The sequence below is a fragment of the Oncorhynchus mykiss genome, chromosome 9 (assembly GCF_013265735.2).
Source record: "Oncorhynchus mykiss isolate Arlee chromosome 9, USDA_OmykA_1.1, whole genome shotgun sequence".
Classification (NCBI taxonomy): domain Eukaryota; kingdom Metazoa; phylum Chordata; class Actinopteri; order Salmoniformes; family Salmonidae; genus Oncorhynchus; species Oncorhynchus mykiss.
Genome location: NC_048573.1, coordinates 74,556,448 through 74,700,626, shown reverse-complemented (window position 1 = coordinate 74,700,626; position 144,179 = coordinate 74,556,448). Strand labels below are relative to the sequence as shown.

The window sequence follows — 144,179 nt, the reverse complement described above, 5'->3', positions numbered from 1 at the left end:
TAAAGGATTTTTTTATTAATATATCTTTCCCGATTTTTTCAGCAGGTGCTACAGTACCCTCTGCACCCCTACTTCCCGCACCTATGGGTTCATTGTTTAGTGAAGGATTTGTCCCAAATAAAATGGATTTAGTTATTTTTTTATATTTAGGACAAACTTATGTCTTGCCACCCATTCTGAAACTGATTGCAGCTCTATGTTAAGTGTCGCAGTGATTTCAGTTGCTGTAGTAGCTGACTTGTATAGTGTTGAGTCATCAGGATAAAATATACACTGCCTTTACTGCCTTTACTCAGAGCCAGTGGCAGGAAATTTGAAGATTTAAAAAAGTAAGGGGCCTAGACAGCTGCCCTGTGGAATGCCTGACTCTACCAGGATTATGTTTGAGAAGCTTCCATTAACCTATAAGCTTCTAAGCCCTGTCTAATGAAAGGAAAGGGAAGGGGGTTCTACTAAGCTAAATATCATTTTTCTAAGGTCACAGCATTGCTATTTGATTTAGAATTTTAAGACCCTTTAATTAAAGTATACTTTTTTAAATGAAAATGAGTATTTGGCCTTACTGCTATTAGCCCATACAAACACATTGAATAACATATTCACTACATGGAACAACAGAAAACAACAAAAAAATTAACTGTTTCTTCATTAGATAGTACTCGCAAAACACCAGTCTCAACGTCAATATTGAAGACGCGACTCCGGGATGCTGGCCTTCTAGGCAGATTTGCAAAGAGAAAGCCATATCTCAGACATGCCAATAAAAATAAAATATTAAAATGGGCAAAATAACACAGACACTGGACAGAGGAACTCTGACTAGAAGGCCAGCATCACGGAGTCGCCTCTTCACTGTTGATGTTGAGACTGGTGTTCTGCGGGTACTAATTAATAAAGCTGCCAGTTGAGGACTTGTGAGGAGGCTTCTCAAACTAGACACTCTAATATACTTGTGTGCACCTGGGCCTCCCTCTCCTCTTTCTATTCTGGTTAGAGCCAGTTTGCGCTGTTCTGTGAAGTGAGTAGTACACAGCGTTGTACCAGATCTTCAGTTTCTTGTCAATTTCCCGCATGGAATAGCTTTAATTTCTTTGAACAAGAATAGACTGACGAGTTCCAGAAGAAAGTACTTTGTTTCTGGCCATTTTGAGACTGTAATCGAACCCACAAATGCTGATGTTCCAGATACTCAGATACTAAAGAAGGCCAACATAATTTTGAAACGGTTTTCTAATGATCAATTAGCCTTTTAAAATTATGCACTTGGAATAGCTAACACAACATGCCATTGGAACACAGGAGTGACGGTTGCTTTAATGGGCCTCTGTACGCCTATGTAGATATTCCATTAAAATAATCTGCCGTTTTCTGCTACAATAGTAATTTACAACATTAACAATGTCTACACTGTATTTCTGATCAATTTGATGTTATTTTAATGGACAAAAAATATGCTTTTCTTTAAATAAACAAAGTGATCCCAAACTTTTGAAAGGTCGTGTACATTTGCTGCAGCATTACAACAACTCAGATACACCACGGTAGGTCTGAGCTGGGCTTGGGTCATTGATAGGTCGTTGTCTCAATGCAGAGTCCAGGAGCCAAGATGATTTGGATGGAATCTATCATTCCTGTAGAGCTTCTGTTTCCAGAAAGCTGTCAAAGTTATCTATGAAATATATTATAACAATAATCCATAATGTTATAATATAATTATAATAATAAGCCAATCATCTTTTTGCCATGTAATGCCATTAGCCTGCTGAATCTCTCACACCCATGGCTCAACAAAATAATTGGCCTCTTTTTGGAATCAGTTCTTTAAAATCCATGTTCATCAGTTCCAAGCCCTCCTGATGTCGTTTGACTCCACATTGACTATGACAGCGTCAGCTCCCGGCAGCTGTAGTAGAACGGCCGGAAGCATACTTTTAATGTCCTGTGCTTGTGCTCCAGGATAGCACAGGGTTTTGTCCCAGGAAACAAAATGTGCCTTGCCATAGAGCTGCCGATGACGACAGCAGGTGCAATGGCTGAGGAGGTTAAGACATTTTTTCAGCCTAGAGTGGTTTTCGCCCGATAGACCCCAGCCAGCAGTACTATCCATCGTGGATGATGAATGGGCCAGAGTCTCAGACAGACTCACTGTCCGATGAGAGGGAGCTCTAAGGATCTGAACCTGAGGTAGAAGCCACCGGAGAGGGAGACAGAACAGAGGACGAAGGCGCTGGTACCTCCAGATCCAAACTCGAATCCATGATCTCCCTCCTGATATAGACTGATTAAGCGAACAGCTACTCTTTTGGAGGAAAGTTGTACTTCCTGTGATATGTGCTTGTCTTTCCAGCTTAGTACAATGCACTGACTGTAGGTTTTTCTACATGAGAACATGTGGTTAAAATATTAAAAATGTATACATGCAAGACTGTAAGTGACTTTGAATGAAAGCGTCTCCTAATTGGCATATATTATTAATATAATAATTATTATTATAAAAATGTAAAAAAAATGGGTGAGAAATTATGTCCTCAGCATTGCGCAACCACTCAAATCATTTCCATAGAAAACCATTTAAATGACTCATAGAATGAATAGCAATTACTCTAGCAAACATTGCTCATCAGACTAATAGATTCAGTGCCAAATTGGAGTTACATTGCAAAAGGTCAGACAGTGGTATTATAGTGAGAAGTTAGATAACAGTTTGGATAAAAGTTTTTGTGTAGATAAATGGCACTATTACTTTATCCTCCTGCATGTTGAGTGTTCTGAGTATTCTGAGTGTTCTGAGTGTTCTGAGTGTTCTGAGTGTTCTGAAATGTAACTCTGTGAATCTATTAATTATTCAATCAAATCAAATCAAATTTTATTTGTCACATACACATGGTTAGCAGATGTTAATGCGAGTGTAGCGAAATGCTTGTGCTTCTAGTTCCGACAATGCAGTAATAACCAACAAGTAATCTAACTAACAATTCCAAAACTACTGTCTTATACACAGTGTAAGGGGATAAAGAATATGTACATAAGGATATATGAATGAGTTATGGTACAGAGCAGCATAGGCAAGATACAGTAGATGATATCGAGTACAGTATATACATATGAGATGAGTATGTAAACAAAGTGGCATAGTTAAAGTGGCTAGTGATACATGTATTACATAAGGATGCAGTCGATGATATAGAGTACAGTATATACGTATGCATACGTATGCATATGAGATGAATAATGTAGGGTAAGTAACATTATATAAGGTAGCGTTGTTTAAGGTGGCTAGTGATATATTGGGGGGGGGGGGGGGGGGGGGGTGATAGCATTGGTTGAAGCTCAATGTTACCTACCATCATATCTAAGACAATATATATAGATATGACACCAATGTGGATGCAAATTCGCAAATCAACTTGGAGGTACACAACACACTCCTCGTCTCTCGTCAGTATCCGTCCAGCCGTTACCGATTATCACTATACCGGATTTTCAGCAAGGTCATTAGCATTAGGGTGGTTTGACAACCTATCTCAAATTAAAATGAGGCTACAGCGTCCATAAAGTGAGCATTATACTTGCCACTTTTGGGCTGAAAAGCTAGCACCCAGTGTCCTTTGCTCCCGAACAGCTGCCTTCACCATCATCAATAAACGTGTGGGAAAGCAGTGTTTGACAGGCTGGGTTGAAGGAAACTGTCTACCGGTGTGCTAACTATTGTTATCAAGAGAGCTACTATTCCACCTGCTGTATACTGGAGTCCTAGTTAGCTAACAAGATAGCTAGCTCCGAGTGTCCTTCAGTAATGCCTGCCTAACACCTGTCCTCGACGTTGTTAACAGAACTGGGAGAAAACAGTGCCCAACAGAAGGGGTCTCTCCAGAGATGTTAGATCGGATTCAAGTCCGGAATCTGGCTGGGCCACTCAAGGACATTCAGAGTCTTGTTCCGAAGCCACTCTTGCCTTGTCTTGGCTGTGTGCTTAGGGTTGTTGTCCTGTTGGAAGGTGAACCTTTGACCCAGTCTGAGGTCCTGAGCGCTCTGGAGCAAGGATCTCTCTGTACTTTGCTCCGTTCATCTTTCCCTCGATCCTGACTAGGCCACCAGTCCCTGCCGCTGAAAAACATCCCCACAACATGATGCTGACACCACCATTCTTCAACGTAGGGATGGTATTGACCAGATGATGAGCGGTAACTGGTTTTCGCTCGACGTGACACTTGGCATTCAGTTCAAATAGTTAAATCTGGGTTTCATCAGACCAGAGAATCTTGTTTCTCATGGTCTGGGAGTCCTTTAGGTGCCTTTGGCAAGCTCCAAGCTGGCTGTCATGTGCCTTTAACCGAGGAGTGGCTTCCGTCTAGCAACTCTATCATAAAGACCTGATTGGTGGAGTGCTGCAGAGATGGTTGTGCTTCTGGATAGGTTATCCCATCTCCACAGAGGAACTCTGGAGCTCTGTCAGAGTGACCATCAGGTTCTTGATCACCTCCCTGACCAAGGCCCTTCTCCCCCGGAGGTGCAGTTTGGCTGGGCGTCCAGCTCTAGTTAGAGTCTTGGTGGTTCGAAACTTCTTCCACTTAAGAATGATGAAGGCCACTGTGTTCTTGGGGACCTTCAATGCTTTTGGTACCCTTCCCCAGATCTGTGCCTTGACACGATCCTGTCTCGGAGCTCTACGGACAATTCCTTCGACCTCATGGCTTGGTTTTTGCTCTGACATGTACTGTCAAATGTGGGACCTTATATAGACAGGTGTGTGCCTTTCCAAATCATGTCCAATCAATTAAATCAATTAAATGTACCACAGGTGGACTCCAATGAAGTTGTAGAAACATCTCAAGGATGACAAATGGAAACAGGATTCACCTGAGCTCAATTTCGAGTCTCACAGCAAAGGCTCTGAATACTTTTTAAAATAATATATTTTTGTTTTACATTTTTTAAATTAGCAAAAAATTCTAAAATACAGTTTTTTTCTTAGTAATTGTGGGTTATTGTCTGTGGAATGTTGATGATTTTAATCCGTTTTAGAATAAGGCTGTAACGTAACAAATGTGGAAAAGTGAAGGGGTCTGAATACTTTCAGAATGCTCTGTATGTGGATATTACTCTTGTTGGGGAATAATCTGAATTAGTTGGTAACATAGGTAAGATGTTTTATATTCATCATATGTTTGTAAGTTACTTCTCATCAGAATGTGTTTGTATAATACTGTGGCGGGGTTGCAGCATCTGTTCTCTGTCAAGACTAAGTTATTTGGGCCGGAGACAGGGGAGAGGTCAAGCGTGGATCTCTTCGCTCCACAATGTCTGTGTGCCAGTCAATGTGTCTCTGGGATCTTGTCAAGATAGGATGGAGTTGATATATGCCTGTTAATATAAGGATTTGTTTATGGTTCTGAGTTTGAGAAAATAACATAGTTTAGGAGACAAAGCTGTATGATAAATTATGCCAATGCTGGCTATGTGTGTCTTTCCTATAAAGGATCTCAGTTGCAATGTGTAAGGAACTCTCAGAGAATTCATGTATAGACACTGAATTGATCTGAGAGTCACAGGGTTGTGATGGAGCTCATATAATTAAAGATGGACTTTGTGATAACTAACTCTGACTTGTGTGTGGTTTGCTCTCATAATTTGGTAAATACAGGAAATTTCCACGACACTCTACATACACAATAAAAAAATGTAATTGAAAATACAAGTGTAATTCATGGCAATATGTACATTTAATGAACTCAAAGAATGTGAGTGTGTGCGTGTGGTGTTTGTGTGAGTGTGTGTCCTTGACCTTCATGTCTCTCCGTCAAGCTCAGACTGTCACTAATCAAAATGAATCTCTTGCTCTCGATCAGTCACACACACACACACACACACACACACACATTCTCCCAGTGTTGTTTCTCAATATGCATTCTACCTCATTCTTCTCCAATGGTCCGCACTCCCTACCCCGAGAATATCTTCGAGGATATTCTGTTGACTATGTTCTCATTATTATTTTAAGAGATGACTTGTGTGTACATTGGCTAGCTAGGCTATCACTGTTCATGATTTTTTTTTGCAAGAGTCCCAAGTTATCTGGCTAGCTAGGCTATCGCTCGGAATGATTCATGGCTACGTGGACTACTACAGAGACTGCAAGTACGCTGAAAACGCTGGGAAAACCTGGTAACTGCTACTATTGAAATAAACGTCCAACAACATATTTTGTGCCTGATCCATTCCTGCTATTCGGGCTACAGTCACCTTAGCACAACTATGCCCTGTAACTTTATCATACCACCCCTTCACTCAATCTGCTGCCAGACAGCCAGCCAGGCTAATGCTAATACAACTACAACAAACGTTTAACTTTAGAATTATCAGCTAGCGATGAGTGAATCATAATGTTCAGAAACAACATACAACTTTATGTTATTCAAGGTATATGACTATAGGTAAATTATTTGTGGCTAGTTACCAATTCTTCACAGCCCTATTAACTTACTGTTTTGGTTTTGATCTAAACAGGTAAACATGTCAAAACTAACACAAAGTATTTATTGACGCATCAAGATTAAAATATTGTAGTAGGAAACATATGAATGTTTTCTCTCGCTTCAGGGTCGCGTTAAATTTCTGTGCATACTTTCCATTGAAGCTTTCATCGATGAATACTTCGACATGTGTACAAGTGGAGTACATATCCTGAAAACTGCCCTCACCCAGACACATGAAAGTCGTCTTTCTGAACTGAGGAGGACTTTGATGTGCCCGGGTGGTTTAATATAACATCCACGTCATATTCCACAGCGTCATTATTAACTTCACCATGCTTAAAGAGATACTCTATGTCTGATTTGTTATTGTTACCCATCTTTATCTTTTATTTTATTTAACTAGGCAAGTCAGTTAAGAACAAATTCTTATTTTCAATGACGGCCTAGGAACAGTGGGGTTAATTAACTGCCTGTTCAGGGGCAGAACGACAGATTTTGTACCTTGTCAGCTCGGGGATTTGAACGTGCAACCTTGCGGTTACTAGTCCAAAGCTCTAACCACTAGGCTACCCTGCCGCCTCTACACTCTAACCACTAGGCTACCCTGCCGCCTCTACACTCTAACCACTAGGCTACCCTGCCGCCTCTACACTCTAACCACTAGGCTACCCTGCCGCCTCAACACTCTAACCACTAGGCTACCCTGCCGCCTCAACACTCTAACCACTAGGCTACCCTGCCGCCTCTACACTCTAACCACTAGGCTACCCTGCCGCCTCTACACTCTAACCACTAGGCTACCCTGCCGCCTCTACACTCTAACCACTAGGCTACCCTGCCGCCTCTACACTCTAACCACTAGGCTACCCTGCCGCCTCTACACTCTAACCACTAGGCTACACTGCCCCCTCTACACTCTAACCACTAGGCTACCCTGCTGCCCCTACACTCTAACCACTAGGCTACGCTGCCGCCTCTACACTCTAACCAATAGGCTACCCTGCCGCCTCTACACTCTAACCACTAGGCTACCCTGCCGCCCATCTCCCAGTGGTATAAAGTAAAAATACTCTCAAGTACATCTTAATTTGTTTTTGGGTAGGTATCTGTACTTTACTTTACAATTTATATTCATGACAACTTTTTACTTCATTTACATTCCCCTCCACCCTAAAATACTTTTTACATTTCGTCTGACACCCAAAAGTACTCGTTACATTTCAAACGCTCAGGCTGGAAAAGGGTCCAATTCATGCAGTTATCAAGATCAACATCCACAGAAACATGGCTCTCTTGGGATATGCTGTCGGAGTCAGTACAACCAAAGGGTTTTTCTGTGCATCGCGCTGACAGAAATAAACAGGGAAGAAGAAGGGCGGGGGTATATGTTTCATTATTAACGACTCATGGTGTAATTGTAACAACATACAGGAACTCAAGTCCTTTTTTTTCACCTGACCTAGAATTCCTCACAACCAAATACCGATCGTATTATCTCCCAAGAGAACTCTCTTTGGTTATTGTCACAGCTGTGTATATCCCCCCCCTCTGTGTATATCCCCCCCCTCAAGCCGATACCAAACTTTTACAGATACATGTGATTCGGCACCGCCCTCAACCGCAGGGCTCTCCAGACGATAGTGAGGTCTAAACAAAGCATCACTGGGAGTAAACTACCTGCCCTCCAGGACACCTACACCACCCGATGTCACAGGAAGGCCAAAAAGATCATCAAGGACAACAACCACCCGAGCCACTGCCTGTGTTCACCCCGCTACCATCCAGAAGGCGAGGTCAGTACAGGTGCATCAAAGCTGGGACCGAAAGACTGGAAAACAGCTTCTATCTCAAGAACATCAGACTGTTAAACAGCCAGAGAGGCTGCTGCCTATATACACAGACCTGAAATCATTGACCACTAATAAATGGAACACTAGTCACTTTAATAATGACACTTTAATAATGTTCACGCATCTCGTATTTATCATCTCGTACTGTACGTTTTTACTGTGTTATTTATTACTATTGCCTAAGCCACTCTAACAGTGCTCATTCATATATTTATATATTCTTATTTCATTCCTTTACTTAGATTTGTGTGTATTAGGTAGTTGTTGTGGAATTGTTAGATTACCTAGATTACTAAAGAAACAGGTGCAACTAATAAGACTAAACCAACAGACAAGGGAAAAGGGATTGGTGGCGGCTAGTAGGCCGGTAACGACGATCGCCGAGCACCGCCCATAAGTAGATATAAAACCAAGTACTTTTAGACTTTTACTTGGTGACTTTCACTTTCACTTGAGTCATTTTCTATTGAGATATCTTAACTTTTTTAAATTTTACTTTTAGTATGACAATTGGGTACTTTTTCCACCAATCACTGCCATTCTGTATGAGGCTTCGGACAAGCTCACTGGTCTTTGCAGTTGAATCTGTGTTTGACATTCCCTACTTGATTGAGGGACCTTACAGATGTTGTATGTATGGGGGACAGAGGAAGGGTCAGTCATTCAAAAATCATGTCAGCCCCTATTATGTCACACAGAGTGAGTCCATGTGATTTGTTTAGCCAAATGTTACTCCTGAACTAATTTAGGCCTAAACACATACTTACACACACACACACACACACACACACACACACACACACACACACACAATCACAGACTCAGAGTCCAAACAGACCGGGCTTAATTAGAGACAAAACGACCCCAGCAGCAGCTCACCTCTCAACACCTCTGAAGTAAACAAGACATGACACACACTCTAACAAGACACCACAGTGTGTGTGTATCTAACAAGTTTCAGCAACCCCTGGGAGACTGAATTACTCTGTGTGAACTTAATTTACCCCGAGCCCTGAGGAGGAGCAGGATCCTCTAAGTCCACACACACACACACACACACACACACACACACACACACACAAACACACACACACACACACACAAACACACACACACACGAACACACACACACACACACACACACACACACACAAACACACAAACACACACACACACACATATACACACACAAACACACACTAGTTATGTTCTTCTATCCTTGTGGAGACCATAACTTACATGTAAAATATTTTTTCCCTAACCCTAACCATAAACCCCTATCTCTCTAACCTCTAACCCTAAACCCTTAACCCCTAACCCTAACCATAAACCCCTATCTCTCTAACTTCTAACCCTAAACCCTTAACCCCTAACCATAACCCTAAACCCCTAACTCTCTAACCTCTAACCCTAAACCCTTAACCCCTAACCCTAACCATAAACCCCTATCTCTCTAACCTCTAAACCTAAACCCTTAACCTTAACCCTACACCCTAATCCCTAAACCCTTAACCCCTAACCTTAACCCTAAACCCCTAACTCTCTAACCCCTAACCCTAACCCGAAACCCCTAACTCTCTAACCTCTAACCCTAAACCCCGAACTCTCTAACCTCTAACCCTAAACCCTTAACCCCTAACCCTAACCCTAACCCTAACCATAAACCCCGAACTCTCTAACCTCTAACCCTAAACCCTTAACCCCTAACCCTAACCCTAACCCTAACCCTAACCCTAAACCCCTAACTTTCTAACCTCTAACCCTAAACCCTTAACCTTAACCCTACACCCTAACCCTAACCCTAACCCCTAACTCTCTAACCTCTAACCCTAAACCCTTAACACCTAACCCTAACCCTAACCCTAACCATAAACCCCTAACTCTCTAACCTCTAACCCTTAACCCCTAACCCTAACCCTAACCCTAACCCTAAGCATAAACCCCTAACTCTCTAACCTCTAACCCTAAACCCTTAACCCCTAACCCTAACCATAAACCCCTAACTCTCTAACCTCTAACCCTAAACCCTTAACCCCTAACCCTAACCCTAACCCTAACCCTAACCCTAACCATAAACCCCTAACTCTCTAACCTTTAACCCTAAACCCTTAACCCCTAACCCTAACCATAAACCCCTATCTCTCTAACCTCTAACCCTAAACCCTTAACCCTACACCCTAACCCTAACCCTAACCCCTAACTCTCTAACCTCTAACCCTAAACCCTTAACCCCTAACCCTAACCATAAACCCCTATCTCTCTAACCTCTAACCCTAAACCCTTAACCTTAACCCTACACCCTAACCCCTAAACCCTTAACCCCTAACCCTAACCCTAAACCCCTAACTCTCTAACCTCTAAACCCTTAACCCCTAACCTTAACCCTAAACCCCTAACTCTCTAACCTCTAACCCTAAACCCTTAACCCCTAACCCTAACCCTAAACCCTTAACCCCTAACCCTAACCCGAAACCCCTAACTCTCTAACCTCTAACCCTAAACCCCGAACTCTCTAACCTCTAACCCTAAACCCTTAACCCCTAACCCGAACCCTAACCCTAAACCCCTAACTCTCTAACATCTAACCCTAAACCCTTAACCCCTAACCCCAACCCTAGCCCTAAACCCCTAACTCTCTAATCTCTAACCCTAAACCCTTAACCCCTGACCCTAACCCTAAACCCCTAACTCTCTAACCCTAAACCCTTAACCCTTAACCCCTAACCCTAACCCTAACCCCTAACTCTCTAACCTCTAACCCTAAACCCTTAACCTTAACCCTACACCCTAACCCTAACCCTAACCCCTAACTCTCTAACCTCTAACCCTAAATCCTTAACCCATAACCCTAACCCTAAACCCTTAACCCCTAACCCTGAACCCTAACCCCTAACTTTCTAACCTCTAACCCTACACCCTAACCCCTAACTCTCTAACCTCTAACCCTAAACCCTTAACCTTAACCCTACACCCTTAACCTTAACCCTACACCCTAACCCTAACCCTAACCCCTAACTCTCTAACCTCTAACCCTAAACCCTTAACCCCTAACCCTAACCCTAAACCCCTAACTCTCTAACCTCTAACCCTAAACCCTTAACCCCTAACCCTAACCATAAACCCCTATCTCTCTAACCTCTAAACCTAAACCCTTAACCTTAACCCTACACCCTAATCCCTAAACCCTTAACCCCTAACCTTAACCCTAAACCCCTAACTCTCTAACCCCTAACCCTAACCCGAAACCCCTAACTCTCTAACCTCTAACCCTAAACCCCGAACTCTCTAACCTCTAACCCTAAACCCTTAACCCCTAACCCTAACCCTAACCCTAACCATAAACCCCGAACTCTCTAACCTCTAACCCTAAACCCTTAACCCCTAACCCTAACCCTAACCCTAACCCTAACCCTAAACCCCTAACTTTCTAACCTCTAACCCTAAACCCTTAACCTTAACCCTACACCCTAACCCTAACCCTAACCCTAACCCCTAACTCTCTAACCTCTAACCCTAAACCCTTAACACCTAACCCTAACCCTAACCCTAACCATAAACCCCTAACTCTCTAACCTCTAACCCTTAACCCCTAACCCTAACCCTAACCCTAACCCTAAGCATAAACCCCTAACTCTCTAACCTCTAACCCTAAACCCTTAACCCCTAACCCTAACCATAAACCCCTAACTCTCTAACCTCTAACCCTAAACCCTTAACCCCTAACCCTAACCCTAACCCTAACCCTAACCATAAACCCCTAACTCTCTAACCTTTAACCCTAAACCCTTAACCCCTAACCCTAACCATAAACCCCTATCTCTCTAACCTCTAACCCTAAACCCTTAACCCTACACCCTAACCCTAACCCTAACCCCTAACTCTCTAACCTCTAACCCTAAACCCTTAACCCCTAACCCTAACCATAAACCCCTATCTCTCTAACCTCTAACCCTAAACCCTTAACCTTAACCCTACACCCTAACCCCTAAACCCTTAACCCCTAACCCTAACCCTAAACCCCTAACTCTCTAACCTCTAAACCCTTAACCCCTAACCTTAACCCTAAACCCCTAACTCTCTAACCTCTAACCCTAAACCCTTAACCCCTAACCCTAACCCTAAACCCTTAACCCCTAACCCTAACCCGAAACCCCTAACTCTCTAACCTCTAACCCTAAACCCCGAACTCTCTAACCTCTAACCCTAAACCCTTAACCCCTAACCCGAACCCTAACCCTAAACCCCTAACTCTCTAACATCTAACCCTAAACCCTTAACCCCTAACCCCAACCCTAGCCCTAAACCCCTAACTCTCTAATCTCTAACCCTAAACCCTTAACCCCTGACCCTAACCCTAAACCCCTAACTCTCTAACCCTAAACCCTTAACCCTTAACCCCTAACCCTAACCCTAACCCCTAACTCTCTAACCTCTAACCCTAAACCCTTAACCTTAACCCTACACCCTAACCCTAACCCTAACCCCTAACTCTCTAACCTCTAACCCTAAATCCTTAACCCATAACCCTAACCCTAAACCCTTAACCCCTAACCCTGAACCCTAACCCCTAACTTTCTAACCTCTAACCCTACACCCTAACCCCTAACTCTCTAACCTCTAACCCTAAACCCTTAACCTTAACCCTACACCCTTAACCTTAACCCTACACCCTAACCCTAACCCTAACCCCTAACTCTCTAACCTCTAACCCTAAACCCTTAACCCCTAACCCTAACCCTAAACCCCTAACTCTCTAACCTCTAACCCTAAATCCTTAACCCATAACCCTAACCCTAAACCCTTAACCCCTAACTCTCTATCCCAAAACCCTTAACCCCTAACTCTCTAACCCAAAACCCTTAACCCCTAACCCTACACCCTACACCCTAACCCTCTAACCACTAAACCTCTAACCCCTAAACCTAAACCTTACCATAACCCTAACCCCTAACCCCTAAACCTAAACCTTACCATAACCCTAGCCCTAAGCCCTTACCTTTACCTTTACCCTTACCAAAACCCTAACTCCTTACCCTTACTCTAATTGTAACCCTAACCCTAACCCTAAACCTAACCCACTCAAATAGCCTTTGTCCTCATGGGGACATGTTGAAATTACCCCACGAGGGAGAATTGTCCTTGTTTTACTATGCTCATTATTAACACACCAGATTTGGTGTGGGCTTTACTTTAAAATGTTGATCCACCAAAGGAACCAGTGGTGTGTTGTGGTAGATAGATAGGTTATTACTTTAATGTGTTGATCCAACATATATATATATATATAGCCAAGAATGAAGCTGTCATACTCAGTCTACACCATTCGTTTTCCATATTTCTCAGTAGGAAGGATGTGTTACACAGCAACCTGACGGGACCGACCGGGGAGGCACAGCTTGACAGGGACTAGTTATGATATATACATTGTCTTCAAATTCTTCCCAGCCTTCAGTTGGCTCGATGGAATATCAGTCTATTTCCAGTTGGCTCGATGGAAGTTCTGTCAACTTCTAGTGAGTATTTTTTTCATTTCAACAACTTTCTACTTGTGATGTGCTAGACACCTTGCCCGACTTGATTGATCCTTTCTTGCTACAGCTGTCTGCTCTTCTGATTGTGGAGTCATTGACATATAGTTGGTGGTAAAGGGTATGAATAGGAGGAAGCGCTGTGCTGCAATCTTTATTGATTTAAAGATTGTCTGTATTTGGTATGCATCCAGTGTAATGTCATTGGTTAAAATACATATTTTGGATAGACAGGTGTTGAGTCAAGTTTCCCTAATGTTATCAAAGGTGTCCAGTAGAATTGATTTTAGGTCATGTACAGTACTTTTCACTGTCTACATGAACAATGTTCGTCTATTTGCATAAAATGTGTCACATACGGTGCCTTTGCAAAAGCATTCAGACCCCTTGCATTTCTTCAAATTGTGTTGTGTTACAAAGTGGGATTAAAGTTGATCTGCTCAATAATCATCAAAAAAAGATTAATAGAAATGAAATAACTAAAATATTATCACGTTTCAGGAGAAGACCCAGATGCAAGTAATACAGGTGTATTGCTAAAAACAGTGGGCAGGGAAAATGACAGGTCAAATACAGGCAGAGGTCAGTAATCCAGATCAGAGTCCATAAGGTACAGAACGGCAGGCAGTCTCGGGGTCAAAGCAGGCAGAGGTCAGTAATCCAGATCAGAGTCCATAAGGTACAGACCGGCAGGCAGGCTCAGGGTCAAGGCAGGCAGGCAGAGGTCAGTAATCCAGATCAGAGTCCAAAAGGTACAGAACGGCAGGCTCAGGGTCAAGGCAGAAATGGTCAAAAATAGTGAAAACTAGAAAAAGACAGGTGCTATAAGGGCACAAGGCGAGACAGGAGGCAGATGGTTGAGCTCCGATATTTATTATACCAAAAGGGGTAGGCTAAAGGCAGGTCGGGGACAGGCGAGAGTTCATAAACCAGGTCAGTGTCCAAACAGTACCAGGCGATAGGCACGCTCGTGGTCAGGACAGGCAGGGGATCAGTGAACAGGCCCGAGTAGTCCAAACAGTACCAGGCGATAGGCAGGCTCGTGGTCAGGACAGGCAGGAGTTCAGTGAACAGGCCCGAGTCCAAACAGTACAAGGGGATAGGCAGGCTCGTGGTCAGAACAGGCAGAGTGGTCAGGCAGGCGGAAACGGCGTCAGGACAGGCAAGGGTCAAACCCAGGAGGACTAGCAGAAAACAAAGACTAGGATCTAGGAGAAACGCTGGATGAGAAACAGGAGACAGGAAACACAGAGATAAATACACAGGGGACTAATGGGGAAAACAGGAGACACCTGGAGGCGGGTGGAGACAATCACCAAGACAGGTGATACAAATCAAGGTGTGACAGGTGCAAGGGGAAAACCGCTGGTAGGCTTGACAAACAAAACGAACTGGCAACAGACAAACAGAGAACACAGGTATAAATACACTGGGGATAATGGGGAAGATGGCTGACAGGAGAGGGTGGAGGAGGGGAGTGGAGACAATCACAAAAGACAGGTGAAAAAGATCAAGGTGTGACAAATATAGTAATATAGTTGAGTAAGTATTCAGCTCCCTGACTCAACAGAAACATCTTTGACATTGATGACAGCTGTGAGTTTTATTTGGGAAATCTATAAGAGCTCTGCACACCTGGATTGTGCAATATTTGCCCATTATTCTTTTCCAAAATCTTCAAGTTCTGTTAAGATGTTGGGGTCATGGCTAGACAGTAATTTGCGAGTCTTGCCGTAGATTTCAAACATATTCAAGTCTAAACTGTAATTTAGCCACTCCAGAACATTCACTGTCTTATTGTCCTGCTGAAACACATCTATTGGTCTCGGGGTGTTGGAAGTCGGCCATAATAACGGCCATCTTTAAATCGTCTGACCCTGCTGACGTGAGTAACTACAGGCCCATTAGTATACTACCTGTGGTTTCAAAGGTTGTTGAAAAGTGTGTAGATTGCTCACTTGAACAACAGGCTGATTGCTCACCTCAACAACAGCCCCTTCACATTAAACTCCATGCAGTTTGGCTTCAGAGCGAAACACTCCACAGAAATGGCCAACTGCTTTCTTCTGAAATGAGAAGTCCAAGATGGACAAAGGGGGCATTGTTGGGGCTGTGTTTCTGGACCTAAGGAAGGCTTTTGATACTGTTAACCATGAGATTCTCATCACAAAATTGTCCAAGTTCAACTTTTCCCCCCGATGCCTTGAGATGGATGAAATCATACCTTGAAGGCAGAACTCAGTGTGTCAGAGTGAGCAATGAGCTGTCGCCCACTCTTAGCTATGATGTGGGCATGCCCCAAGGGTCAATACTGAGGCCCCTCCTGTTCAGCCTGTACATTAATGATCTGCCTTCTGTCTGTACTGGGTCTGAAGTTGAAATGTATGCAGATGATACAGTGATATATGTGCATGCAAAGAGCAAACAACAAGCTGCACAAGAACTCACTACTGTAATGGTCCAGGTTACAAAGTGGCTCAGTGACTCATGTTTGCATCTCAATGTGAAAAAGACTGTTTGCATGTTCTTCACAAAGAGGGCAACAGATGCTACTGAGCCAGATGTCTATGTGTCAGGGGAGAAGCTCCAGGTGGTATCTGATTTTAAGTACCTTGGCATCATACTTGATTCCAACCTATCTTTTAAAAAGCATGTGAAAAAGGTCATTCAGATAACCAATTTCAACCTAGCTAATGTCCGATTTATACGAAATTGTTTGACAACAGAGGTAGCAAAACTGTATTTCAAATCTATGATACTCCCCCACTTAACATACTGCTTGACTAGTTGGGCCCAAGCTTGCTGTACAACATTAAATCCTATTCAGTCTGTCTACAAACAGGCTCTCAATGTAACGGTTTTCTTCGTGAGAAGGAGAGTCGGACCAAAATGCAGCGTGTGGTTTACGATCCATGTTTTAATGAACAAACGTAAAACACGAATCAATGCAAACACTACAAAAATAAAGAACGTGATGAACGTAACGAAAACCTAAAACAGCCTATCTGGTGAAAAACACATAGACAGGAACAATCACCCACAAACACACAGTGAACCCCAGGCTACCTAAATATGGTTCCCAATCAGAGACAATGACGAACACCTGCCTCTGACTGAGAACCATATCAGGCTGAACATAGAAATAGACAAACAAGACATGAAACATAGAATGCCCACTCAGATCACACCCTGACCAATCAAAACATAGAAAATACAAAGTAAACTATGGTCAGGGCGTGACAGTACCCCCCGCCCAAGGTGCGGACTCCGGCCGCAAAACCTGAACCTATAGGGGAGGGTCTGGGTGGGCATCTGTCCGCGGTGGCGGCTCTGGCGCTGGACGTGGACCCCACTCCATGACAGTTTTAATCCCCCTCCTAAACGTCCCTAAATAGGTTACCCACCACAATGATAACATGGGACAGAGGGACAGCTCGGGACAGAGGTAACTCGGGACAGATGGGTAGCTCAGCCCTGAGAGGAAGCTCAGCACTGAGAAGAAGCTCAGCACTGAGAAGAAGCTCAGGCAGGTGGTTAGATCCGGCAGATCCTGGCTGGCTGGCGGTTCTGGAAGATCCTGGCTGACTGGCGGATCCGGAAGATCCTGGCTGACTGGCGGATCCGGAAGATCCTGGCTGACTGGCGGATCTGGGAGAATCTGGACGACTGGCAGATCTGGGAGAATCTGGCCGACTGGCAGATCTGGGAGAATCTGGCCGACTGGCAGATCTGGGAGAATCTGGCCGACTGGCAGATCTGGGAGAATCTGGCCGACTGGCAGATCTGGAAGAGTCTGGTCGACTGGCAGATCTGGAAGAGTCTGGTCGACTGGCAGATCTGGAAGAGTCTGGTCGACTGGCAGATCTGGAAGAGTCTGGACGACTGGCAGATCTGGAAGAGTCTGGACGACTGGCAGATCTGGAAGAGTCTGGACGACTGGCAGATCTGGAAGAGTCTGGACGACTGGCAGATCTGGAAGAGTCTGGACGACTGGCAGATCTGGAAGAGTCTGGACGACGGGCAGATCTGGAAGAGTCTGGACGACGGGCAGATCTGGAAGAGTCTGGTCGACTGGCAGATCTGGAAGAGTCTGGACGACTGGCAGATCTGGAAGAGTCTGGACGACTGGCAGATCTGGAAGAGTCTGGACGACTGGCAGATCTGGAAGAGACTGGTCGACACAGACTGGCTGCTCTGGCTGCTCCATGCTGACTGACAGCTCTGGCTGCTCCATGCTGGCAGACTGCTCTGGCTGCTCCATGATGACTGGTAGCTCTGGCTGCTCCATGCTGACTGGCTGCTCCATGCTGACTGGCAGCTCTGGCTGCTCCATGCTGACTGGCTGCTCCATGCTGACTGGCAGCTCTGGCTGCTCCATGCTGACTGGCTGCTCTGGCTGCTCCATGCTGACTGGCTGCTCCATGCTGACTGGCTGCTCCATGCTGACTGGCGGCCCTGGCTGCTCCATGCTGACTGGCGGCCCTGGCTGCTCCATGCTGACTGGCGGCCCTGGCTGCTCCATGCTGACTGGCGGCCCTGGCTGCTCCATGCTAACTGGCAGCTCTGGCGGCTCCTTGCAGACTGGCAGCTCTGGCGGCTCCTTGCAGACTGGCAGCTTTGGCGGCATCCTGCAGACTGGCAGCTCTGGCGGCTCCTTGCAGACTGGCAGCTCCATGCAGACTGGCAGCTCTATGCAGACTGGCAGCTCCTTGCAGACTGGCAGCTCCTTGCAGACTGGCAGCTCCTTGCTAACTGGCAGCTCTAAGCTAACTGGCAGCTCTATGCTAACTGGCAGCTCTATGCTAACTGGCAGCTCTATGCTAACTGGCAGCTCTATGCTAACTGGCAGCTCTATGCTAACTGGCAGTTCTGAACAGGCGGGAGACTCCGGCAGCGCTGTAGAGAAGGCAGGCTCTAACAGCGCTAAACAGGCGGGAGACTCCGACAGCGCTGAAGAGAAGGGAGGCTCTGGCAGCGCTGGACAGGCGAGGCGCACTGTAGGCCTGATGCGTGGTGCTGGCACTGGTGGTACTGGGCCGAGGACACGCACAGGAAGCCTGGTGCGGGGAGCTGCTACCGGAGGGCTGGGGTGTGGAGGTGGTACTGGAAAAACCGGACCGTGCAGGCGCACTGGAGCTCTTGAGCACCGAGCCTGCCCAACCTTACCTGGTTGAATGCTCACGGTCGCCCTGCCAGTGCGGCGAGGTGGAATAGCCCGCACTGGACTATGCAGGCGAACCGGAGAAACCGAGCGCAAGGCTGGTGCCATGTAAACCGGCCCAAGGAGACGCACTGGGGACCAGCTGCGTAGAGCCGGCTTCATGGCATTAGGCTCGACGCTCAATCTAGCCCGGCAGACACGCAGAGCTGGAATATACCGCACCGGGCTATGCACCCGCACTGGAGACACCGTGCGCACCACTGCATAACACGGTGCCTGTCCGGTCTCTCTAGCCCCCCGGTAAGCACAGGGAGTCTGCCCAGGTCTCCTACCTGGCGTAGCCATACTCCCTGTTAGCCCCCCCCCAAGAAATTTTTGGGGCTGCCTCTCAGGCTTCCATCCGCTACGTCGTGCTGCCTCCTCATATCTGCGCCTCTCAGCTTTCGCCGCCTCCAGTTCCTCCTTGGGGCGGCGATATTCTCCAGGCTGAGCCCAGGGTCCTTTACCGTCCAGTTCTTCCTCCCATGTCCATTTCTCCAGGTGGTGCAGCCTCTCCCACTGCAGCTGCTCCTGCTGCTTCTTCTCCTGCTGCACCTTTGGGCGGCTACACTCCCCTGGTTTAGCCCAGGGTCCTCTCCCGTCGAGGATTTCCTCCCATGTCCAGAAGTCCTTATTGCGCGTCTCCTCGCGCTGCTCCTGCCTGTTGACACGCTGCTTGGTCCGTTGGTGGTGGGTGATTCTGTAACGGTTTTCTTCGTGAGAAGGAGAGTCGGACCAAAATGCAGCGTGTGGTTTACGATCCATGTTTTAATGAACAAACGTAAAACACGAATCAATGCAAACACTACAAAAATAAAGAACGTGATGAACGTAACGAAAACCTAAAACAGCCTATCTGGTGAAAAACACATAGACAGGAACAATCACCCACAAACACACAGTGAACCCCAGGCTACCTAAATATGGTTCCCAATCAGAGACAATGACGAACACCTGCCTCTGACTGAGAACCATATCAGGCTGAACATAGAAATAGACAAACAAGACATGAAACATAGAATGCCCACTCAGATCACACCCTGACCAATCAAAACATAGAAAATACAAAGTAAACTATGGTCAGGGCGTGACACTCAAAGTGCTTGATAGGAAGCCCAATAGCCATCATCACTGTTACATCCTCAGAAAGCATGAGCTTCTGAGTTGGGAAAATCTTGTGCAATACACCGACGCATGTCTTGTATTCAAGATCCTAAATGGCCTGGCTCCCCCTCCACTCAGTATTTTTGTATAACAGAAAACACAAACATATGGCAGCAGATCCACAAGGTCTGCCATGAGAGATCCATGTTGTCTGTAGCTTGTGAGGTGTGGAAACACTTTGTTGCTTTTATGAATTATGTCTTGCTGCTTTTTGTCCTATGTTGCTCTGTCTGTATGCTACGTCTTGCTTGTCCTATGTTGCTCTGTCTGTATGCTACGTCTTGCCTGTCCTATGTTGCTCTGTCTGTATGCTACGTCTTGCATGACCTATGTTGCTCTACATGTGCTCACTGCTCACTGATTGTCTATATTGTAATTGTTTTTAATAACCTGCCCAGGGACTGCGGTTGAAAATTAGCCGTCTGGCTAAAATCGCCACTTTTACTGAAACGTTGATTAATGTCCCTGTAAAAATAAACTCAAACTCAAAGGTGAATTCCTCTTCCTGTGTCTGTTGGAAAGCAGACTGAACCACTTTTTCCCTCTAGGATTTGGCCTGTGCTTAGCTCCATTCTGTTTCTTCTTATCCTGAAAAACTCCCCCAGTATTTTCCGTCACCACCATGCTTGAAGAAGAGGAGGCAGTTACTCAGTGATGTTTTGTGTTGGATTTGCCCCCCCCAAACATAAGGCTTTGCATTTATGCCAAAAAGTGTATTCCTTTTTTTTAACAGTATAACTTTAGCGGCTGATTCAAATTTCGGAATTGACGCCTTTCTTACGTACTTTTCAGTATTTGGTGTTCAGACTTACATTACTCAGTTACGTAACGCGCTCTGCGGGTGTGGCTACCTTGCGTGATCTGAATAAATGTAACTCAACCGCTGCTGAAAACCCTCCCACTTGCTGGCCAAAATATTCTCTCATGGAGTTTTCATTTCATATGGTTTTCTCCATCAGGTTTTCTTCCAGAATGGTCCTGTATTTGGCTCCATCCATCTTCCCATCAATTTTAACCATCTTCCCTGTCCCTGCTGAAGAAAAGCAGACCCAAACCATGATGCTGCCACCACCATGTTTGACAGTGGGGATGATGTGTTCAGCTGTGTTGCTTTTACGCCAAACATAACGTTTTGCATTGTTGCCAAAAAGTTAAATTTTGGTTTCATCTGACCAGAGCACCTTCTTCCACATGTTTGGTGTGTCTCCCAGGTGGCTTGTGGCAAACTTTAAACGACACTTTTTATGGATATCTTTAAGAAATGGCTTTCTTCTTGCCACTCTTCCATAAAGGTCAGATTTGTGCAATATACGACTGATTGTTGTCCTATGGACAGAGTCTCCCACCTCAGCTGTAGATCTCTGCAGTTCATCCAGAGTGATCATGGGCCTCTTGGCTGCATCTCTGATCAGTCTTCTCCTTGTATGAGCTGAAAGTTTAGAGGGACGGCCAGGTCTTGGTAGATTTGCAGTGGTCTGATACTCCTTCCATTTCAATATTATCGCTTGCACAGTGCTCCTTGGGATGTTTAAAGCTTGGGAAATCTTTTTGTATCCAAATCCGGCTTTAAACTTCTTCACAACAGTATCTCGGACCTGCCTGGTGTGGTCCTTGTTCTTCATGATGCTCTCTGCGCTTTTAACGGACCTCTGAGACTATCACAGTGCAGGTGCATTTATATGGAGACTTGATTACACACAGGTGGATTGTATTTATCATCATTAGTCATTTAGGTCAACATTGGATCATTCAGAGATCCTCACTGAACTTCTGGAGAGAATTTGCTGCACTGAAAGTAAAGGGGCTGAATACTTTTGTACGCCCAATTTTTCAGTTTTTTATTTGTTAAAAAAGTTTGAAATATCCAATAAATGTCGTTCCACTTCATGATTGTGTCCCACTTGTTGTTGATTCTTCTCAAAAAAAGACAGTTTTATATATTTATGTTTGAAGCCTGAAATGTGGCAAAAGGTCGCAAAGTTCAAGGGGGCCGAATACTTTCGCAAGGCACTGTAATAAGGATCAGGACACATTTGATTTTTTACATGTGTTTAATCCCAGATTTCTCGCACTAAATAGTCTCCATATATACTTCCTTTCATCTTTTCAACGGGTACCGGGTGACCTTCAGACGAGTCAACTGGTACCGGGTGACCTTCAGACGAGTCAACTGGTACCGGGGTAACTTCAGACGAGTCAACTGGTACCGGGTGACCTTCAGACGAGTCAACTGGTACCGGGTGACCTTCAGACGAGTCTTCTGAGGCCTGTGGGCGTCCTTGCCCAAAACATTTACTTGTTTGTGAGAGTCTCACCTCTCACATATTGATGAGTATTGTGTATATTGATGAGTATAGTGTATATTGATGTATATTGATGTGTTTAGTGTAAATTGATGTGTATAGTATAGTTTGATGTGTATAGTGTATATTGATGAGTATAGTGTATATTGATGTATATTGATGTGTTTAGTGTATATTGATGTGTATAGTGTATATTGATGTGTAGCTGCTGGGATGGTGTAAATATAATTAGGCTGCATTACACACCGCAATGGATATTCCAACCCTGAGCCCTTGCCTCTCTCTCGCTCTCTCTCTCTCTCAGCTCAGTTCATCTCTCCATGTCTGCCTCTAGTGCTGACACAGCCCCACCCCCTCTCAGAGAGAGAGAGAGAGAGAGAGAGAGAGAGAGAGAGAGAGAGAGAGAGGGAGAGAGAGAGAGAGAGAGAGAGAGAGAGAGAGAGAGAGAGAGAGAGAGAGAGAGAGAGAGAGAGAGAGAGAGAGAGAGAGACCCCTGTCACTGGGCTCTCTAAAAATCTATCAACTGTCATGCTACTGGCCATGCAGGTAGACTATAGACCTGATAGACTATTGTGGACCAGAAGTCAGGTAATACTGGAGGCCTGGATCAAAACCGATAGGTTAAAACTGTGGCTCACGTACTTTTCTCTCTCCGGCTTTCCTTCCCCTTTCTCTCTGAATCAGTCTTACTTCCCCTATAACTGCCTGTTCCGGTTATCCCCTGAATTCCATTTAAACTAGAGTCATCATGGTTACTCAAACACTCCCTCTTTTTCTTATCCTTTAAGTTTCCTCTTCTCCTCCTCTCCTCCTCCTCCTCCTCCTCGTCCTCATCTTCTTCTCCTCTCCTCCTCGTCTGCTCCTCTTCCTACTCTTCTCCTCTCCTCCTCTTCTCCTCTTCTTCCGCTTCTCCTCCTCATCCTCTTCTCCTCCTCCTCCTCCTCCTCTTATCCTTCTCTTCTCCTCCTCCTCCTCCTCTCATCTCATCTCCTCTCCTCTCCTCTCCTCTTTCTGTTCTCCTCCTCCTCTCCTTCTTTCCTCCTCCTGTTCATCTCTCTCAGTCTCACAGGGAATCAGAACTTCACAGCAATTACATTACCACTCCATCCTCCTCTTTCCCTCAGCCTCTCCTCTTCCCCTTCTCCCTCCCTTCCTCCTCCACCTGACCTCAACTCATCATAAAAACAACCCCCTGATTTGATTAGAAAGTGCATAAGGGCCAGACTGTGGATATAAAGTAGCCAAGGGCCGTGCGGTAGAGTCTACTATGGTGACTAAAGACTATAAGGTGAATGGTCCTTTCATTGATGGATAGAATGAAGGGCTTTCCAGCGCTGATTAGACCGAGCTATGTCTAAGCTTTCTTTGTTTGATATGATTAAAGCTTTAATCAGGATTGACAATGTGTGGGAGTGGGGATTGCGAAATAGCATGAGGTCAGGCTCATTGTAAAGACATCGAGCTGCTACTATAGCATATGCTTCGGTATGTGAGAGAGCAGATATAGGTCAGCTCACTGACTAATTGTTGGACAATCAGTTATTCGACCATGAAAGCATCGTCAAATGCCATTCTGATTCCTGACTTCCTCCCGTGTGTGTGGTCGAGCCAGCTAGCCCGAGTCATTTAGCCCAGGTCATCTAGCATGGGTCATCAAATCAAATCAAATCAAATCAAATTTATTTATATAGCCCTTCGTACATTAGCTGATATCTCAAAGTGCTGTACAGAAACCCAGCCTAAAACCCCAAACAGCAAGCAATGCAGGTGTAGAAGCACGGTGGCTAGCAAAAACTCCCTAGAAAGGCCAAAACTTAGGAATAAACCTAGAGAGGAACCAGGCTATGTGGGGTGGCCAGTCCTCTTCTGGCTGTGTCGGGTGGAGATTATAACAGAATATGGCCAAGATGTTCAAATGTTCATAAATGACCAGCAAAGTCAAATAATAATAATCACAGGCAGAACAGTTGAAACTGGAGCAGCAGCATGGCCAGGTGGACTGGGGACAGCAAGGAGTCATCATGCCAGGTAGTCCCGAGGCATGGTCCTAGGGCTCAAGTCCTCCGAGAGAGAGAAAGAAAGAGAGAAAGAGAGAATTAGAGAGAGCATACTTAAATTCACACAGGACACCGGATAGGACAGGAGAAGTACTCCAGATATAACAAACTGACCCTAGCCCCCCGACACATAAACTACTGCAGCATAAATACTGGAGGCTGAGACAGGAGGGGTCAGGAGACACTGTGGCTCCATCCGATGACAACCCCAGACAGGCCCAAACAGGAAGGATATAACCCCACCCACTTTGCCAAAGCACAGCCCACACACCACTAGAGGGATATCTTCAACCACCAAATTACCATCCTGAGACAAGGCTGAGTATAGCCCACAAAGTTCTCCGCCACGGCACAACCCAAGGGGGGGGGGGGGGTGTCAACCCAGACAGGAAGATCACATCAGTGACTCAACCCACTCAAGTGACGCACCCCTCCAAGGGACGGTATGAAAGAGCCCTAGTAAGCCAGTGACTCAGCCCCTGTAATAGGGTTAGAGGCAGAGAATCCCAGTGGAAAGAGGGGAACCGGCAAGGCAGAGACAGCAAGGGCGGTTCGTTGCTCCAGAGGCTTTCCGTTCACCTTCCCACTCCTGGGCCAGACTACACTCAATCATATGACCCACTGAAGAGATGAGTCTTCAGTAAAGACTTAAAGGTTGAGACCGAGTTTGCGTCTCTGACATGGGTAGGCAGACCGTTCCATAAAAATGGAACTCTATAGGAGAAAGCCCTGCCTCCAGCTGTTTGCTTAGAAATTCTAGGGACAATTAGGAGGCCTGCGTCTTGTGACCGTAGCGTACGTGTAGGTATGTACGGCAGGACCAAATCAGAGAGATAGGTAGGAGCAAGCCCATGTAATGCTTTGTAGGTTAGCAGTAAAACCTTGAAATCAGCCCTTGCTTTGACAGGAAGCCAGTGTAGAGAGGCTAGCACTGGAGTAATATGATAAATTTTTTTGGTTCTAGTCAGGATTCTAGCAGCCGTATTTAGCACTAACTGTAGTTTATTTAGTGCTTTATCCTGAAAGTAGAGCATTGCAGTAGTCTAACCTCGAAGTAACAAAAGCATGGATTAATTTTTCTGCATAATTTTTGGACAGAAAGTTTCTGTTTTTTGCAATGTTACATAGATGGAAAAAGCTGTCCTTGAAACAGTCTTGATATGTTCTTCAAAAGAGAGATCAGGGTCCAGAGTAATGCAGAGGTCCTTCACAGTTTTATTTGAGATGGCTGTACAACCATTAAGATTAATTGTCAGATTCAACAGAAGATATCTTTGTTTCTTGGGACCTAGAACAAGCATGTCTGTTTGTCCGAGTTTAAAAGTAGAAAGTTTGCAGCCATCCACTTCCTTATGTCTGAAACACATGCTTCTAGCGAGTGCAATTTTGGGGATTCACCATGTTTCATTGAGATGTGACAAGGCCGAGTATGTGTGTGTTATCAACATAGCAGTGAAAGTTAGCATCATGTTTTCGAATGACATCCCCAAGAGGTAAAATATATAGTGAAAACAATAGTGGTCCTAAAACGGAACCTTGAGGAACACCGAAATTTACAGTTGATTTGTCAGAGGACAAACCATTCACAGAGACAAACTGATATCTTTCCGACAGATGAGATATAAACCAGGCCAGAACTTGTTCGTGTAGACCAATTTGGGTTTCCTATCTCTCCAAAAGAATGTGGTGATCGATGGTATCAAGAGCAGCACTAAGGTCTAGGAGCATGAGGACAGATGCAGAGCCTCGGTCTGATGCCATTAAAAGGTAATTTACCACCTTCACAAGTGCAGTCTCAGTGCTATGATGGGGTCGAAAACAAGACTGAAGCATTTCGTATACATTGTTTGTCTTCAGGAAGGCAGTGAGTTGCTGCGCAACAGCCTTTTCTAAAATGTAAAAAAAAATTGAGAGGAATGGAAGATTCGATATAGGCCGATAGTTTTTTATATTTTCTGGGTCAAGGTTTGGCTTTTTCAAGAGAGGCTTTATTACTGCCACTTTTAGTGAGTTTGGTACACATCCGGTGGATAGAGAGCCGTTTATTATGTTCAACATAGGAAGGCCAAGCACAGAAAGCAGCTCTTTCAGTGGTTTAGTTGGAATAGGGTCCGGTATGCAGCTTGAAGGTTTAGATACCATGATTATTTTCATCATTGTGTCAAGAGATATAGTACTAAAACACTTGAGTGTCTCTCTTGATCCTAGGTCCTGGCAGAGTTGTGCAGACTCAGGACAACTGAGCTTTGAAGGAATACGCATGATATTTTCCTCAAAGAAGTTCATGAATTTATTACTGCTGAAGTGAAAGGCATCCTCTCTTGGGGAATGCTGCTTTTTAATTAGCTTTGCGATTTTCCTCAATTAAGTTGAAAAATAGGATGATCGAGCAGCAGTAAGGGCTCTTCGATACTGCACGGTACTGTCTTTCCAAGCTAGTCGGAAGACTTCCAGTTTGGTATGTTGCCATTTCCATTCCAATTTTCTGGAAGCTTGCTTCAGAGCTCAGGTATTTTCTGTGTACCAGGGAGCTAGTTTCTTATGAGAAATGTTTTTAGTTTTTAGGGGTGCAACTGCATCTAGGGTATTGCACGAGGTTAAATTGAGTTCCTCAGTTAGGTGGTTAACTGATTTTTGTCCTCTGGCGTCCTTGGGTAGACAGAGGGAGTCTGGAAGGACATCAAAGAATCTTTGTGTTGTCTGTGAATTTATAGCACGACTTTTGATGTTTCTTGGTTGGGGTCTGAGCAGATTATTTGTTGCAATTGCAAACGTAATAAAATGGTCGTCCGATAGTCCAGGATTATGAGGAAAAACTTTCAGATCCACAACATTTATTCTATGGGACAAAACTAGGTCCAGAGTATGACTGTGACAGTGAGTATTTCCAGAGACATGTTGGACAAAACCCACTGAGTCGATCACTATTCCATGTGAATATTAAAGTCACCAAAGATTAGAATATTATCTGCTATGACTACAAGGTCCGATAGGAATTCAGGGAACTGAATGAGGAATGCTGTATATGGCCCAGGAGGCCTGTAAACAGTAGCTATAAAAAGTGATTGAGTAGGCTGCATAGATTTCATGACTAGAAGCTCAAAAGACGAAAACACAATTTTTTTTTGTAAATTGAAATTTGCTATCGTAAATGTTAGCAACACCTCCGACTTTGCGGGATGCACGGGGGATATGGTCACTAGTGTAGCCAGGAGGTGAGGCCTCATTTAACACAGTAAATTCATCAGGCTTAAGACATGTTTCAGTCAGGCCAATCACATCAAGATTATGATCAGTGATTAGTTAATTGACTATAATTGCCTTTGAAGTAAGGGATCTAACATTAAGTAGCCCTATTTTGAGATGTGAGGTATCATGATCTCTTTCAATAATGACAGGAATGGAGGAGGTCTTTATCCTAGTGATATTGCTAAGGTGAACACCGCCATGTTTAATTTTGCCCAACCTAGGACGAGGCACAGACACGGTCTCAATGGGGATAGCTGAGCTGACTACACTGACTGTGCTAGTGACAGACTCCACTATGCTGGCAGGCTGGCTAACAGCCTGCTGACTGGCCTGCACCCTATTTCATTGTGGAGCTAGAGGAGTTAGAGCCCTGTCTATGTTGGTAGATAAGATGAGAGCACCGCTCCAGCTAAGAGGGAGTCCGTCACTCCTCAGCAGGTCAGGCTTGGTCCTGTTTGTGGGTGAGTCCCAGAAAGAGGGTCAATTATCTACAAATTATATGTTTTGGGAGGGGCAGAAAACAGTTTTCAACCAGCGATTGAGTTGTGAGACTCTGCTGTAGAGCTCATCACTCCCCCTAACTGGGAGGGGCCAGAGACAATTCTTAGAGAAAAATGTTCCAACAGGGTTCTGCTGTTGTTCTGCTGTTGATCCTCTAGCCTTGGTCATCTAGCCTGGGTCATCTAGCCTGGGTCATCTAGCCTGGGTCATCTAGCCTTGGTCATCTAGCCTGGGTCATCTAGCCTGGGTCATCTAGCCTGGGTCATCTAGCCTTGGTCATCTAGCCTGGGTCATCTAGCCTGGCTCATCTAGCCTTGGTCATCTAGCCTGGGTCATCTAGCCTGGGTCATCTAGCCTGGCTCATCTAGCCTGGGTCATCTAGCCTGGCTCATCTAGCCTGGGTCATCTAGCCTGGCTCATCTAGCCTGGGTCAGCTAGCCTGCGTCATCTAGCCTGGGTCATCTAGCCTGGGTCATCTAGCCTCGGTCATGTTGATGCTAGCTACCACATTACCCTGTGGAAGGACACTTCAGTACAATGGTTGACATTCTAATGCCAGCTGTCATTGTATTCCTATAAATATTGTTTGCACTGTTGTCCAAGGCACGTAGTGTGTGTCTCCCAGGCTGTCAGAATTGGAATACCGAGGTGCTAGGGTACGATGACCCCTGTCAAAGTGGTTCTGGTTCTCATCAGGATAAGTGGAACGTGGCGTTTGAGGAATCAGAGCACATGGCTCGAGCCCAACAGTGGAGGCACGTGGTGTGCAATCAGAGTCTTATTCATTATGCATCCAACGAAGGAAAACGGATTGCAACAGGAAGGGACCACCTGAACTTGTCCAGTAAGTTACGCTCGTTTCCGTTTTCTGTTGCAAAACATTTTGTAGCGTTTTTGTTACGTGCAATAATGAATACCACCAATACTGGCATATGGTGGGAGAGCTGTCCATCTCTCTGGTGCTGCTGACAACAAACTGCCGTCAATTCAAAACCTTCTCTATTTCTGTCCGATTCTCTCTGCAGCCAATGTACTTTCAGTTGATTAGTCTCGAAATTGAAATACACAACAAGTTGAGCTGTTTAGATTTTCACCACAGAGGCCATATTTCATAAAGGATTTGAGTTCAGACATGAATCAACAAGAGGCATTGTGGAATCTGGCCTAAAGCCTTTAAATGATTTACTGCCACATTATCAGTCATAGCCTAGTCAACTGCATTATCAGTCACAGCCTAGTCATCTTCATTATCAGTCACAGCCTAGTCATATGCATTATTAGTCATAGCCTAGTCAGCTGCATTATCAGTCACAGCCTAGTCATCTGCATTATCAGTCACAGCCTAGTCATCTTCATGTTCAGTTATAGCCTAGTCCTCTTCATTATCAGTTACAGCCTAGTCATCTTCATGTTCAGTTATAGCCTAGTCGTCTGCATTATCAGTCATAGCCTAGTCGTCTGTATTATCAGTCATAGCCTAGTCATCTTCATTATCAGTCACAGCCTAGTCCTCTTCATTATCAGTCACAGCCTAGTCATATGCATTATTAGTCATAGCCTAGTCAGCTGCATTATCAGTCACAGCCTAGTCATCTGCATTATCAGTCACAGCCTAGTCATCTTCATGTTCAGTTATAGCCTAGTCCTCTTCATTATCAGTCACAGCCTAGTCATCTGCATTATCAGTCACAGCCTAGTCATCTTCATGTTCAGTTATAGCCTAGTCCTCTTCATTATCAGTTATAGCCTAGTCATCTTCATGTTCAGTCATAGCCTAGTCGTCTGTATTATTTATTTTATTTATTTTTATTTCACCTTTATTTAACCAGGTAGGCAAGTTGAGAACAAGTTCTCATTTACAATTGCGACCTGGCCAAGATAAATCAAAGCAGTTCGACACATACAACGACACATGGAGTAAAACGAACATACAGTCAATAATACAGTATAAACAAGTCTATATACGATGTGAGCAAATGAGGTGAGATAAGGGAGGTAAAGGCAAAAAGGCCATGGTGGCCTTTATCAGTCATAGCCTAGTCGTCTGTATTATCAGCCATAGCCTAGTTGTCTGCATTATCAGTTATAGGCTAGTCATCTGTATTATCAGTCATAGCCTAGTCGTCTGTATTATCAGTTATAGGCTAGTCAGTTATAGGCTAGTCATCTTCAATGTTAGCTTAAGTCAGATCAAAGTAACATTCTAGAGGCACATGCGCGAACCGGTTACATGCATGGGGTGTGAATAGCTCCGTTTTGTACTGACAACATTGTGGTTATATTTAGAAACCAGACAACAAAGTTTAAACTAAGCCTTTAAAATTCTTAAATCAACATATGCCTAAGCAACTGGGAGCCTCTGCACAACAGAGAACCAATCAGTTGGTAAAGCGAAGTGGCGACACAAATCCAACAAGCCATGGCTTCCCGCAGACATAAAGACCGGGGAGCAAACGAGGGTAATGAACAGCTGTAGGATATCTAGGAAAACATCGCTAAAATGCTCTCAATGCTCACCACAACCAACTAACTGCTATGATCTGTTGTTACTAAAAAAAAGTAGATTAGCTCTGAAAGAAAGTAGAGGCCATCATGTCAGATGTGCACAAACAAGGCGTTCGCCTGAACGAACAAAACATCAAAGTTAGACTTTTGGAAAGAAGATGAATTGGACCAGCATGAAAACAGAATAAAACTAAGCAACATAGGAATATTGTCCTTTAAAGATGGGGGGGGGGGGGGGGGGGGGGGGGATGAGACTTTTTACAGCTACGTTGTCAAACTAATATCAGAGGAACTTGACGTAGGTACATCGCCAGTGGATCTAGGACGATGCCATAGGATTGGTGTGAAACAGAATGCTAAATAACCCACACATGGTAAAATGGTCAAGCATGTGAAACTATCAACTATCAAAGTCAACATTCTGAAGGCACAGTGGGGGAAAGGAGATCAAAATCCACGGCCAGCCCATTTGATTCGTCCAGGACCAGTCTGCTAGGCTGAGAAAGAGATGCAAGGAATACATTCAGATCAGACAGTCACCGGAGGAAAAAGGAATGAAATCTCAGTTCCACATACCGGCAGTGCTGTTGGTATGGAAGGGAACGCAAAGGATGAAATTCACGTGCACAGATGAAGCCCTAACCAAGCACCAATGAAGCCCTAACCAAGCACTGATGAAGCCCTAACCAAGCACCAATGAAGCCCTAACCAAGCACTGATGAAGCCCTAACCAAGCATCAATGAAGCCCTAACCAAGCACAGATGAAGCCCTAACCAAGCACCAATGAAGCCCTAACCAAGCACTGATGAAGCCCTAACCAAGCACAGATAAAGCCCTAACCAAGCACTGATGAAGCCCTAACCAAGCACAGATGAAGCCCTAACCAAGCACCAATGAAGCCCTAACCAAGCACCAATGAAGCCCTAACCAAGCACCAATGAAGCCCTAACCAAGCACAGATGAAGCCCTAACCAAGCACAGATGAAGCCCTAACCAAGCACTAATGAAGCCCTAACCAAGCACAGATGAAGCCCTAACCAAGCACTGATGAAGCACTAACCAAGCACAGATGAAGCCCTAACCAAGCACAGATGAAGCCCTAACCAAGCACAGATGAAGCCCTAACCAAGCACTGATGAAGCCCTAACCAAGCACTGATGAAGCCCTAACCAAGCACAGATGAAGCCCTAACCAAGCACTGACGAAGCCCTAACCAAGCACAGATGAAGCCCTAACCAAGCACCAATGAAGCCCTAACCAAGCAGATGAAGCCCTAACCAAGCACAGATGAAGCCCTAACCAAGCACTGATGAAGCCCTAACCAAGCACTGATGAAGCCCTAACCAAGCACAGATGAAGCCCTAACCAAGCACCGATGAAGCCCTAACCAAGCACAGATGAAGCCCTAACCAAGCACCGATGAAGCCCTAACCAAGCACAGATGAAGCCCTAACCAGACTGCAAGAAATCGTTTTCAGTTAAAGGAGAGCCCCCTGCCCTGAGGAGAAGAAGAAGAGTGAAAAGAGAAAAGGATGAGACAGGCTTGGCTTTGGGGGGGGGGGGGGGGGGGTAAAGGGGGTATGGAAAACAGACACTTACAAACAAATACAAGAACAAATTTCAGGATATTACAATACACTAAATAACAAGATGTAGATTTATCCGCAATGGCTGTTGATGCCGACAAGGCTTTCTATCATCTTGAGTGGTCATTTATATTCTAAATATTGGGAGCATTTAACCTACAGCTAAAATAATACATTTCATAAAAATATTATATAAATATCCTAAAGCAAAAATATACACAAATCATATACTATCAGATTAAATCCCCCCTCCAGTTAGCACTGGCAATTCAACAGCTTGCCGAAAAAAAATTTGGTAAACGTGAACATAAACTACATTTGTTGGCAGACGATCTTCTGATACACCTGACTAATATTGACCACTCGTAGCCCCCCCTTGTAAAAAAAAATACTCTAAAATCTCAACATGTAAAATGAACGTGCAAAAACGTAAACATAAAAATTATTTTAAAAAAATAAATAATAACTTTACGTGGACCAATCACGACTCAGGATATGACCCAAGATGCAGACTTAGGAGGCAGAGAGTTTTGGTTCTCCGAATATTTATTTCAAACAAAAGGGCAGGTCGACGGCAGGCAGAGGTTTATAATCCAAGGCAGAGTCAATCAGGGACAGGGCAGGCAGAAATGTCAGAACCCGGGAAGACTAGAAAACAAGAACTAGAGGAACAGGAGACATGCTGGTAAGACCTGAAAAAAAAAAGAGAAACTGGAAACAGACAAACAGAAAATGTAGGTATAAATACACAGGGGATAATGGACAAAATAGGAGACACCTGGAGGGGGGTGGAGACAAGCACAAGACAGGTGAAACAGATCAGGGTGTGGCACACACAACATATTAACTTCTTCGGGAAGGTTCGAGCTAACGTAGGCTAATGCGATTAGCATGAGGTTGTAAGTAACAAGATCATTTCACAGGACATAGACATATCTGATATTGTCAGAAAGCTTAAATTCTTGTTAATCTAACTGCACTGTCCAATTTACAGTAGCTATTAGAGTGAAAGAATACCATGGTATTGTTTGTGGAGAGTGCACAATTTTGAACATGAAAAGTTATTAATGAACAAATTGGGCACAGTTGGGCAGTCTTGATACAAAAGTTTGAACAGAAATGCAATGGTTCATTGTATCAGTCTAGAACATTGCACATACACTGGTGCCATCTAGTGGCCAAACTCTAAATTGGACATGGGCTGGAATAATACATGATGGCCTTTCTCTTGCATTTCAAAGATGATGGTACAAAAAAATACAAAAGTTAGTTCATTCTTTGTATTATCTTTTACCAGATCTATTGTGTTATATTCTCCTACATTCCTTTCACATTTCCATAAACCTCAAAGTGTTTCCTTTCAAATGATACCAAGAATATGCATATCCTTGCTTCAGGGTCTGAGCTACAGGCAGTTAGATTTGAGAATGTCATTTTAGTTGAAAATTGATTAAAAAAAAGGGCCTAATCCTTGGGATGCTTAATAAGAGACAACAAACAACAAATATATAAAGATAACTTTATCCCATTTACTCAACAATATGAAAGCGGATCTAATTAAATGGAACATTCTCCCCATAAATCATACAGGTAGAAGAAACATATTTAGAACGGCATGGCTCACTAAGTTTCTAGATTTATTTTTGGTAATACCAATATCCTAAAGCAAAAATATAAAAAAATACATCTTTAAATGTTCAAGTACCTTATGCTTTTTGGGTGGCTATCAATGAAGCCCGTGCACATTCCATGTAATAAGTTGGGTTTTGTTGGCCTGTACTTATAGAATCAAAGACATTCTTTAAAAATAAATACTCAGTCATTACACACTTCATGTGGTCAAATAAAACTCCTAGATTAAATAGTTTTACACACATTATTTATTTTTTTACCAGGGGCTCAACTTTCACTGGGATGGGGGAGGACATGTCGTGTGTGTGTGTGTCCCCACACACACACACACATTCCGAAATTGCATTTGCACCCCTGGTTTTGGAATTGTATCAACTCACCATCCAAGGTCTTTACTTGCGATATACAGTTAAATAAACTAATGGGGAACAATGGGAACATATTGAAGATCCGTAGGATCCTCACAGAATATTTTCTAGTGTCTGTTTTCAAAAGGAATGACACTAAGAACATTAACAACTTCCTAGTTTAGAACACCATAGCAACAGGAATGAAAATAAAACAGATTCTACAAGAGCCAAAATCACACCCCATAAACACACCCCTATTGAACAATCCTTGAATAGCTTTTCACAATTCACTGATCAATTGGAAATTCTAAAGGCATAGAAACCGTAAATGACGCTTTAATAGGAAATACAATTATTTCAATGACAGAAGTAGAAAGCAATTTTGGACTGACCAATGTAGACATTTTATAATATATACAACTTAAAAGTTTTGTAATCACGAAATTTCGACCTGAAAGTTTTTGGACAGAGCAATGTTGAGGGAATCCTATTTGTGTCAGTAAAGGATACTCATATGATAGGTAAGATATACAAAACCTTACAGAGAGCATATCACACTGACAATGTCGTAGAAACAATATGTCAACTATTTGAAAAAAGACTTAAAAAGAACTGAAATAAGAAGATGGAGGGAGTGATGGAACATATCAAACAGAATGGGAGTGTTGTATCATATCAAACAGAATGGGAGTGATGGAACATATCAAACATAATGGGAGTGTTGTATCATTTCAAACAGAATGGGAGTGATGGGACATATCAAACAGAATGGGAGTGTTGTATCATATCAAACAGAATGGGAGTGATGGAACATATCAAACAGAATGGGAGTGTTGTATCATATCAAACAGAATGGGAGTGATGGAACATGACAAACAGAATGGGAGTGATGGAACATATCAAACAGAATGGGAGTGTTGTATCATATCAAACCGAATGGGAGTGATGGAACATATCAAACAGAATGGGAGTGATGGAACATATCAAACAGAATGGGAGTGATGGAACATATCAAACAGAATGGGAGTGTTGTATCATATCAAACAGAATGGGAGTGATAGAACATATCAAACAGAATGGGAGTGTTGGAACATATCAAACAGAATGGGATTGTTGTATCATATCAAACAGAATGGGAGTGTTGTATCATATCAAACAGAATGGGAGTGATGGAACATATCAAACAGAATGGGAGTGATGGAACATATCAAACAGAATGGGAGTGTTGTATCATATCAAACAGAATGGGAGTGATGGAACATATCAAACAGAATGGGAGTGTTGTATCATATCAAACAGAATGGGAGTGATGGAACATATCAAACAGAATGGGAGTGATGGAACATTTCAAACAGAATGGGAGTGATGGAACATATCAAACAGAATGGGAGTGATGGAACATATCAAACAGAATGGGAGTGTTGTATCATATCAAACAGAATGGGAGTGATGGAACATATCAAACAGAATGGGAGTGTTGTATCATATCAAACAGAATGGGAGTGATGGAACATATCAAACAGAATGGGAGTGATGGAACATATCAAACAGAATGGGAGTGTTGGAACATATCAAACAGAATGGGAGTGATGGAACATATCAAACAGAATGGGAGTGATAGAACATATCAAACATAATGGGAGTGATGGAACATATCAAACAGAATGGGAGTGATGGAACATATCAAACAGAATGGGAGTGATGGAACATATCAAACAGAATGGGAGTGTTGTATCATATCAAACAGAATGGGAGTGTTGTATCATATCAAACAGAATGGGAGTGATGGAACATATCAAACAGAATGGGAGTGATGGAACATATCAAACAGAATGGGAGTGATGGAACATATCAAACAGAATGGGAGTGATAGAACTTATCAAACAGAATGGGAGTGATGGAACATATCAAACAGAATGGGAGTGATGGAACATATCAAACAGAATGGGAGTGATAGAACATATCAAACAGAATGGGAGTGATAGAACATATCAAACTGAATGGGAGTGATGGAACATATCAAACAGAATGGGAGTGATGGAACATATCAAACATAATGGGATTGATGGAACATATCAAACAGAATGGGAGTGATGGAACATATCAAACAGAATGGGAGTGATGGAACATATCAAACAGAATGGGAGTGATAGAACTTATCAAACAGAATGGGAGTGATAGAACATATCAAACTGAATGGGAGTGATGGAACATATCAAACAGAATGGGAGTGATAGAACATATCAAACAGAATGGGAGTGTTGTATCATATCAAACAGAATGGGAGTGTTGTATCATATCAAACAGAATGGGAGTGTTGTATCATATCAAACAGAATGGGAGTGATGGAACATATCAAACAGAATGGGAGTGATGGAACATATCAAACAGAATGGGAGTGATGGAACATATCAAACAGAATGGGAGTGATGGAACATATCAAACAGAATGGGAGTGTTGTATCATATCAAACAGAATGGGAGTGTTGGATCATATCAAACAGAATGGGAGTGATGGAACATATCAAACAGAATGGGAGTGATGGAACATATCAAACAGAATGGGAGTGATAGAACATATCAAACAGAATGGGAGTGATGGAACATATCAAACAGAATGGGAGTGTTGGAACATATCAAACAGAATGGGAGTGATAGAACATATCAAACAGAATGGGAGTGATAGAACATATCAAACAGAATGGGAGTGTTGGAACATATCAAACAGAATGGGAGTGATGGAACATATCAAACAGAATGGGAGTGATGGAACATATCAAACAGAATGGGAGTGATGGAACATATCAAACAGAATGGGAGTGTTGTATCATATCAAACAGAATGGGAGTGATGGAACATATCAAACAGAATGGGAGTGATAGAACATATCAAACAGAATGGGAGTGTTGTATCATATCAAATAGAATGGGAGTGATGGAACATATCAAACAGACTGGGAGTGATGGAACATATCAAACAGAATGGGAGTGTTGTATCATATCAAACAGAATGGGAGTGTTGTATCATATCAAACAGAATGGGAGTGTTGGAACATATCAAACAGAATGGGAGTGAAGGAACATATCAAACAGAATGGGAGTGATAGAACATATCAAACATAATGGGAGTGATGGAACATATCAAACAGAATGGGAGTGATGGAACATATCAAACAGAATGGGAGTGATAGAACATATCAAACAGAATGGGAGTGTTGGAACATATCAAACAGAATGGGAGTGATGGAACATATCAAACAGAATGGGAGTGTTGGAACATATCAAACAGAATGGGAGTGATGGAACATATCAAACAGAATGGGAGTGTTGTATCATATCAAACAGAATGGGAGTGTTGTATCATATCAAACAGAATGGGAGTGATGGAACATATCAAACAGAATGGGAGTGTTGTATCATATCAAACAGAATGGGAGTGATGGAACATATCAAACAGAATGGGAGTGATGGAACATATCAAACAGAAAGGGAGTGATGGAACATATCAAACAGAATGGGAGTGATGGAACATATCAAACAGAATGGGAGTGTTGTATCATATCAAACAGAATGGGAGTGTTGGATCATATCAAACAGAATGGGAGTGATAGAACATATCAAACAGAATGGGAGTGATGGAACATATCAAACAGAATGGGAGTGATAGAACATATCAAACAGAATGGGAGTGATGGAACATATCAAACAGAATGGGAGTGTTGGAACATATCAAACAGAATGGGAGTGATAGAACATATCAAACAGAATGGGAGTGTTGGAACATATCAAACAGAATGGGAGTGATGGAACATATCAAACAGAATGGGAGTGATAGAACATATCAAACAGAATGGGAGTGATAGAACATATCAAACAGAATGGGAGTGTTGGAACATATCAAACAGAATGGGAGTGATGGAACATATCAAACAGAATGGGAGTGATAGAACATATCAAACAGAATGGGAGTGATAGAACATATCAAACAGAATGGGAGTGTTGGAACATATCAAACAGAATGGGAGTGATGGAACATATCAAACAGAATGGGAGTGATGGAACATATCAAACAGAATGGGAGTGATGGAACATATCAAACAGAATGGGAGTGTTGTATCATATCAAACAGAATGGGAGTGATGGAACATATCAAACAGAATGGGAGTGATAGAACATATCAAACAGAATGGGAGTGTTGTATCATATCAAATAGAATGGGAGTGATGGAACATATCAAACAGAATGGGAGTGATGGAACATATCATACAGAATGGGAGTGTTGGAACATATCAAACAGAATGGGAGTGATAGAACGTATCAAACATAATGGGATTGATGGAACATATCAAACAGAATGGGAGTGATGGAACATATCAAACAGAATGGGAGTGATGGAACATATCAAACAGAATGGGAGTGATAGAACATATCAAACAGAATGGGAGTGATAGAACATATCAAACAGAATGGGAGTGATGGAACATATCAAACAGAATGGGAGTGATAGAACATATCAAACAGAATGGGAGTGTTGTATCATATCAAACAGAATGGGAGTGATGGAACATATCAAACAGAATGGGAGTGATGGAACATATCAAACAGAATGGGAGTGATAGAACATATCAAACAGAATGGGAGTGTTGGAACATATCAAACAGAATGGGAGTGATAGAACATATCAAACAGAATGGGAGTGATGGAACATATCAAACAGAATGGGAGTGTTGTATCATATCAAAGAGAATGGGAGTGTTGTATCATATCAAACAGAATGGGAGTGTTGGAACATATCAAACAGAATGGGAGTGATGGAACATATCAAACAGAATGGGAGTGATAGAACATATCAAACATAAAGGGAGTGGTGGAACATATCAAACAGAATGGGAGTGATGGAACATATCAAACAGAATGGGAGTGATAGAACATATCAAACAGAATGGGAGTCTTGGAACATATCAAACAGAATGGGAGTGATGGAACATATCAAACAGAATGGGAGTGATGGAACATATCAAACAGAATGGGAGTGATGGAACATATCAAACAGAATGCTGGTGTTGTATCATATCAAACAGAATGGGAGTGTTGTATCATATCAAACAGAATGGGAGTGATGGAACATATCAAACAGAATGGGAGTGTTGTATCATATCAAACAGAATGGGAGTGATGGAACATATCAAACAGAATGGGAGTGATGGAACATATCAAACAGAATGGGAGTGATGGAACATATCAAACAGAATGGGAGTGATGGAACATATCAAACAGAATGGGAGTGTTGTATCATATCAAACAGAATGGGAGTGTTGGATCATATCAAACAGAATGGGAGTGATGGAACATATCAAACAGAATGGGAGTGATGGAACATATCAAACAGAATGGGAGTGATAGAACATATCAAACAGAATTGGAGTGATAGAACATATCAAACAGAATGGGAGTGTTGGAACATATCAAACAGAATGGGAGTGATGGAACATATCAAACAGAATGGGAGTGATGGAACATATCAAACAGAATGGGAGTGATGGAACATATCAAACAGAATGGGAGTGTTGTATCATATCAAACAGAATGGGAGTGTTGTATCATATCAAACAGAATGGGAGTGATGGAAAATATCAAAAAGAATGGGAGTGATGGAACATATCAAACAGAATGGGAGTGATGGAACATATCAAACAGAATGGGAGTGATGGAACATATCAAACAGAATGTGAGTGATGGAACATATCAAACAGAATGGGAGTGATGGAACATATCAAACAGAATGGGAGTGTTGTATCATATCAAACAGAATGGGAGTGTTGGATCATATCAAACAGAATGGGAGTGATGGAACATATCAAACAGAATGGGAGTGATGGAACATATCAAACAGAATGGGAGTGATGGAACATATCAAACAGAATGGGAGTGATGGAACATATCAAACAGAATGGGAGTGTTGGAACATATCAAACAGAATGGGAGTGATAGAACATATCAAAGAGAATGGGAGTGATGGAACATATCAAACAGAATGGGAGTGTTGGAACATATCAAACAGAATGGGAGTGATGGAACATATCAAACAGAATGGGAGTGATGGAACATATCAAACAGAATGGGAGTGTTGGAACATATCAAACAGAATGGGAGTGATGGAACATATCAAACAGAATGGGAGTGTTGTATCATATCAAACAGAATGGGAGTGATGGAACATATCAAACAGAATGGGAGTGATAGAACATATCAAACAGAATGGGAGTGTTGTATCATATCAAACAGAATGGGAGTGATGGAACATATCAAACAGAATGGGAGTGATGGAACATATCATACAGAATGGGAGTGTTGGAACATATCAAACAGAATGGGAGTGATAGAACGTATCAAACATAATGGGATTGATGGAACATATCAAACAGAATGGGAGTGATGGAACATATCAAACAGAATGGGAGTGTTGGAACATATCAAACACAATGGGAGTGATAGAACATATCAAACAGAATGGGAGTGATGGAACATATCAAACAGAATGGGAGTGATAGAACATATCAAACAGAATGGGAGTGATGGAACATATCAAACAGAATGGGAGTGTTGTATCATATCAAACAGAATGGGAGTGATGGAACATATCAAACACAATGGGAGTGATAGAACATATCAAACAGAATGGGAGTGATGGAACATATCAAACAGAATGGGAGTGATAGAACATATCAAACAGAATGGGAGTGATGGAACATATCAAACAGAATGGGAGTGATGGAACATATCAAACAGAATGGGAGTGATAGAACATATCAAACAGAATGGGAGTGATGGAACATATCAAACAGAATGGGAGTGATGGAACATATCAAACAGAATGGGAGTGATGGAACATATCAAACAGAATGGGAGTGTTGTATCATATCAAACAGAATGGGAGTGTTGTATCATATCAAACAGAATGGGAGTGTTGGAACATATCAAACAGAATGGGAGTGATGGAACATATCAAACAGAATGGGAGTGATAGAACATATCAAACATAATGGGAGTAATGGAACATATCAAACAGAATGGGAGTGATGGAACATATCAAACAGAATGGGAGTGATAGAACATATCAAACAGAATGGGAGTGTTGGAACATATCAAACAGAATGGGAGTGATGGAACATATCAAACAGAATGGGAGTGATGGAACATATCAAACAGAATGGGAGTGATGGAACATATCAAACAGAATGGGAGTGTTGTATCATATCAAACAGAATGGGAGTGTTGTATCATATCAAACAGAATGGGAGTGATGGAACATATCAAACAGAATGGGAGTGTTGTATCATATCAAACAGAATGGGAGTGATGGAACATATCAAACAGAATGGGAGTGATGGAACATATCAAACAGAATGGGAGTGATGGAACATATCAAAAAGAATGGGAGTGTTGTATCATATCAAACAGAATGGGAGTGTTGGATCATATCAAACAGAATGGGAGTGATGGAACATATCAAACAGAATGGGAGTGATGGAACATATCAAAAAGAATGGGAGTGTTGTATCATATCAAACAGAATGGGAGTGTTGGATCATATCAAACAGAATGGGAGTGATGGAACATATCAAACAGAATGGGAGTGTTGTATCATATCAAACAGAATGGGAGTGTTGTATCATATCAAACAGAATGGGAGTGTTGGAACATATCAAACAGAATGGGAGTGATGGAACATATCAAACAGAATGGGAGTGATAGAACATATCAAACATAATGGGAGTAATGGAACATATCAAACAGAATGGGAGTGATGGAACATATCAAACAGAATGGGAGTGATGGAACATATCAAACAGAATGGGAGTGATGGAACATATCAAACAGAATGGGAGTGATGGAACATATCAAACAGAATGGGAGTGTTGTATCATATCAAACAGAATGGGAGTGTTGTATCATATCAAACAGAATGGGAGTGATGGAAAATATCAAAAAGAATGGGAGTGATGGAACATATCAAACAGAATGGGAGTGATGGAACATATCAAACAGAATGGGAGTGATGGAACATATCAAACAGAATGTGAGTGATGGAACATATCAAACAGAATGGGAGTGATGGAACATATCAAACAGAATGGGAGTGTTGTATCATATCAAACAGAATGGGAGTGTTGGATCATATCAAACAGAATGGGAGTGATGGAACATATCAAACAGAATGGGAGTGATGGAACATATCAAACAGAATGGGAGTGATGGAACATATCAAACAGAATGGGAGTGATGGAACATATCAAACAGAATGGGAGTGTTGGAACATATCAAACAGAATGGGAGTGATAGAACATATCAAAGAGAATGGGAGTGATGGAACATATCAAACAGAATGGGAGTGTTGGAACATATCAAACAGAATGGGAGTGATGGAACATATCAAACAGAATGGGAGTGATGGAACATATCAAACAGAATGGGAGTGTTGGAACATATCAAACAGAATGGGAGTGATGGAACATATCAAACAGAATGGGAGTGTTGTATCATATCAAACAGAATGGGAGTGATGGAACATATCAAACAGAATGGGAGTGATAGAACATATCAAACAGAATGGGAGTGTTGTATCATATCAAACAGAATGGGAGTGATGGAACATATCAAACAGAATGGGAGTGATGGAACATATCATACAGAATGGGAGTGTTGGAACATATCAAACAGAATGGGAGTGATAGAACGTATCAAACATAATGGGATTGATGGAACATATCAAACAGAATGGGAGTGATGGAACATATCAAACAGAATGGGAGTGTTGGAACATATCAAACAGAATGGGAGTGATAGAACATATCAAACAGAATGGGAGTGATGGAACATATCAAACAGAATGGGAGTGTTGGAACATATCAAACAGAATGGGAGTGATGGAACATATCAAACAGAATGGGAGTGTTGTATCATATCAAACAGAATGGGAGTGATGGAACATATCAAACACAATGGGAGTGATAGAACATATCAAACAGAATGGGAGTGATGGAACATATCAAACAGAATGGGAGTGATAGAACATATCAAACAGAATGGGAGTGATGGAACATATCAAACAGAATGGGAGTGATGGAACATATCATACAGAATGGGAGTGTTGGAACATATCAAACAGAATGGGAGTGATAGAACGTATCAAACATAATGGGATTGATGGAACATATCAAACAGAATGGGAGTGATGGAACATATCAAACAGAATGGGAGTGTTGGAACATATCAAACAGAATGGGAGTGATAGAACATATCAAACAGAATGGGAGTGATGGAACATATCAAACAGAATGGGAGTGTTGGAACATATCAAACAGAATGGGAGTGATGGAACATATCAAACAGAATGGGAGTGTTGTATCATATCAAACAGAATGGGAGTGATGGAACATATCAAACACAATGGGAGTGATAGAACATATCAAACAGAATGGGAGTGATGGAACATATCAAACAGAATGGGAGTGATAGAACATATCAAACAGAATGGGAGTGATGGAACATATCAAACAGAATGGGAGTGATGGAACATATCAAACAGAATGGGAGTGATAGAACATATCAAACAGAATGGGAGTGATGGAACATATCAAACAGAATGGGAGTGATGGAACATATCAAACAGAATGGGAGTGATGGAACATATCAAACAGAATGGGAGTGTTGTATCATATCAAACAGAATGGGAGTGTTGTATCATATCAAACAGAATGGGAGTGTTGGAACATATCAAACAGAATGGGAGTGATGGAACATATCAAACAGAATGGGAGTGATAGAACATATCAAACATAATGGGAGTAATGGAACATATCAAACAGAATGGGAGTGATGGAACATATCAAACAGAATGGGAGTGATAGAACATATCAAACAGAATGGGAGTGTTGGAACATATCAAACAGAATGGGAGTGATGGAACATATCAAACAGAATGGGAGTGATGGAACATATCAAACAGAATGGGAGTGATGGAACATATCAAACAGAATGGGAGTGTTGTATCATATCAAACAGAATGGGAGTGTTGTATCATATCAAACAGAATGGGAGTGATGGAACATATCAAACAGAATGGGAGTGTTGTATCATATCAAACAGAATGGGAGTGATGGAACATATCAAACAGAATGGGAGTGATGGAACATATCAAACAGAATGGGAGTGATGGAACATATCAAAAAGAATGGGAGTGTTGTATCATATCAAACAGAATGGGAGTGTTGGATCATATCAAACAGAATGGGAGTGATGGAACATATCAAACAGAATGGGAGTGATGGAACATATCAAAAAGAATGGGAGTGTTGTATCATATCAAACAGAATGGGAGTGTTGGATCATATCAAACAGAATGGGAGTGATGGAACATATCAAACAGAATGGGAGTGTTGTATCATATCAAACAGAATGGGAGTGTTGTATCATATCAAACAGAATGGGAGTGTTGGAACATATCAAACAGAATGGGAGTGATGGAACATATCAAACAGAATGGGAGTGATAGAACATATCAAACATAATGGGAGTAATGGAACATATCAAACAGAATGGGAGTGATGGAACATATCAAACAGAATGGGAGTGTTGTATCATATCAAACAGAATGGGAGTGATGGAACATATCAAACAGAATGGGAGTGATAGAACATATCAAACAGAATGGGAGTGTTGTATCATATCAAACAGAATGGGAGTGATGGAACATATCAAACAGAATGGGAGTGATGGAACATATCATACAGAATGGGAGTGTTGGAACATATCAAACAGAATGGGAGTGATAGAACGTATCAAACATAATGGGATTGATGGAACATATCAAACAGAATGGGAGTGATAGAACATATCAAACAGAATGGGAGTGTTGGAACATATCAAACAGAATGGGAGTGATAGAACATATCAAACAGAATGGGAGTGATGGAACATATCAAACAGAATGGGAGTGTTGGAACATATCAAACAGAATGGGAGTGATGGAACATATCAAACAGAATGGGAGTGTTGTATCATATCAAACAGAATGGAAGTGTTGTATCATATCAAACAGAATGGGAGTGTTGGAACATATCAAACAGAATGGGAGTGATGGAACATATCAAACAGAATGGGAGTGATAGAACATATCAAACATAATGGGAGTAATGGAACATATCAAACAGAATGGGAGTGATGGAACATATCAAACAGAATGGGAGTGATAGAACATATCAAACAGAATGGGAGTGTTGGAACATATCAAACAGAATGGGAGTGATGGAACATATCAAACAGAATGGGAGTGATGGAACATATCAAACAGAATGGGAGTGATGGAACATATCAAACAGAATGGGAGTGTTGTATCATATCAAACAGAATGGGAGTGTTGTATCATATCAAACAGAATGGGAGTGATGGAACATATCAAACAGAATGGGAGTGTTGTATCATATCAAACAGAATGGGAGTGATGGAACATATCAAACAGAATGGGAGTGATGGAACATATCAAACAGAATGGGAGTGATGGAACATATCAAACAGAATGGGAGTGATGGAACATATCAAAAAGAATGGGAGTGTTGTATCATATCAAACAGAATGGGAGTGTTGGATCATATCAAACAGAATGGGAGTGATGGAACATATCAAACAGAATGGGAGTGTTGTATCATATCAAACAGAATGGGAGTGTTGTATCATATCAAACAGAATGGGAGTGTTGGAACATATCAAACAGAATGGGAGTGATGGAACATATCAAACAGAATGGGAGTGATGGAACATATCAAACAGAATGGGAGTGATAGAACATATCAAACAGAATGGGAGTGTTGTATCATATCAAACAGAATGGGAGTGATGGAACATATCAAACAGAATGGGAGTGATGGAACATATCATACAGAATGGGAGTGTTGGAACATATCAAACAGAATGGGAGTGATAGAACGTATCAAACATAATGGGATTGATGGAACATATCAAACAGAATGGGAGTGATAGAACATATCAAACAGAATGGGAGTGTTGGAACATATCAAACAGAATGGGAGTGATAGAACATATCAAACAGAATGGGAGTGATGGAACATATCAAACAGAATGGGAGTGTTGGAACATATCAAACAGAATGGGAGTGATGGAACATATCAAACAGAATGGGAGTGTTGTATCATATCAAACAGAATGGAAGTGTTGTATCATATCAAACAGAATGGGAGTGTTGGAACATATCAAACAGAATGGGAGTGATGGAACATATCAAACAGAATGGGAGTGATAGAACATATCAAACATAATGGGAGTAATGGAACATATCAAACAGAATGGGAGTGATGGAACATATCAAACAGAATGGGAGTGATAGAACATATCAAACAGAATGGGAGTGTTGGAACATATCAAACAGAATGGGAGTGATGGAACATATCAAACAGAATGGGAGTGATGGAACATATCAAACAGAATGGGAGTGATGGAACATATCAAACAGAATGGGAGTGTTGTATCATATCAAACAGAATGGGAGTGTTGTATCATATCAAACAGAATGGGAGTGATGGAACATATCAAACAGAATGGGAGTGTTGTATCATATCAAACAGAATGGGAGTGATGGAACATATCAAACAGAATGGGAGTGATGGAACATATCAAACAGAATGGGAGTGATGGAACATATCAAACAGAATGGGAGTGATGGAACATATCAAAAAGAATGGGAGTGTTGTATCATATCAAACAGAATGGGAGTGTTGGATCATATCAAACAGAATGGGAGTGATGGAACATATCAAACAGAATGGGAGTGTTGTATCATATCAAACAGAATGGGAGTGTTGTATCATATCAAACAGAATGGGAGTGTTGGAACATATCAAACAGAATGGGAGTGATGGAACATATCAAACAGAATGGGAGTGATAGAACATATCAAACATAATGGGAGTAATGGAACATATCAAACAGAATGGGAGTGATGGAACATATCAAACAGAATGGGAGTGTTGTATCATATCAAACAGAATGGGAGTGATGGAACATATCCAACAGAATGGGAGTGATAGAACATATCAAACAGAATGGGAGTGTTGTATCATATCAAACAGAATGGGAGTGATGGAACATATCAAACAGAATGGGAGTGATGGAACATATCATACAGAATGGGAGTGTTGGAACATATCAAACAGAATGGGAGTGATAGAACGTATCAAACATAATGGGATTGATGGAACATATCAAACAGAATGGGAGTGATGGAACATATCAAACAGAATGGGAGTGATGGAACATATCAAACAGAATGGGAGTGATAGAACATATCAAACAGAATGGGAGTGATGGAACATATCAAACAGAATGGGAGTGATAGAACATATCAAACAGAATGGGAGTGTTGTATCATATCAAACAGAATGGGAGTGATGGAACATATCAAACAGAATGGGAGTGATGGAACATATCAAACAGAATGGGAGTGATAGAACATATCAAACAGAATGGGAGTGTTGGAACATATCAAACAGAATGGGAGTGATAGAACATATCAAACAGAATGGGAGTGATGGAACATATCAAACAGAATGGGAGTGTTGGAACATATCAAACAGAATGGGAGTGATGGAACATATGAAACAGAATGGGAGTGATAGAACATATCAAACAGAATGGGATTGTTGTATCATATCAAACAGAATGGGAGTGATGGAACATATCAAACAGAATGGGAGTGATGGAACATATCAAACAGAATGGGAGTGATAGAACATATCAAACAGAATGGGAGTGTTGGAACATATCAAACAGAATGGGAGTGATAGAACATATCAAACAGAATGGGAGTGATGGAACATATCAAACAGAATGGGAGTGTTGGAACATATCAAACAGAATGGGAGTGATGGAACATATCAAACAGAATGGGAGTGTTGTATCATATCAAACAGAATGGGAGTGTTGTATCATATCAAACAGAATGGGAGTGTTGGAACATATCAAACAGAATGGGAGTGATGGAACATATCAAACAGAATGGGAGTGATAGAACATATCAAACATAATGGGAGTGATGGAACATATCAAACAGAATGGGAGTGATGGAACATATCAAACAGAATGGGAGTGATAGAACATATCAAACAGAATGGGAGTGTTGGAACATATGAAACAGAATGGGAGTGATGGAACATATCAAACAGAATGGGAGTGATAGAACATATCAAACAGAATGGGAGTGATAGAACATATCAAACAGAATGGGAGTGATGGAACATATCAAACAGAATGGGAGTGATGGAACATATCAAACAGAATGGGAGTGTTGTATCATATCAAACAGAATGGGAGTGTTGTATCATATCAAACAGAATGGAAGTGATGGAACATATCAAACAGAATGGGAGTGTTGTATCATATCAAACAGAATGGGAGTGATGGAACATATCAAACAGAATGGGAGTGATGGAACATATCAAACATAATGGGAGTGATGGAACATATCAAACAGAATGGGAGTGATGGAACATATCAAACAGAATGGGAGTGATGGAACATATCAAACAGAATGGGAGTGATAGAACATATCAAACATAATGGGAGTGATGGAACATATCAAACAGAATGGGAGTGATGGAACATATCAAACAGAATGGGAGTGATAGAACATATCAAACAGAATGGGAGTGATGGAACATATCAAACAGAATGGGAGTGATAGAACATATCAAACAGAATGGGAGTGTTGGAACATATGAAACAGAATGGGAGTGATGGAACATATCAAACAGAATGGGAGTGATAGAACATATCAAACAGAATGGGAGTGATGGAACATATCAAACAGAATGGGAGTGTTGTATCATATCAAACAGAATGGGAGTGTTGTATCATATCAAACAGAATGGAAGTGATGGAACATATCAAACAGAATGGGAGTGTTGTATCATATCAAACAGAATGGGAGTGATGGAACATATCAAACAGAATGGGAGAGATGGAACATATCAAACAGAATGGGAGTGTTGTATCATATCAAACAGAATGGGAGTGATGGAACATATCAAACAGAATGGGAGTGATAGAACATATCAAACAGAATGGGAGTGTTGTATCATATCAAACAGAATGGGAGTGATAGAACATATCATACAGAATGGGAGTGATGGAACATATCATACAGAATGGGAGTGATAGAACATATCAAACAGAATGGGAGTGATGGAACATATCAAACAGAATGGGAGTGATGGAACATATCATACAGAATGGGAGTGATAGAACATATCAAACAGAATGGGAGTGATGGAACGTATCAAACATAATGGGATTGATGGAACATATCAAACAGAATGGGAGTGATGGAACATATCAAACAGAATGGGAGTGATAGAACATATCATACAGAATGGGAGTGATGGAACATATCATACAGAATGGGAGTGATAGAACATATCAAACAGAATGGGAGTGATGGAACATATCAAACAGAATGGGAGTGATGGAACATATCATACAGAATGGGAGTGATAGAACATATCAAACAGAATGGGAGTGATAGAACATATCAAACAGAATGGGAGTGATGGAACATATCATACAGAATGGGAGTGTTGGAACATATCAAACAGAATGGGAGTGATAGAACGTATCAAACATAATGGGATTGATGGAACATATCAAACAGAATGGGAGTGATGGAACATATCAAACAGAATGGGAGTGATGGAACATATCAAACAGAATGGGAGTGATAGAACATATCAAACAGAATGGGAGTGATAGAACATATCAAACAGAATGGGAGTGATGGAACATATCAAACAGAATGGGAGTGATAGAACATATCAAACAGAATGGGAGTGATGGAACATATCAAACAGAATGGGAGTGATAGAACATATCAAACAGAATGGGAGTGATGGAACATATCAAACAGAATGGGAGTGATAGAACATATCAAACAGAATGGGATTGTTGTATCATATCAAACAGAATGGGAGTGTTGGAACATATCAAACAGAATGGGAGTGATAGAACATATCAAACAGAATGGGAGTGATGGAACATATCAAACAGAATGGGAGTGTTGGAACATATCAAACAGAATGGGAGTGATGGAACATATCAAACAGAATGGGAGTGATAGAACATATCAAACAGAATGGGAGTGTTGTATCATATCAAACAGAATGGGAGTGTTGGAACATATCAAACAGAATGGGAGTGATGGAACATATCAAACAGAATGGGAGTGATGGAACATATTAAACAGAATGGGAGTGATGGAACATATCAAACAGAATGGGAGTGTTGGAACATATCAAACAGAATGGGAGTGATGGAACATATCAAACAGAATGGGAGTGATAGAACATATCAAACAGAATGGGAGTGATAGAACATATCAAACAGAATGGGAGTGATGGAACATATCAAACAGAATGGGAGTGATAGAACATATCAAACAGAATGGGAGTGATAGAACATATCAAACAGAATGGGAGTGATAGAACATATCAAACAGAATGGGAGTGATAGAACATATCAAACAGAATGGGAGTGATGGAACATATCAAACAGAATGGGAGTGATAGAACATATCAAACAGAATGGGAGTGATAGAACATATCAAACAGAATGGGAGTGATGAAACATATCAAACAGAATGGGAGTGATAGAACATATCAAACAGAATGGGAGTGATAGAACATATCAAACAGAATGGGAGTGTTGTATCATATCAAACAGAATGGGAGTGATGGAACATATCAAACAGAATGGGAGTGATAGAACATATCAAACAGAATGGGAGTGATAGAACATATCAAACAGAATGGGAGTGATGGAACATATCAAACAGAATGGGAGTGATAGAACATATCAAACAGAATGGGAGTGATAGAACATATCAAACAGAATGGGAGTGATAGAACATATCAAACAGAATGGGAGTGATGGAACATATCAAACAGAATGGGAGTGATGGAACATATCAAACAGAATGGGAGTGATAGAACATATCAAACAGAATGGGAGTGATAGAACATATCAAACAGAATGGGAGTGATGGAACATATCAAACAGAATGGGAGTGTTGTATCATATCAAACAGAATGGGAGTGTTGGAACATATCAAACAGAATGGGAGTGATGGAACATATCAAACAGAATGGGAGTGTTGGAACATATCAAACAGAATGGGAGTGATAGAACATATCAAACAGAATGGGAGTGATGGAACATATCAAACAGAATGGGAGTGATAGAACATATCAAACAGAATGGGAGTGATGGAACATATCAAACAGAATGGGAGTGTTGGAACATATCAAACAGAATGGGAGTGATAGAACATATCAAACAGAATGGGAGTGATAGAACATATCAAACAGAATGGGAGTGTTGTATCATATCAAACAGAATGGGAGTGTTGTATCATATCAAACATAATGGGAGTGATGGAACATATCAAACAGAATGGGAGTGATAGAACATATCAAACAGAATGGGAGTGATGGAACATATCAAACAGAATGGGAGTGTTGGAACATATCAAACAGAATGGGAGTGTTGGAACATATCAAACAGAATGGGAGTGTTGGAACATATCAAACAGAATGGGAGTGATAGAACATATCAAACAGAATGGGAGTGATGGAACATATCAAACAGAATGGGAGTGATGGAACATATCAAACAGAATGGGAGTGTTGTATCATATCAAACAGAATGGGAGTGTTGTATCATATCAAACAGAATGGGAGTGATAGAACATATCAAACAGAATGGGAGTGATAGAACATATCAAACAGAATGGGAGTGTTGTATCATATCAAACAGAATGGGAGTGATAGAACATATCAAACAGAATGGGAGTGATAGAACATATCAAACAGAATGGGAGTGTTGTATCATATCAAACAGAATGGGAGTGTTGTATCATATCAAACAGAATGGGAGTGATAGAACATATCAAACAGAATGGGAGTGATAGAACATATCAAACAGAATGGGAGTGTTGTATCATATCAAACAGAATGGGAGTGATAGAACATATCAAACAGAATGGGAGTGATAGAACATATCAAACAGAATGGGAGTGATGGAACATATCAAACAGAATGGGAGTGATAGAACATATCAAACAGAATGGGAGTGATAGAACATATCAAACAGAATGGGAGTGATAGAACATATCAAACAGAATGGGAGTGATAGAACATATCAAACAGAATGGGAGTGATAGAACATATCAAACAGAATGGGAGTGATAGAACATATCAAACAGAATGGGAGTGTTGTATCATATCAAACAGAATGGGAGTGTTGTATCATATCAAACAGAATGGGAGTGTTGTATCATATCAAACAGAATGGGAGTGTTGTATCATATCAAACAGAATGGGAGTGATAGAACATATCAAACAGAATGGGAGTGATAGAACATATCAAACAGAATGGGAGTGATAGAACATATCAAACAGAATGGGAGTGATGGAACATATCAAACAGAATGGGAGTGTTGTATCATATCAAACAGAATGGGAGTGATAGAACATATCAAACAGAATGGGAGTGATAGAACATATCAAACAGAATGGGAGTGATAGAACATATCAAACAGAATGGGAGTGATAGAACATATCAAACAGAATGGGAGTGATAGAACATATCAAACAGAATGGGAGTGATAGAACATATCAAACAGAATGGGAGTGATGGAACATATCAAACAGAATGGGAGTGATAGAACATATCAAACAGAATGGGAGTGATAGAACATATCAAACAGAATGGGAGTGATAGAACATATCAAACAGAATGGGAGTGATAGAACATATCAAACAGAATGGGAATGGGAGTGATAGAACATATCAAACAGAATGGGAGTGATGGAACATATCAAACAGAATGGGAGTGATAGAACATATCAAACAGAATGGGAGTGATGGAACATATCAAACAGAATGGGAGTGTTGGAACATATCAAACAGAATGGGAGTGTTGTATCATATCAAACAGAATGGGAGTGATGGAACATATCAAACAGAATGGGAGTGATGGAACATATCAAACAGAATGGGAGTGATAGAACATATCAAACAGAATGGGAGTGATAGAACATATCAAACAGAATGGGAGTGATGGAACATATCAAACAGAATGGGAGTGATGGAACATATCAAACAGAATGGGAGTGATGGAACATATCAAACAGAATGGGAGTGATGGAACATATCAAACAGAATGGGAGTGATGGAACATATCAAACAGAATGGGAGTGATGGAACATATCAAACAGAATGGGAGTGATGGAACATATCAAACAGAATGGGAGTGATGGAACATATCAAACAGAATGGGAGTGATGGAACATATCAAACAGAATGGGAGTGATAGAACATATCAAACAGAATGGGAGTGATAGAACATATCAAACAGAATGGGAGTGATGGAACATATCAAACAGAATGGGAGTGATGGAACATATCAAACAGAATGGGAGTGATAGAACATATCAAACAGAATGGGAGTGATAGAACATATCAAACAGAATGGGAGTGATAGAACATATCAAACAGAATGGGAGTGATAGAACATATCAAACAGAATGGGAGTGATAGAACATATCAAACAGAATGGGAGTGATAGAACATATCAAACAGAATGGGAGTGATAGAACATATCAAACAGAATGGGAGTGATGGAACATATCAAACAGAATGGGAGTGTTGGAACATATGAAACAGAATGGGAGTGATAGAATATATCAAACAGAATGGGAGTGTTGGAACATATCAAACAGAATGGGAGTGATAGAACATATCAAACAGAATGGGAGTGATGGAACATATCAAACAGAATGGGAGTGATGGAACATATCAAACAGAATGGGAGTGTTGGAACATATCAAACAGAATGGGAGTGATGGAACATATCAAACAGAATGGGAGTGATAGAACATATCAAACAGAATGGGAGTGATAGAACATATCAAACAGAATGGGAGTGATAGAACATATCGAACAGAATGGGAGTGATAGAACATATCAAACAGAATGGGAGTGATGGAACATATCAAACAGAATGGGAGTGATAGAACATATCAAACAGAATGGGAGTGATAGAACATATCAAACAGAATGGGAGTGATAGAACATATTAAACAGAATGGGAGTGATGGAACATATCAAACAGAATGGGAGTGATGGAACATATCAAACAGAATGGGAGTGATGGAACATATCAAACAGAATGGGAGTGATGGAACATATCAAACAGAATGGGAGTGTTGTATCATATCAAACAGAATGGGAGTGTTGTATCATATCAAACAGAATGGGAGTGATAGAACATGTCAAACAGAATGGGAGTGATGGAACATATCAAACAGAATGGGAGTGATGGAACATATCAAACAGAATGGGAGTGTTGTATCATATCAAACAGAATGGGAGTGTTGTATCATATCAAACAGAATGGGAGTGATAGAACATGTCAAACAGAATGGGAGTGATAGAACATATCAAACAGAATGGGAGTGATAGAACATGTCAAACAGAATGGGAGTGATGGAACATATCAAACAGAATGGGAGTGATGGAACATATCAAACAGAATGGGAGTGATGGAACATATCAAACAGAATGGGAGTGATGGAACATATCAAACAGAATGGGAGTGATGGAACATATCAAACAGAATGGGAGTGATGGAACATATCAAACAGAATGGGAGTGATGGAACATATCAAACAGAATGGGAGTGTTGGAACATATCAAACAGAATGGGAGTGATGGAACATATCAAACAGAATGGGAGTGATGGAACATATCAAACAGAATGGGAGTGATGGAACATATCAAACAGAATGGGAGTGATAGAACATATCAAACAGAATGGGAGTAATGGAACATATCAAACAGAATGGGAGTGATAGAACATATCAAACAGAATGGGAGTGTTGGAACATATCAAACAGAATGGGAGTGATAGAACATATCAAACAGAATGGGAGTGATGGAACATATCAAACAGAATGGGAGTGTTGGAACATATCAAACAGAATGGGAGTGATGGAACATATCAAACAGAATGGGAGTGATAGAACATATCAAACAGAATGGGAGTGATGGAACATATCAAACAGAATGGGAGTGTTGTATCATATCAAACAGAATGGGAGTGTTGTATCATATCAAACAGAATGGGAGTGATGGAACATATCAAACAGAATGGGAGTGTTGTATCATATCAAACAGAATGGGAGTGATGGAACATATCAAACAGAATGGGAGTGATAGAACATATCAAACAGAATGGGAGTGTTGGAACATATCAAACAGAATGGGAGTGATAGAACATATCAAACAGAATGGGAGTGTTGGAACATATCAAACAGAATGGGAGTGATAGAACATATCAAACAGAATGGGAGTGTTGTATCATATCAAACAGAATGGGAGTGATGGAACATATCAAACAGAATGGGAGTGATAGAACATATCAAACAGAATGGGAGTGTTGGAACATATCAAACAGAATGGGAGTGATAGAACATATCAAACAGAATGGGAGTGTTGTATCATATCAAACAGAATGGGAGTGATGGAACATATCAAACAGAATGGGAGTGATGGAACATATCAAACAGAATGGGAGTGATAGAACATATCAAACAGAATGGGAGTGATGGAACATATCAAACAGAATGGGAGTGATAGAACATATCAAACAGAATGGGAGTGATAGAACATATCAAACATAATGGGAGTGATAGAACATATCAAACAGAATGGGAGTGATAGAACATATCAAACAGAATGGGAGTGATAGAACATATCAAACAGAATGGGAGTGTTGGAACATATCAAACATAATGGGAGTGATAGAACATATCAAACAGAATGGGAGTGATAGAACATATCAAACAGAATGGGAGTGATGGAACATATCAAACAGAATGGGAGTGATGGAACATATCAAACAGAATGGGAGTGTTGGAACATATCAAACAGAATGGGAGTGTTGTATCATATCAAACAGAATGGGAGTGATGGAACATATCAAACAGAATGGGAGTGTTGGAACATATCAAACAGAATGGGAGTGATGGAACATATCAAACAGAATGGGAGTGATAGAACATATCAAACAGAATGGGAGTGATAGAACATATCAAACAGAATGGGAGTGATAGAACATATCAAACAGAATGGGAGTGATAGAACATATCAAACAGAATGGGAGTGATGGAACATATCAAACAGAATGGGAGTGATAGAACATATCAAACAGAATGGGAGTGTTGGAACATATCAAACAGAATGGGAGTGATAGAACATATCAAACAGAATGGGAGTGTTGGAACATATCAAACAGAATGGGAGTGTTGTATCATATCAAACAGAATGGGAGTGATGGAACATATCAAACAGAATGGGAGTGTTGTATCATATCAAACAGAATGGGAGTGATAGAACATATCAAACAGAATGGGAGTGATGGAACATATCAAACAGAATGGGAGTGTTGGAACATATCAAACAGAATGGGAGTGATAGAACATATCAAACAGAATGGGAGTGATAGAACATATCAAACAGAATGGGAGTGATGGAACATATCAAACAGAATGGGAGTGATGGAACATATCAAACAGAATGGGAGTGATGGAACATATCAAACAGAATGGGAGTGATAGAACATATCAAACAGAATGGGAGTGATAGAACATATCAAACAGAATGGGAGTGATAGAACATATCAAACAGAATGGGAGTGATGGAACATATCAAACAGAATGGGAGTGATAGAACATATCAAACAGAATGGGAGTGATAGAACATATCAAACAGAATGGGAGTGATAGAACATATCAAACAGAATGGGAGTGATAGAACATATCAAACAGAATGGGAGTGATGGAACATATCAAACAGAATGGGAGTGATGGAGCATATCAAACAGAATGGGAGTGATGGAACATATCAAACAGAATGGGAGTGATGGAACATATCAAACAGAATGGGAGTGTTGTATCATATCAAACAGAATGGGAGTGATGGAACATATCAAACAGAATGGGAGTGATAGAACATATCAAACAGAATGGGAGTGATAGAACATATCAAACAGAATGGGAGTGATAGAACATATCAAACAGAATTTACAGCACAAAGACAAGAGTCAACGAACAATGAGTCAATAATTGATGCCTTCTGGGAGTAGTATCAAGTCCAAACTTAATGTGTAGCGTTAGAAAGATGGCTGTAAGAAGTTTTACAATGGCACTGAACGTTTTTAATTTCTCCATATTTCAAGACATGTGGAGGTGCCGTGAAATCCCCAATGAGTTGGGCAATACTATTTTCCTCATACATATTGAAAAAAGCTATTGCTTTAATACTGGATTTCAAATTATACTCCAACATTATAAGAATGGAAGAATCAAATGATTTACTATTTAATTAAATATTGAAGACAATCTAGCTACAGACAGAAACAACATGACACAAATGTGCAAATCATGTGGGGCAGAGTTTTGCAGGCATTTAGAGACGACACTGGGCGTGGATAAGAGCGGAACATGGTGGTCTGAGCAAGCGTGATGTCATTAACATTTTGTGGAAACGTATGTAACTGTTCAGTTGTCTATTGTTTTTTTGTCCATTTATGTTTTCATTTATTATTTTTAAACATCTAAAAGTTGTAAAACATATTTTAGCTTCAACTTGTTGCAGAGGAGAGGTAACGGTAACTTACCTGTTCTGTCCAATGACAACGATGAAACCTTGTGGATTCTACCTCCTCTGAAATAATGCCGTTTTTATTAACGCTATCACACCTCTTAGACTATGAGCAATTAAATGACTACGTGTCCCAATTAAATAACACCATATTAGCTATACAGTGCACTACTTTTGAAGGGAATAGGGTATTAGCTATACAGTGCACTACTTTTGAAGGGAATAGGGTATTATCTATAGAGTGCACTGCTTTTGAATGGTGTATGGTACTATTTGGGGCGCAGCCATTCTGTTCTGGATCAATCCACTAATTGGCATTACATTAGTAACGTCCCAAGGCTATTATCTTGCATTTCATTCTGGACAGTGACTAATTTCACTGTTTTGGAATACTGTTAGACCACTGTGCTTTGACCTAGCCGAAAAAAATATATATTTAGCTCTGTTGAATCTGACAGTGTGTAGCCTAAGCCTATATCACTGACGTAATGAAATATAAAATGTCATGGCACTGATAAGTTAGGCTACCTCCAGAAATAATATATTGATTAAGTGTCCTTTGTGTCAAGAGGTTGTTATCGTTGCCTTTCTGGTGACGCACAGTGCAGAGCAGACAGACCACAGACACACAGACGGCGGCTGTTTTGAGAATCAGCACCATGGACAACGGTAGACGCGCGGCGCTCACTGGCTCCATCCGTCGTCGGATTGAAATTAGAACACTCTGTTTTATCGACAAAATTGCATCAGTGTAAAATGATCCGAATAGCCCACTTTTCAAACAAACACACCCCAAACCAACAAACAAAACCAACATCACAGGCAGGCTTTACCATATAGCATAAACGTTGGAAAGAAGAGGAGCCTAAAATAGTTGTGAAACGTACAGAGTGCCTGGTCTGCAACCAACTTTGTTTAGGTGATACAAACACGAGAACATGTGATATAAACAATATGTTAATGAAATATACATAAACAACAACAAAACCTGTAAACATTATTTTAACCTCTCTTTAATACATTATAATGTAAACACCCCATGTATACCCCGTGGAGTGCCGGAAATAAAGCGAGAGGACTGAAGATAGCCTCATACAACATAATGGACTAAAATATAATAGAATAGGTTAATTGTACTTCCCCACAGGGAACTTCAACTATAAACTTTATACGGATACCCATGGTCTGGCCAGCCCAGCCTTTTCGGGGGCTTAAGCGAAATGTGCAGGTGCCCTGTCTACCTGGTCGGTAATTCGACTGTGACTACTACGAGTTTATATAGCTAGCTAGACTAATTTACCCATTCTAAAATATGTTAGCTGACAAGGGTTAGTTGAGTGACTGTCAGTGACTGACATAACAAGATAAAAAAAAAAGCAGATGCACAACTAAATTTAGAAATGACACCATCTATATTCTACTATTGTTACTTTCAACAGTCATGTTGTACACCCTGTCTGAGTTGTTTTTGTCGGCGGTGGTTTACGCCGCTTATGCCTACGGCCGGGCCTCAAACATGTACGTTTCAGTTACAACGGCATAGACCTGAGGAAGAGAGTAACTTCAAAATCCCCCCCAAAAAACGGCCTTGACTAAATTGTTCAAAATACTAACGAAATTGGTTAGAGGCAATGGTTGTTGTTATCTGTGTAATGTATCTCACCTTTGGTAGCCTATAGCCAGCCATTCAACCAGTTTTGAAAGGAAAAAACGGAACATTCTGCTCCATTGCATTCCATTGTATATATACTCCGATATATTTGAGATTATCTGTAAAATCACTTTTGGACTCTTGCTAACGGAATTTACATGTTTCCAGTGACCGACAGAGGTTAGCAAGACACATCATGTCGATAGGCTACAAACAATAAAACATCCGCATATCTCCAGACACACAGAGCTCGTAGCCTTACGGTGCGCGAATCTGATAGAGGACGCAGGAGGAGGGTATGGACGGAAGGAGAGAAGAGAGAGGAAGATTAAAAACAGGGTGAAGACGCCGAGAACTATATCTCCACGCCTGAGAAACGAACCTGTAACGAAAGAATCGGAGGAACCAGCTACATTTAGACCACTCCTCCGCATCTCTTCATAGTTCATCTGTTGGTTAATTAAGGGGGGGATATTTTCTCTCGTCCTAGACCTACACCAACGGAAATCTGTACCGCTGGCAACTATGGAAAACAGGACAACCAGAGACTGAGATACCTAAACATAGGAACGCAGGCAACAACCCAACAAAACCTAAATAAACAACTTTATCGGAACCGTTTGGGAATGCACAAGGGGACTGCGCTAGGAGAGACTCATAACAGACCGTTGTAATAGCGTCGTGAATAACCGTAAGGTGTTGTATGTTACATGAGGAGAGGAATGAGGAGAGGCTGTACGTGTGAGACTGCTTTCCCTGCTTATAAATGTAGCCTATTCATGGGTTCGTCACATTCCGCAGTTCAGTCTGTGTAAAAATGTATGGTGATGTTATTAAGGTAGCTTGTATGTATTATATTATTCTGCTATGATCGATCACACACATACTTTGGACATTGGAACTGTTGCGGGTAAAAAAAAAAAAAAAAAAGATTTACTAAAACCAGGCAGCCCATGTTCGCGCATCGCATCAGTATGACACAAATATTACGGAGTGTTGGCTCGTCAACAGCCGTCTGTGTGCCTGTCTGTGTGTTGTCTCTATCCACAGACATACAGACCAGACCTGTCTGCACTGAATATAACACACACAACTCACACTTCTGTCTGTGATGTCTCTCCACCTGATGAAGACATCTGTAAAGTTTAAATGATATGTTTGGGTGCACTGGGGAGCAGCAAAACTCTAGTGTGTGTGGGCCTCTCCACATGCCTCTTGTCATTCCTCTCCACCTGCCTCTTGTCATTCCCCTCCTCATTCCTGTCCTCATTCCCCTCCTCATGCCTCTCCTCATGCCTCTCCTCATTCCTCTCATCATGCCTCTCCACACGCCTCTTGTCATTACTCTCCTCATTCCTCATTCCTTTCCTCATTCCCCTCCTCATTCCTCTTCTCATGCCGCTCCTCGTTCCTCTCCTCATGCCTCTCCACATGCCTCTTGTCATTACTCTCCTCATTCCTATCCTCATTCCCCTTCTCATTCCTCTCCTCATGCCTCTCCTCATTCCCCTCCTAATTCCTCTCCTCATTCCCATCCTCATGCCTCTCCTCATTCCTCTCCTCATTCCTCATTCCCCTCCTCATGCCCCTCCTCATTCCTCTCCTCATTCCCCATTCCTCTCCTCATTGCTCTCCTCATGCCTTTCCACATGCCTCTCCTCATTCCTCTCCACATGCCTCTCCTCATTCTTCCCCTCATGCCTCCCTTCATGCCTCTCCTCATCTCATTCCTCTCCTTATTCCACATTCCTCTCCTCATTCTTATCCTCATTCTTCTCATCATGCCTCTCCTCATTCCTCTCCTCATTCCTCTCCTCATTCCCCTCCTCATTCCTCTCCTCATTACTCATTCCTTTCCTCATTTCTCTCCTCATTCCCCTTCTCATTCATCTCTTCATTCCCCTCCTCATTCCCCTCCTCATTACTCATTCCTTTCCTAATTTCTCTCCTCATTCCCCTCCTCATTCCTCTCCTCATTACTCATTCCTTTCCTCATTTCTCTCCTCATTCCTCTCCTCATTCCTCTCCACATTCTTCTCCTCATGTCTCTCCTCATGCCTCTCCTCATTCTTCTCCTCATTCTTCTCATCATGCCTCTCCTCATTCCCCTCCTCATTCCCCTTCTCATTACTCATTCCTTTCCTAATTTCTCTCCTCATTCCCCTCCTCATTCTTCTCCTCATACCCCTCCTCATTCCTCTCCTCATTACTCATTCCTTTCCTAATTTCTCTCCTCATTCCCCTCCTCATTCCTCTCCTCATTACTCATTCCTTTCCTCATTTCTCTCCTCATTCCTCTCCTCATTCCTCTCCACATTCTTCTCCTCATGTCTCTCCTCATGCCTCTCCTCATTCTTCTCCTCATTCTTCTCATCATGCCTCTCCTCATTCCCCTCCTCATTCCCCTTCTCATTACTCATTCCTTTCCTAATTTCTCTCCTCATTCCCCTCCTCATTCTTCTCCTCATACCCCTCCTCATTCCTCTCCTCATCACTCATTCCTTTCCTAATTCCTCTCCTCATTCCTCTCCTCAATCTCCTCCTCATTCCCCTCCTCATTCCCCTCCTCATTACTCATTCCTTTCCTAATTTCTCTCCTCATTCCCCTCCTCATTCCTCTCCTCATTCCCCTCCTCATTACTCATTACTTTCCTCATGCCTCTCCCCCTTCCCCTTCTCATTCCTCTCCTCATTCCCCTCCTCATTCCGCTTCTCATTCCCTTCCTCATTCCCCTCCTCATTACTCATTCCTTTCCTAATTTCTCTCCTCATTCCTCTCTTCATTCCCCTTCGCATTCCTCTCCTAATTCCCCTCCTCATTCCCCTCCTCATTCCCCTCCTCATTACTAATTCCTTTCCTAATTTCTCACCTCATTCCCCTCCTCATTCCTCTCCTCATTCCTCTCCTCATTACTCATTCCTTTCCTAATTCCTCTCCTCATTCCTCTCCTCAATCCCCTCCTCATTCCCCTCCTCATTCCCCTCCTCATTACTCATTCCTTTCCTAATTTCTCTCCTCATTCCTCTCCACATTCTTCTCCTCATGTCTCTCCTCATGCCTCTCCTCATTCTTCTCCTCATTCTTCTCATCATGCCTCTCCTCATTCCCCTCCTCATTCCCCTTCTCATTACTCATTCCTTTCCTAATTTCTCTCCTCATTCTCCTCCTCATTCTTCTCCTCATACCCCTCCTCATTCCTCTCCTCATTACTCATTCCTTTCCTAATTCCTCTCCTCATTCCTCTCCTCAATCTCTTCCTCATTCCCCTTCTCATTCCCCTCCTCATTACTCATTCCTTTCCTAATTTCTCTCCTCATTCCCCTCCTCATTCCTCTCCTCATTCCCCTCCTCATTACTCATTACTTTCCTCATGCCTCTCCTCCTTCCCCTTCTCATTCCTCTCCTCATTCCCCTCCTCATTCCGCTTCTCATTCCCTTCCTCATTCCCCTCCTCATTACTCATTCCTTTCCTAATTTCTCTCCTCATTCCTCTCTTCATTCCCCTTCTCATTCCTCTACTAATTCCCCTCCTCATTCCCCTCCTCATTCCCCTCCTCATTATTAATTCCTTTCCTAATTTCTCACCTCATTCCCCTCCTCATTCCTCTCCTCATTCCTCTCCTCATTACTCATTCCTTTCCTAATTCCTCTCCTCATTCCTCTCCTCAATCCCCTCCTCATTCCCCTCCTCATTCCCCTCCTCATTACTCATTCCTTTCCTAATTTCTCTCCTCATTCCCCTCCTCATTCCTCTCCTCATTCCCCTCCTCATTACTCATTACTTTCCTCATGCCTCTCCTCCTTCCCCTTCTCATTCCTCTCCTCATTCCTCTCCTCATTCCCCTCCTCATTCCGCTTCTCATTCCCTTCCTCATTCCCCTCCTCATTACTCATTCCTTTCCTAATTTCTCTCCTCATTCCTCTCTTCATTCCCCTTCTCATTCCTCTCCTAATTCCCCTCCTCATTCCCCTCCTCATTACTAATTCCTTTCCTAATTTCTCACCTCATTCCCCTCCTCATTCCTCTCCTCATTCCTCTCCTCATTCCTCTCCTCATTCCTCTCCTCATTCCCCTCCTCATTCCTCTCCTCATTACTCATTCCTTTCCTCATTCCTTTCCTCATACCTCTCCTCATTCCTCTCCTCATTCCTCTCCTCATTACTCATTCCTTTCCTCATTCCTCTCCTCATTCCTCTCCTCATTACTCATTCCTTTCCTCATTCCTCTCCTCATTCCTCTCCTCATTACTCTCCTCATTCCCCTCCACATTCCTTTCCTCATTCCTCTCCTCATTCCCCTCCTCATTCCTTTCCTCATTCCTCTCCTCATTCCTCTCCTCATTCCTCTCCTCATTCCTCTCCTTATTCCTCTCCTCATTCCTTTCCTCATTCCTCTCCTCATTCCTTTCCTCATTCCACTCCTCATTCCTCTCCTCATTCCTCTCCTCATTCCTCTCCTCATTCCTTTCCTCATTCCTCTCCTCATTCCTCTCCTCATTCCCCTCCTCATTCTGCTTCTCATTACTCATTCCGCTCATCATTCCTTTCTTCGCTCATCAGGTGGCACGTCACACACCTAGTGGTCTTTTCTCACGTGTCTGACTGTTAGTATCCCGTCTCTGTCACGGCAGCATTGTCATGGAGTTCCTAAACGACTCGTTGGTCGGTGGATCAGACCTGGACCTGAGAGCCCTCCACTTCTACAACGACTCTCTGCTCTTCCAGAACAACTTCAGCGGTGGGTTCAACGAGACCGACGCCTTCCTGCCTGCCGGTGTCAAGATCACCATCGTTGTGGTCTACATGATGGTCTGCGTGGTGGGGCTGATGGGTAACTGCCTGGTTATGTACGTCATCATCAGGTAAGGGTTCATGGTGGCCTCCTCCTCTCTCTACCTGGTCGGATTGGAGTCCTCACCTGTGTTGATTGGTGACACCGTAATAATGGAACAAAATGTGTATAAGGACTATAGGGGTGTGAGTGTGTGTGTGTGTGTCCATATGTGTGTCTTCCTGTCTGCACTGTGTTGGGGTTGTCTGTGCTGTTATTGCTTCAGAGTGACCGCAGGTTTCTGGTGATGCTTTAAACCAACAAGTTGTTGCCTCCATCTAGCCAGCGATTGCCTTCACTCAACATTTATGGTTAGAATAACAGTTGGCTCTCACTCAGACAAACCAAATAATTCAATCAGAAACATTTGTACAATTGTTTGTGTTTGTGTGTGTGTGTTTGTCTGTCTGACTGTGAGAGAGAGAGCACTAATTGCAATTCCTGAGTTAGAAATCAACATATATGCAGCTACCGAGTGAAGAGGTGGCAGGTGGCCTAGTGGTTAGAGTGTAGGGGTGGCAGGTGGCCTAGTGGTTAGAGTGTAGAGGTGGCAGGTAGCCTCGTGGTTAGAGTGTAGGGGTGGCAGGTGGCCTAGTGGTTAGAGTGTAGAGGAGGCAGGTAGCCTAGTGGTTAGAGTGTAGAGGAGGCAGGTGGCCTAGTGGTTAGAGTGTAGAGGGGGCAGGTGGCCTAGTGGTTAGAGTGTAGAGGAGGCAGGTAGCCTAGTGGTTAGAGTGTAGAGGGGGCAGGTAGCCTAGTGGTTAGAGTGTAGAGGAGGCAGGTAGCCTAGTGGTTAGAGTGTAGAGGTGGCAGGTGGCCTAGTGGTTAGAGTGAAGAGGTGGCAGGTGGCCTAGTGGTTAGAGTGTAGAGGAGGCAGGTAGCCTAGTGGTTAGAGTGTAGAGGGGGCAGGTAGCCTAGTGGTTAGAGTGTAGAGGAGGCAGGTAGCCTAGTGGTTAGAGTGTAGAGGGGGCAGGTAGCCTAGTGGTTAGAGTGTAGAGGTGGCAGGTGGCCTAGTGGTTAGAGTGTAGAGGAGGCAGGTGGCCTAGTGGTTAGAGTGTAGAGGAGGCAGGTGGCCTAGTGGTTAGAGTGTAGAGGTGGCAGGTGGCCTAGTGGTTAGAGTGTAGAGGAGGCAGGTGGCCTAGTGGTTAGAGTGTAGAGGTGGCAGGTGGCCTAGTGGTTAGAGTGTAGAGGAGGCAGGTGGCCTAGTGGTTAGAGTGTAGAGGAGGCAGGTGGCCTAGTGGTTAGAGTGTAGAGGAGGCAGGTGGCCTAGTGGTTAGAGTGTAGAGGAGGCAGGTGGCCTAGTGGTTAGAGTGTAGAGGAGGCAGGTGGCCTAGTGGTTAGAGTGTAGAGGAGGCAGGTGGCCTAGTGGTTAGAGTGTAGAGGAGGCAGGTGGCCTAGTGGTTAGAGTGTAGAGGAGGCAGGTAGCCTAGTGGTTAGAGTGTAGAGGGGGCAGGTAGCCTAGTGGTTAGAGTGTAGAGGAGGCAGGTGGCCTAGTGCTTAGAGTGTAGAGGAGGCAGGTAGTCTAGTGGTTAGAGTGTAGAGGTGGCAGGTGGCCTAGTGGTTAGAGTGTAGAGGTGGCAGGTGGCCTAGTGGTTAGAGTGTAGGGGCGGCAGGTAGCCTAGTGGTTAGAGCAGGTAGCCTAGTGGTTAGAGTGTAGGGGTGGCAGGTGGCCTAGTGGTTAGAGTGTAGGGGTGGCAGGTAGCCTCGTGGTTAGAGTGTAGGGGCGGCAGGTAGCCTAGTAGTTAGAGTGTAGAGGTTGCAGGTGGCCTAGTGGTTAGAGCGTAGAGGGGGCAGGTAGCCTAGTGGTTAGAGTGTAGAGGAGGCAGGTGGCCTAGTGCTTAGAGTGTAGAGGAGGCAGGTAGTCTAGTGGTTAGAGTGTAGAGGTGGCAGGTGGCCTAGTGGTTAGAGTGTAGAGGTGGCAGGTGGCCTAGTGGTTAGAGTGTAGAGGTGGCAGGTGGCCTAGTGGTTAGAGTGTAGAGGTGGCAGGTGGCCTAGTGGTTAGAGTGTAGGGGCGGCAGGTAGCCTAGTGGTTAGAGCAGGTAGCCTAGTGGTTAGAGTGTAGAGGTGGCAGGTGGCCTAGTGGTTAGAGTGTAGAGGTGGCAGGTGGCCTAGTGCTTAGAGTGTAGGGGTGGCAGGTAGCCTGGTGGTTAGAGTGTAGAGGTGGCAGGTAGCCTAGTGGTTAGAGTGTAGAGGTGACAGGTAGCCTAGTGGTTAGAGTGTAGAGGTGGCAGGTAGTCTAGTGGTTAGAGTGTAGAGGTGGCAGGTAGCCTAGTGGTTAGAGTGTAGAGGAGGCAGGTAGCCTAGTGGTTAGAGTGTAGAGGTGACAGGTAGCCTAGTGGTTAGAGTGTAGAGGTGGCAGGTGGCCTAGTGGTTAGAGCGTAGAGGTGGCAGGTAGCCTGATGGTTAGAGTGTAGAGGTGGCAGGTAGTCTAGTGGTTAGAATGTAGAGGTGGCAGGTAGCCTAGTGGTTAGAGTGTAGAGGAGGCAGGTAGCCTAGTGGTTAGAGTGTAGAGGTGACAGGTAGCCTAGTGGTTGGAGTGTAGAGGTGGCAGGTAGTCTAGTGGTTAGATTGTGGAGGTGGCAGGTAGCCTAGTGGTTAGAGTGTAGAGGTGGCAGGTGGCCTAGTGGTTAGAGCGTAGGGACGGCAGGTGGCCTAGTGGTTAGAGCGTAGGGACGGCAGGTGGCCTAGTGGTTAGAGCGTAGAGGAGGCAGGTGGCCTAGTGGTTAGAGTGTAGAGGAGGCAGGTGGCCTAGTGGTTAGAGTGTAGAGGTGGCAGGTAGCCTAGTGGTTAGAGTGTAGAGGAGGCAGGTAGCCTAGTGGTTAGAGTGTAGAGGAGGCAGGTAGTCTAGTGGTTAGAGTGTAGAGGTGGCAGGTGGCCTAGTGGTTAGAGCGTAGAGGAGGCAGGTGGCCTAGTGGTTAGAGCGTAGGGACGGCAGGTGGCCTAGTGGTTAGAGTGTAGAGGTGGCAGGTGGCCTAGTGGTTAGAGCGTAGAGGTGGCAGGTAGCCTGATGGTTAGAGTGTAGAGGTGGCAGGTAGTCTAGTGGTTAGAGTGTAGAGGTGGCAGGTAGCCTAGTGGTTAGAGTGTAGAGGAGGCAGGTAGCCTAGTGGTTAGAGTGTAGAGGTGACAGGTAGCCTAGTGGTTAGAGTGTAGAGGTGGCAGGTAGTCTAGTGGTTAGATTGTAGAGGTGGCAGGTAGCCTAGTGGTTAGAGTGTAGAGGTGGCAGGTGGCCTAGTGGTTAGAGTGTAGAGGTGGCAGGTGGCCTAGTGGTTAGAGTGTAGAGGTGGCAGGTAGTCTAGTGGTTAGATTGTAGAGGTGGCAGGTAGCCTAGTGGTTAGAGTGTAGAGGTGGCAGGTGGCCTAGTGGTTAGAGCGTAGGGACGGCAGGTGGCCTAGTGGTTAGAGCGTAGAGGAGGCAGGTGGCCTAGTGGTTAGAGTGTAGAGGTGGCAGGTGGCCTAGTGGTTAGAGCGTAGGGACGGCAGGTGGCCTAGTGGTTAGAGCGTAGAGGAGGCAGGTGGCCTAGTGGTTAGAGTGTAGAGGAGGCAGGTGGCCTAGTGGTTAGAGCGTAGGGACGGCAGGTGGCCTAGTGGTTAGAGCGTAGAGGAGGCAGGTGGCCTAGTGGTTAGAGTGTAGAGGAGGCAGGTGGCCTAGTGGTTAGAGCACTGGACTTGTAACTGAAAAGTGCCTGAACAGGCAGTTAACCCACTGTTCCCCTGAACAAGGCAGTTAACCCACTGTTCCCCTGAACAAGGCAGTTAACCCACTGTTCCCCTGAACAAGGCAGTTAACCCACTGTTCCCCTGAACAGGCAGTTAACCCACTGTTCCCCTGAACAGGCAGTTAACCCACTGTTCCCCTGAACAAGGCAGTTAACCCACTGTTCCCCTGAACAAGGCAGTTAACCCACTGTTCCCCTGAACAGGCAGTTAACCCACTGTTCCCCTGAACAAGGCAGTTAACCCACTGTTCCCCTGAACAAGACAGTTAACCCACTGTTCCCCTGAACAAGGCAGTTAACCCACTGTTCCCCTGAACAAGGCAGTTTACCCACTGTTCCCCTGAACAAGGCAGTTAACCCACTGTTCCCCAGAACAAGGCAGTTAACCCACTGTTCCCCTGAACAAGACAGTTAACCCACTGTTCCCCTGAACAAGGCAGTTAACCCACTGTTCCCCTGAACAAGGCAGTTAACCCACTGTTCCCCTGAACAAGGCAGTTAACCCACTGTTCCCCTGAACAAGGCAGTTAATCCACTGTTCCCCTGAACAAGGCAGTTAACCCACTGTTCCCCTGAACAAGGCAGTTAACCCACTGTTCCCCTGAACAAGGCAGTTAACCCACTGTTCCCCTGAACAAGGCAGTTAACCCACTGTTCCCCTGAACAAGGCAGTTAACCCACTGTTCCCCTGAACAAGGCAGTTAACCCACTGTTCCCCTGAACAAGGCAGTTAACCCACTGTTCCCCTGAACAAGGCAGTTAACCCACTGTTCCCCTGAACAAGGCAGTTAACCCACTGTTCCCCTGAACAAGGCAGTTAACCCACTGTTCCCCTGAACAATGCAGTTAACCCACTGTTCCCCTGAACAAGGCAGTTAACCCACTGTTCCCCTGAACAAGGCAGTTAACCCACTGTTCCCCTGAACAAGGCAGTTAACCCCACTGTACCCCTGAACAAGGCAGTTAACCCACTGTTCCCCTGAACAAGGCAGTTAACCCACTGTTCCCCTGAATAAGGCAGTTAACCCACTGTTCCCCTGAACAAGGCAGTTAACCCACTGTTCCCCTGAACAAGGCAGTTAACCCACTGTTCCCCTGAACAAGGCAGTTAACCCACTGTTCCCCTGAACAAGGCAGTTAACCCACTGTTCCCCTGAACAATGCAGTTAACCCACTGTTCCCCTGAACAAGGCAGTTAACCCACTGTTCCCCTGAACAAGGCAGTTAACCCACTGTTCCCCTGAACAAGGCAGTTAACCCACTGTTCCCCTGAACAAGGCAGTTAACCCACTGTTCCCCTGAACAAGGCAGTTAACCCACTGTTCCCCTGAACAAGGCAGTTAACCCACTGTTCCCCTGAACAAGGCAGTTAACCCACTGTTCCCCTGAACAAGGCAGTTAACCCACTGTTCCCCTGAACAAGGCAGTTAACCCACTGTTCCCCTGAACAAGGCAGTTAACCCACTGTTCCCCTGAACAAGGCAGTTAACCCACTGTTCCCCTGAACAAGGCAGTTAACCCACTGTTCCTAGGCTGTCTTTGAAAATAAGTGTTTGTTCTTAACTGACTTGCCAAGCTATTAAATAAAGGTTAAAAGTAGTTGTTTGTGTTTAGGATATGAAGATCAAAACACTTTATTGTGGCAATATGAGGGCCTGAAACACTTTATTGTGGCAATATGAGGGCCAAAACACTTTAGTGGGGCAATATGAGGGCCTGAAACACTTTAGTGGGGCAATATGAGGGCCTGAAACACTTTAGTGGGGCAATATGAGGGCCAAAACACTTTAGTGGGGCAATATGAGGGCCTGAAATACTTTAGTGGGGCAATATGAGGGCCGAAACACTTTAGTGGGGCAATATGAGGGCCGAAATACTTTAGTGTGGTAATTTGAGGCCCCAACAATTTAGTGTCACCAGGGAAGCCAAACAGCCCTTAAAATAAGTACATTTTACAACCTATGTGTTGTGATAATTGTGCTGTTTGCTCTATAACATGTTAGGTCATATGCCTTGACACTGCGATATAGAGGCCTAAAGGCCGAGACAATAAGAAGACACATTGACACCGTGATATAGAGGCCTAAAGGCTGAGACAATAAGAAGACACATTGACACCGTGATATAGAGGCCTAAAGGCCGAGACAATAAGAAGACACATTGACGCTGTGATATAGAGGCCTAAAGGCCGAGACAATAAGAAGACACATTGACGCTGTGATATAGAGGCCTAAAGGCCGAGACAATAAGAAGACACATTGACACCGTGATATAGAGGCCTAAAGGCCGAGACAATAAGAAGACACATTGACACCGTGATATAGAGGCCTAAAGGCCGAGACAATAAGAAGACACATTGACACCGTGATATAGAGGCCTAAACGCCGAGACAATAAGAAGACACATTGACACCGTGATATAGAGGCCTAAAGGCCGAGACAATAAGAAGACACATTGACACTGTGATATAGAGGCCTAAAGGCCTAGACAATAAGACGACACATTGACACCGTGATATAGAGGCCTAAAGGCCGAGACAATAAGAAGACACATTGACACCGTGATATAGAGGCCTAAAGGCCGAGACAATAAGAAGACACATTGACACCGTGATATAGAGGCGTAAAGGCCGAGACAATAAGAAGACACATTGACACCGTGATATAGAGGCCTAAAGGCTGAGACAATAAGAAGACACATTGACACCGTGATATAGAGGCCTAAAGGCAATAAGAAGACACATTGACACCGTGATATAGAGGCCTAAAGGCCGAGACAATAAGAAGACACATTGACACCGTGATATAGAGGCCTAAAGGCTGAGACAATAAGAAGACACATTGACACCGTGATATAGAGGCCTAAAGGCCGAGACAATAAGAAGACACATTGACACCGTGATATAGAGGCCTAAACGCCGAGACAATAAGAAGACACATTGACACCGTGATATAGAGGCCTAAAGGCCGAGACAATAAGAAGACACATTGACACCGTGATATAGAGGCCTAAAGGCCGAGACAATAAGAAGACACATTGACACCGTGATATAGAGGCCTAAAGGCCGAGACAATAAGAAGACACATTGACACCGTGATATAGAGGCCTAAAGGCCGAGACAATAAGAAGACACATTGACACCGTGATATAGAGGCCTAAAGGCCTAGACAATAAGAAGACACATTGACACTGTGATATAGAGGCCTAAAGGCCGAGACAATAAGAAGACACATTGACACTGTGATATAGAGGCCTAAAGGCTGAGACAATAAGAAGACACATTGACACTGATATAGAGGCCTAAAGGCCGAGACAATAAGAAGACACATTAACACCGTGATATAGAGGCCTAAAAGCAATAAGAAGACACAGTGGCAAAATAAATTCAACCACACCTTTGTTTAATTTCAAAACCGGAGAGCAATCTCTTTCTGGTGAAGTCCACATAACATGTTGAGTGTATAGTAACAGACAGTTCCATGTCCTACTGCAGGGTCAAGCAAGTTCATGTTTCCGACATTTTCGGACAACTAAACAACAAGTGATTTATAACCACTGAGATTTACTGCAGGTCGCAGAGTAAACAGGAGCTGCCTTCACAATTCCAGCACCATTTCAACAACAGGAGCTGCCTCCACTATTCCAGCACCATTTCAACAACAGGAGCTGCCTCCACTATTCCAGCACCATTTCAACAACAGGAGCTGCCTCCACTATTCCAGCACCATTTCAACAACAGGAGCTGCCTCCACTATTCCAGCACCATTTCAACAACAGGAGCTGCCTCCACTATTCCAGCACCATTTCAACAACAGGAGCTGCCTCCACTATTCCAGCACCATTTCAACAACAGGAGCTGCCTCCACTATTCCAGCACCATTTCAACAACAGGAGCTGCCTCCACTATTCCAGCACCATTTCAACAACAGGAGCTGCCTCCACTATTCCAGCACCATGTCAACAACAGGAGCTGCCTCCACTATTCCAGCACCATGTCAACAACAGGAGCTGCCTCCACTATTCCAGCACCATTTCAACATCATCAAATCACCTCTGCTTTGTTTAATACAGTGACAACTAAAAGATACCAACAACTATTTAGTCCAATCAACAATAAACCAAATAGGATGTGACTGTCCATGATACTGATTTCTGTGTGCAAGTAGAAAACAACATGTTGACTCATCCTACTGGTTGAGAAACGCCAATGCCATCTTCCTCTTTCATGGTCTATGACTCTGTCATACAGTACACGCTTAGTTTTTGCTGTGCTAGGCTACCTGGCTAAAATGCTTGCTCACTAGTGTAACTTCCTTTCATGCGGCCTAAACGGTCTATGACTCATTTCAGTTAATTGCTCTAACCACTAGGCTACCTGCCACCCCTGTGATGTGGCTGTCCATGATACTGATTTCTGTGTGTGTGTGTGTGTGTGTGTGTGTGTGTGTGTGTGTGTGTGTGTGTGTGTGTGTGTGTGTGTGTGTGTGTGTGCGCACAAGTAGAAAAAAAACCATGACTCACCCTACTTGCAGAGAAACGCCAATGACATCCTCTTCTTTCATGTTTTCTAAACGATTTATGACTCTGTCATACAGTGCAGACTTCTAGTTTTTGTTGTCCAAGGCCACCTGGGTAAAATGCTTGCTCGCTATAATCACTGGCCAGGATGGAGAATTAAGTAAAACCACAAGTCCAAATCCCAGTTTACATCCATGGCTACTTTAGGAAAAGGATCATTTTATCCTGCTACCCACTGGAGGACAACAACACATTGAGATGCAACCATTCAAGTTGTTTTCTGTCAATGACGTTTGGCTTCTGATGTGATGTGATTGGTGTGAAGCCAAATCCAAACTGGCTTCCCTTGACACTTTTATTTTTTTTGGTGGGCCAGGACCAATCACAGTTGAGCTCACACAGTTTAGCAGACACGCTGATTGGCTGTTATTCATTTTTTATTTTCTATTATTCAATGCTACAGGCCGCAACAATGTCACTCTTTTTGACATCTGCTAAATATGTGTACGCAAACCAATACGATTCGATTTTATTCGCACGAATGTCAATAAACGTCATCACTATCTTTCCATTGTGGTACCTCAAACTGTCATGGTTACCAGCTGAAATGAAGTCTTATGATTTGATTTTACAGAGTTTGTCTGTGCAGTGTCCTTATCATCCTAACACCTGAGCTGAGGTGTGTTTGTTGTTGTCTCAAAACAGGATGACCTTTGACCTTTTCTGAGATGCTTTGTGGAGCCCAGATTTCACAGGTGTTTTACAAATAAAATAAAATCGAATAAAATTGTATTTGTCACAAACACTTGGTTAGCAGATGCTAATGCGAGTGTAGCGAAATGCTTGTGCTTCTAGTTCCGACAATGCAGTAATAACCAACGAGTAATCTAACCTAACAATTCCACAACTACTACCTTATACACACAAGTGTAAAGGGATAAAGAATATGTACATAAAGATATATGAATGAGTGATGGTACAGAACGGCATAGGCAAGATGCAGTAGATGGTATTGAGTACAGTATATACACATGAGATGAGTGATGTAGGGTAGATAAACATAAAGTGGAATAGTTTAAAGTGGCTAGTGAAACATGTATTACATAAAGATGGCAAGATGCAGTAGATGATATAGAGTACAGTATATGCATATGATATGAGTAATGTAGGCTATGTAAACATTATATTAAGTAGCATTGTTTAAAGTGGCTAGTGTTACTGTAATTTAAATATACCAATGTGTTTTCATTAATTTAATTCCCTTAATCTATTTTATGAGAATTTGTAAGATTCTTGTTTGCATAAAATAGACGGAGACCAGTATTATCAATAATAGGTAACAGAATGTATTCTCGGAGCGCGCTCCCACGTTACCACGAGCAACAGTTTATATACAATAACATGACGTCATTTCATTGCTTAAAAAATGAATCTCCTCCTCTCGACCGAGACAAAGGGAACTTTAAAAGTTAATTCAAAGTTCATTCTGACCCCCCTAGCACATACACAGGACACACAACAAAACTGAATTAACTTTTGACTCCTCACCATTATCGATCACCACTTAGCTGACAGTTCTAATTAACAGAAAACCTAGGAATGCACTCACTGCCTTATCTTAAACACCCCAGAGCTCAGTTTCATCGGTTCAACCATAGGTTAACTACCTTATCTGCTTACATAATCCACAACCCATTCCTTTCTTCCTAGTTGGAATGGTGTTCATTAACTTTAATTACTCCTTGTCCGTGTCACACAATCCCTTCTTATGAACTCATATTGTTAATCAGATAAAATAAAACAGAGTATAAGTTTACTTAGTTACAGTTTCATTTAAAATGAGACTATTGTTCAGTCATTTAATCATAATTTTCCTAACACTAGTGATATATTTTTACATCAATTTCCATCAATTTCCATTATTAAAGTGGCTGGAGTTGAGTCAGTATGTTGGCAGCAGCCACTCAATGTTAGTGGTGGCTGTTTAACCGTCTACTGGCCTTGAGATAGAAGCTGTTTTTCAGTCTCTCGGTCCCAGCTTTGATGCACCTGTACTGACCTCGCCTTCTGGATGATAACGGGGTGAACATGCAGTGGCTCGGTTGTTGTCCTTGATGATCTTTATGGACTTCCTGTGACATTGGGTGGTGTAGGTGTCCTGGAGGGCAAGTAGTTTGCCCCCGTTGATGCGTTGTGCAGACCTAACTACCCTCTGGAGTGCCATACTGTTGTGGGAGGAGCAGTTGCCGTACCAGGCGGTGGTGATACAGCCCGACAGGATGCTCTCGATTGTGCATCTGTTGAAGTTTTGAGTGCTTTTGGTGGCAAGCCAAATTTCTTCAGCCTCCTGAGGTTGAAGAGGCTGAAGAAAACACACCAGCCAGCTGGTCTGCGCATGCTCTGAGGTTGCAGCTGGGGATGCCGTCTGGGCCTGCAGCCTTGCGAGGGTTAACTTGTTCAAATTTTTTACTCATATCGGCTGCAGTGAAGGAGAGCCCGCGGGTTTTGGTAGCGGGCTGTGTCAGTGGCACTGTATTGTCCTCAAAGCGAGCAAAAAAGTTATTTAGTCTGTCTTTGAGCAAGACATCCTGGTCCACGACAGGGCTAGTTTTCTTTTTGTAATCCGTTATTGACTGTAGACCCTGCCACATACCTTGTGTCTGAGCCGTTGATTTGCGACTCTACTTTGTCTCTATACTGACGCTTAGCTTGTTTGATTGCGGAGGGAATGGCTACACTGTTTGTATTCGGTCATGTTTCCGGTCACCTTGCCCTGGTTAAAAGCAGTGGTTCGCGCTTTCAGTTTCGTGCGAATGCTGCCATCAATCCACGGTTTCTGGTTTGGGAATGTTTTAATCGTTGCTGTGGGTATAGCATCGCCGATGCACTTTCTAATGAACTCGCTCACCAAATCAGCGTATTCATCAATGTTGTTGTTGGACGCAATGCGGAACATATCCCAATCCACGTGATCGAAGCAGTCTTGAAGCGTGGAATCAGATTGGTCGGACCAGCGTTGAACAGACCTGAGCGCGGGAGCATCTTGTTTTAGTTTCTGTCTGTAGGCTGGAAGCAACAAAATGGGGTTGTGGTCAGCTTTTCCGAAAGGAGGGTGGGGGAGGGCCTTATATGCGTCGCGGAAGTTAGAATGACAATGATCCAGGGTTTTACCAGCCCTGGTAGCACAATCGATATGCTGATAGAATTTAGGGAGTCTTGTTTTCAGATTAGCCTTGTTAAAATCCCCAGCTACAATGAATGCAGCCTCAGGATATGTGGTTTCCAGTTTACATAGAGTCAAATATCAGCTAACCACGTCATATTATATAGCAATCTGATGCCAGATTGTCGACAGTCCAGTCGATGATGTAGCATGCAACCATTAGTTGACGAGACCAGGGATATATTCATTAGGAACCAAATAGAAACAAGCAGAAGCAATCGGAACTAAACGGGAAGGGACCTACCTGAATTTATCCGGTAAAAAAAAATAAAAAATCTGTGCAAACCGTTTTGCCACGGAAACCGACTAATAAATACAAAACAAGATCAGAGAATCGCCTGTTTAAATGTGGAATGTGCTCCATCTCCCTGCAGGAGACCATGTTGCAATAGATTACATGACGTCAGCAGCCTACAGCGTCCTCCCAAATAGAACCCTATTCTCTATATAGTCCACTAAGATGGGCCCTGGTCAAAAGTAGCTGTAGTGTTGCATCCTGGGAATTGACAGTGATGTAGGGTACTTGTGGAAAACCACCCTGACAGTAGACAGGAGAGTGGATGGGGTTTGAGGGAGAAAACAGCAAGACACTCTTATTTCACAACTGCAGTGCAATCTTTGTTTCCATTTCCCTTCAGCTCCATCTCGCTCCTCTACCTCTATCTCTCTCCTCTACCTCTACCTCCATCTCTCTCCTCTACCTCTACCTCCATCTCTCTCCTCTACCTCTACCTCCATCTCTCTCCTCTACCTCTACCTCCATCTCTCTCCTCTACCTCCATCTCTCTCCTCTACCTCTACCTCCATCTCTCTCCTCTACCTCCATCTCTCTCCTCTACCTCTATCTCTCTCCTCTACCTCTACCTCCATCTCTCTCCTCTACCTCTACCTCATCTCTCTCCTCTACCTCTACCTCCATCTCTCTCCTCTACCTCCATCTCCATCTCTCTCCTCTACCTCCATCTCTCTCCTCTACCTCCATCTCTCTCCTCTACCTCTACCTCCATCTCTCTCCTCTACCTCTATCTCTCTCCTCTACCTCTACCTCCATCTCCTCTATCTCCATCTCTCTCCTCGACCTCCATCTCTCTCTCTCCTACTCTTTCTCTCCTCTACCTCTCCTCTACCTCTCCTCTACCTCCATCTCTCTATCTCTCATATATATATACACACACACGTATATACACATATACTGTATATCAATGAATTGGCGAGGGCACAAGAGCAGGCTGCAGACCTCAACAAGACTAAAATAATGGTGTTCCAAAAAAGGTCCAGTTTCCAGGACCACAAATACAAATTCCACCGTTACCCTAGAGCGCACAAAAAACTATACATACCTCGTCCCTAAACATCAGTGCCACAGGTAACTTCCACAAAGCTGTGAATGATCTGAGAGACAAGGTAAGAAAGGCCTTCTATGCCATCAAAAGGAATTTGACATGCCAATTAGGATCTGGCTAAGAATACTTGAATCAGTTATAGAACCCTTTATAGTTGTGAGGTCTGGGGTCCGCTCACCAACCAAGACTTCACAAAATGGGACAAACACCAAATTGAGACTCTGCACGCAGAATTATGCAAAAATATCCTCCGCGTAGAACGTAAAACACCAAATTAGTGCACGCAGAGCACTAATCCAGAAAATTGCTGTTAAATTCTACAACCACCTAAAAGGAAGCGATTCCCGAACCTTCCATAACAAAGCCATCACCTACAGAGAGATGAACCTGGAGAAGAGTCCCCTAAGCAAGCTGGTCCTGGGGCTCTGTTCACAAACACAAACACACCCTACAGAGCCCCAGGACAGCAGCACAATAAGATCCAATCAAATCATGAGAAAACAAAATTATAATTACTTGATACATTGGAAAGAATCAACAAAAAAAACATAGCAAACTATAATACTATTTGGTCCTAAACAGAGAGTACACAGTGGCAGAATATCTAAATACTGTGACTGACCCAAACTTAAGGAAATCTTTGACTATGTACAGACTCAGTGAGCATAGCCTTGCTATTGAGAAAGGCCGCCGTAGGCAGACATGGCTCTCAAGAGAAGACAGGCTATGTGCTCACTGCCCACAAAATGAGGTGGAAACTGAGCTGCACTTTCAAACTCCCTTCCAAATGTATGACCTTATTAGAGACACATATTTCCCTCAGATTACACAGACCCACAAATAATTTGAAAACAAATCCAGTTTTAATTAACTCCCATATCTACTGGGTGAAATACCACAGTGTGACATCACAGCAGCAAGACGTGTGACCTGTTGCCACGAGAAAAGGGCAACCAGTGAAGAACAAACACCAACTATTTGCATATCGTTAAAACATTGTATGTAGACATAAAATTACTTTTGAAATGTCTTTATTCTTTTTGGAACTTTTGTGAGTGTAATGTTTACTGTTCATTTTGATTTTGATAGATGATGAACAAAGGGATATAAACAATTTAACTTGCTTTGACAATGTAAACATGTGTTTCCCATGTATGGTGGTTAGAGCATTGGGCCAGTAACTGAAAAGGGTCTGGATCAAATCCCAGAGCTGACGATGGAAAAAAATATGTTGTTCTACCCCCGAACAAGGCCGTTAAGCCACTGTTCACCAGGTGCTGTGGATGTCGATTAAGGCAGCTCCCTGCATCTGATTCAGAGGGGTTGGGTTAAATGTGGAAGACACATTTCAGTTGTTCAACTGACTCGGTATTTCCCTTTCCAGATTAAGCCCCTTGGAATTGAATTCAGAGAGAGAGGATCCAACAGGATGATCTTAACTCTTCAGAAACTCTTTATTTGTATATTCCTAGAGACTATCGGTAACATCTCAGCTATCGACAAACCTTAACCCTTATTCTCACCCCAAACACAACCTCAGCAAGCAGTTGCTTATCAACAGACAGTTTGTTGATAGTATGACCATCTGTGGAGCATCTGGAGTTTCCAAATAAAGTGTCACCTAATATTTTCATATTTCCTCTCAAGCTGTTATGAATGTCAAGGGAGTGGGAGTGGGAGTGGGAGTGGGAGTGGGAGCTTTTCAATGACTTGACACATTAAAATGTTTTAGAAGATCCAGCAGAGACACACACACACACACACACACACACACACACACACGGATGATGCACAAACCTGGGTTGTCCGTGTCTTTATCCCTTTACAGAGGTTCTTTATTCAAAACACTGTTACCTCGGTAAAACACCGGCAGTTTCGTTCACTATTTGTAACGTGGAAGTGAGGAGTGAGACGTGGCAGGAATCAGAGTGCTGAAAGCTGAGAGGTTTATAGGAAGATTTCCCTGTCACAGTCTGCAGAGAATGCTCTTTTCAATACTGTAAACCTGGTTTACTGCAGGCTCAGAGAATGCTTTTTTCAATACTGTAAACCTGGTTTACTGCAGGCTCAGAGAATGCTCTTTTCAATACTGTAAACCTGGTTTACTGCAGACTCAGAGAATGCTCTTTTCAATACTGTAAACCTGGTTTACTGCAGGCTCAGAGAATGCTCTTTTCAATACTGTAAACCTGGTTTACTGCAGACTCAGAGAATGCTCTTTTCAATACTGTAAACCTGGTTTACTGCAGACTCAGAGAATGCTCTTTTCAATACTGTAAACCTGGTTTACTGCAGACTCAGAGAATGCTCTTTTCAATACTGTAAACCTGGTTTACTGCAGGCTCAGAGAATGCTCTTTTCAATAATGTAAACCTGGTTTACTGCAGACTCAGAGAATGCTCTTTTCAATACTGTAAACCTGGTTTACTGCAGACTCAGAGAATGCTCTTTTCAATACTGTAAACCTGGTTTACTGCAGGCTCAGAGAATGCTCTTTTCAATAATGTAAACCTGGTTTACTGCAGACTCAGAGAATGCTCTTTTCAATACTGTAAACCTGGTTTACTGCAGACTCAGAGAATGCTCTTTTCAATACTGTAAACCTGGTTTACTGCAGGCTCAGAGAATGCTCTTTTCAATACAGTAAACCTGGTTTACTGCAGGCTCAGAGAATGCTCTTTTCAATACTGTAAACCTGGTTTACTGCAGGCTCAGAGAATGCTCTTTTCAATACAGTAAACCTGGTTTACTGCAGACTCAGAGAATGCTATTTTCAATACTGTAAACCTGGTTTACTGCAGGCTCAGAGAATGCTCTTTTCAATACAGTAAACCTGGTTTACTGCAGACTCAGAGAATGCTCTTTTCAATACTGTAAACCTGGTTTACTGCAGGCTCAGAGAATGCTCTTTTCAATAATGTAAACCTGGTTTACTGCAGACTCAGAGAATGCTCTTTTCAATACTGTAAACCTGGTTTACTGCAGGCTCAGAGAATGCTCTTTTCAATACTGTAAACCTGGTTTACTGCAGGCTCAGAGAATGCTCTTTTCAATACTGTAAACCTGGTTTACTGCAGGCTCAGAGAATGCTCTTTTCAATACTGTAAACCTGGTTTACTGCAGACTCAGAGTAAGCTGTTTTATTTGCTTGTTTTGTGTATGCAGTGACTGTACCGTAGCTTGGAAAAAATAGTATGTCTGCCAACTGGCATACAGAGCATTCGGAAAGTATTCAGACCCCTTGACTTTTTACACATTTTGTTACGTTGCAGCCTTATTCTAAAATGGATTAAATAATTGTTTTTCCTCGTCAATCTACACACAATACCCCATAATGACATCACAATACCCCATAATGACATCACAATACCCCATAATGACATCACAATACCCCATAATGACATCACAATACCCCATAATGACATCACAATACCCCATGTCAAAGTGAAAACATTTTTTTCAAATGTATTAAAAATAAAAGACAGAAATACCTTATTTACATAATTATTCAGACCCTTTGCTATGAGACTTGACATTGAGCTCAAGTACATCCTGTTTCCATTGATCGTCCTTGAGATGTTTCAACAACTTGATTGGAGTCCACCTGCGGTAAATTCAATTAATTGGACATGATTTGGAAAGGCACACACCTGTCTATATATAAGGTCCCACAGTTGACAGTGCATGTCAGAACAAAAAACAAGCCATGAGGTCGATGGAGTTGTCCGTAGAGCTCCGAGACAGGATTGTGTCGAGGCAAAGATCAGGGGAAGGGTACCAAAACATGTCTGCAGCATTGAATTTCCCCAAGAACCCAGTGGTCTCCATCGTTCTTAAATGGAAGAAGTTTGGAACCACCAGGACTCTTCCTAGAGCTGGCCGCCCGGCCAAACTGAGCAATCGGGCGGGAAGGGCCTTGGTCAGGGAGGTGACCAAGAACCCGATGGTCACTCTTACAGAGCTCCAGTGTTCCTCTGTGGAGATGGGAGAACCTTCCAGAAGGACAACCATCTTAGCAGCACTCCACCAATCAGGCCTGTATGGTAGAGTGGCTAGTCGGAAGCCACTCCTCAGTAAAAGGCACATGACAGCCCTCAAACCCAAACCAGTCCGTCGAACTCCAGTGCACGCATTTTCACTGCTTCAGGGTCCAATGGCGGCGAGCTTTACACCACTCCAGCCGATGCTTGGCATTGTATATGGTAATCTTAGACTTGTGTGCAGCTGCTAGGCCATGGAAACTTCATTTCATGAAGTTCCTGATGAACAGTTATTGTGCTGACGTTGATTCCAGAGGCAGTTTGGAACTCAGTGGGGAGGGTTGCAACACCGAGGACAGGTGATTTTTAGCTTCAGCACTCGGCGGTTCCGTTCTGTTAGCTTGTGTTGCCTACCACTTCGCGGCTGAGCCGTTGTTGCTCCTAGACGTTTCCACTTCACAAAAACAGAACTAACAGTTGACCGGGGGCAACTCTAGCATGACAGAAATTTGACGAACTGACTATTTGTAAAGTTGGCATCCTATGACGGTGCAATGTTGAAATTCACTGAGCTCTTCAGTACGGCCATTCTACCGTCAATGTTTACCTGGAGATGGAGATTGCATGGCTGTGTGCTCAATTTTATACACCTGTCAGCAGCGGGTGTGGCTGAAATAGCTGAATCCACTAATTTGAAGGGGTGTCCACATACTTATGTATACATAGTGTATCTTGTGCTTGGATTGTGACTTAGTCTGGGTTAAATTCCGGTCTGCAAATTAATCATTGATATGTTGGATTCACGTCTCCATCTCAAACTAAAATCTAAGTTTAAAGAAAATGAATGCACTTTACATCAAGTTTGATTTGATTTAGCCCTATTCTTTAACTTTGATTCTTGGTGGAGATAGAGACATGAATCCCACATATCAGTTATTAATTGGTAAACAAACTGGAAATAAAGTAAGACTAAAAGTCAGTATCACAAAATATACATCTCCCTCAAATGTTTATATTTGGTTTTGTTGACAAACAAACAAATTTCAATATCACTTTTGAAATGCAGTAAAGAGCCTGTTAACGTGTCGACACGTTAACAACATGCTTGAAGCTCTTGTGGTGTGTTGTTCTGCTGTTAGTTACCATAGAAAACTGTTAGTTACCATAGAAAACTGTTAGTTAGTTACCATAGAAAACGGTTAGTTACCATAGAAAACGGTTAGTTACCATAGAAAACTGTTAGTTACCATAGAAAACGGTTAGTTACCATAGAAAACGGTTAGTTACCATAGAAAACTGTTAGTTACCATAGAAAACTGTTAGTTACCATAGAAAACTGTTAGTTACCATAGAAAACGGTTAGTTACCATAGAAAACTGTTAGTTACCATAGAAAACTGTTAGTTACCATAGAAAACGGTTAGTTACCATAGAAAACTGTTAGTTACCATAGAAAATGGTTAGTTACCATAGAAAACGGTTAGTTACCATAGAAAACTGTTAGTTACCATAGAAAACTGTTAGTTACCATAGAAAACGGTTAGTTACCATAGAAAACTGTTAGTAAAGTTACCATAGAAAACTGTTAGTTACCATAGAAAACTGTTAGTTACCATAGAAAACTGTTAGTTACCATAGAAAACTGTTGGTTACCAGAGAAAGCTGTTAGTATAGTTACCATAGAAAACTGTTAGTTACCATAGAAAACTGTTAGTTACCATAGAAAACTGTTAGTTACCATAGAAAACTGTTAGTTACCATAGAAAACTGTTGGTTACCAGAGAAAACTGTTAGTATAGTTACCATAGAAAACTGTTAGTTACAGTTACCATAGAAAACTGTTAGTATAGTTACCATATAACACTGTTAGTACAGTTACCATAGAAAACTGTTAGTTACAGTTACCATAGAAAACTGTTAGTATAGTTACCATATAACACTGTTAGTACAGTTACCATAGAAAACTGTTAGTTACAGTTACCATAGAAAACTGTTAGTTACAGTTACCATAGAAAACTGTTAGTATAGTTACCATAGAAAACTGTTAGTATAGTTACCATATAACACTGTTAGTACAGTTACCATAGAAAACTGTTAGTTACAGTTACCATAGAAAACTGTTAGTTACAGTTACCATAGAAAACTGTTAGTTACAGTTACCATAGAAAACTGTTAGTATAGTTACCATAGAAAACTGTTAGTATAGTTACCATATAACACTGTTAGTTACAGTTACCATAGAAAACTGTTAGTTACAGTTACCATAGAAAACTGTTAGTTACAGTTACCATAGAAAACTGTTAGTTACAGTTACCATAGAAAACTGTTAGTTACAGTTACCATAGAAAACTGTTAGTTACAGTTACCATAGAAAACTGTTAGTTACAGTTACCATAGAAAACTGTTAGTACAGTTACCATAGAAAACTGTTAGTATAGTTACCATAGAAAACTGTTAGTATAGTTACCATAGAAAACTGTTAGTATAGTTACCATAGAAAACTGTTAGTATAGTTACCATTGAAAACTGTTAGTTACAGTTACCATAGAAAACTGTTAGTATAGTTACCATAGAAAACTGTTAGTACAGTTACCATAGAAAACTGTTAGTATAGTTACCATAGAAAACTGTTAGTACAGTTACCATAGAAAACTGTTAGTACAGTTACCATAGAAAACTGTTAGTACAGTTACCATATAACACTGTTAGTATAGTTACCATATAACACTGTTAGTATAGTTACCATATAACACTGTTAGTTACAGTTACCATAGAAAACTGTTAGTATAGTTACCATAGAAAACTGTTAGTACAGTTACCATAGAGAACTGTTAGTATAGTTACCATAGAAAACTGTTAGTACAGTTACCATAGAGAACTGTTAGTAAAGTTACCATAGAAAACTGTTAGTACAGTTACCATATAACACTGTTAGTTACAGTTACCATAGAAAACTGTTAGTTACAGTTACCATAGAAAACTGTTAGTATAGTTACCATAGAAAACTGTTAGTTACAGTTACCATAGAAAACTGTTAGTATAGTTACCATAGAAAACTGTTAGTACAGTTACCATAGAGAACTGTTAGTAAAGTTACCATAGAAAACTGTTAGTACAGTTACCATATAACACTGTTAGTTACAGTTACCATAGAAAACTGTTAGTTACAGTTACCATAGAAAACTGTTAGTATAGTTACCATAGAAAACTGTTAGTATAGTTACCATAGAAAACTGTTAGTAAAGTTATCATAGAAAACTATTAGTTACAGTTACCATAGAAAACTGTTTGTATAGTTACCATAGAAAACTGTTAGTATAGTTACCATAGAAAACTGTTAGTTACATTTACCATAGAAAACTGTTAGTATAGTTACCATAGAAAACTGTTAGTTACAGTTACCATAGAAAACTGTTAGTATAGTTACCATAGAAAACTGTTAGTACAGTTACCATATAACACTGTTAGTTACAGTTACCATAGAAAACTGTTAGTATAGTTACCATAGAAAACTGTTAGTACAGTTACCATATAACACTGTTAGTTACAGTTACCATAGAAAACTGTTAGTTACAGTTACCATAGAAAACTGTTAGTACAGTTACCATATAACACTGTTAGTACAGTTACCATAGAAAACTGTTAGTATAGTTACCATAGAAAACTGTTTGTATAGTTACCATAGAAAACTGTTAGTTACAGTTACCATAGAAAACTGTTAGTATAGTTACCATAGAAAACTGTTAGTTACAGTTACCATAGAAAACTGTTAGTATAGTTACCATAGAAAACTGTTAGTATAGTTACCATAGAAAACTGTTAGTTACAGTTACCATAGAAAACTGTTAGTAAAGTTACCATAGAAAACTGTTAGTTACAGTTAGCATAGAAAACTGTTAGTAAAGTTACCATAGAAAACTGTTAGTTACAGTTACCATAGAAAACTGTTAGTATAGTTACCATAGAAAACTGTTAGTATAGTTACCATAGAAAACTGTTTGTATAGTTACCATATAACACTGTTAGTATAGTTACCATAGAAAACTGTTAGTTACAGTTACCATAGAAAACTGTTAGTAAAGTTACCATAGAAAACTGTTAGTACAGTTACCATAGAAAACTGTTAGTAAAGTTACCACAGAAAACTGTTAGTACAGTTACCATAGAAAACTGTTAGTAAAGTTACCATAGAAAACTGTTAGTTACAGTTACCATAGAAAACTGATACACCCCCATATGCCTTCAATGTCTCCAAATATGAATCATCCAGCCCATTGTGTATCTCATTACACCACCGTATGTCATGTCTTGAATTTTGCAGGCAAAGTATGTTTACAATGTAATATTTCTGACACTTAACATTCTAACTCTGCCCGCAACCTCCGAACTTGATAGCATTGAGTCATTATTAGTTTTAAACTTAAGACATGACTATGGCGTTGTGCCTGTAGAATTTGTGAATTTTCTGTTGGGAGGCAGGTCTGATGGAGGGCTGTGTTTGGGGCAGGTGTGATGGGAGCGGGGGCAGGTCTGATGGAGGGCTGTGTTTGGGGCAGGTTTGATGGGAGAGAGGGAAGGAGGGAGGTTGGCAATGAGAGAGGGAAGAAGGGAGGGAAGTCCTTCTTCATTGCCATGGTTTTTAAACTTTTTCAGCTTTAGAAATTGACTTGACCTCCCGTAACCCAAATTGTCCTCCAACGACCCAAATTAAGAAGAAATAGTGTGTGATTATAGATGTGTTGTCATAACTCACGACCCACCTCTCAACTGCCCAGGGCCCGCTTTAAAGTCACTCCCAAGCCCTCGACTGTTGAATGTGCTCTGGATGTCTGATACTTGACATTTTTACCTTTAGGCAAGAGAGTTAAGAACAAATTCTTATTTTCAATGACTGCCTAGGAACAGTGGGTTAACCCGCCTGTTCAGGGGCAGAACGACAGACTGCTGCTGCCACATAAATATACTTGAGCCAAATACACCGACTTCACAAAAAGAAGGGTTGGCTGAGAGGACACAGAGATCTGTACACAGCCGGGTTTCTGTAAACGATGATGGCGTCCAAAATAGCAACATGTGGAGAGATAAGAGGATCAGATATCAGTGAATTAATGATGCGTAAAAGAAACATTATCCTGTATATTTTCAGCGTACTAATGGATAAGATGGACGGGGGGGGGGGGGGGGGGGGGGATGGAGCATTGGTTCACTGGGCATGACACACCTGATCCTTCTAATGAGTTTTTCCTAGCCTCTGTTCTTCTGCCTCCTCATTGGCTTGCTCTTTGAGGTTTTCGGCTGGGTATCTGTAAAGCACTTTACGAAGGGCTTCATAAAATACATGTGATTGATTTTTAAATTGGATTAATTGATCCTGGTAGGGTTGGTGTTTTGCTCCCCCTGGCTCACTGTGTGGGGCTCTGATGCCTTTAACCTAATGAGGTTTTACCAAGCATTTATGTAGGCTTTATGAAGAACCTATGTAGGCTTTATGAAGCATCTATGTAGGCTTTATGAAGCATCTATGTAGGCTTTATGAAGCATTTATGTAGGCTTTATGAAGCATCTATGTAGGCTTTATGAAGCATCTATGTAGAGTTTATGAAGCATCTATGTAGGCTTTATGAAGCATCTATATAGAGTTTATGAAGCATTTATGTAGGCTTTATGAAGCATCTATGTAGAGTTTAAATATAATGTATGTAGGCTTTATGAAGCATTTATGTAAGCTGTATGAAGCTTTTATGTAGGCCTAATGAGGCATCTATGTAGGCCTAATGAGGCATCTATGTAGGCCTAATGAGGCATCTATGTAGGCCTAATGAGGCATCTATGTAGGCCTAATGAGCCATCTATGTAGGCCCAATGAGGCATCTATATAGGCCCAATGAGGCATCTATGTTGGCGTTACCTATGGGGCTCCAGAGTGGAGAAGTGGTCTAACTACTAGAGGCCTCTGGCACTGCATCTCACTGCACGAGGCGTCAGTACAGACACCTTGGTTCGAATCCAGGCTGTATCACAACCAGCTGTGATTGGGAGTCGAATATAGGGCAGTGCACAAATGGCCCCGCGTCGTCCGGGTTTGGCCAGCGTAGTCCGTCATTGTAAATAAGAACTGGTTCTTAATAACTGACTTGCCTAGTGTAAGTAAAGGTAAAACAAATTAGACATTTATGTAGGCTTGATGAGGCACCTATATAGACTTTTGAGGTGTTCATGTAGGATTTATTTAGTGGTTGTAAAGGTGTCGTTAACCCTTCACACCAATGTCTGTTACCTTATAGGACAGGCATCATCAACTAGATTAATCGGCGGGACGATTTCTTCTGGAGCGGATGCTCGGGGGCCGTAACATAATTACAAATAATTTATAGGCCGCAAGAAGCCCAAACAGATATATTATTGAACTAAAACATAATCATTTCAAATGTTGCTTACATTTGTTGACATGTTCGTTATAAAGGGTAGACCAAGATGCAGCGTGGTATGTTTCCATCCTGGAAGAGAAACTCAAAGACAAAAACAATAAAGCATCACAATAAATTGCAATTTACAATTCATTGCAATGTCCGTACTGTGAGACGCCTAAGACAGCGCTACAAGGGGACAGGACGGACAGCTGATCGTCCTCGCAGTGGCAGACCACTTGTAACAACACCTGCACAGGATCGGTACATCCAAATATCACACCTGCGGGACAGGTACAGGATGGCAACAACAACTGCCCGAGTTACACCAGGAACGCACAATCCCTCCATCAGTGCTCAGAATGTCTACAATAGGCTGAGAGAGGCTGGACTGAGGGCTTGTAGGCCTGTTGTAAAGGCAGGTCCTCACCAGACATCACCGGTAACAACTTCGCCTATGGGCACAAACCCAGCGTCGCTCGACCAGACAGGACTGGCAAAAGGTGCTCTTCACTGATGAGTCGCGGTTTTGTCTCACCAGGGGTGATAGACAGATTTGCATTTATCTTTGAAGGAATGAGCGTTACACCGAGGCCTGTACTCAGGAGCGGGATTGAGGTGGAGGGTCCGTCATGGTCTGGGGCGGTGTGTCTCAACATCATCGGACTGAGCTTGTTGTCATTGCAGGCAATCTCAACTCTGAGGGCTTGTAGGCCTGTTGTAAGGTAGGTCCTCAACTCTGTGCGTTACAGGGGAGACATCCTTCTCCCTCCTGTGGTACCCTTCCTGCAAGCTCATCCTGACATGACCCTCCAGCATGACAATGCCACCTGCCATACTCCTTGTTCTGTGCATGATTTCCTGCAAGACAGGAATGTCAGTGTTCTGCCATGGCCAGCGAAGAGCCCGGATCCCAATCCCATTGAGCATGTCTGGGACCTGTTGGATCAGAGGGTGAGGGCTAGGGCCATTCCCACAGAAATGTCCGGGAACTTGCAGGTGCCTTGTAGGAAGAGTGGGGTAACATCTCACAGCAAAAACTGGCCATACAGAGTTGGCCTTCATCAGAATGCACTCCCAGGAATCGCAGTTCCACAATAAATGCTTGTTTTGTTCGATAATGTCCATCATTTATGTCCAAATAGCTTATTTTGTTAGGGCGTTTGGTAAACAAATCCAAACACGCTTTCAGGTCCAGTCGGACAAAAAGTTCAAAAAGTGATATTACAGGTCGAATAAACTTGTCAAACTAAGTATAGAATCAATCTTTAGGATGTTTTTATCAAAAATGTTCAATAATGTTCCAACTGGAGAATGCCATTGTCTGTAGAAAAGCAATGGAACGAGAAATACCTCTCATGTGAACGCGCGTGACTGAGAACGAGACTGCTGCCAGACCCCATAGTCAAAAAGTTCTCATTTCTCCCACTTCACAGTAGAAGCCTGAAACAACGTTCTAAAGATGGTTGACATCTAGTGGAAGCCTTAGGAAGTGCAAAATGACCCATATCCCACTGTGAATTCGATAGGGGCTGAGTTCAAAAACGTCAAAGATTTCCCACTTCCTGTTTGGATTTTCTTCTCAGGATTTTTGCCTGCCATATGAATTCTGTTATACTCATAGACATCATTCAAACAGTTTTAGAAATGTCAGAGTATTTTCTATTCAGTACTAATAATAATATGCATATATTAGCAACTGGGACTGAGTAGGTGGTAGTTTACTCTGAGCACGCTATTCATCCAAATGTGAAAATCCTGCCCATATCCCAAAGAAGTTCAAATAAAATCACTTGGAGCTGATTTCCTGGTGTTTTTACAGTCTTTTATGTCCAACAATGAAAATTCCACATTTTACATGTTTATAAAACATATTTAATTAATTAATGGATTAGACAAAAGTGTCAATGCAGACCAATCATTGAAGTTCTCTCTCGAGTACTCAATCTTCAACATTGAAGAGCCTTATTGAGGACCTGGATAATTTCTCCAGTTTATCTGGACTAAACCCCACCTATGATAAATATACTATATTACAGATTGTGTCTTTCAAAAGATACAAACTTTAAATTGTCATGTTGTCTCCTGGTTAAATGGGCAGATGGTGAAGTCGATGAGCTTGGTTTACATATCCCGGAAAAGTTGAATATTAACTTCGATAGAAAATGTAACAAAATAGCTTGAGGCAGTGGAGAGGAAAACCTCTGTCCATCTATAGGAAAATTATTAACTCTCTAGAGACATCACAGTTTACATATTTATTAATGTGTCTGCCGACTCCAAGATAATCCTTTTTTAAATCATGCAAGAAATACTAATTTAATTAAATTAATTAAGTAATATATAAATATATATATTTATTTAAGAAATATGAGTTTGGAGGGCTAAAACTATTAAAAATAAAGTATTTAAAGCTCTCTCTCTCTTAAAGAAAGGATATCTATATCCAAACTGGTTTTCTACTGAGAGAGGCACATTCCATGTTTAAGAGTGGGCTCTTTGCCTTTTACAGATAAAAACCACACAGTTCTGGTGGATTGACAATAGATCCCCTTTTTACAGTATCTTCCTTTTAAATTAAGTCATACAGAGTTGACCCCAGTCATACAGAGTTGACCCCAGTCATACAGAGTTGACCCCAGTCATACAGAGTTGACCCCAGTCATACAGAGTTCACCCCAGTCATACAGAGTTCGCCCCAGTCATAGAGTTGGCCACAGTCATAGAGTTGGCCACAGTCATAGAGTTGGCTACAGCCATACAGAGTTGACCCCAGCCATACAGAGTTGACCCCAGCCATACAGAGTTGACCCCAGTCATACAGAGTTGGCCCCAGCCATAGAGTTTGCCCCAGCCATAGAGTTGGCTACAGCCATACCGAGTTGGCTACAGTCGTATAGGGTTGGCCACAGTCGTACAGAGTTGGCTACAGTCGTATAGAGTTGGCCCCAGTCATACAGAGTTGGTTACAGCCATACAGAGTTGGCCCCAGTCGTACAGAGTTGTCTACAGTCATACAGAGTTGGCCCCAGTCGTACAGAGTTGGCTACAGCTGTACAGAGTTGGCACCAGTCATACAGAGTTGTCTACAGCCATACAGAGTTGGCCCAAGACATAGAGTTGGCAACACTCATACAGAGTTGGCCCCAGCCATACAGAGTTGGCCCCAGCCATACAGAGTTGGCCCCAGTCGTACAGAGTTGTCTACAGCCATACAGAGTTGGCCCCAGTCGTACAGAGTTGGCCCCTGTCTTACAGAGTTGGCACCAGTCATACAGAGTTGTTTACAGTCATACAGAGTTGTCTACAGCTGTACAGAGTTGGCTATAATAGGCAGATCAAATATCACAGCAAATAATCTAACTCCAACATCATGATAGAAAATGTGTATTTTTTCTCTTGGAAGCAACTGTACAAGAAGGGTATAATATTTATGAAGGACATTGTAAACAACTCAAAGTGGCTCTGGAAGAGGCTTTTTACACTCATATTCAGACACGGGTTGAAAATGGTAGATTTGGGCTTTGATAAGTGGCGGTCCTCGTGGTCTCAACTTCCTGTTGCAATTTAGAATAGTTGGTGACAGATGCCTTAAAATAAAAAAGGTAAGGACGTGGATCAGAAAACCAGTCCGTATCTGGTGTTGATCAGAAAACCAGTCCGTATCTGGTGTTGCCACCATTAGCCTCATGCAGTGCAACACATCTCCTTCACATAGAGTTGACCAGGCTGTTGATTGGGGCCTGTGGAATGTTGTTCCACTCCTCTTCAATGGCTGTGTGAAGTTTCTGGAGATTGGAGCGAACTGGAACAAGCTGTCGTACACGACTATCCAGAGCATCCCAAACATGCTCAACGGGTCACATGTCTGGTGAGTATGCGGACCAAGGAAGAACAGGGACATTTTCAGCTTCCAGTAATTGTGTCCAGATCCATGTGACATGGGCCTGTGCATTATCATGTTGAAACATGAGGTGATGGAGGAAGATTAATGGCACCACAATGGACCTCTGGAACTCGTCATGGTATCTCTGTGCATTCAAATTGCCATCAATGAAATGTAATTGTGTTCATTGTTCATAGCTTATGCCTGCCCATTCCATAACCCCTCCGCCACCATGGGGCCCTCTGTTGTCATCAGCAAACCGCTCACCCACACGATGCCATACACACTGTCTGCCATCTGCTCGGTACAGTTGACACGGGATTCATCCTCTGTGAAGACCACACTGAAATCGGTTACAGTCAATCTGTGAAGACCACACTGAAATCGGTTACAGTCAATCTGTGAAGACCACACTGAAATCGGTTACAGTCAATCTGTGAAGACTGAAGTCAGGTCAAGAATCGAGAATCGAGGACGATGAGCTTCCCTGAGAGGGTTTCTGAAAGTTTACAGATTTCATGATCAACAAAATCAGCAAAAAGTACAGTATATGTAAAATGAAAATAAAATCAACAGTGTCATGTTTGGATTCAGTCTTGTGTCCTCAACTTTGGTCTGATCATTTTACCATTATCTCCAAACTGTTACCTTTCAATTTTTTCCACCTGCAAGAAACATTAAACATTTCAATTTAGTCCTATTCATATTTAGCCAATTGCCAAAAAGGTGTAAAGAAATTGAAGAATTAGTATGTCTGCCATTAAAAAACATGAATGGCTTAAAATGATCAGTATATATATATTTAAAAATTTATCAGTTTCACTTAAAGTCAAACTGTTTGAGGGCCGATTTAAAATGAAAGTCAATTGAGAACAGGTCTGCGATGTCCCGAAATTTTGGCAACTGTTCTATAAACCGATTATATATATATATATATAAATAACACAATAATGAATTAATTAATAATAAACCGATATATATATATATATATATATATATATATAAAACAATAATGAATTAATTAATAATATACCGATATATATATATATATATATATATATAAAACAATAATGAATTAATTAATAATATACCGATATATATATATATATATATATATAAAACAATAATGAATTAATTAATAATAAACCGATATATATATATATATATATATATATAAAACAATAATGAATTAATTAATAATATACCGATATATATATATAACACAATAATTGACACAATTTACACATACATTTAAGCTTTTATAGAAAATGCTTGTTAGAAAAGAATGCTCCATATATGGGGCCACAGAACAGTCAGCCCTGTTCAGACTCACGAGGAAACAGAATCAATAGATCATCTTGTCCATCGATGGATCTCTTGTGGAGTCAGGTCCAGGTACAACGGTTGTTGAGTCAGATTGACTGTATCAGGGTTCAGGAGGACCTGCAAACTGTATTGATAAGGGATATGGAAAAACCACGATTAGTCAATGGGAAATATCATTAAACTATTGAGTAAATTTTTTATTTTTAGGGCCGTATCGGTAGACATTTTACAAATAGGTGATGTTCAGGACCCTCGTTAGACATCACAGTAACATGGAGGAATGTAAGGGATTTCCTCCTCTTCGTCTGAAGAGGAGAGGCGAGAAGGATCGGAGGACCAATATGCGGCGTGCTAAGTGTCCATGGTTCCTTTCAATAAGAAATACTACACATGAACACGACTGAAATACAAAAACAATAAACGTGGAACAAACTAAACCCAAAACAGTACCGTGTGGTGAAAAACACAGACACGGAAACAAACACCCACCAACAAACAGTGAAACCCAGGATACCTAAGTATGATTCTCAATCAGAGACAACTAACGACACCTGCCTCTGATTGAGAACCATACTAGGCCAAAACATGGAAATCCCCAAATCATAGAAAAAACAAACATAGACTGCCCACCCCAACTCACGCCCTGACCATACTACATAATGACAAAACAAAGGAAATAAAGGTCAGAACGTGACAAGGAATGTATTGCAAAATGAAATAGCTAAATGGTATTATACTGGGAAAGGTGGCTTAATCTGTGGACATCGGACGGTTGGAGTTAAGATCAGAATGAATGGTGGATTGGTCTCTGTAAAGACCGTTGAACATCATGAGGCTTTATAAAGAGTCTGTGTAGCTTCATATAGGGGCTATAATGGTGTATTACCCTTGGTTAACCTCCTGGCTGGCTGTGAGGTGTTAATTAACCGGTTGGCTACCGTCTTCACCATCGTCGGGGCCATTGAACAAAAAGAGGCCTCAGATGTTCCTTTATGGAGCCAGACATTTATTTAATCTTGGGGTAATTTCACCAGGCACACAAGGCCTCAATATGCTGCTAGTTTTACATCCCACTCTTTTACAAGCAACCAGCCATCGCCGTCGTTTAACCCTCGAGATATCTGTCCCCTGGCTCTCAAGGAAACAGTCTGGAAGGGTAGGGAGGGAGGGAACCAACTGATCAGTAGCTGTGGTTTATTATAGGGGTTGGGAATATATGAGAGAGAGAGAGAGAGAGAGAGAGAGAGAGAGAGAGAGAGAGAGAGAGAGAGAGAGGAAGGAAGGTGCAGAGAGAGAGGTAAATGAGAGAGAGAGAAAGAGAGAGAGAGAGGTGAATGAGAGAGAGGGAGAGTTTGAAGGAGAGAGGAGCACAGAGAGAGAGAGAGAAACAGGCAAATGAGAGAGAGGAGCAGAGAGCTTGGTTTGCTTGATGATAATGCTCTCTCTGCATTCAGCCAAGACAAAAAAAAATCAGCAATCAAATGCAATCTCTGACATTTACTGCAGTGGGTCACACATAGGGATTCCTGTTAGTCTTAAACAAGTCCACTTTGAAACCAGAGTATACACCTCAAACACGTGGTTATGGGCTTAAAAAAAGAAGACACCTGTACCATGTCAGATATGAAGTTGAAATGTATCCCAATATGTGTGGTGAAGCTGAGATGGCTGCTCCTGTGGTCTAGAGGCATACACCTCATCTGCCAGGCTTATGTTGTAGACTTAACACCTAACAAACACTTTTAACACTTACCTCATATCCCAGTAATAATGCTATGCATTAGGCCTGGGAAGAAAACATTTATATTGGCTCAACTTGCCATTGGCTCAACCATTGACTAAACCCTTTATCCCATGGCCATTGGCTCAACCATTGACTAAACCTTTATCCCATTGGCCATTGGCTCAACCATTGACTAAACCTTTATCCCATGGCCATTGGCTCAACCATTGACTAAACCTTTATCCCATTGGCCTTTGGCTCAACCATTGACTAAACCTTTATCCCATTGGCCATTGGCTCAACCATTGACTAAACCTTTATCCCATGGCCATTGGCTCAACCATTGACTAAACCTTATATCCCATGGCCATTGGCTCAACTTACCCCAAGAAAAACATTTGGACTATAGTAGCCCAATCAGCTACAAAGATGCACTTTCATACTAGGTTTAGGATCTCATATTGAAGCTTATAGAGACCCCAGCAAACTTAAAATGATCTACTGTGATACAAGCACCTCTAACACAATAGATTAATTTTACTTGGTGAAAATCAGTTTTCCTTACCACTTTTTCCCATGTGGTTTCTTTCTTCACGGACTCCATGACCTCTTCCTAAATATTTGGTCAAATGATTTGTGAATGGTTTCCTTGGAAACAAGGGTGGCTCAATTTACCCCTTTGGTTTTAACTTACACTACATCTCTGCTACGGTGTGTCTTTCCTGAAAAGTATTGTTTCGCTTGTTGATCTCACAGTAAATCAGGGACCAAAATGTCTATGTCCTGTATTGTCCTGTAGGTCAACGGTTTCTCCTTTTCTCTCTTCATCATCAGAACATCTGTGACCGGTTACAGGATCTAAAGTATTTGACCTACTTCAGAGTAGCATCTTTAAAAAAAAAATTAAAAAATAATAATAATGCCTTCTTGAATGAGAGATTTATCATTATTAGATACAGCTCAGATCTACCACTTAGGGAGTGTTTTGTGGAGAATACAATGATTTTAGTTTTCAATATCTTTGTTTAGAGCTGCAGTGATTTCATGTCTGGATACCTCCGGAACATTCATTACACACACCTGGCCCCTATTCCCAGTGATTAGTATTTGTATATATGTGTGCCCTTGGTTCACCATTGTCCTGTCGATCACTGTTCCAATGTCCGTTGGTGCGTGTGAGTACCTGTGCTAAGTGTTTTTGGCTTTCGTGCCGCTTGTATTGCGCAGATGATTACGGTTCTCATTGTGTTACGGGTCTCGTCCCGGTGTATTTAGTCGAGGTACTCCTTTGTTTGGGTTTCAACCCTGTGTTTCGTATACGTGTTTGTGTGGTCTTCGTCCTCGTGCCTTTACACATCACGCTGTAATTTGGGTCAATAAAAAAACCCTATTACGCAATCCTGTGCCTGTCTCCCGATCCTTATTCCAACCATGACACTAGCTGTGGGAGCTGACATGTATAGTGTTGAATCATTTGTGTACATAGACACAATGGCTTTGTTTTAAGACGAGTGATAGATCATTCATAAAAATAGAGAACAGTGAAGGGTCGAGACAGCTGCCTTGCTGTATACCACTCTTTACATGTTTTACGAGTGTTCCAGAAGATTCCATTAAAGAAAGGAAAGCGGAATAACTTTAGCTTCTCTTCAGCTTCCTGGACACTAACACTTTTCCTAAGGTTCAGATTAAAGATAGAATAGGCAATATAGTTGTCACGGTTTTCTTTATGTGAAAGAGAGTCAGACCAAAATGTGGCGTAGCTATTGCGATCCATGTTTAATAGGACAAAGTAAACACGATCAAATACAAAAACAATAAACGTAATGTGAAAACCGAAACAGCCTAATACTGGTGCAAAGTAACACAGCGACAGAACAAGGACACTAAGGACAATCACCCACAAAACCCAACACCAAACAGGCTACCTAAATATGGTTCCCAATCAGAGACAACGACGAACACCTGTCTCTGATTGGGAACCATTTTAGGTAGCCTGTTTGGTGTTGGGTTTTGTGGGTGATTGTCCTTAGTGTCCTGATGTCCGTGTTAGGTGTTAGTTTACACAAGTATAGGCTGTTTCTGTTTTCGTTACGTTCATTACGTTTATTGTTTTTGTATTGTTTGTGTTTAGTGTGTTTTTCATTAAACATGAATCTCAATAGCCACGTCGCATTTTGTTCCGACTCTCCTTCACATACAGAAAACCGTGACAATAGTCCTCTTCCATCCTGAGTAGCTTTCCATCTAAGTTGTCAATACCAGGTGGTTTCTCATTATTAAAAATGTAGCATAATAGCTTGAAACCGTGGAGAGGACAACCTCTGTCCATCTATTGGACAATGACCCTGATTAACTCTCTAGAGACATCACAGTTTACATGTTTATTAATGGCTCTGCCCACTCTGAGGATTTGTTTTTCAAATCATGCAAGAAAATATACATATTTATTTTTAAAATATATGAGTTTGGGGGACTAAAATTATTAAATAAAAAGTCATTAAAACTATCTCTCTCTTAAAGCCTCCGCTATACAGAAATTATATCTATATCCAAACTGGATTTCCAGCAGGCTACTGAGAGAGGCACATTCCATGTTTAAGAGTGGGCTCTTTGCCTGTTTTACAGATTAAAACCACACAGTTCTGGTGGATTGACAATAGATCCCCTTTTTACAGTACCTTCCTTTTTAAATGAAGTCATACAGAGTTGACCCCAGTCATACAGAGTTGGTCCCAGCCATACAGAGTTGGCTACAGCCATAGAGTTGGCTACAGCCATACAGAGTTGGCCCTAGCCATAGAGTTGTCTACAGCCATACAGAGTTGTCTACAGCCATACAGAGTTGGCCACAGCCATAGAGTTGGCCCCAGCCATACAGAGTTGGCCACAGCCATACAGAGTTTTCCCCAGCCATAGAGTTGGCCCCAGCCATAAAGTTGGCCCCAGCCATACAGAGTTGGCCCCAGCCATACAGAGTTAAATAGAGTTAAAGAGTTAAATAAAGAGTTAAATAAAGGTAAAATAAATAAAAAAGAGTTGGCCCCAGCCATACAGAGTTGGTCCCAGCCATACAGAGTTGGCTACAGCCATAGAGTTGGCTACACTCATACCGAGTTGGCCCCAGCCATACCGAGTTGGCCGCAGCGATAACGAGTTGGCCGCAGCGATACCGAGTTGGCCGCAGCGATACCGAGTTGGCCCCAGCCATACCGAATTGGCCCCAGCCATACCGAGTTGGCCCCAGCCATACCGAATTGGCCCCAGCCATACCGAGTTGTCCCCAGCGATACAGAGTTGGCCCCAGCGATACCGAGTTGTCCCCAGCGATACAGAGTTGGCCCCAGCGATACAGAGTTGGCCCCAGCGATACAGAGTTGGCCGCAGCGATACAGAGTTGGCCGCAGCGATACAGAGTTGGCCCCAGCGATACAGAGTTGGCCGCAGCGATACCTGTACGGTGCTATTTGTAAACACTCTAGTAGGTTGATTAATAACCTGAACCAGATTACATGCACAGCTTCCTCTTGAGCAGGCAGCTCGATGAAAACCAGTCTATATTCAGGTCACCCAGAAAATAGGCCTCTCTGTAACCATCACACACATATTATCAATCATTTCACACGGATTATCCAGATACTGACTGTTAGCAATTGGTGGCCTACAACAAAAAGAAGAGGCTTCAGAAGAGGCAGGTGAACCTGCAACCCCCACACTTCAACAGTATTAGACACAAGATCCCCTCTGAGCTTCCCAGGATTCACTCGTTACCCAACCTCTGTGTGGGTTCACGTTACATGACACTGAAGATGTCAGCGGTTGCCAAGGAACCAGACAACCTTGTAAACACTTGCTGTTTCATAACTCTCCTCAATTTATAGAATCAATGGCGAGACTGCATCAGGATATTGGCTATTTGGGTTCTGGCATTGAATGACACTGACAGTAGCTAGTTAAGTGCAACAGGCAGGATCTATTATCTATGGAGAGAGAAAGAAGAGTATGGCAGTCTACAATCTCTGACAAACCAAGGATAAAATGAGCCGCCACTGCGGTGGAGTGTCATTTACTGACACTGTGTTCCCTTTCCTCTTTTCTCCTCTGAACGGGCAAATGACTCATTCGACGATGAAGAGGAAGAGGACGGAAAATCAACGCTGCGTTTGTTCCTTTCTTCCCCTATTGATGACACAGAGCTAAAAGCTGAAGAGATGTTGGTTCTGCTGCCCAAATGACACCCTGTTCCCTGTTCCACTACATAGAAAATAGGCTGTCATTTGGGAGACATCTTTCATTTAAAAAAAAAATATATATATATTTTTTAAAAGAAGCCTTTTATTCAGCTTTTCTCCCTCTATGTGGGGGCTCTAAGTAGGTGCTATGTTGAAGTGAGACCTGAGAGAGCCCATCCAAGAGGCGATGTGTCTTTATGAAGGAGCTTTTCTCCCTCTATGTGGGGGCTCTAAGTAGGCGCTATGTTGATGTGAGACCTGAGAGAGCCCATCCAAGAGGCGATGTGTCTTTATGAAGGAGCTTTTCTCCCTCTATGTGGGGGCTCTAAGTAGGCGCTATGTTGAAGTGAGACTGAGAGAGCCCATCCAAGAGGCGATGTGTCTTTATGAAGGAGCTTTTCTCCCTCTATGTGGGGGATCTAAGTAGGTGCTATGTTGATGTGAGACTGAGAGAGCCCATCCAAGAGGCGATGTGTCTTTATGAAGGAGCTTTTCTCCCTCTATGTGGGGGATCTAAGTAGGTGCTATGTTGATGTGAGACTGAGAGAGCCCATCCAAGAGGCGATGTGTCTTTATGAAGGAGCTTTTCTCCCTCTATGTGGGGGATCTAAGTAGGCGCTATGTTGATGTGAGACCTGAGAGAGCCCATCCAAGAGGCGATGTGTCTTTATGAAGGAGCTTTTCTCCCTCTATGTGGGGGCTCTAAGTAGGCGCTATGTTGATGTGAGACTGAGAGAGCCCATCCAAGAGGCGATGTGTCTTTATGAAGGAGCTTTTCTCCCTCTATGTGGGGTCTCTAAGTAGGTGCTATGTTGAAGTGAGACTGAGAGAGCCCATCCAAGAGGCGATGTGTCTTTATGAAGGAGCTTTTCTCCCTCTATGTGGGGGCTCTAAGTAGGCGCTATGTTGAAGTGAGACTGAGAGAGCCCATCCAAGAGGCGATGTGTCTTTATGAAGGAGCTTTTCTCCCTCTATGTGGGGGATCTAAGTAGGTGCTATGTTGATGTGAGACTGAGAGAGCCCATCCAAGAGGCGATGTGTCTTTATGAAGGAGCTTTTCTCCCTCTATGTGGGGGATCTAAGTAGGTGCTATGTTGATGTGAGACTGAGAGAGCCCATCCAAGAGGCGATGTGTCTTTATGAAGGAGCTTTTCTCCCTCTATGTGGGGGATCTAAGTAGGCGCTATGTTGATGTGAGACCTGAGAGAGCCCATCCAAGAGGCGATGTGTCTTTATGAAGGAGCTTTTCTCCCTCTATGTGGGGGCTCTAAGTAGGCGCTATGTTGATGTGAGACTGAGAGAGCCCATCCAAGAGGCGATGTGTCTTTATGAAGGAGCTTTTCTCCCTCTATGTGGGGTCTCTAAGTAGGTGCTATGTTGAAGTGAGACTGAGAGAGCCCATCCAAGAGGCGATGTGTCTTTATGAAGGAGCTTTTCTCCCTCTATGTGGGGGCTCTAAGTAGGCGCTATGTTGAAGTGAGACTGAGAGAGCCCATCCAAGAGGCGATGTGTCTTTATGAAGGAGCTTTTCTCCCTCTATGTGGGGGCTCTAAGTAGGCGCTATGTTGAAGTGAGACTGAGAGAGCCCATCCAAGAGGCGATGTGTCTTTATGAAGGAGCTTTTCTCCCTCTATGTGGGGTCTCTAAGTAGGCGCTATGTTGATGTGAGACTGAGAGAGCCCATCCAAGAGGCGATGTGTCTTTATGAAGGAGCTTTACTCTCTCTCTTTGAATCATTATCTTAAAAAAAAAACACTATCATGTATTGCAGTACTCTCTAAGCAATGCGTACCTGCCTGCTTCGAAATACAGCGTTCACTTCAGCAAACTCAACTTGCTCATCTTAATTACGAAATAGAGCCTTTTACAGAAATGGCTGATGGATGGTTTGGTTCTCAGTGTAATGGATTGGATGTTTAATGACAGCGGAGCACTAGCTAGACGCTGTCGCACATCTCTGGGTGTATTGATGTCTGTTGCTGTCGATGTTGGTACCCTTTCCTCGGCTGGCAGGACACTGTGTGTGTGTGTGTGTGTGTGTGTGTGTGTGTGTGTGTGTGTGTGTGTGTGTGTGTGTGTGTGTGTGTGTGTGTGTGTGTGTGTGTGTGTGTGTGTGTGCGTGTGCGTGCGTGCGTGCGTGCGTGCGTGCGTGTGTGTGCGCATGTGTGTATTTCTTAGATGAAATATGGAGTCTTTTGCTGTGGATTGCCCAGCCCTGCTGTGGTATCCATGCTCATTGTCTGAATGATTCAATCTGACCGTCAGTATTTGAAGCACTGCCTTGTGGGAGTGTGTGTATGTGTGTGTGCATGAGATCGTGCGTGTGTACGTGCATGCGTACATGTGTATGTGCATGCGTCTGTTAACACATTATCGTATGGACAGATGAAAGAGAATCAGTTGAACCTTTCTTCCTCCTATTTAATGAAGTGTCATGGCTTCAGGCAAGGCTGAAAAATACAGCAATTACACGAGATGCTGTAAATCACTATTTAAATGATTTTATGGCTTCAGGCAAGGCTGAAAACTACAACAATTATACAAGATACTGTATATCACTATTTAATGGCGTTCCATTGCTCAGGCAAGGCTGAAAACTACAGGGATTGTACGAGATGCTGTCAATCACTATTTAATGGATTGTCATGGCTTCAGGCAAGGCTGAAAACTACAGGGATTGTACGAGATGCTGTAAATCACTCTACATCAAGAGAATATCATTAAATCACAATAGATCACTATACTTTGGCTTGTGAAAGCCCCTTTGTTGTTTTTCCTATTTTGTTTTTCAAATGGATTTTGTGGGGTTTGTATCGTTTGATTTACACAACACTTTGAAGATGCCAAATATTTATTATTGTGAAACAAACAAGAAATAAGACAAAACAAATGGAAAACTGCCTAAAGTGTTCCTATGGACAGATACTCCAATCTTCGCTGTGGAGCTGTGCAGCTCCTTCAGGGTTATCTTTGGTGTCTTTGCTGCCTATTTGATTATTGCCTTCCTTGCCTGGCCCTCCTGTCCGTGAGTTTTGGTAGACGGCCCTCTCTTGGCAGGTTTGTTGTCGTGCCAAATTCTTTCCATTTTTTTAGGGCTAGGTGTCCCGCTAACGGGACAACTTCCGGTGAACCTGGAGGACGCGCAATTCAAATAAATAATCAAAAATAATTATGGATATTAAACATTTAGGTTGTCTTTTATCGGCTGAAAGCTTAAATACTTGTTAATCTAACTGTTCTGTCTTTCCCATAGCTATTACAGTGAAAACATGCCATGCGATTGTTTGAGAATGGCGCCCCACATCAAAGCGAGCGCAAACACGAATTTCCAAGACTGTGTCCCTGTGCTAAAACAGATTTTTCTTTTCGTTTTTGAAGTTACGAGCCTGAAACCTTGAACATAGACTTCTGACACCCCGTGGAAGCCATATGAATTGCATATAGGGAGCTAATTGTCAATATGACCTTATATTTGCCATTCTAAGAGGATAGTCTCTCTCAACAAAAAATATTCAGGTTTGTTTTTCTTTTGATTTTCTCCTACTATATCTATCGTGTTACATGCTCCTACATTATTTTAACATTTCTACGAACTTCAAAGTGTTTTCTTTCCAATGGTTCCAATTATATGCATATCCTGGCTTCAGGGCCTGAGCAACAGGCAGTTTACTTTGGGCACATCATTCAGGCGGAAATTTAGAAAAAAGGGGCCTAGCCCTAAGAAATAATAATGGATTTAATGGTGCTCCGTGGGATGTTAAAAGTTTCAGATATTTTTTTAGAACCCAACCCTGATCTGTACTTCTCCACAACTTTGTCCTTGACCTGTTTGAAGAGCTCCTTGGTCTTCATGGCGCCACTTGCTTAATGGTTTTGCAAACTCTGACGTCTTTCAGAACAGGTGTATATATCATGTGACAGATCATGTGACACTTAGATTGCACACATGTGGACTTTATTTAACTAGTTATGTGATTTCTGAAGGTAATTGGTTGCACCAGATTGTATTTATTCATAGCAAAGGGGTGAATACATACACCACTTTTCAGTTGATTTAAAAAATAATTTTTTTGTTATTTTTTTCATTTCACTAGTTTGGACTATTTTGTGTACGTCCATAACATGAAATCCAAATAAAAAATCTATTTAAATTACAGGTTGTAAAGCAACAAAATAGGAAAAATGCCAAAGGGGGATTAATACTTTTGCAAGGAGCCTTAGATGTCCTCTCAGCTAGGGTGACTGCTCTACATAGTTACCATAGAGAGAAAGTCTATGGGTCTGGTGAAAAGTAGGGCACTATATAGTCAATAGGGAGCCTTTTGGGACACATCCAAGGAATCTGTCTAGCAGTTAACCAGTAAACTACCAGGAATGCATTTAAACTTGACTTGTATGGAGAAGAATGAGAATGATGAAGCTTGGAGATAGAGAAATTGCTTGGAGATAAAGGAATTGGACCTGTGGATGGTATGTCTGTCTGGAGGCAACAATAGAAAGGTCTAAACTGAGACCATCATGCAGCAAGTTGTCTGATAATATTCCAACTACATCATAATACTGCAGCTACCACACACACACACACACACACACACACACACACACACGCGCACCAGGGCTGGCCTCCATGGAGACACAGAGAGCTGGGTTAAAGCCAACCACTGCAGTCACTCATTGCAATCCATTGTCTCCACTGCTACTCCATTGTTTCCACTGTTACTCCACTGCTACTCCACTGCTACTCCACTGCTACTCCATTGTTTCCACTGTTACTCCACTGCTACTCCACTGCTACTCCATTGTTTCCACTGTTACTCCACTGCTACTCCACTGCTACTCCATTGTTTCCACTGTTACTCCACTGCTACTCCACTGCTACGCCACTGCTACTCCATTGTTTCCACTGCTACTCCACTGTCGCTACTATCGTCACTCCCTCCACTGCTACTCCACTGTCCCCACTGCTACTCCACTGTCTCCACTGCTACTCCACTGTCTCCACTGCTACTCTACTGTCTCCACTGCTACTCCACTGTCTCCACTGCTTCTCCACTGTCTCCACTGCTACTCCATTGTCTCCACTGCTACTCCATTGTCTCCACTGCTAATCCACTGTCGCTACTATCGTCACTCCCTCCACTGCTACTCCACTGTCTCCACTGCTACTCCACTGTCTCCACTGTCCCCACTGCTACTCCACTGCTACCCCACTGTCTCCACTGCTACTCCACTGTCTCCACTGTTACTCCACTGTCGCTACTATCGTCACTCCCTCCACTGCTACTCCACTGTCTCCACCTCTACTCCACTGTCTCCACTGTCCCCACTGCTACTCCACTGCTACCCCACTGTCTCCACTGCTACTCCACTGTCTCCACTGTTACTCCACTGTCTCCACTGCTACTCCATTGTGTCCACTGCTACTCCACTGTCTCCACTGCTACTCCACTGTCTCCACTGCTACTCCACTGTCTCCACTGCTACTCCACTGTCTCCAATGTTACTCCACTGTCGCTACTATCGTCACTCCCTCCACTGCTCCTCCACTCTCTCCACTGCTACTCCACTGTCTCCACTGTCCCCACTGCTAATCCACTGCTACTCCACTGTCTCCACTGCTACTCCACTGTCTCCACTGTTACTCCATTGTCTCCCCTGTTACTCCATTGTCTCCACTGCTACTCCACTGCTACTCCACTGCTACTCCATTGTTTCCACTGTTACTCCACTGTCGCTACTATCGTCACTCCCTCTACTGCTACTCCACTGTCTCCACTGCTACTCCACTCCCTCCACTGCTACTCCACTGTCTCCACTGCTAATCAACTACCTTCACTGCTACTCCACTCTCTCCACTGCTACTCAACTGTCTCCACCGCTACCCCACTTTCTCCACTGTCTCCACCGCTACCCCACTTTCTCCACTCTCTCCACTGCTACTCCACTATCTCCACTGTCCCCACTGCTACTCCACTGTCTCCACTGTCTCTACCGCTACCCCACTTTCTCTACTGTCTCCACTGCTACTCCACTGTCCCCACTGCTACTCCACTGTCTCCACTGCTACTCCACTGCCTCCACTGTCCCCACTGCAACTCCACTGTCTCCACTGTCTCCACTGCTACTCCACTGTCTCCACTGTGTCCACTGCTACTCCACTGTCTCCACTGTCCCCACTGCTACTCCACTGTCTCCACTGTCTCCACTGCTACTCCACTGTCTCCACTGTCTCCACTGCTACCACACTGTCTCCACTGTCCCCACTGCTACTCCACTGTCTCCACTGTCTCCACTGCTACTCCACTGTCTCCACTGTCTCCACTGCTACCACACTGTCTCCACTGTCCCCACTGCTACACCACTGTCTCCACTGTCTCCACTGCTACTCCACTGCCTCACTGTCTCCACTGCTACTCCACTGTCTCCACTGTCCCCACTGCTACTCCACTGTCTCCACCGTTACCCCACTTTCTCTACTGTCTCCACTGCTACTCCACTGTCTCCACTGTCCCCCCTGCTACTCCAATGGTTCTACTGTCCCCACTGCTACTCCACTGTCTCCACTGTCTCCACTGCTACTCCACTGTCTCCACTGCTACTCCACTGTCTCTACTGCCCCCACTGCTACTCCACTGTCTCTACTGTCCCCACTGCTACTCCACTGTCTCCACTGCTACTCCACTGTCTCCACCGCTACCCCACTGCTACTCCACTGTCTCCACTGTCTCCACTGCTACTCCACTGTCTCCATTGCTAATCCACTGTCTCCACTGTCTCCACTGCTACTCCACTGTCTCCACTGCTTCTCCACTGTCTCCACTGTCTCCACTGTCTCCACTGCTACTCCACTGTCTCCATTGCTACTCCACTGTCTCCACTGTCCCCACTGCTACTCCACTGTCTCCACTGTCTCTACTGTCTCTCCACCTCTCTTCCTCCTCTCTTCCATCTCTCCCCTCTCTTATCTCTCTTCCTCCTCTCTTCCTCTCTCCTCTCTTCCTTATCTCTTCTCTCCTCTCTTCCTTCTCTCTTCTCTCTCCTCTCTTTTCTCTCTTCTCTCTTCCTTCTCTCTCCTCTCTTTTCTCTCTCCTCTCCTCCCTCTCTCTTCTCTCTCCTCTCTTTTCTCTTTTCTCTCTCCTCTTCCTTCTCTCTCCTCTCTTTTCTCTCTTCTCTCCCCTCTTTTCTCTCTTCTCTCTTCCTTCTCTCTCCTCTCTTCTCTCTCCTCTCTTTTCTGTCTTCTCTCTCGTCCTCGCTGTTTGATGTCTTTGCTCTACCTGGTTGCTGAACATTTGATTTCACTATGAGAAAGAGGGAGAAAGACGGTTCAGTAGAGAATCCAATATAAATCAATGTATTTTTTTTAAACAGGTGTCATCTATGAGTCAATGAAAAAGCCCTTCATTAGGAGAAATACTCTTAATAGGCTCATCATGGTCTCCCCTTGTCACCCTCAATACTTATTCACAGTAAAACCCCTAGCCACTACTGAAACCACACATCTCTCTCTCCCTCGCTAACTCACTCTTTCTTCGCTGTGAAAGATTGGAGAGTTTGTGTTCTCGAAGTAGACTACGGAAAATAGTTTCCTCTGTTGAAAAAATACTGAATCTTAGGGGTAGAGGAGTCCGATTCCTAGCGGAGTCTAAGCTTGATACACAGAACTGGGGTAGAGGAGTCCGATTCCTAGCGGAGTCTAAGCTTGATACACAGAACTGGGGTAGAGGAGTCCGATTCCTAGCGGAGTCTAAGCTTGATACACAGAACTGGGGTAGAGGAGTCCGATTCCTAGCGGAGTCTAAGCTTGATACACAGAACTGGGGTAGAGGAGTCCGATTCCTAGCGGAGTCTAAGCTTGATACACAGAAATGCGAACCTACACCGGGAGTTGACGAGGAATGTATTATTTTGGAGTCGACTCCCTACCACTAAAAATGAGTGTATAAACAGAGGGTGGTTGAACTGACAACTGGAGAAACAAAGAAGTGAGAAGCTGTTCAGATAAAAAAAAATAAACAAAGTTAAAATGAGTAGTTCATTTTAGATGTTTTTTTTTGTATCGTAGTCACTAGAAGCAAGAATGCTGGCTAATTTGGCAAGCAGATAAGGGGGTGGGGTTAAAAGTTAACTGGTAACGTTAGCCTGGCTAGCTAACAAATAACAAAATTGCCTTCCCTTCAAGGAAAAAAACATTTTTACCCCCTTATTAAACATCAAGATGACAGCTAACATTTTAAAATAGCAAGGTGTATTTATTTGCATTACTGGTTAATGTGCTAGCTAGCTAATGGGCAACTTGGCTTTGTTCCAGTTAGTTTCCTCGTCATGAATGAAGAAGGTAGAGTAGCTAACTTGTGGTATGGTTATGTGAAATTACAAGATTTTCTTGCAATATCGCCAAAATTTTTGATTCGTGATTTATGCATTGATAGTTTGGAGTGGTTCACAGGACTGTGAGGGATCGCCGCTGATTACCCATTTTTACCCATTGTCCATAACAAACAAATGTCCAGCTCCCAGCTCCCAACATATGTCCAGCTCCCAGCTCCCAACATATGTCCAGCTCCCAACATATGTCCAGCTCTCAGCTCCCAACATGTCCAGCAGCTCCCAACATATGTCCAGCTCCCAGCTCCCAACATATGTCCAGCTCCCAGCTCCCAGCTCCCAACATATGTCCAGCTCCCAACATATGTCCAGCTCCCAGCTCCCAACATATGTCCAGCTCCCAGCTCCCAACATATGTCCAGCTCCCAGCTCCCAACTTATTTGACCTGTTCAGGCGTTGATGGTACTTCTTCACACTTAGGTGACGTATCTGAGTTTGCATTGACACCATATTCAGTAGTAGGCTACAAAAGTAGTAGGCTACGGAAAGTCCAACACTGTCATATTTTTTCCAAGTCGCTATTTCCAAATCACATCAATACAAAACCTAGGAGGCTCGGTTGGTTCTCACCCCCTTCCATAGATTTACACAGTAATTATGACAACTTCCGGAGGACGTCCTCCAACCTATCAGAGCTCTTGCAGCATGAACTCACATGTTGTCCACCCAATCAAAGAGAATGAATCTAGTACTGAAAGCATAAGCATAAGCTAGCTAGCACTGCAGTGCATAACATGTGGTGAGTAGTTGGCTCAAAGAGAGAGAAAGACAGTAGTTGAATAGTTTTCACCAAATTAGTTTATTCAAAAAGGAAGGAGAATCAAGAGAGAGAGAGAGAGAGATTTCTCAATCTTTTCCCTTCCAGTTTCACTTACTTAACCAGCAAATGCAGCTAGCTAGTTTAGCTACTCAAACACCAGGCTTGAACAGAGGGATGCTATGTTAGCTAGCTGGCTATGAATATTCAACACAACACTGGGACTCTTCCGAGTCAAGGTAAGCTTTTGGTTTGATTAATGTATTGCCACTGAGGCTCACCGGTCTAACTGCTTACTGACTATACAACTGTAACGTTATTATATGATTGTAGCGGGTTTACTAACGCGTTAGTTCTATTAGCTATGTTGACTAGGACGTTACTTTAGTTAATATGGTGACAACAATGTAAGCTGTGTGTAGCGGTTATGATGTGGTTTGGACAGGTTATTCCCGCCTGGTCATGATGTAGGCTGTGTGTAGCGGTTATTATATGATGTGGTTTGGACAGGTTATTCCCGCCTGGTCATGATGTAGGCTGTGTGTAGCGGTTATTATATGATGTGGTTTGGACAGGTTATTCCCGCCTGGTCATGATGTAGGCTGTGTGTAGCGGTTATTATATGATGTGGTTTGGACAGGTTATTCCCGCCTGGTCATGATGTAGGCTGTGTGTAGCGGTTATTATATGATGTGGTTTGGACAGGTTATTCCCGCCTGGTCATGATGTAGGCTGTGTGTAGCGGTTATTATATGATGTGGTTTGGACAGGTTATTCCCGCCTGGTCATGATGTAGGCTGTGTGTAGCGGTTATTATATGATGTGGTTTGGACAGGTTATTCCCGCCTGGTCATGATGTAGGCTGTGTGTAGCGGTTATTATATGATGTGGTTTGGACAGGTTATTCCCGCCTGGTCATGATGTAGGCTGTGTGTAGCGGTTATTATATGATGTGGTTTGGACAGGTTATTCCCGCCTGGTCATGATGTAGGCTGTGTGTAGCGGTTATTATATGATGTGGTTTGGACAGGTTATTCCCACCTGGTCATGATGTAGGCTGTGTGTAGCGGTTATTATATGATGTGGTTTGGACAGGTTATTCCCGCCTGGTCATGATGTAGGCTGTGTGTAGCGGTTATTATATGATGTGGTTTGGACAGGTTATTCCCACCTGGTCATTATGTAGGCTGTGTGTAGCGGTTATTATATGATGTGGTTTGGACAGGTTATTCTCGCCTGGTCATGATGTAAGCTGTGTGTAGCGGTTATTATATGATGTGGTTTGGACAGGTTATTCCCGCCTGGTCATGATGTAGGCTGTGTGTAGCGGTTATTATATGATGTGGTTTGGACAGGTTATTCCCGCCTGGTCATGATGTAGGCTGTGTGTAGCGGTTATTATATGATGTGGTTTGGACAGGTTATTCCCGCCTGGTCATGATGTAGGCTGTGTGTAGCGGTTATTATATGATGTGGTTTGGACAGGTTATTCCCGCCTGGTCATGATGTAGGCTGTGTGTAGCGGTTATTATATGATGTGGTTTGGACAGGTTATTCCCGCCTGGTCATGATGTAGGCTGTGTGTAGCGGTTATTATATGATGTGGTTTGGACAGGTTATTCCCGCCTGGTCATGATGTAGGCTGTGTGTAGCGGTTATTATATGATGTGGTTTGGACAGGTTATTCCCGCCTGGTCATGATGTAGGCTGTGTGTAGCGGTTATTATATGATGTGGTTTGGACAGGTTATTCCCGCCTGGTCATGATGTAGGCTGTGTGTAGCGGTTATTATATGATGTGGTTTGGACAGGTTATTCCCGCCTGGTCATGATGTAGGCTGTGTGTAGCGGTTATTATATGATGTGGTTTGGACAGGTTATTCCCACCTGGTCATGATGTAGGCTGTGTGTAGCGGTTATTATATGATGTGGTTTGGACAGGTTATTCCCGCCTGGTCATGATGTAGGCTGTGTGTAGCGGTTATTATATGATGTGGTTTGGACAGGTTATTCCCACCTGGTCATTATGTAGGCTGTGTGTAGCGGTTATTATATGATGTGGTTTGGACAGGTTATTCTCGCCTGGTCATGATGTAAGCTGTGTGTAGCGGTTATTATATGATGTGGTTTGGACAGGTTATTCCCGCCTGGTCATGATGTAGGCTGTGTGTAGCGGTTATTATATGATGTGGTTTGGACAGGTTATTCCCGCCTTGTCATGATGTAGGCTGTGTGTAGCGGTTATTATATGATGTGGTTTGGACAGGTTATTCCCGCCTGGTCATGATGTAGGCTGTGTGTAGCGGTTATTATATGATGTGGTTTGGACAGGTTATTCCCGCCTGGTCATGATGTAGGCTGTGTGTAGCGGTTATTATATGATATGGTTTGGACAGGTTATTCCCGCCTGGTCATGATGTAGGCTGTGTGTAGCGGTTATTATATGATGTGGTTTGGACAGGTTATTCTCGCCTGGTCATGATGTAAGCTGTGTGTAGCGGTTATTATATGATGTGGTTTGGACAGGTTATTCCCGCCTGGTCATGATGTAGGCTGTGTGTAGCGGTTATTATATGATGTGGTTTGGACAGGTTATTCCCGCCTTGTCATGATGTAGGCTGTGTGTAGCGGTTATTATATGATGTGGTTTGGACAGGTTATTCCCGCCTGGTCATGATGTAGGCTGTGTGTAGCGGTTATTATATGATGTGGTTTGGACAGGTTATTCCCGCCTGGTCATGATGTAGGCTGTGTGTAGCGGTTATTATATGATGTGGTTTGGACAGGTTATTCCCACCTGGTCATTATGTAGGCTGTGTGTAGCGGTTATTATATGATATGGTTTGGACAGGTTATTCCCGCCTGGTCATGATGTAGGCTGTGTGTAGCGGTTATTATATGATGTGGTTTGGACAGGTTATTCTCGCCTGGTCATGATGTAAGCTGTGTGTAGTGGTTATGATATGGTTTGGACAGGTTATTCTCACCTGGTCATGATGTAGGCTGTGTGTAGGTTTGGACAGGTTTTCCCCATCCTGGTCATGATGTAGGCTGTGTGTAGCGGTTATTATGTGGTTTGGCTTGGAAAGGTTTTTTCACCTGGTCACATACAGCTGATGTGTTGTTCATTGAAGTCCACAAACAAAGGGAAAAAGTGAGAGGAGGAGAGTGCATAGATGCGAGAAAGAATACAACGTGGCTGCTATGAAAGTGAACTGTGTTCATGCGTGTTCAGGGGTGTATTCATTCCGGCAATTCTGTTGAAAAACGTTTCTTAAACGGAAGCAAATGAAACGGTGATAAAACAAACAAAAAAACGGAATTTTGTCCAATAGAAACTCGTGTTTGCAACTGTTGGACTAATGGTTACACCCTACATCACCTAGTTGCAGACAAGAGTTTGCAAGGCGGTAATGAATGTATCACTCACTGTCTGTCCATGTGTCACTTTCTGTCACCTCAAATTTTTCTCTTAAAACCTACGTTATAAACTTTCATTCATAGGCTAGATTTTAGCAACCTCATGATGGGTATAGGGACAACATTTTGAGTATCATGTAAATAGCCTAAACCGAACGCCGTTACATTGAGCTGAATGGAATATGAAGGACAGTCATTCAATATGGCTGCAACAGAAATAAAAGCAACAGAAGAACAGAAGAAACAAATAGTCCTCTCTCATCATAGACGTCACTGACCGTCACTATAGATAGCGTCAGCGTTATGTCCTCAGTGAACACGTTTCAGATCAATACCAGACAGGAATACTACCTTATTCTATCACAATAGTCAGTCCTCTGGATACTGTAACAGAGAGATGCATTTTGGCCCCTCGGAGAGGGAAGGGCTGACTAGTCCTTGGGCATTGTCCTTTGTTCCTGGACCATTTCCCATGCTGCTTCCAAGAGACAGAGAACACATCAAACAGAGTTGAGCAATACAGTAGCAGGGGTCCGAGGTCTGGATTGGATGCATGTAGACACTGTCCCATTACAGAGAATATCCTAGCTCCGCATATGAGATTAAGGACATGAGTATCTGGAGCATGTCTACTCCTTATATTTAATAAAATGTCAGCTATCTGGAAATATATAGATGAAGACATCCCTTTTCGCCCAGTGCAGTGTGTACGTAGTCAGGCTGTGTAGAGACGAGACGAGACTCGTCTAGATACTATCAACAACAAAAAAGGGATGCAGAGCAGACATTAAATATTCTCTTTGTAGAAGAGACTCTCTGCAAATCTTCAAAATGTGAAGAAGTGGTGGAGAGGAGGCAGGAAGGAGAGGGAGGAGAGGAGGGAGGAAGGAGAGGGAGGAGAGGAGGGAGGAAGGAGAGGAGGAGAGGAGGGAGGAAGGAGAGGGGGAGAGGAGGGGGGAAGGAGAGGGAGGAGAGGAGGGAGGAAGGAGAGGGGGAGAGGAGAGAGGAAGGAGAGGGGGAGAGAAGGGAGGAAGGAGAGGGGGAGAGGAGGGAGGAAGGAGAGGGGGAGAGGAGGGAGGAAGGAGAGGGAGGAGAGGAGGGAGGAAGGAGAGGGGGAGAGGAGAGAGGAAGGAGAGGGGGAGAGAAGGGAGGAAGGAGAGGGGGAGAGGAGGGAGGAAGGAGAGGGGGAGAGGAGGGAGGAAGGAGAGGAGGAGAGGAGGGAGGAAGGAGAGGGGGAGAGAAGGGAGGAAGGAGAGGGGAAGAGAGAGAAGGGGGAAAGGTAGGGAGGAGAGGGGGAGGAAAGGGGGACTGGAGGAGAGGGAGAGGGAGGAGAGGGGGAGAGGAGAGGGGAGGAGAGGAGCGGAAAAGAGAGGGAGGGGAGGAGAAGAGTGGAGAAGAGGAGAAGAGATGGGAAAAGAGGAGAAGAGAGGAGAGGAGAGGAGAAGAGAGGGGAGAAGAGGAGAAGAGATGGGAAAAGAGGAGAAGAGAGGAGAGGAGAGGAGAAGAGAGGGGAGAAGAGGAGAAGAGATGGGAAAAGAGGAGAAGAGAGGGGAGGAGAGGAGAAGAGAGGGGAGGAGAGGAGAAGAGAGGGGAGGAGAGGAAAATAGAGGAGAGGGAAGGGGGGATATTTTTACGTTATAGATTGGAAGCCACTGCAGGTTTCTGGTTTTCTGGACCAGAATTTGGAAGAACTGATCTGTCAGTGTTGACGATGCAGCACAGTGAGACCAAAGACCTACTTCCAGTGTCTGAATAATTAGTCTGACACCTTTCGTAAGGCTTTCATCCTCTCTATATATCTATCTATCGATTGGTTGATCAGGGGATTTTGGCCTGCTTGGTAACACAGGGTTTAAAATAGATCCACCACTTCTTATGTAACAGGAAGCCTTGTTATAATGATATACCCACAGCATGATCCCGTTGCTTCTTATTGTTGCTGTCAGAAGTTAACCTTGTAACTCTGTTCCCTTTTGAATTGAAAGCAGGAGTCGGCTGTGTGTGAGGTTTTTATCACATTGTATGAACTGAGAGGAACTGAATCGAAGATTGTCAACAAGACGGTTTGAGGCTTGGACTGACTTGGACCAGCAGACCACAGCAGCAGCAGCAGAGAACAAACTGACTTTACATTTCAACAAATCAAAGGCTTTTTCACACTCTTTAAGTAGGAAAACTAGCTCAATGTGATCACATTCAATCACTGTTATGCATACCTCTCCCCCTCCCCCCTCCCCTCTCCTCCCTCTCTTCTCCTCCCCTCTCCTCTCTTCTCCTCTCTTTCCCTCTCCTCCCCTCTTCTCCCTCTCTTCTCCTCTCCTCTCCTCTCCTCTCCTCTCCTCTCCTCTCCTCTCTTTCCCTCTCCTCCCCTCTTCTCTCTCTCTTCTCCTCTCCTCTCCTCTCCTCTCCTCTCCTCTCTTCTCCTCCCCTCTCCTCTCTTCTCTTCTCTTCTCTTCTCTTCTCTTCTCTTCTCTTCCCCTCCCCTCCCCTCCCCTCCCCTCCCCTCCCCTCTCTTTTCATCCCTCTCTTCTCCTCCCCTCTCCTCTCCTCTCCCCTCTCCTCCCCTCTCTCCTCTTCTCCAGGTACACTAAGATGAAGACAGCCACCAACATCTACATATTTAACCTGGCTCTGGCTGACTCCCTAGTCCTCGCTACCTTACCCTTCCAGGGAACAGACCTGTTCCTGGGCTTCTGGCCGTTCGGCAACGCCCTCTGCAAGGCCGTGGTCTCCATAGACTACTACAACATGTTCACCAGCACCTTTACTCTGACCGTGATGAGCATGGATCGCTACGTGGCCGTGTGCCATCCGGTCAAGGCCCTGGACATGAGGACGCCCCACAAGGCCAAAGTGGTCAACATCTGCGTGTGGGTCCTGGCGTCGGCGATAGGGGTACCGGCCATGGTGTTGGGAGATGTGGAGGTTGAACATAACAGTAGGTTATATTGGGTCTGTCTGTCTGACTGTCTGTCTGTCTGTCTGTCTGTCTGTCTGTCTGTCTGTCTGTCTGTCTGTCTGTCTGTCTGTCTGTCTGTCTGTCTGTCTGTCTGTCTGTCTGTCTGTAGGTGAAACAACAGAAAGTGGATTTAGTTTGGTTCATTATCAAGTCTGATTTATTTGTTCTACTGTCAGATTGACCTCTAAATTAATCTATTCAGATATTCTCATCCCTCCTTCCCTCCCTCGTCTTGCTCTCCCTACCTTCCTCCTTCCCTCCCTCCCTTCCTTCCGTCCTCCCTGCCTCCCTCCATTTCTGAGTAGATAATCTACTGTACATCATTATACTGCAGTCTGGTTCCTCCTGGGTCAGCTAGAGGGAGTATCATGTGGTCTGGTTCCTCCTGGGTCAGCTAGAGGGAGTATCATGTTGTCTGGGTCAGCTAGGGGGAGAATCATGTGGTCTGGTTCCTCCTGGGTCAGCTAGAGGGAGTATCATGTTGTCTGGGTCAGCTAGGGGGAGAATCATGTGCTCTGGTTCATCCTGGGTCAGCTAGAGCGAGTATCATGTGCTCTGGTTCCTCCTGGGTCAGCTAGAGCGAGTATCATGTGGTCTGGTTCCTCCTGGGTCAGCTAGAGGGAGTATCATGTGGTCTGGGTCAGCTAGAGGGAGTATCATGTGCTCTGGTTCCTCCTGGGTCAGCTAGAGGGAGTATCATGTGGTCTGGTTCCTCCTAGGTCAGCTAGAGGGAGTATCATGTGGTCTGGTTCCTCCTAGGTCAGCTAGAGGGAGTATCATGTGGTCTGGATACTAGGGGAAGTGTCATGTGGTCTGGTTACTAAGGGGAAGGTCATGTGGTCTGGTTACTAGGGGGAGTGTCGTGTGGTCTGGTTACTAGGGGGAGTGTCGTGTGGTCTGGTTACTAGGGGGAGTGTCATGTGGTCTGGTTTCTAGGGGGAGTGTCATGTGGTCTGGTTACTAGGGGGAGTGTCGTGTGGTCTGGTTTCTAGGGGGAGTGTCATGTGGTCTGGTTTCTAGGGGGAGTGTCATGTGGTTTGGTTACTAGGGGGAATGTAATGCAATGTGTGTGATATGACCAGGGGCATCCAATCACAGACCTTTTCACTGTTACTGCTATTTTCACTATCTCCACACACAAATACACACACACACACACACACACACACACACACACACACACACACACACACATACACACACACACACACACACACACACACACACACACACACACACACACACACACACACACACACAGAGGAGGAGAGGCTTTAAAAAGGGACAAGGCCACACTTACCAAAGTAATGGCTTTGAACAAACGTGTGTGTGTGTGTGTGTGTGTGTGTGTGTGTGTGTGTGTGTGTGTGTGTGTGTGTGTGTGTGTGTGTGTGTGTGTGTGTGTGTGTGTGTGTGTGTGTGTGTGTGTGTGTGTGTGTGTGCGTGTGTGTGTGTATTTTAGTGTGTATATGTGTGTGGAGATAGTGAATATAGCAGTAACAGTGAAAAGGTCACTACAGCTACAGACTGTGATAAAGTCCTTACCATTAGGTCAGTGGAATTAGAGACTGTTTACAGTCTAGTTCAGTGCAACAACACCAGGACACGTGAATAGAATCACCATCTGCTCTCCTCCACTTCAAAAGTCACTAAAGGATGCCGTTAACAGTTTGTCACTCTGTGCGTCTGAAATAGACCTGGAGCTCAAGTAGAAAACCCAACATCTGTCTTATAATGTTTAACCTCATCAGGCCCCAAGGACCCCTTAGATGATATCTGTGTTTTGTTGTTGTTGTTGTTGTTGTTCACTACTTTCATTTATCTTCATGTCCGTTCCTGAGTTTTTTAGCCTTTTATTTTCAGGACAACCAGGTGAGGAACGGATGTAACTCAATTAGAAGCCCTGGAAAATCAATAGCACGTTCCTGATAGTATGTTCAAAACCTCAAACAGCAACAACTATTCATCATGATTCATTCATTCATAATTGCACTTCTGGGTGAGGAATTTGAATGCTTTTAAAACGTTATTCACAGTAAACAGGATATTTAACAGATTCTATATATTATAATATATATACATAATAGCACTGTTGCTCTGAATGCTAGAAGAGTTGTGAAGTTAGGTTCCTCGTGGACAGAGGAGGAGCAGACAGGAGAGAGGCAGAGAATGAGAAGAAAGCAAATGGGAGGGAGGGAGGGAGGGAGGGAAATGGAGAGGCAGTAGTGAGAGAGGGGGGGGGTGAGAGAGAGAGAGAGGCACAGAGAGAGGCACAGAGAGAGAGAGAGAGAGAGAGAGCGAGAGAGAGAGAGAGAGAGAGAGAGAGAGAGAGAGAGAGAGGGAGGGAGGGTGGGAAATGGAGAGGCAGTAGTGAGAGAGGGGGAGAGAGAGAGAGAGAGAGAGAGGCACAGAGAGAGGCACAGAGAGCGAGAGAGAGAGAGAGAGAGAGAGAGGCACCAAGAGAGGCAGCACTGTAGGCTGAATGTGATCTCTCTATAATCTGTAGACCCTGTAGACCCAGTACCTGCAGGGCTCATAGAGAACTCATTAATGATTCACAAGCATATTTTAAGACAATGAATTAAACATCAGACTGTTAGAAGTACCAGTTTGAGGAAGCATTGCTTCACAGCTATTTTCAGGTCTCTCCAGAGATGTTAGATCTTGTTCAAGTCCAGGCTCTGGCTGGGTCACTCAAGGGCATTCTTGTCCTGAAGCCACTCCTGCATTGTCTTGGCTGTGTGCTTAGGGTCTTTGTCCTGTTAGAAGGTGAATCTTCACCTCAGTCTGAGGTCGTGAATGCTCTGGAGCTGGTTTTCATCAAGGATCTCTATGTACTTTGCTCTGTTTATCTTTCCCTCGATCCTGACTAGTCCCTGCCGCTGAAATCCCCACAGCTGCTGATGCTACCACCACCATGCATCACCATAGGGATGGTGCCAGGTTCCCTCCAGACGTGACGCTTGGCATTCAGACCAAAGAGTTCAATCTTGGTTTCATAAGACCAGAGAATCTTGTTTCTTATGGTTTGAGAGTCTTTAGGTGCCTTTTGGAAAACTCCAAGCGGGCTGTCATGTGCCTTTTACTGAGAAGTGGCTTCCGTCTGGCCACTCTACCATAAAGGCCTGATTGGTGGAGTGCTGCAAAGATGGTTGTCCTTCTGGAAGGTTCTCCCATCTCCACAGAGGAACTCTAGAGTTCTGTCAGAGTGACCAATGGGTTTTTGGTCACCTCCCTGACCAAAGCCCTTCTCCCTGATCGCTCAGTTTGCCCGGGCGGCCAGCTCTAGGAAGAGTCTTGGTGCTTCCAAACTTCTTCCATTTAAGAATGATGGAGGCCACTGTGTTCTTTGGGGACCTTCAATGCTGCAGAAATGTTTTGGTACCCTTCCCCAGATCTGTGCCTCGACACAATCCCTTCTTGGAGCTCTACGGGCAATTCCTTTGACCTCATGTCTTGGTTTTTGCTCTGACATGCACTGTCAACTGTGGGACCTTATTTCAACAGGTGTGTGTGCCTTTCCAAATCATGTGCAATGAATTGAATTTACCACAGGTGGACTCCAATCAAGTTGTTGAAACATCTCAAGGACGATCAATGGAAACAGGATGCAGCTGATCTCAATTTAGTCTCCTAGCAAAGGGTCTGAGTACTTATGTAAATAAGGTATTTCTGTCTTTTATTTTTAATACATTTGCAAACATTTAAAAACAAAACACTTTTTGTTATAATCTGTTATAATTCTGTTATATTCTCCACCTGGCACAGCCAGAAGAGGACTGGCCACCCCTCATAGCCTGGTTCCTCTCTAGGTTTCTTCCTAGGTGTTTGCCTTTCTAGGGAGTTTTTCCTGGCCACCGGGCTCCTGCACCTGCATTGCTTGCTGTTTGGGGTTTTAGGCTGGGTTTCTGTACAGCACTTTGAGATATCAGCTGATGTACGAAGGGCTATATAAATACATTTGATTTGATTTGATTTGATTTAGAAACATCTCAAGGATGATCAATGGAAACAGGATGAACCTGAGCTCAATTTCGAGTCTCATAGCAAAGGGTCCGTATGCTTATGTAAATAATGTATTTCTGTTTTTGCTTTGTCATGATTGGGTATTGTGTGTAGATTTCTGAGGGATGATCAACTATAGAATAAGTCTGTAATGTAAAATGTGGAAAAAGTCGACAGGTCTTGTGTCCTTTCCCAAAAGCATTGTGTCTGTGGGCTGTAGGGTAGCCTAGTGGTTAGAGCGTTGTTCAAACCCCTGAGCTGACAAGGTACACATCTGTTGTTCTAACTAAAGCGTTACCAGGCTAAGCTTCAAACCGTACATTAAACTAAAGCGTTACCAGGCTACGCCCTGGGGCGGCAGGGTAGCATACTGGTTAGAGCGTTGGACTAGTTCAAAAGTTCAAATCCCCGAGCTGACAAGGTAAAAATCTGTCGTTCTGCCCCTGAACAGGAAGTTAACCCACTGTTCCTAGGCCATCATTGAAAATAAGAATTTGTTCTTAACTGACTTGCCTAGTTAAATAAAGGTTAAAAATAATATATATATTTTTTAAATCTGCTTATTAATTTGTAGCGTTTTGGACTTCAAAACTCTTTTAAACATTGTGTGTTTGAGCTCTAGTCTGTGAGTCAGAATGGTTTTTAGCTACAAACTATTATTATGACCCAAAAGACTCCCAAACAGTACATGTTTTACTCTGTGACATCATCACAATTTACACAAGAGTCGTTTGGGATGCAGACAAGCTTTCTGTCTGTCCCAAGGGGGACATGTTTTAGTTTGGGGGTGGGGGGCACTACACAGCTGATTCAAAACATTTAACTAACCATCAAGCTTTGATCATTTGAATCAGCTGTGTAGTGTTAGGGCCAAAAACCAAAACGTGCACCCCTTGGGGAGAGGGGAGGGGAGGAGGGGAGGGGGTGGAAGAGAGGAGGGGAGGAGGGGGTGGGAGAGAGGAGGAGAGGGGGGATGAGGGTGTGGGAGAGGGTAGGAGAGGGGGTGGGAGAGAGGAGGGGAGGGGAGGGGAGGGGAGGAGGGTGTGGGAGACTACTAGACTACTGTTATAACCCCTAACACTAGACTACTGTTATAACCCCTCACACTAGACTGTTGTTATAACCCCTCACACTAGACTACTGTTATAACCCCTCACACTAGACTGTTGTTATAACCCCTCACACTAGACTGTTGTTATAACCCCTCACACTAGACTGTTGTTATAACCCCTCACACTAGACTGTTGTTATAACCCCTCACACTAGACTGTTGTTATAACCCCTCACACTAGACTGTTGTTATAACCCCTCACACTAGACTACTGTTATAACCCCTCACACTAGACTGTTGTTATAACCCCTCACACTAGACTGTTGTTATAACCCCTCACACTAGACTACTGTTATAACCCCTCACACTAGACTACTGTTATAACCCCTCACACTAGACTGTTGTTATAACCCCTCACACTAGACTACTGTTATAACCCCTCACACTAGACTGATGTTATAACCCCTCACACTAGACTGTTGTTATAACCCCTCACACTAGACTGTTGTTATAACCCCTCACACTAGACTGTTGTTATAACCCCTCACACTAGACTTTTTTTAATTTATTTTTTATTTTTTATTTTTTATTTCACCTTTATTTAACCAGGTAGGCTAGTTGAGAACAAGTTCTCATTTGCAACTGCGACCTGGCCAAGATAAGGCATAGCAGTGTGAACAGACAACACAGAGTTACACATGGAGTAAACAATTAACAAGTCAATAACACAGTAGAAAAAAGGGGAGTCTATATATACATTGTGTGCAAAAGGCATGAGAAGGTAGGCAAATAATTACAATTATGCAGATTAACACTGGAGTGATAAATGATCAGATGGTTATGTACAGGTAGAGATATTGGTGTGCAAAAGAGCAGAAAAATAAATAAATAAAAAACAGTATGGGGATGAGGTAGGTGAAAATGGGTGGGCTATTTACCAATAGACTATGTACAGCTGCAGCGATCGGTTAGCTGCTCAGATAGCAGATGTTTGAAGTTGGTGAGGGAGATAAAAGTCTCCAACTTCAGCGATTTTTGCAATTCGTTCCAGTCACAGGCAGCAGAGAACTGGAACGAAAGGCGGCCAAATGAGGTGTTGGCTTTAGGGATGATCAGTGAGATACACCTGCTGGAGCGCGTGCTACGGATGGGTGTTGCCATCGTAACCAGTGAACTGAGATAAGGCGGAGCTTTACCTAGCATGGACTTGTAGATGACCTGGAGCCAGTGGGTCTGGCGACGAATATGTAGCGAGGGCCAGCCGACTAGAGCATGCAAGTCGCAGTGGTGGGTGGTATAAGGTGCTTTAGTGACAAAACGGATGGCACTGTGATAAACTGCATCCAGTTTGCTGAGTAGAGTGTTGGAAGCAATTTTGTAGATGACATCGCCGAAGTCGAGGATCGGTAGGATAGTCAGTTTTACTAGGGTAAGTTTGGCGGCGTGAGTGAAGGAGGCTTTGTTGCGGAATAGAAAGCCGACTCTTGATTTGATTTTCGATTGGAGATGTTTGATATGGGTCTGGAAGGAGAGTTTTGAGTCTAGCCAGACTACTGTTATAACCACTCACACTAGACTGTTGTTATAACCCCTCACACTAGACTACTGTTATAACCCCTCACGCTAGTCTACTGTTATAACCCCTCACACTAGACTACTGTTATAACCCCTCACACTAGACTACTGTTATAACCCCTCACTAGACTGTTGTTATAACCCCTCACACTAGACTACTGTTATAACCCCTCACACTAGACTACTGTTATAACCCCTAACACTAGACTACTGTTATAACCCCTCACACTAGACTGTTGTTATAACCCCTCACACTAGACTACTGTTATAACCACTCACGCTAGTCTACTGTTATAACCCCTCACACTAGACTACTGTTATAACCCCTCACACTAGACTACTGTTATAACCCCTCACACTAGACTACTGTTATAACCCCTCACACTAGACTAATGTTAGAACCACTCACACTAGACTACTGTTATAACCTCTCACACTAGACTGTTGTTATAACCCCTCACACTAGACTACTGTTATAACCCCTCACACTAGACTACTGTTATAACCCCTCACACTAGACTACTGTTATAACCCCTCAAACTAGACTATTGTTATGACCCCTCACACTAGACTACTGTTATAACCCCTCACACTAGACTACTGTTATAACCCCTCACACTAGACTTCTGTTATAACCCCTCACACTAGACTACTGTTATAACCCCTCACACTAGACTACTGTTATAACCCCTCACACTAGACTGTTGTTATAACCCCTCACACTAGACTACTGTTATAACCCCTCACACTAGACTGTTGTTATAACCCCTCACACTAGACTACTGTTATAACCACTCACACTAGACTGTTGTTATAACCCCTCACACTAGACTACTGTTATAACCCCTCACACTAGACTACTGTTATAACCCCTCACACTAGACTACTGTTATAACCCCGCACACTAGACTATTGTTATAACCCCTCAAACTAGACTTCTGTTATAACCCCTCACACTAGACTACTGTTATAACCCCTCACACTAGACTACTGTTATAGCCCCTAGACTACTGTTATCACCCCTCACACTAGACTATTGTTATAACCCCTCACACTAGACTACTGTTATAACCCCTAACACTAGACTACTGTTATAACCCCTCACACTAGACTGTTGTTATAACCCCTCACACTAGACTACTGTTATAACCCCTCACACTAGACTACAGTCATAACCCCTCACACTAGACTACTGTTATAACCCCTCACACTAGACTGTTGTTATAACCCCTCACACTAGACTACTGTTATAACCCCTCACACTAGACTACTGTTATAACCCCTCACACTAGACTACAGTTATAACCCCTCACACTAGACTACTGTTATAACCCCGCACACTAGACTATTGTTATAACCCCTCAAACTAGACTTCTGTTATAACCCCTCACACTAGACTACTGTTATAACCCCTCACACTAGACTACTGTTATAGCCCCTAGACTACTGTTATCACCCCTCACACTAGACTATTGTTATAACCCCTCACACTAGACTACTGTTATAACCCCTAACACTAGACTACTGTTATAACCCCTCACACTAGACTGTTGTTATAACCCCTCACACTAGACTACAGTTATAACTCCTAGACTATAGTTATAACCCCTAACACTAGACTACTGTTATAACCCCCTGTTATAACCCCTCACACTAGACTACTGTTATAACCCCTCACACTAGACTACAGTTATAACCCCTAGACTATAGTTATAACCCCTAACACTAGACTACTGTTATAACCCCCTGTTATAACCCCTCACACTAGACTACTGTTATAACCCCTCACACTAGACTACAGTTATAACCCCTAGACTATAGTTATAACCCCTAACACTAGACTACTGTTATAACCCCCTGTTATAACCCCTCACACTAGACTACTGTTATAACCCCTCACACTAGACTACAGTTATAACCCCTAGACTATAGTTATAACCCCTAACACTAGACTACTGTTATAACCCCCTGTTATAACCCCTCACACTAGACTACTGTTATAACCCCTCACACTAGACTACAGTTATAACCCCTAGACTATAGTTATAACCCCTAACACTAGACTACTGTTATAACCCCCTGTTATAACCCCTCACACTAGACTACTGTCATAACCCCTCACACTAGACTGTTGTTATAACCCCTCACACTAGACTACTGTTATAACCCCTCACACTAGACTACAGTTATAACCCCTCACACTAGACTACTGTTATAACCCCTCACACTAGACTACTGTTATAACCCCTCACACTAGACTACAGTTATAACCCCTCACACTAGACTACAGTTATAACCCCTCACACTAGACTACTGTTATAACCCCTCACACTAGACTACTGTTATAACCCCTCACACTAGACTACAGTTATAACCCCTCACACTAGACTACAGTTATAACCCCTCACACTAGACTACTGTTATAACCCCTAGACTACAGTTATAACCCCTCACACTAGACTACTGTTATAACCCCTAGACTACTGTTATAACCCCTCACACTAGACTACAGTTATAACCCCTAGACTACAGTTATAACCCCTCACACTAGACTACTGTTATAACCCCTAGACTACTGTTATAACCCCTCACACTAGACTACAGTTATAACCCCTAGACTACTGTTATAACCCCTCACACTAGACTACTGTTATAACCCCTCACACTAGACTACAGTTATAACCCCTCACACTAGACTACAGTTATAACCCCTCACACTAGACTACTGTTATAACCCCTAGACTACAGTTATAACCCCTCACACTAGACTACAGTTATAACCCCTAGACTACTGTTATAACCCCTCACACTAGACTACAGTTATAACCCCTCACACTAGACTACTGTTATAACCCCTAGACTACAGTTATAACCCCTCACACTGGTGCCACAATAGAGAGAAGACGAAGAAAACGTGGTGTTTTTGGATATTGATTAGCGATTGTCAAGGATGCAGATCAATTCCAGCAGTTTGTTGTTCAGATTATTTGTTTGCGAATTGTGATCTATGGGCAAAGAGAGCTTCAAACGCTGTTTATTGATTGTGGAGTTTGAATAGTGTGAGAAGACAATATACTGTATTTGGTGAGAATCACGCCGTATGGCTTTAAGTCCATTCTTGCTCTTAAAGGGGCAGTAGCCTACCTTGGGAGTACCTTTTTCAATTGCAGCATTATTTAATCTGCAGTTATTATTCTGCTATTTATTCTGTTACCAATAATTTATTTGTACATGTTAATAGTATCTTCTGATTACAATTAGATGAGACAATATTTGTAATCTATTAGCTTCCAAAATATAAGTATATATCTATCAGTGTGATGACAACATTCTGATGGAATGGCTCGTCCTGCACATGGTAAAACCCCCAGAATGCATTGAGTGAATGTTGGGAAAAGATCTTGGTACCTTTCTATACAAAACAATGTGAATGAAAACGGGACTCGGACCACAAAACAGATGAAGAGATCAGGCAAAAGGGTTGAGTCCTCATTCAAAGGGAACGGAGCTCTTTTGACTTTAAAAAGAGGACTTAGAGAGAACGCCAAGAGTGTGCAAAGCTGTCATCAAGGCAAATGGTGGCTCCATTGAAGAATGTCAAATATAAAATATATTTAGATTTGTTTAACACTTTTTTTGGTTACTGCATGATTCCATATGTGTTATTTCATAGTTCTGATGTCTTCACTATTATTCTACAATGTAGAAAACAGTTTTAAAAAATAAAGAAAACCCTTGAATGAGCAGGTGTGTCCAAACTTTTGACTGGTTGAGTTCAGCAAATAACAAAGAGAGACTCCTTGTCACGGATTGAAATTGAAGGGGATTTAACTTGCCACTGGGATCCTTTTTAGTGAGCAGAGGGACACTAGTTCACGCCGAGGTATCGACAGGGACAGTGAGAGAAGCGATACAGTGACACTGGTTACATCCGCAATCAATTTTCAACTTTGTCACCGACAAACAACAAGGGAGCATTGATCGCAGTGTGAAAACGATCTCGTCCTCATCTAGCTAGCTAGCTACTGTAGCAAGTAAGGAAGGTTTTTTTAGGGACAAACAGACAGGCTTTGTACTGTGCTGCAGCAAGGCAAGGCTACATGATGAACAGTAAGGGACAGAGAGCCCTGGGGGACTCCTTTAGTAACTGCAGCGGAGTCTGAGATGTGACTGTTGAGGTTTGTGAGGTGTAGGGTTGTACTGTTGTTTCCTACTGTGCTGCAGCTAGGCAGGAACAGGACGTCCCATTGATCCAGCTGTCAGGAGAGGCACTTTACTGGAATAGATGTGAGGATTAATCCCAAAATTGCACCCTATTCCTTATGTAGTTCTCTACTTTTGACATAGGGCTCTGGTCAAAAGTAGTGCACTAAATAGGGACTGGGGTGCCATTTTGGGACAACGCTAGCGTGCTCGTAATAATCCGAAAGGGTAAGAAGACATTCAGGTTCGGATGAGCTCTCAGAACTACAGAGTGGGAAGACATGTTTAATGTCATGTGGTTATGTCCCAAATGAAACCCTATTCCCTATTTAGTGCACTACTTTTGACAATGGCACTAAAGTTGTGCACATTATAGAGAATAGGGTTCAGTTTGGGATGCATCCTAGATAAAAGCTTTGAACTGGATTTGCGAGCATCTTCATAATCTCCCCCAGAGAGAGAGAGAGAGAGAGAGAGAGAGAGAGAGAGAGAGAGACAGAGAGAGAGAGAGTTTCTTCTTCACACCAGTGACAAGTGGTTCTTTAAAAAAAAAAATTATTAACTTAGAAATCGTCTTTTGAAGTTGATTTGATTCAGGCTCCCTTCAGGCTGCCAAGTCAGGGTTCGTAAATTTGTATATATATATATATCCCCTGAATTGTGTTTTGTATTACAGAGCTATAGGGCTGTCAAGAGTTCTCAGCTGCTTGGGTTTAGAGGCAGTTTTAAAAGGCAGGCTGTCAGAAAAGTTAAAGCAAATGTCACAGTCAAAGTGATTATACGCTGAGGAAGGGGAAAAAAATCTGAATTAAAAGCTTGTGGACAGTTCTTCAACCTCAAGGTGTTGGGTTTTGAGTGTATTTTGGATTCTGTTATGTAATTTATTCGTATGTTGATTTGTTTATTTTGTGAGTGAAAAGGCATCAACAACAGAAGAGAGTGTCTATTTGAGAGTCATTCCAGCTGTCTACGGTCAACAGCAGAAGATATAATGACTCCCAAATAGACACTCTCGTCTGTTGTCGAACGTGGACAGATACAATGAGGAATGCTTGTCCAACAGTCTTGAAGGAGTTCCCACGTATGCTGAGCACTTGTTGGCTGCTTTTTCTTCCCTCTGCGTTCCAACTCATCCCAAACCATCTCAATTGGGGTTGAGGTCATGGTGATTGTGGAGGCCAGGTCATCTGATGCAGCACTCCATTACTCTCCTCGCGGTTTAGCCATAATTATGACTTTGTGGCTGTTGCAACTTAGTGACGACATTGTACACGAGCTCCAACTGATTCCTGTTCATTTTCTTATTACGCGTGACAAGCAAAGTCTAACTCTCGTGAGAAAGGACTGTCTGTCTTGGGGGGGGGGCATATAGTCGGCCTCAGAGCCAATGAGAAGAAAGAAGGGGATTTGTCAGGGAACTCCCCTGAACACTTGCTGCATTCAAACCAAATTGTCCTGAACAAGTAAAATAATTTGGGATCTGGACATTTAATGAGTTGGATTTAGCCCATTTTTTTGATTAGACATACGAGGATGAATATTACATATCATGTAAGGATATCTATTGAAATTATCATTTTTTTGAGAAATATGAATACATACATGAACAGGTAATGACTACAGATTTTGATACGTTTCTGAAAAGATGTGTATTCCTTCATACCTTAGTAGAAAGGCTTAGATATATCAGAATGTTGACCCTTTCCAGGGTTAGAATATTAGACAAATAGACTATTACAAAAGTATGTGGACACCCCATTCAAATCTTTTGATTCCGCCATTTCATCCACACCCGTTGCTGACAGGTGTATAAAACAACCATGCAATCTCCATAGACAAACACTGGTAGGAGAATGCCTTACTAAAGAGCTTATTGACTTTCAACGTGGTGTAACGGATGTGAAATAGCTAGCTAGTTAGCGGTGGTGTGCGCTAAATAGCCTTTCATGACGTCACTTGCTCTGAGACCTTGAAGTAGTGGTTCCCCTTGCTCTGCAAGGGCCGCGGCTTTTGTGGAGCGATGGGGAACGATGCTTCAAGGGGTGACTGTTGTTGATGTGTGCAGAGGGTCCCTGGTTCGCGCCCGGGTATGGGCGAGGGGACGGTCTAAAGTTATACTGTTACAGTGGCACGTTCATAGGATGCCACCTTTCCAACAAGTCAGTTTCTGCCCTGCTAGAGCTGCCCCAGTTCAACTGTAAGTGCTGTTATTGTGAAGTAGAAACGTCTAGGAGCAACAACGGCTCAGCCGTAAAGTGGTAGGCCACACAAGCTAAACCGAACGGGACCGCCGAGTGCTGAAGTGGCTTTAGTGCGTAAAAATCGTCTGTCCTCTGGAAGCAATGTCAGCACAAGAACTGTTCGTCGGGAGCTTCATGAAATGGGTTTCCATGGCCGAGCAGCCGCACACAAGCCTAAGATCACCGTGCGCAATGCCAATCGTCAGTTGTGGTATAAAGCTCGCCGCCATTGGACTCTGGAGCAGTGGAAACGTATTCTCTGGAGTGATGAATCACTCTTCACCATCTGGCAGTCTGAGAGATGAATCTGGGTTTGGCGGATGCCAGGGGAACTTTGCCATGCATAGTGCCAACTGTAAAGTTTGGTGGAGGAGGAAAAATGGTCTGCGGCATGCGCATCATGTGTCTGCCTTGAACGTGTCTAACCCCAGATATCTTCTTGGACTCATACAGTAGCAGGGAGATTTCAGAGGTCAGGATTGGATGCATGTTGAAACTGTCCCATTACAGAGAAATCCTAGCTCCGCATATTCAATGAATTAAGGACATGAGTATCTGGAGAATGGCTACTACTTATTTCATAAAATGTCAGCTATCTGGAAATATATAGATAAAGGTAAACCCCTGATATTGACCCCTTTCGCCCAGTGGTATGTGTTTTTGAGTGATGCAAAGAGACGGACTTCCTAGCAGTAATTTGATTGATTATCCTCTCTGCTCAATCCTCCTACTGTACTAAACCCTTGGTCCTATGTACTAAACGCTTGGTCCTATGTACTAAACCCTTGGTCCTATGTACTAAACTCTTGGTCCTATGTACTAATCCCTTGGTCCTATGTACTAATCCCTTGGTCCTATGTGCTAAACCCTTGGTCCTATGTGCTAATCCCTTGGTCCTATGTACTAATCCCTTGGTCCTATGTGCTAAACCCTTGGTCCTATGTACTAATCCCTTGGTCCTATGTACTAAACCCTTGGTCCTATGTACTAATCCCTTGGTCCTATGTACTAATCCCTTGGTCCTATGTACTAAACCCTTGGTCCTATGTACTAATCCCTTGGTTCTATGTACTAAACCCTTGGTCCTATGTACTAATCCCTTGGTCCTATGTACTAATCCCTTGGTCCTATGTACTAATCCCTTGGCTCTATGCACTAAACCCCTCGTCCTATGTACTAAACCCTTGGTCCTATGTACTAATTCCTTGGTCCTATGTACTAAACGCTTGGTCCTATGTGCTAAACCCTTGGTCCTATGTGCTAAACCCATGGTCCTATGTACTAATCCCTTGGTCCTATGTACTAATTCCTTGGTTCTATGTACTAAACCCTTGGTTCTATGTACTAATCCCTTGGTCCTATGTACTAATTCCTTGGTTCTATGTACTAAACGCTTGGTCCTATGTGCTAAACCCTTGGTCCTATGTGCTAAACCCTTGGTCCTATGTGCTAAACGCTTGGTCCTATGTGGAAAACACTTGGTCCTATGTGCTAAACCCTTGGTCCTAGGTGTGTGTACAGGATGTGGGGTTTGGAGCCGAACACACATTTCTGTTGGACATTTGTAGATATTGGACAATGGTCTTCTTCTGTGTCCTGTCCCTGTAGGTGTGGTGTCCTAACCCCTACAGTAACCCTAACCTATGTCCTAACCCTTAACCCTTGTGTCCTAACCCCTACCCCTACAGTAACGCTAACCTATGTCCTAACCCTTAACCCTGGTGTCCTAACCCCTACCCCTACAGTAACGCTAACCTATGTCCTAACCCTTAACCCTTGTGTCCTAACCCTTGTGTCCTAACCCCTACCCTATGTCCTAACCCTTAACCCTTGTGTCCTAACCCCTACCCTATGTCCTAACCCTTAACGCTTGTGTCCTAACCCTTAACCCTTGTGTCCTAACCCTTAACCCTAGTGTCCTAACCACTACCCTATATCCTAACCCTTAACCCTCGTGTCCTAACCCCTAACATATGCCCTGTCCTCCTCCTAGGTGTAGAGTGTATCGTAGTCCTCCCAGACCCTCGTAGCTACTGGGACCCGGTGTTCGGCACCTGCGTTTTCCTCTTTTCCTTCCTCATCCCAGTGGCCATCATCAGTGTCTGCTACAGCCTGATGGTGAAGCGCCTTCGCAGCGTCCGCATCCTGTCCGGCTCCAAGGAGAAGGACCGCAACCTGCACCGCATCACTCGCATGGTCCTGGTCGTAGTGGCAGCCTTCGTGGTCTGTTGGACCCCAGTCCAGATCATGGCTCTGGCCCAGTCATTGGGCTTCAACCTGAGTAGCCTCCTCACCATGGCCCTGATGCACTTCTGTATCGCGCTGGGCTACGTCAACAGCAGTCTTAACCCAGTCCTCTACGCCTTCCTGGACGAGAACTTCAAGAGGTGCTTCAGGGAGTTCTGCCACCCGGGTCCGTTCCGCCTAGACAGCCGGCAGCAGTCGGGTCGGATGAGGAGCATCGCCCGCGAGGTGGCTTACAATTGCAAGACGGCGGATGGGAATACAAATCCCGCATGACTAGGCGTGGAGCTGCCCTTGGTCTGCCAGGAACCCCAGAACAACCACCACCAAAGGACAGGGAACTCCAACATGGAGCTCACCCAGATCACTACCCTCTAGCAGGATGTCGGCCCCCTGGGCTGGGGCCAAACGGGGAAAGGCCAAGGAAGAGGACCGGAGGTGGCCCAAGGCAGGGGCACTGTCCGAATGGCCTGGTTGGGGCCAGATCTGGGCCGGAGCTGTTTGGAGGCCTAACAGCAGGGTTAGGTAGTCTAACGGACCTTCTTCTAGGGACTAAGGGGCTTCTCTGTGTCTTTAGGGAACATGGATGTTATTAACATGTATGTCATGTTGTCTTTATTTAATTGGTTTAGCATTTTCAGGACGATTAAGTTCAGAGTTTAGGTCTATGTGCTTCATGGACAATTTACGCGAATGTCAACAGTTTTTGCTCACACTTATCTCAACTCTGAGTCTGTTGATTGGTTGATTAATTACGTTGTCATGGTCATTTTTTAAATGTTTGTTTTATAGATGCTTTTTTGTTTGTTTCTACGCTGTAGGTAATTACTTTAAGTGGATGTTATTAGTTTATTTCTGTTTTATTTTGTTCGAGAGAAACAATTTGTCTTATTCCATGGCCTTAAATACCAAACAAAGTCTGTATAAATACTATCCACTATCCTGGGATAAAGAGTGTCAGTTCTTGATGGTGCTGTACTGTAACTTTCCTTGTTTGTTTTGTATCACCTTGCAGGTGTTGTGTAGGAACAAACAACACAACACAACAGAGACTTGCTTGTTGAAGCCTTTATTATTCATTGTTACGATGAAATAATGGCAGATGATGATGCTGCCTGATGCTCCGCGTATGAATATTTCTGCTTGACGTCCTGTAAAAATGAAGCAAATATATTTTGTACTATAATTTGTTTGAATCCAGGCTATATCACATCTGGCTGTGATTGGGAGTCCCATAGAACGGCCCAGCGTCGTCCAGGTTTGGACGGTGTAGGCCGTCATTGTAAATAAGAATTTGTTCATAACTGACTTGCCGAGTTAAATAAAAAAAATAAAAAAAGTTACTCTGGATACATAACACGGTGTTACCCTGGATACATAACACGGTGTTACCCTGGATACGTGACATGGTGTTACCCTGGATACATAACACGGTGTTACCCTGGATACATAACACGGTGTTACCCTGGATACATAACACGATGTTACCCTGGATACAGAACACGGTGTTACCCTGGATACAGAACACGGTGTTACCCTGGATACATAACACGATGTTACCCTGGATACGTGACACGGTGTTACCCTGGATACATAACACGGTGTTACCCTGGATACATAACACGATGTTACCCTGGATACGTGACACGGTGTTACCCTGGATACATAACACGGTGTTACCCTGGATACATAACACGATGTTACCCTGGATACGTGACACGGTGTTACCCTGGATACATAACACGGTGTTACCCTGGATACATAACACGATGTTACCCTGGATACGTGACACGGTGTTACCCTGGATACATAACACGGTGTTACCCTGGATACATAACACGGTGTTACCCTGGATACATAACACGGTGTTACCCTGGATACATAACACGGTTTTCTTCTATATGCCTCCAAAGAGTATTCACACCCTTTTACTTTTTCCACACTTTGTTATGAATTGAACATTAAATTGAGATTGTTTTGTCACAAGACCCCGTAGTGTCAAAGTGGAATTATGTTTTTTGAATTAAAAAAAAACGGGGATAATAAAAAAACAATTAAAAAAGAAAAGCTGAAACATCAATAAGTTTTCAACCGTTTTGTAATGTGCTCAAAAAGGAACATAATAAGTTGCATGGACTCACTCTGTGTGCAGTAATAGTATTTAACATGTTTTTTGGAATCACTACCTCGTCTTTGTAGCCAACACATATAAGGTGAGTACTAGGCTGAAAAGTACCACCAGTACCGGGTAACCCAAAGGCCCAAGAGAGAGTGGGCAACCCAGAGTCCGATATCCCAATTATCTGTAAGGTCCCTAAGTCGAGCAGTGAATTTCAAACACAGATTCAACCACAAAGACCAGAGAGGTTTCCTAAAGTGTCACGAAGACGGGCTCCTATTGGAAGAAATGTAATATTCCTTAGAGCATGGTAAAGTTATTAATTACACTTTGGATGGTGTATCAATACACCCAGTCACTACAAAGATACGGCCGTGCTTCCTAACTCAGTTGCCGGAGAGGAAGGAAACCACTCAGGGATTTCACCATGAGGCCAATGGTGACTTTTAAAACAGTTAGAGTTTAATGGCTGTGATAGGAGAAAACTGAGGATGGGATCAACAACATTATAGTTTCTCCACAAAACGAACCTAATTAACATAGTGAAAAGAAGGAAGTCTGTACAGAATAAAATATTCCCAAACATGCATCCTGTTTGCAACAAAGGCACTAAAGTAATACTGCAGAAATATGTGGCAAAGCAAATCACTTTTTACCCTGAATACCTAAAATGTTATATTTGGGGCAAGTCCAATACAACACATTACTGAGTAACACTCTCCATATTTTCAAGCATAGTGGTGGCTGCACCATGTTATTGATATGCTTGTAGTCGAGAGAGTTTTTCAGGAAAAAAATAAATTGGGTTGAAGCTAAGCACAGGCAAATTCCTAGAGGAAAACCTGGTTCAGTCTGCTTTTCAACAGATACTGGGAGATTCCATCAACTTTCAGCAGGAAAATAACCTAAAACATAAGGCCAAATCTACAATGGAGTTGTTTACCAAGAAGGCAGTGAATGTTCCCGAGTCACCTGAAAATGGTTGTTTAGCGATCATCAACAACCAATTTGACAGAGCGTGAATAATTTTGAAAGAATAATGGGCAAAATGTTACACAATCCAGGAAGACTAACCTATAAAGACTCACAGCTGTGATCGCTGCTAAAGGTGATTCTAACATGTATTGACTTAGTGGGTTGAATACTTATCTAATCAAGATAGATTAGTGTTTAATTTTTTTATGATTTTTTTGGGGACAAATATTAGAATTTTTCTTCCAGAGTATTTTGTGTAGATAATGTACATTTAAAAAAAAAAAAAAAAAATTCAATCAATTTTAGTCCCTCTTTGTAACACAATGACACATGGACAAAGTCAAGGGGTGTGAATACTTTTTGGATGCACTGTATATGATGTGTATATATAACATGAATAACTCTGCATATATAACCTGGTGTCACTCTGTATATATATATAACGTGTTGTTACTCTGTATACATAGACGTGTTATATAAAAGTATGTAAAAGTGTTGTTCCAATCATCTAGCTAAGACACTAGTAAAACTTCTGTTTAGTAATCAATGTTATTGGTGCATATTTATCACATGAGTCTGTACATGCTAACTCTACGTGTACAGGGAGAATCTTTACAAGGGTGTTACAAAATTCCGGAAGCTTTACCAAAATTCCCAGGTTTTTCGAGAATCCTGGTTGGGTATTCTGGGAATCTTATAACCAGGTTTTTCTAGAATACCAGGGATTTCAGGGAAAGTTGATGGAATTTCTGCAGCCCTAGTCCTGCCATTAGTTTCACATGTCCAGACCACTTGAATGTCAACAGAATTATATTATCAAAAATCCAAATCTAGCAAAAATAATTATTGCCATTATTATTAAAAGAGCAAAACAGTGTTTTTGCATAAATGGTTGTTGCTGTAATGAAGATTGTAACAGTACGTTTACTCGTGAACTGCATTTTACGTAGCTATTTATTATTATTCATTTGTAGCTCATTTGCTGATGATGAACTAAGTTTATATTGCTAGACCTCTTTTTGTTAATGCTAAAGACATTTTATATGCTAGCCTGCTTGTTGTTGACTCTGAAGACAGTTTATATGCTAGACAGCTTGTTTTCTATGCTAAAGACAGTTTATATGCTAGCCAGCTTGTTGTTGATGCTAAAAACAGTTTATATGCTAGTTAGCTTGTTTTCTATGCTAAAGAGAGTTTACATGCTAGCCAGCTTGTTGTTGATGCTAAAAACAGTTTATATGCTAGTTAGCTTGTTTTCTATGCTAAAGAGAGTTTATATGCTAGCCAGCTTGTTGTTGATGCTAAAAACAGTTTATATGCTAGTTAGCTTGTTTTCTATGCTAAAGAGAGTTTATATGCTAGTCAGCTTGTTGTTGATGCTAAAGAACATTGCAGAAGCTTGAATTTAAAATGTTATATTTTTATCTGCATATGAATAAAATGGTTGTGGTGGGAAGTATCCTTTGTTTTTGCTTTATTCTAATCAGATTACATAACCTTTATTATCATCCCAAAGCATAACCACTTAAAGGGCTAGTTCATCTAAAATAAAGTTGAACATTATATTTCGATTTACCTCATGCTTTTGAGAGCCCCGCTAGCTGCGTCCAAACTATTCCCATTAGCATTGCTACGTACTCCAAAAAATGCTAGACAGGAGTACAATGCTAAATACAATGCTAAGTACAATGCTAAATACAATGCTAAATACAATGCTAAAGACAATGCTAAATACAATGCTAACGACAATGCTAAATACAATGATAAATACAATGCTAAATACAATGCTAAATGCAATGTTAACTGATATTCTAACTTGTCTGGATTAGTGTTGCAAATTTCTGGTAACTTCGTTGTCCAGAAATGCTGGTTGGAAGATTCTCGGAACCAGGAAGGAATAAGCAGGAATTCTGTGAATCCTCCAACTAGGTAGGATTTCTAGAAAACCCGTCGATGTTGGGAAAGCTACCAAAATTTTGCAACCCTCGTCTTAATTAATAAACACACCTAAAATAAGTTCAAAACGGCGTACAGCTTAAATGAGCTCCTCCTTTTCGTGTTGCTTTGAATGATGCAAGTGACGCTTTTTCAGCTGTCCCCATAGGAGAACCCTTTTTTGCTTCCAGGTAAAACCCTTTTGGGTTCCATGGCAAACCATTTTCGGTTCCAGGTAAAAACCCTTTTGGGTTCCATGTCAAACCCTTTTGGGTTCCATGTCAAACCCTTTTGGGTTCCAGGTCAAACCCTTTTGGGTTCCAGGTCAAACCCTTTTGGGTTCCATGTCAAACCCTTTTGGGTTCCATGTCAAACCCTTTCCACAGAGGGTTCTACATAGAATCCAAAAGAGATTCACCTGGAACCAAAACGGGTTTGACATGGAACCCAAAAGAGATTTACCTGGATCCAAAAAGGGTTTGATCTGGAACCCAGAAGAGATTTACCTGGAACCAAAAAGGGTTTGACATGGAACCCAAAAGAGATTCACCTGGAACCAAAAAGGGTTTGACTTGGAACCCAAAATAGATTTACCTGGAACCAAAAAGGGTTTGACCTGGAACCCAAAAGAGATTTACCTGGAACCAAAAAGGGTTTGACATGGAACCCAAAAGAGATTTACCTGGAACCAAAAAGGGTTTGACCTGGAACCCAAAAGAGATTTACCTGGAACCAAAAAGGGTTAACCTGGAACCAAAAAGGGTTCTCCTATGGGGACAGCTGATTAACCATTATGGAATCCTATTTTTCTAAGAAAGAACACCAGCAGATGAAAATGTTGGTTATTCAACACCAGTGACATATTAATAAAAAACACGATGTTTTAATAAGTGAAATAATACTTTTGTCTGAAGCAACAACAAAGAAAGGGGTATTCAAAATAGAATTTGACCTATGGGCTAACAAGACATTTTATTACTAAATATTTTCTATAAGAGCTTGTAAATAAGCATTTCACGGTAAGGTAAATACGATTTGATTTGATTTGACGCATGCTAGAGAGCACTGTAGCTTTATTGCTATTTATTACTTAATTATTCCACATTTTATTGTGTTACAGCTTGAATTTAAAATGGATTCAATTTTGTTGTGTCACTGATCTACCCAAAATACCTCCTAAATGTCAAAGTGGAATTTTGTTTGTAGAACATTTTAGAATTTATTAAAAATGTAAAGCTGAAAAATCTTCAGTCAATAAGTATTCAAGGATGGTGGTCGCTGTATCATGTTAGGGGTATGCTTGTCATCAGCAAGAAAAAGGCCGTTTTTTTACGAGATAAAGAAATGGAAAACAGCTATAAGCACTAGTTCAGTCTGCTTTCCACCAGATACTGGGAGATTAATTCACCTTTCAGCAGGACAATAACCTAAAACACAAGGCTAAATCTACACTGGAATTGCTTACCAAGACGACATTGAATATCCTGAGTGGCCTACTCACAGTTCTGACTTAAATCGGCTTGAAAATCTATGTCAAGACCAGAAAATGTCTGTCTAGCAATGATCAACAACCAACTTGACAGAGCATGAACAATAACAATGGGAAAGTATTGTAAAATCCAGATGGGGAAAAACTTATCCAGAAAGACTCTGTAATCACTCTTAGAGACTTACCCAAAAGACTCACAGCTGTAATCACTCTTAGAGACTTATCCAGAAAGACCCACAGCTGTAATCACTTTGAGAGACTTATCCAGAAAGACTCACAGCTGTAATCACTCTGAGAGACTTATCCAGAAAGACTCACAGCTGTAATCACTCTTAGAGACTGATCCAGAAAGACTCACAAGACTCTATTATCATGCATACTGAAATGACTGGTTACCTGATGCTACGGTCTAAAATGTCTATCCATGAGTCTGGGAGAGAGAGAACCTATAGCCCTAGGCGATGCTGTTGGTTCAATGGTTGTGCAGGACGGTGTCACGTTGGTATGAAGGGTTCAGGAGACAGACACAGGAACGAGTAATAGGGGGGGGTTTATTTCCCAAATGACAGCATGCCATGTAAAGGCACGGGGGCGAAGACCAAACAAACAAAACACAAGGTAGAAATCCAAAACAAAAGAGAGAGGAGTACCTCGAATAAATAACACAATGATTAACGAGACCCGTTATCGTCTGCACAATCCACAAGGGCACAAGGGAAGCCCAAAACACGCAGCACAGGTACTCACTGTAACGATTCTCCTCTTCGTCTGAGGAAGAGTAGTCAAGATAGGACGTGACACCAAAGGACATTCTAATAATAATCAAACAAGACCATGGCGAACCAAGTATACAAATACTAATCAGTGGAAATAGGGGACAGGTGTGTGTAATGAAAGTTCCGGAAGGATCCGAGATAGTCGGTTTACACAATCAGTGAATTTGTATTTGATTTTTGAATAGCCTAGTAATAAGGCATGTTTTTTTTTTTAATATTTGCATAATTAATTGGGTGGCGCATTACATTTTTCTATACAGAATACAGTGTTGCGGTCTCGGTCTTGAATCGGTCTCGGACTTGTCATTTCTTTCTGAGACCAACCTATACCAGAAAAATACAAAAATTCATAATTATCAGCTTCCATTCAGTCAGCTCATAAAAGCATTTCGCCAGAACATTTACAGTGGGGCAAAAAAAAGTATTTAGTCAGCCACCAATTGTGCAAGTTCTCCCACTTAAAAAGATGAGAGAGGCCTGTAATTTTCATCATAGGTACGCTTCAACTATGACAGACAAAATGAGACAAATATATATACACTACTTCACAGGAGGTTGGTGGCACTTTAATTGTGGAGAACAGGCTCGTGGTAATGACTGGAGCGGATTCAGTGGAATGGAATCAAATACATCAAACACATTGGTTAGCAGGTGTTTATGCCATTATTATGAGCCTTTCTCCCCTCAGCATCTTACAGTGCATTTTGAAACATTTATATCTTATGGCCTATTGAAACCTGGGTGTGGCCACCAGCAGCATTAAGTACTGCAGTGTGTCTCCTCCTCATGGACTGCACCAGATTTGCCAGTTCTTGCTGTGGGATGTTACCCCACTCTTCCACCAAGGCACCTGCAAGTTCCCGGACATTTCTGGGGGGAATGGCCCTTGCCCTCACCCTCCGATCCAACAGGTCCCAGACGTGCTCAATGGGATTGAGATCGGGGCTCTTCGCTGGCCATGGCAGAACACTGACATTCCTGTCTTGCAGAAAATCACACACAGAACGAGCAGTATAGCTGGTGGCATTGTCATGCTGGAGGGTCATGTCAGGATGAGCCTGCAGGTAGGGTACCACATGAGGGAAGAGGATGTCTTCCCTGTAACGCATAGTGTTGAGATTGCCTGCAATGACAACAAGCTCAGTCCGATGATGCTGTGACACACCGCCCCAGACATGACGGACCCTCCACCTCCAAATCGATCCCGCTCCAGAGTACAGGCCTCGGTGTAACGCTCATTCCTTCCACGATAAACGCGAATCCGACCATCACCCCTGGTGAGACAAAACCGAGACTCGTCAGTGAAGAGCACTTTTTGCCAGTCCTGTCTGGTCCAGTGACGGTGGGTTTGTGCCCATAGGTGACGTTGTTGCCGGTATTGTCTGGCGAGGACCTGCCTTACAACAGGCCTACAAGCCCTCAGTCCAGTCCAGCCTCTCTCAGCCTATTGCAGACAGTCTAAGCACTGATGGAGGGATTGCGCGTTCCTGGTGTAACTCGGGCAGTTGTTGTTGCCATCCTGTACCTGTCCCACAGGTGTGAAGTTCAGATGTATCGATCCTGTGCAGGTGTTGTTACACGTGGTCTGCCAATGCGAGGATGATCAGCTGTATGTCCTGTCTCCCTGTAGTGCTGTCTTAGGCGTCTCACAGTACGGACGTTGCAATTTATTACCCTGCCACATCTGCAGTCCTCATGCCTCCTTGGAGCATGCCTAAGGCACGTTTACGCAGATGAGCAGGGACCCTGGGCATCTTTATTTTTGTGTTTTTCAGAGTCAGTAGAAAGGCCTCTTTAGTGTCCTAAGTTTTCAGAACTGTGACCTTAATTGCCTACCGTCTGTAAGCTGTTAGTGTCTTAACGACCATTCCACAGGTGCATGTTCATTAATTGTTTATGGTTCATTGAACAAGCATGGGAAACAGTGTTTAAATGCTTTACAATGAAGATCTGTGAAGTTATTTGGATTTTTACAAATTATCTTTGAAAGATTGGGACCTGAAAAGGTGATGTTTCTTTTTTTGCTGTTTAGCATATACAGGTTAGTGCAGGGGTGAACCTATAGACCCTTCAGTGGTGATCCTATAGACCTTCAGTGGTGATCCTATAGACCTTCAGTGGTGAACCTATTGGACCTGCAGTGGCTCAGACAGGCTCGTAATGCTGAAAGGACAGCAAGCGTTATACCAGCGTTATACCAGCGTTATACCAGCGTTATAACCGCACACTCATGTAGGAGAGAGCATTTTTAGTACAACACAAAGGGCCAGATGTGTAGTGGAGGCTATACGCAGCTAGACACAGCTATATGCGGCTCTACGCGGCTCTACACGGCTCTACGCGGCTCTTCGCGGCTCTACCCACTTCGTTTTCAGTGGCCGTTACCTATACTCATTTCTCAATCCCTTCTGTTGCGTATATCAAAGTAGTCTAGTGGAGGTATACAACTTATCGGTTATGAAATCAAGAGCAAAACACCTGAAATATATTCACATGCGAGCCACACACGTGCCCTTAGTTTCAGTGGAGTATCGTCTACAGGCAGCGGGAGAGCACAGCTCTCAACTGGTCGTCGCATGGAGCAGATCACAGAAGAATGACATCGGTAGCCGGTAGCCGGTAGCCGGTAGCCGATAGCTGGTAGCCGGTAGACGGTAGCCGGTAGACGGTAGCTGGTAGACAGTAGCCGGGTAGCCGGTAGCCGGTAGACGGTAGCCGGTAGACGGTAGACGGTAGCCGGTAGACGGTAGACGGTAGCCGGTAGCCGGTAGCTGGTAGCCGATAGCCGGTAGACGGTAGACGGTAGCCGGTAGCCGGTAGGGCATGAAAGACCTTTCAACTTATGAATATCGAATGTGACGTGAAAAAGTATTTGCCCCCTTTTCTAATTTTCTCTACTTCTCCATATTTTTTTTTGATACTGAATGTTTCCTCAACTAAAACCTAATATTAGATCAAGGGAAACCTGAGTGAACAAATAACACTCTAAATAAATATTTATTTCATTAATTTCATAAACAAAGTCATGCAACACCGGATGCCCCTGTGTGAAAAAGTAATTCCCCCATTACAATCAATAACTGGTTGTTCCACCTTTAGCTGCAATGACTCCAACTAAATGCTTCCTGTAGTTGTTGATCAGTCTCTCACATCACCGTGGAGGATGTTTGGCCCACTCTTCCTGTAGCTGTTGATCAGTCTCTCACATCACTGTGGAGGAAGTTTGGCCCACTCTTCCTGTAGCTGTTGATCAGTCTCTCACATCACTGTGGAGGAAGTTTGGCCCACTCTTCCTGTAGCTGTTGATCAGTCTCTCACATCACTGTGGAGGAAGTTTGGCCCACTCTTCCTGTAGCTGTTGATCAGTCTCTCACATCACTGTGGAGGAAGTTTGGCCCACTCTTCCATACACAACTGCTTTAACTCAGAGACATTTGTGGGTTTTCAATCATGAGTTGCTCCTTTCAAGTCCTGCCACAACATCTCAATTGGAATTAGGTTTGGACTTTGACTGATGTTACGCCCTGGCCATAGAGAGGTTTTTATTCTCTATTTTGGTTAGGCCAGGGTGTGACTAGGGTGGGCATTCTATGTTCATTTTCTATGTTTTGGATTTCTGTGTTTGTTTGGCCGGATGTGGTTTCTCAATCAGAGGCAGCTGTCTATCGTTGTCTCTGATTGAGAACCATACTTAGGTAGCCGTTTCCCACCTGTGTTTTGTACCTGAAGGAGCTGTTTCGGTTGGTCCTTTTGTTACGTTGTATTTAGTGTTCAGGTCTGTTTAATAAATGACGAACACGTACCACGCTGCACCTTGGTCCTCACCTTCTTCCACCAACGGCCGTTACAACTAAGACATTGCAAAACCGAAAATGTGTTACTTTTTTTTAACCATTTTCATGTAGACATGATTGTGTGTTTTGGAACATTGTCTTTCTGCACGACCCAGCTGCACTTCAGGTTCAGCTCACAGACGGATGGGCCTGACATTCTCCTGTAGAATTGTCTGATACAGAGCAGAATTCATGGTTCCTTCAATCAAGGCAAGTCGTCGAGGTCCTGAGGCACTTAACCATCACACTACCACCACCATGCTTAAGGTTCTTACTGTGGAATGCAGTGTTTTGGTTTTTGCCAGGGACTCGTGTCGTTCAAGAAAAGTTGTACTTTTGACTCATCTGTCCATATAACATTCTTCCGAGAGTCTTGATGATCATCCAGGTGTTTCCAGGTGCTTTTTTTGGGCAAACTTTCTGTACTTCCACTTTTTCTCACCTGGAGAAGGATGATGGTGAGAACAGGGCCGTGATCTGAGAGGGTGACAGGAACGAGAGAGAGAGGCTGTATCTTCCAGGTGGGTTACAAGAGGAATCAGAGACATACCTGTACATTTTGTCAACTGTATTTGTGTGCGGTTGTTTTCTCGTAGATGTAGTCTCATTTATTCATACATATGTATACATTCGCACACACACATGCACGAACACACGTACACGCACAGACACAAACACATACTCTAAGGTCTCCCACCCCCTTTCTCTTTCTTCTCCTCTACAGGGAGGGTAAAGACATCCCTGTTCCCCTCTACAGGGAGGGTAAAGACATCCCTGTTCCCCTCTACAGGGAGGGTAAAGACATCCCTGTTCCCCTCTACAGGGAGGGTAAAGACATCCCTCTTCCCCAGAGACCCCAGGTTCATCTACAACCTTTCCATGGTTCCAATAGGTGCCAGCCTGCTATGAGAAGGTTCTGCAGGAGATGAGGTAGTCCCCTCTCCACATGGAGGAGATGAGGTAGTCCCCTCTCCACATGAGAGGCTACACCACCTCCAGTCAGTCTGTTACTAAGAGGGTGTTAATGTCTATCTTTCACTGATCATCTCTGTCATGTTGTCCCATTCCCTCGCTCCCTCCCCTTTCTATCTCCCTCTCTCTCCCCCTCTCTCCCTCTCTCTCTCTTCTCCCCCCCCTCCTCCTCCCCCCTCCTCTTTTTCTCTCCGAAGCGTAAAGCGTAAAGGCTGTATATACAGTAATGAGCTCCACTTCACTGATCAGCGTCATCGGGACGACCTACGCTGGTGGGACACGGTGGTGGTGGTGATGCGTACCCGACGACCTACGCTGGTGGAACACGGTGGTGGCGATGCGTACCCGACGACCTACGCTGGTGGGACACTGTGGTGGTGGTGATGCGTACCCGACGACCTACGCTGGTGGAACACACTTGGCGATGCGTACCCAACGACCTACGCTGGTGGAACACACACGGCGTTGGCGATGCGTACCCGACGACCTACGCTGGTGGGACACGGTGGTGATGCGTACCCAACGACCTACGCTGGTGGGACACGGTGGTGGTGGCGATGCGTACCCGACGACCTAACGGACCATTAGTGGATACTCCCAGAGGGTAATATACTGGACCCATCTGCCATGCTGTTGTTCAGTGAAGTCTAATGAATCCTCTCATTCAGGAGTGGGCAACAGAAAATCACATTTCAACAAAGGGAAGAAAGTGGAGGAGAGCACGTCTCCATCTGTCTTCATGACCTCGTTACGACCTCATGCTACAGTACAACTCTATCTCAGTGATGCTATGTTGATGAAGTCGTTCAGTACTCCGCTTCCCATCTCGTTACGATGAATCATCACTTCCCACCGATTGGTTTGTTAATTGTTTGTGGATAGTGTTAGTGTTGATTTACTGTTAAGGTCTATGGTTGATTTACAGTTCAAGTGTCTGGTTGATTTACAGTTCAAGTGTCTGGTTGATTTACAGTTCAAGTGTCTGGTTGATTTACAGTTAAATTGCGTTCGGAAAGTATTTAGACAAGCAAAAACATGTTTTTAGATTTTTGTGCAAAACGTATTAACTGAAAAAATGAAATATTACATTTACATAAGTATTCAGACCCTTTACTCAGTACATCGAGTCTTCTTGGGTATGATGCTACGAAGAAGAGTCTTGGTGGTTCCAAACTTCTTCCATTTAAGAATGATGGAGGTCACTCGGTTCTCGGGGATCTTCAATGCTGCAGAAGTTTTTTTTCTCCAGATCTGTGCTTTGACACAATCCTGTCTCGGAGCTCTACGGACAATTCCTTCGACCTCATGGCTTGGTTTTTTTGCTCTGACATGCACTGTCAACTGTGGAACCTTAAATAGACAGGTGTGTGCCTTTCCAAATCATGTGCAATCAATTGAATTTACCACAGGTGGACTCCAATCAAGTTGTAGAAACATCTTAAGGACGATCAATGGAAACAGGATGCACCTGAGCTCAGTTTCAAGTCTCATAGCAAAAGGTCTGAGTATCTACTGTATGTAAATAAGATATTGTTTATTTTATTTTTTATTTTATAAATATACAACAACCTGTTTTTGCTTTGTCATTATGGGGTATTGTGTGTATATTGCTGAGGAAAAAATATATTTTATCAAATTTACAACAAAATGTGAAACATTTCCAAAGGCACTGCTTGTCTCTCTCTCTGTCTGTCTCTCCTCTGTCTGTCTCTCCTCTGTCTGTCTGTGTCTCTCCTCTGTCTCTCCTCTCTGTCTCTCTTTCAGTGAGAAACTAATGGGAAGTGAGGAGTACAAATGTTATTCAAAACATTTTAGCCTTGAGTATTAAAGTGTGTGGGTGACTTTGTGTGTGTGGGTGACTTTGTGTGTGTGTGTGTGGGCGCATTCACTGACAAAGCGATCAGAACTGGGACAGAGGAAACTGCTTCATTCTGGTGACAGACACAGTGAGACACAAAATCGCAAACTGTGACACAAACGCACACAAACAATCCTTCCTGTGTATCTGGTGTCTAACGCCTGAGATGTTCTCCTTCATTCAGCTCGTTATATTAGACAGGTTTGTTGAACAATCCTTCCTGTGTATCTGGTGTCTAACGCCTGAGATGTACTCCTTCATTCAGCTCGTTATATTAGACAGGTTTGTTGAACAATCCTTCCTGTGTATCTGGTGACTAACGCCTGAGATGTTCTCCTTCATTCAGCTCGTTATATTAGACAGGT

The 144,179-nt window shown here is 42.9% G+C and overlaps 1 protein-coding gene across 1 annotated transcript; it reads left to right on the top strand.

Annotated features, from left to right (window-relative positions):
• Window positions 1-60,117: 60,117 nt before the first annotated feature.
• On the top strand, window positions 60,118-132,286 carry LOC110516643 (nociceptin receptor-like). The gene is made up of 4 exons (XM_036989001.1): window positions 60,118-60,528; window positions 64,470-64,700; window positions 114,163-114,518; window positions 129,607-132,286. The coding sequence occupies exons 2-4, from the start codon at window positions 64,477-64,479 to the stop codon at window positions 130,131-130,133; spliced, it is 1,107 nt and encodes a 368-aa protein (XP_036844896.1). The 5' UTR covers window positions 60,118-60,528; window positions 64,470-64,476; the 3' UTR covers window positions 130,134-132,286.
• Window positions 132,287-144,179: the final 11,893 nt, after the last annotated feature.

Bases quoted from the DNA above. Each gene is read 5' to 3' on its own strand.
- LOC110516643 (XM_036989001.1), top strand. From the start codon at position 64,477: ATGGAGTTCCTAAACGACTCGTTGGTCGGTGGATCAGACCTGGACCTG. The intron at 64,701-114,162 runs GTAAGGGTTCAT...CCTCTTCTCCAG, and splicing joins GTTATGTACGTCATCATCAG to GTACACTAAGATGAAGACAG. The intron at 114,519-129,606 runs GTAGGTTATATT...TCCTCCTCCTAG, and splicing joins TGTGGAGGTTGAACATAACA to GTGTAGAGTGTATCGTAGTC.